Source organism: Carassius auratus, chromosome 10, assembly GCF_003368295.1.
Source record: "Carassius auratus strain Wakin chromosome 10, ASM336829v1, whole genome shotgun sequence".
Classification (NCBI taxonomy): Eukaryota; Metazoa; Chordata; class Actinopteri; order Cypriniformes; family Cyprinidae; genus Carassius; species Carassius auratus.
The window spans coordinates 19046226-19157382 of record NC_039252.1 but is presented as its reverse complement, the minus strand read 5'-3'; the positions used below and the strand labels follow the sequence as shown (position 1 = coordinate 19157382).

Genomic DNA, 111157 nt, shown 5'->3' with positions numbered 1-111157 from the left:
TTTCTCAGAGTCCGGACAAATGTCTGCTGAGGACAGCTTCCAAAAATCTTCCAAAGGGAAGAGAGCAAGAATGCTGAGACAGCAGGTAGCTGTGGTTTATATACAGGGAGGCGGGACTCTCTGATCGCTGCAGTGATTGGTCTGCCGTGGTTGGCAGACGTGGTGTCATTAGTGTTTCAATCAGTCATGCCTGGGGTGTTCCCATAGTAAGATACCAGACAAATGTTAGAAAGAGAACCTTTAAAATCAGCATGACAGGACCGGAAGTGTTAAAAAAATAACAATAATTTCTGGTGTCATGCCAAAAATTGATTTTCTGCCGAAAACTGATTGCCCTCTGTAATCACTCTTTGGCAAGTGTAAAACTGCATTTTATGGGTTTTATTGGCCATTTAAAGGTATTTCAACAAGTTAAAAGGACTGCTCGAGCTAAATGACTTGATTGCATTCATGAATGTTTTATTTGACAGATTATTGCTCATGCAGTTATTTTTACCTGTTGAAATAAATGGCCAACCAAACCCATAAAATGCAGTTTTACACTTGCCAAAAAGTGATTACAGTGGGCAGTTTTCATGATTTTTTTTAGCATGACACCTGGAACAAAAAATGAACAAATACAGCAAAAGAGCACTGAAATATCAACACAATAAGAATATTTATTGGTATTTTCAACAGTAATTGATACACTTTTGTCATACACGCCACACATATAGAACAACCAGCTCTAGAGTGATTCCTTCAACTAAAATATTAGAAATCACTGAGGATATCACAAGTAAGGTCCAACGATTTTTTTTTCCACACAAACCAAAAGTTTATCAGCACTTTTTAAAAATAAATTATTTTGAATAAAATCACAACATTTTAAATAAAATCTCCATATTTTGGGAACAGTAGCTTAAAGCCTCAGATTAATTTAGAAAAATTAAAATGAACATTTTAATGTTCTGAGGGGACTTTGGAAATTGCACAGTTCCTCTTTGAGGTAAAAGCAAATCTGACGTGTTATTGATAAAATTAGGAAAATAAATAATTTAAATGTTTACTGTCTAACAAGAAAGTACCATGTTTTTTTTGGGACATAGCATGGTAAAATAATATCTTTTGACACAGAAATCATTGCCATCTGATATCCAGCTGAACTATAGTACAAGTACTTTTTGTATATTTAGATAATCTCACTCCCTTTTGAGCTTGTTTTATGCATGCTGTACACCTGAAATGACAGCTATTGTAAAACTACTGCAGTAGAGTGATTGCAGATATATAGCCCTATGCATGCGCTAAATGAATGAGATTTACACACAAAGAAAAACTACAAAGATGACTTGCAACAAGATCAACATTTACTTTTCTCCATACTAGTATATACACCAACACACACACACACACTCACATACTGATGTAACTCCACAGTATATTGTCTTAATGTCAGCACAAAGATAGTTTAACACAAAAGTTGAGGCAGAGCGATCATCCGTACATGGGTAACGATAGTGTGCAAAATCAGCATGGCACATTAAGATGCTCCCCACACACACACACACACACACAGTCATTCAACTATATACAAGAGATAGGGTTTCGAAATATTGCACTTGCTGGCCCACTGCACCCCACATACTGAGGGATGCATAAATGAACAAAGAAGATTATACAGATAAAGGTATCTAAATAGAGATGCCATACAATTTCATGCAGGGATGATGCTAAACATAGCTTGTGGTGAGGAAACAAGTTTGGTTTCTTACTGATTTTCTTTATTCACATCAATGAACTATTAGCTATATATGGACCGGCGTATTCAGTCTGTGACCGCAAAACATTTTTAATTTTTTTTTGTACTACGCTCACAAAAACCACACACATCTACAGACCACACCATGTAGTTTAAGGGCTGTGTTTTCATTTTTTAACTTATACATCACATTGAAAGTTGGACAATCTCTAGGGACGAGAAACAAATAAAACCATCTTGAATTAGAAGATGAATTTCATGAAACCGATCAGCAACATGTCACGTTATATTTCAGGCCAAAATAATCAATATTTAAAATTGTATATACACTCAAAAAAAAAAAAAAAAAACTTCCATCCATGGCCAAAGTCTTTTAAGGTTTGTGGGATGAAATATTGATGAGTGACTAATTTCTCCTGAAAATAGCTGCCGACACATTTTTCTTGGCTATTGCTGTATCATTTTACAAGACAAGCTCCAGCGAGCCTCGACCGGACTCAGCACAAACTCTGACTCTGCAACAGTGAAGCGGTTTCTTTCTAACATCTACAGTCTCTGAATCCTCTCTGGCCATGAGCATCAAACAAGATAAGAGCAGGGACAGCAAATCACATCCTCCACAAGGTAGCTTTTTAGCCAGCAGAGAAAAACAACCGACGACAGCGATAAACAGAAAAGAGAAATGGAGAAAAAAGGGCTCGGGGAAAAATACAAGATCCACTTCACCTAGAAGAACTTTTCGTTATCAGACACACGCAGCTCATGAAGCACATTTACTTTTTTTTTTAACTTTAAAGTCTGTTTGCTTTTAATAAATAGATAAATATTTCACTTAGTCAGCATTAATTCATTTACGGCGATCGAAATAATTGTATAGAAACATTAAATGCACATTTTCCTCCCTGTATTCAACAACTACTTAAATCCACAATATTATATTAATCTGACTGAGGTATATACAAAACTATATACACTAGATAGGTCATGTATTCATAAAGATGACATAATCTTTAATAATCTACGGTACACATATACACAGACTAGAGATATGCAGCTCATTTCACTGATGGGAAATTTCATTTTGATTAATATGGCATGAATTCCTGACCTACAAAACGAGTGTGTTTATGTGTATTAATGCAATTTTGTTGCATTGCCATTAAGATCCTTTTCCTTGAGCACCTGATCCTTCACTAAGCCCCACCCTAAAACAAAATCTGGCCAATCCTACATCAGCACTGCTGCTGGACAGTCCTGTGTGATGATGTAATTATATTTAAATTTTTGAAAATTTAAAATGTGTCAATTTAGAATCATCCAAAACTATTTGAAAAAAAAAAAATCACAGTTTACTCTAATTCATAACTACGTTTTTATTAGATTTTTTATTTATTCGCAACTATGTAAGTGGAGTTTAGTAAAAGGTCAGTTTGATTGAGCTCCTAATCATAAAAAAACTAATTTTATTTGTTTATTGCATGCAATGTGGATGAAGTCTTGATGAACTCAATAACAGTGCTGTAAAGACCGTTAGGACTTTGATTGACAGTAAAGAACGTGTCGGTATGAATTAGGCACCGTATAAACAGATGTGACTCTAGTGCAAAGGTGCTGGAACAAAACAGGCAAAAGTAGCCATCGTACACAACTCATTCTTGCGTTCTGGGTTCGTTTGGTCTGTTCACATGCACCAAGACAGATGTCTTTAGCCGCTGCATCTTATCATTTTAAAAAGTGTCTCAAGAACCCTGCATTGGGACTTTAGGTTTTGTAATACAAGAACTTGTCCTGTTTGAACGCCTCCTTGTGGTGCAACAGAGTTGCAGGCCAAATATGCCAAAAACTGATGACCAAAGAAATGCAACATAGGTTTATCCATACCACTTTTTAAAAACACTGAAAAACTGCTTGCCATTGATCAAGACTGCATCCATACGACAGCTTGTTTCCACTGGGTGTAAAGAGTCACATGACTCCTGACATGCACTGATCAGATTCAAGTTGTTCCAGCACCTGTATTCTATGACATTAAAGGATATATGCATCTATCTAAAGGTGTTACACACACACACTTGTGCTACTATGTAAACTGAGCACTAACAGGCACAGTTGGGCTGCTGTAGTGGAGGAGGGTTATCCGTTAACCGGGCCGTTCCCTGGGTTCCTGTGGTCACGGCGGGGTCAGTCTCTAAACTCTCCGACATCTTGTCACAGATTATATCCACCAGACGCTCAAAGGTCTGCTTCACGTTGATGTTGTCCTTGGCACTCGTTTCAAAAAATTCAAAACCTGGAAGACAGAAACGACACCAAAGCACAGTTTAAATGTCAGAAAACCGAGTGAGAAAGTTATATTCTACATATATCTCACTTCATCAAGACTGGTATTGATATTGGTGAAGGGCAATCCCAGATGCATTTCAAAAAATAGAAAAGAAAAGAAAACATTCAAAATGGCAGAAAAACAACCCAGATTTTCATGAAGTATTATATCTATTAAATATATGCATATACTTGTTAAACATAAATAGTTAATATAACTAATATAAATTAAATACTGATGTAACAAGAAATAATATAATATCATAATATAATAAATACTATATAATAATACTATATATACACTATATACTATAATAATATAGTATAAATACCAATCCCAGAACATAATTCTGCAAGCTTAGTGAAAACAAATCCATCATGTCAGAAAAACAAGACAAAATGATATTAAGTAATAAGTAATTAAACATGTATTACTATTAACAATAATAATTATATATTGTATTTTGTCCTTATTAAAGAATGGCATTGTTATTTTAGTAACACGTGGCCATCATATGATGGTGGTTTGCTGCATCTCACATAAAGCACATGTCACACAACGTTAGGGTTAGGATATGTATACAGTAGTTATGTTGAGCATCTTAATTCAGTGACATTTCAGTGACATGCTCTTTTACAAATCATGACAATCCCTAATGAAATGTAATTGATTTGATGGTCTGAAAATGGCAAGGGTATGTCCTCTTTCACACCAAACATGCAGTAAGTCTGTCTATTTTCACCGTTCGGTGTTAGTCTGAGCTGTTCACACATTCTTGTGTCATCCAATTATATGAGTTTAATTATCGCCCGAGTTCAAAGCTGTGATTCCCTGCATATGTTCTAATTTATGCACAGTAAAGATTTGCAAACATGAGATGTCTAAGGTATATATTCCATCACAGTGCTCATATAAGAGCAGACATGCTGCTTCTGTTCAGCTTGGATGGATAAAAAAGGAAAATACAAAGATACATTTGACAAATAATATGCAATCAACAATAGAGCACAACTTAAAAAAAAAACGGAGAACACACTTCCCATCCTTTGTTGATGATGTCAAAGGTTATGCATCCAATTAAAATCTGTATTTTGATGCAAATGTATCTGTAGCCATCTTGTAGGTTGCATGCCACGCTTTCATCTTCAAAAAACATGAATAAATCTATTTAAACTAAAAAAAAAAACATGACAGACTGTTCAGTCTCTATTTAATGTCCGATGCAAAATCTGGGTCTTGAAGCAGAACTAGTTCAAATGAAATCATGCTGCCCACCTGACTGGCTCCACAGGTCCAGACGTTTCTAATTGGTCTCTGGAGGAATCAAACTCAGTTTTTGGGATGAGGTTGGGACGAGTGAACTTACCCAGCTGCTCTGCCAGCAGTCTGCCACTATCTGAAGACACGACCCTCTCCTCTTCCATGTCACACTTATTTCCCGCCAGGATGACCTGCGCGTTGTCCCACGAGTATGTCTTTATCTGGGTTGACCTAGTTAAAAACAAGCAAGGATGTTAGGATTAACTCTCACAATGCAATTATGGCCAACATACAGGTATGCAAATGAGTGAGCACCACGACAAGAACATGCTGCATCGATTCGTGCATGTCCTATTTCCACTCTTCTTGATGTACTGCCATATACTGTATGCACATGGAGGACCAAACCTGCAGAAATGAATAAATATATAATTGAAAAATAATAAAACAAATATAATAATTATTTTTTTTTTACTTTATGTATATTTTTTAACTTTTATATTTATATGATTTTTATTTATTTTATTATTATTTTAATAATGATTAAATGTAATAAGTTTTAGCCTCCATACATACATGGCTTCACCTTTTTTTATCTGAAAACACATCGCCCAATTATTTGATACATTTTTTCGTTATTTTTTATTCTTTCTTTTATTTTTTCATATTTGATTATTTGTATATTTATTATGATTTATTTTTAATTTCTAAATCTTCCCATCTGCAAACACATCATTCAATTATTTTTATTCTTTAACTCAATTTGTTATTCTTTCATTTATTTTTGTACATTTTCATATTTGTTTATTTTAATATTTATTTATTTAAAATTTATACAGGCTTAGGTCTCCATCCTCTTGTCTACAAACAAATCGCCTATTTTTAAAATCTATTTATATTTATTTTTATAATTATTATCATTACATTTTTGTTTTTATTGACTCATTTTAAAATTTATTTTTAAAATGATTAAACATTTCTTTATTTCTTTCACTATGATATTTATTTGTATTTTTCTGCAGGTTTGAGCCTCCACATTTGCAGGGCTCCATCTTCCCGTCTGCAAGCACATCACCTGTTAGTGTTTACAAATGATGTTTTCTACACATCTCAGGTCTTAAAGGCTTGTATTGGTGTCATAGCAACAGCAGACAGCTGGTGCAGATTGAAGCCCACGACACATTACAGTGTTTGCTCATGTATGTCGTAGAGACCGTGGTAAGAGTTGTTTCTGTGTTTCCCCAGCGTTTTCACATACGTCTGGTTTAATTAGGTATCTGTTCACTGACCGCAGCTGCCGTCTCTTGAGTAACGTCAGACTCAGTTTCTTCTGTGAGCTCTATTCTGACGATAACAGAAATGGTCACTAGTGCTTCAACTCTTTAGCTTGCAGAACTACAGGCTACTCATCATTCAGGGAGTTATAGCTACTAGTAAACTAAACTAGTAAGCTAAATCAACCTTACATGCCAAATTACTATAAAAAGGCAGTGTAGTATCTTTTGTTACATTTACATTAAATACAGTTACATAATTAGATTAAATACAAACAAAAATAAATACAAATAAAATGCAAATATTAAAAAAATAAACACTTCTGAGAAAACTTATTTTTTATTTATATATTTATTTTAATATTTATCTATTTGAAGCTACTTGAGAGGACATTCTGCTCTTTATTATGGGGTTTGTCATAATTGACTTTAGCATTTCTTTATTTCTAGCTCTTTCTTAATTCTCAGCACTTCAGATAAGCATTAAAATAAATAGCAAATCCCAAAATGCATTTCAATTAGGCTTAGTGAAAAAAAAAGAAATGAAAATAGATGACAGGAAATTTTTGACAAAGACAAATATGTTAAGGTATTATTATTATATTGCATTCTATAGCATAAATAGCATTTATTTATTCAATGTATTAATATAAATATTTAACATAAATATTAATATAAATATTACTACAATTAAAATAATAGAAATAGTAAATAACATTATTTATTACTAATAATATATATATATTTTTATTTAATTTAGTATATTATCAAAACATATTTTTAGTAGATACATTTATTTATTTTTATTAATGTTTTTAATTATATAAAATAAATAGAAAGTGTAATATATTCTTATTAGAACATTGCATTGTTAGGGTTTCAAACCATATTTAGCTGAATGTCAAGCCTCATGAGGATATCCTTCTTGTTAAGTGTTTTTGCAGTCATTGGCTCATAACAGACTCTTATGGTGCCAGATCTATAATTTTTTTGTCTGCTTTGATTCTAAGGAAGAGATCAGCATCAACATGGAGCCAGAATTAAATTTCTACTTTAGGAAGATAACATCTGCTGATGAAGCAGTATAACTGCAAATTTACCTCCGAAGCTCTGTCCTTTCACTAAATTCAGGTCTCATTTCTGCTTAATAACGTCATAAAGCTCAGACGACGAGTCTTCTTGTGGTTTTAATGACTCAGCAGCTGATCCCCGGTCGTCTTTCTCCGCTATATTCCTGTTTCCGTTCCTCAGCCTCCTATCAGGATGTTCATTAGTCTGTCTTCTCACGCTAATTAAATCAACCTCTGCTCACTGACCCCAGCTGAACGCCCAGCAGAGCCGATCAATAGAGCCCTGAACCCAGCCCTACTGCTCTTTAATACTAAGAGAAATTTAAATGACTCTTATTAAATATTAACCAGACGGATTCCTGAGGACTCAGTGATGCCACTTTTCCTCTAAGGTCTCTTTAACTGCTTCACTTTTCCTCTAAGGTCTCTTTAACTGCTCACAGAAGAGCGTTTAGTCCACCTGAATTCAAAACTGAACCGATTGTGAATGAAATATTCAAAATAAGTCGGTTTGGTAACACTTAAAGCCTTTGTTTATAATGCATGATAAAGTATTTATAATGTACATTGTTTTTTTGTCATGAGCTTTAATTTTCTAAAGGTGCAACAATAAATAGATACGGTAAGTATTAAAATGTATTATAAATGTGGTTGTAATTATTAATGAGATCATACAATGCATTACAAGGTACATTAAAAGGCATAATTCATGCATTAAAACTACATTTACAATGCATTATATATAAAAGCTTTACTGTTTTCATAATATCTCATCAAAATAAATACTTTCTTTACCCCAAAACACGTCTATACTTAACAAAAACACACAAAAAAACTGTTAATCTACATAAAAAAATGAATAATTATGTATTAAAAATATTATAATATTAACTAATTATATCATGACCTACATTTCGTGGTCCAAACGAATCAAAATTAATAATGTCCTACTTTCAATTATTTCCCACTTAATTTTCTGTTTCACTCAGAAGCACAACATTTTATAAGTTAAAGCCGATGTGAATTACTAAGTAGAACAAAATATTAAACATTACATTACAGGACCAACATTTAGTTTTCTTTGGAAAAACATGCAAAAGAATTAATACACACACACACACACACCCACACGCACATGTTTGTTTTTGTGAAAAGTGGGTTCATCCCCTAGGTGTAATGGTTTTTATACTGTACAAACTGCATATTATATGGCCCTTCACCAACCCTAACCCTCACAGGAAACTTTGTGCATTTTTACTTTCTCAAATAAACTCATTCTGTATGATTTATAAGTGTTTTGAAAAATGGGGACATGGGTTATGTCCTCATAAGTCACCCTCTCCTTGTAATACCTGTGTCATACCCATGTCATTATACGGAGTTGTGTCCTGATATGACACAAAAACAAGAGCGCACACACACACACACACACACACACACACATACACACACATATAGTGGTCATTAAAAAATGGCATTGCAAATAATTTTTTTTATATTACAAAAAAAATATCCTTTGGGTATAACAGTTTTGTTGGTGACATCTTTAAAGTTCTGTGTAAAAACCTGCTGCTATTATATTTATCCCCAACAATGAGTCACTGAAGCTCGTGGTGATGTGTAATGAGATATTTCTCTGAACATTTTCTCTTTCCTTCAGGCTCTCAGACTCACAGCGCTTGTGTTAGTGGAACAATAACATTCACACACTTTCTCTTAAACACTGCAGTTTTTGTTCTGCTAACGTTACACACACACACTTCAAATGCTGCAGAAGCGGCCCTGCGTGATCACTGTATGGCCGTGAGGATTTGTCCAGGGGTCTCCTCCCACACGGCTCTGGGTCACTCACCAGTCCTGCACCGCTCCAAACGAATCCTCGTTAGTGATGTCATACATGAGGATGAAGCCCATGGCTCCACGATAGTACGCCGTGGTGATGGTGCGGTATCTCTCCTGCCCGGCAGTATCCTGGAAAATACACACAAAACAGCTTTCTTAGTTTGGACATGCATTCAAAAACTCTTTTTTTTTTTTTTTTTTTTTTTTTTCATAGAAGCCTATTTCTGCAATAGAATAGTTTTTTTTTTTTTGAGATATAAACAGATTTGTGTGATATAAACTTGCAATTGCAAGGGAAAAGTAGGAATTCTGTTTATATTTACTTTTATATTTATATTTCATAAAAACAAATATTATTTAATAAATGTATATCTTATATAAATATATATAAATTATTTATTATTATTATTATTATTTCTAAATAAATAATATACATTTAATATTAGATTTTAACAATTGTATTAATTTAAAAAAATATTTATCATTTATATATTTTCTATTTGGAATTTTGGAGAGAAAAAGTCAGAATTGTGAGATAAAAAGTCACAAATACCTTTTTCATTTTTTATTATGTGGCATAAATGGGCTTTTACACTTTTCATCATAGTTTACACCAAAATACAATATTTCAGTTAACATTACAACTTACTATTGTCCTCTTGTCATCTCTGGATTTAAAATATGAATCAATCTTCTTTATTACTTTACTATGATTTCATAGTAGTAACTATAATATTTTGCTAGAATTTACACTGTAAACCAAAAAAGTTTGAGTTACTGGAGTATGTTTACAAGCACATAGTATTTCACTTTCTATTTTAAAACGTCACATTTAATTCGATGTGTTACTTTGCCAAATTCACTAGCAATATCTAGGTGGAAGTGGTTTCAAAGCAAACTCGACAGCGATTACAGTGAAGTTAATTATTGTATAAAGAACCTCAAAGCAGATTTGACGTTTGATTGAAGATACATGCATTTCTTATCATTTAAATATTAATTTAACATTTCAGCAGGCGTGATAAAGGTGAGTCATTTAACATTTAACTTCTTCCAGATTGTTCCCAAATTTAGCAGGGCCCAGGAGGAAGAGCGGAGACCTGCCAGGGGTTACCATGGCGATCGAGCAGTTCGGCAGGAAGCTTCAGTAGCGTGCGCTCGGTGGGAGGATGCAACGGAGCCAAGTGTGGACCTTAAAGGCTCGTATTTATGCTTTTGTAGCATGTCATTTCTCCCAGCTGCCCAGTTATAATGTTAGTCAAGGATTCTTGCATTACAAACAGCAGAATTGTTGTATTTTTATGATGGTTGTTCTTCAAGTTGCTGAATACTAAATGGCTATTGATAAGTAAAAGTGGGCGATTATATGTTAATAAGATCATAATGAGCTCAGTTTCAACCCTTTAACATAAAATTATAGCAAAATGAGTATAACAGAACAGAAAAAAATCATGATAACACAAATTAATGTTGTGATATAAAAATGTCATATATTATTTTAATAACTGCTTTATACAAAATTGCACAAAAACACAAACATTAAATTACAAATATTTGAATTAAGTAAACAGAAATTAAACCATGGTAAATAGTAGTAATAATAATTATTATTGCAGGATACTAAATTGTTATTTTGGTATAATTGAGATACTATTATATTTTTTATTAACTGTATTTTTATATTTTTATTTAGTTAAACATTTACTACATTGTTATATTATTTTTTTATTGTATGATGTTTTTTTTTAAATGAAATGAAAGAGAGAGTTTTTCTGGGAAACTAGCTGAAATAAATGAAGTTTTTTTGTCATTTAAATTAGTTTTCATTATGTCTAGTTTTTATTAATTTTATTTACATTTTATTTTTATTTAAAGTTAAATTCAATTAAAAAGAGAAATGTTTCATTGGAAACCAACTGAAATAAATTTCAGTTTTTTCTTTGATTAAAGTGCACTTTATTAAATAAAGTAATTATTTTAATAATTAAGATTTATTTGTCTATAATAACCCCTTAAGTTATCACGCATAACAAAGGCTGTTTAAAATAGAAAAACAAAAGAATAATAATTTTGTTTCTAGAGGTGGAATACGTTAGTACATTCTGAGACCATCTTTACAATAATATACACTAATCAATCAAAAAGATGGAGATGTACATGTCCATAAATTAAGTAAATTAAGAGTTCATAAGGACTGTAAATAGTCTTCCATGGGCCACTAACACTGACCTCAAGTGTGCAGCGGACCGTAACAAAGCCAAAACCCGAATCCTGCTCGCCCAGCAATGTGTGTGGTCGTGTGTGCCACACACAGATCCAGTGAGTCATCACACACCTTACTCACTCAAACACACACACAGAGACCGATAAGCAAACACATTCATACACACACAGCCACAAAATGAAGCATCAGGCTCCATTAGGAGGCTTTATGATGATCTACTACCGCAAGCAACTATAAAATGGGCTCTGAGTGTCTCTTTATGGCTCTGTGAAAGGCTTCTGTTTGGACACACACACACACACACACACTTGAGTGGACGGCTCTAATTACCGCAAACAGAGCTGCTGATAAGAGCAAACGAAATGCGGTCGCCCCCTGAGCAGGTGCTGGTCAGATTCGTCCATGAGCTCTCCAGAGAGAGAAACATGCTCAGATTCACTGTCATAACATACACATAACTCCTACAGTCTTTAAATTATGCCTGTCAATCAATTAAACAAACAAATGAATCATTAATTAATTAAATGTATAATTTGCATTATTCTGACAGACCAGTAAATCAAAAAAATATATCGTACAACAGAAAAAAGAAGCTAATAAATAGTAATCAAATAATAAATGTAATGAAGTATAAAATCCTGCAATTAAATCAGCATTTTAAAATTAGTCCTACATAATTCTTAAAAAAATAAAATAACTGAATACAAATAAAAAGTTATAGGGCTATTATAAATGGTTAAATAATTATTAAATAATAAAAAATGTAAAATAAATAATAAATGAAAAAATAATTTAATAATTTAAATAATTAAATAATATTAAATTAACAGCCCTATTCTTAATATTTTTTATTCTATATAAAATCATGAGAAAATGCAGCTTTAGCAGCCAAATACACATAAAATAAATAAAAACTTTTAATTTAAACAAACATGTTAAATGTTAAACATGTTAAACTTTTAATTTAAACAAACATGTTAAATAAGAAAACACAGCATCAGAATTTTTTTTTAAAATTAAACAATAACATACATATACATATATATATATATATATATATATATATATATATATATATATATATATATATATATATATATATATATATATATATATAAATAAAATCTAAAATAAAAAGATATGTATTACTATTACAATCAAATAAAAAAATTTAAGCAACAGGCCCACTTTTAAAATGAAATTTAAAAAAATAAATGAATAAATGAACAACTATAAAATAAAATAAAAATCAAGCATGAGTAAATATACCTTTAGAAGTTCATAAATAAAGTATATTTTAAAATATATATAAAAAGACAAACATATGTATTAATGCTTTAAATAATTAAATCATTGTAAATGACAACCTTACATTCAATATTTTCCATAAAGTAAGGGAGCACTAAAAGATGTGTGAAGCAGGTGGATGATTCATGTGAGTCTAATGCAAGTGGAATAGCTTCATATCCGACACGTGTAATGTTACTGAAGTATGACACTAATGTGAGTCAGCGTGAGCGGAGAGACGTCAATGTTAAAGCTGTTCGGGGAGTTCAAATGATGACTACTGGTAAACATCACCACGGCCAAACAGTAAATCATGTTAAATTGACAGCACTATTCTTAATATTTCTTATTCTTTATAACATCAGTAACTAAAACATAGAACTATTTTGGTCAAATTGACAATATATTAAGTCGTGAACATGTTTGGAAAAAAGGAAAACTGGCTTACTTTAAAATCATTATATCTTTCATTTCATTGCCTCTAAAACACCTGTTAGATGCTTGTAATAAATGTGGCTTTTCTGTCTCTGGCTCAGTGGTGATGTTCTCTAAAACAAAACAAAAATGATGGAGTTATTACTGTAACAGACTCAGATGTGAGACAGGTGCTGTTGAAAGGTCAAGACTTATAACAGAGACAACACAACAACATCACACACACTGTGACACAGGAAGGAAGATTTGGGGTCAGTCAGATTTATTAAGTTTTTGAAAGAAGTCTTTTCAAGGCTGCATTTATTTGATCAAAAATACAGTAAAAACAGAATTTAGAATTTTAGAATTTAGAATAGATGTTTTCTGTTTTAATATACTGTAAAATGCAATTTATTCCTTTGATCAAAGCTGTATTTCAGCATCATTCCTCCAGTCTTCAGTGTCACATGATCTTCAGAAATCATTCTGATATTCTGATTTGAAGCTCAAGGAACATTTCTTACTATTATCAGTTGAAAACATCTGTGCTGGAAACCATTTATAATTTGCTTTCATTATTTATTTTTTCATTTACATTTTTTTAAATTATTTTTGTTATTTATTCATTCCAAAAATACAATATTTATTTTGAAAAAAATTTACTGACCTGATATTTTGAACAATAATATATACTAAATATACTAAAACAGGAAAACCTAGTATTTCTAAAGTATATGTAATATACTTATCTATTTAAATTCTACAATTTAAGTATTTATGTTTTTATTTATAATAATACAATTATTTAAAAAAACATATGTATAAATATAAGCAGGTAAACACTGCTATTTTGTTATATTGTCATTTATATAAATTAAAACTTTTAAATATGCCTTTGCATTAAAAAATGCATGAACTATTTTTAACAAACAAGAAATATGAGATTTTCAAGCTCAAATGCTATTTGATTTTCCTTCTTTGAGCATTAAAGGATTAGAAAAGAGAGAGAGTATGGTTGTCATTTCCTGTATGGCAGAGCAGCAGTGGCGTCATTAAGGTAATGAAGAGCTTGTTCGTTAATGCATTGCCCTCATTCTGACAGGGCCGGGCCGTTCGCACACCATCCGAGAGATTCATGTGTCTGGAGACGCTCCAGATCCCACGCTGAGTTTTATTGATCTGTGACTCGTGTGGACTGAGCCTTTATCCTTTCATAGGGCCAATAAATTAATGTTAGACAATGCGAGCGTGTCATTTAGGAGATGGGATGTTACCTCCGTCTTCTGGGGCTGCTGCAGTGATTTGATTTAAAAGGGTGAATGCTGCGAGTGAGTGAAAATACTAAAGATCAGCAGCTGAGCAAATGAGGACTGGTACAAGAAACAGCAGACACTTTCACAGTCTGAGGGAGAGACGCTCGAGCAGAGATCTTTAAAGAAATCGGTTCACGCTTGCAAAGAAATTCACAGACAGCAAGTCACAGAGAACCGTGACAGGCGATGAACAAATGTCACACTTACAATATCACTACAGTTAATGATGGTTTAAACTCATGCGGTTTATACATCTACTGCAGATTTTAAAAAATCGAACACCAAGCAAACAGCTTTTTATAATGGAAGACAAGCTTTGATGTGTCATAATATGCTTGATATTTAATAACAGTTCACTCCTTTCTGGTTCTGCTAGCCCCGCCCTATAAAAAAAATCTCACTGGTCCAAATCTTGGCCCCGTATAACTGAACTTTAAATTGAGATTATGTTGAGATACTATTATAGTTTAAATTAATATTTTTCATAAATTTTAATTTTCTTTTATTCCAGAGTTTTTTTATAGCAACAAAAACTTTTATGGTTTTAGTTTTAGATAACCATAATAACCCTGATATAAAGCATCAGATATGTTTTTCCATGTGAACAGAAAAATTACCTATTATACTTTTGATCATATGTATAATAAAATATAATTTTATAAAATAATTAAATATATTATATCTTTTATAGAAATAATAAATAATATTTAGTAAACTATTTTCATGGCATGAATAAATATGATTCCATTTCCCCTAAAAAAATGTTTGTGTGTGTGCATGCCATTTTTATTTATTATATAAATACTACATCATATTTATAACACTTCTTAACATATTCTTGGCATGAATAAAGATGAATTAGTTTCCGGAAGAATATTAATGTTGTTTCAATGTTTCTTTCAGCTGAAAGGCCTTTAGCTTTTTTTTGGTTCTTCAGATTTCTTATCATAACACAAGCACCATTCAGGGAACAAATTTAGATTCGCTTTTAGGACTTTTGATTTCAGAACGCTTGCACACAAAAACATAGAGCAAATCTCTGTGAATGAAAGAAAACATACGCCACGGGGAAAAGAAAACATGCGCACACACACATGAACTCACTCACTTCCTCGTTTTACCTCTACGATTTCTCCCAAAAGGCTTCGTGGTTGAATGAGTGAGTGTAAAAATAGCTCAAGATGAATAGTCATGTCATCGGTGGTGGCGTCTCCTCTGACCGCAACGCACACGGACGACAAACGTACAGTTTTTGGGAAGAAATTAGTCATAAAGCACAGGACTGGTAACGTTTTAAACCTAATTCTAAACTGATAACAACAACCCTCCCATCCCACGACTGCAAATAAGATTACAGGCATTAGATGTTCACTTAAAAAGTAGGCTATAAATGATAAAATACAAGACAGAAAGCAAACCTCGTCAATTATTTATTGCAAGCAGTGAGAAGACATTTGACTAAGATTGTTGGCCATCTTATAATTTATCATTTTTCTTCATTCTATAAATTAATATTGTGACAGTTCAATACTGCATTGATAATATATATGAAACTTATTTTGTTTCAAAGGTGTTTGAGAGAATTCTGGCTAAATGTTGTGTATATTACATATGTGCAATTCAATGGTAGCAAGTGAGATTTATTATATACAATACTTACTTAAAATATACTCAAAAACCTGTAAAATGAGGACGCTGGTATAAATAGATTTTCAAATAACTGGTCAATTAACTTCTATTAACTAAATGAAATCAACATTTAGTCTGGGCATCATTTGCGTTTAAAGCAGCTTTTGTATACACAGTTGTGCTCATAAATTTACATGCACCTTACAGAATATGTTTACATCCCCCAGCTCTTAATGCAGTGTGTTGCCTTATTGAGCTTCAGCAAATGTTTCCACCTTTTGTAATAGCTGTGTATGAGTCCCTTGATTGCCTTCAGTGTGAAAGACTGATCTCAAAATCATACAGTCACTGTTGGAAAAGCTTCAAATAGACAGAAGATGCTGGAAAACCAAAGAATGTGCAGGAGCTAGGGGATTTTTCTGAAGAACAGCAGGCTGGCAGAACTGCTCAGGACAAACGAGGGACTCATGAACAACCATCACAAAACAAGAAAACCAGTCATGGATCATCCAGGGGCTCATTCTTCAGAAGTCGCTAACTTAGTTACTTAGTACGATTCGGCATGATCTTGTACTGGTTGGTTCTTCGAAGCTCATCCAGGAATAACAAAAGGTCCATAAACCTAAACCTGCTCGGGGCCAGGCTTATTTCATGTAAACAGAATTAGAACTGACACTTAAAATCTGTCCGCTACCAATGCTACTTTATTACAAGAGTAACCTACTGATCCAGGGACAATAATTTAAAATAATAATCATTCAAAAATTAATTTAAAAATAATATAAAAATGTTGTGTTGTCTTTAATACTATAGACACAGCCGGTTTTACTCACTGAAAGATTTATTCGTCACAAATAATTACTTCATAATTGCATTATAGTATTACTTACAGATAATGTAGAGTCATGCATTAATTTGAGTGATGATGCCATTATGGGAGGGGCTTGATGGAGCAAAAGAGATGCAGATAACATGATCTCTTCACCCTTAAGAAACTTTGATTAATGCTGTCACGTAACAAATCTGTTCAAATATAAAAAAAATATTTTAAATATGAATAGCTAATTACTGTATTGAAATAACAATGTTACGCCTGTACAAATATTAGAAACAGTGAATATAAATCATGTAAAAAATAAAAAAGAAACAGTGCACATTTCATTTATGTATTATAACATTTATGTAGTTTTGTTCTCTTGGCTGTTTCTTTATAAAAGTTTTTCGTACGTGTCTTTTTTTAATTATATGATGTCATTACGCTGCTGTTATTATTGCGTCTTGTGGAGTATATATATAAACATCTGTTATGTGAAATAGCTTATTAAATCAAAATCATGATCCATCTTATTTAGTTAAAATGATTAACATATTTGCATATTCTGCAAGGGGTATGTAATCTTATGAGCACAACTGTATATATCAGAGATATTCAAATTTTTAATTGATCAAGTATTAGCCTCGATGATTTGTTAGTTAATTAAGCTGGCATGGATTTCATTTGACAATTTTAAAACATTGTAATACTGATATACAGTAAATACAGCATATATTGTGAAGTGCAGTAAGTGAACTCTCTGTATGCCGGATGTTGTGCGATTAAAGCAGGTTCAGAGGTGTCAGGTGATCGCGGAGTGATCTTAATAAAACATGTGAGGTACAGTACGTGGGAACACTTCCTATTAGGTTTCTTCTCGGAAACTCGTAATTAGTTCATTGTAATGCCTCCTCAATGAGCGTGAGGTGATATCTGAGAGTCTAGTTTCTTGACACACTTCTACAACCCTCAGTTCATTGAGAGCAATGGGCACAAGGCTAGTAAAACATGCGCTTGAGCTCTGTTGATTACAATGGATGCATTCTATCAGGGCACAAAGTTTAGCTTGTTAGCTTCAACGTTTCACCTTAACAAAAGGAATAGTTACTTGTCACTTTTTGGCCTAGCACAGTAATTATCAAGCATTCTGAGATGTGCATTGTCACATTAAATGGCATGCCGGGACAGACTGGAAAGCTTTTCACCGGATTGATTGACTTGCATTCTTGAAACTCGAAATGAAGCCGCTCAGATCTATAATGCTAAATGAGCTATTCTCACGGCGCTGAATGAGACACATGATTCATAGCTGATGCGGCTGAGCTTCCTGGAACAAAACCATTGAGCCCAGCTGTTCCTGTCCTCTAGATCTGGCTAATATAATAAGAGAGCGAAGGGAGCTATAAAGACCCTTGAGAATGGTTTACACGTTTATCCAGTGGTAAACTCATGGCCAACATACTGAAATGTCCTAGGTTGCGTTTTGTGAAAAATTTTAAGTAACGATCCAACAGCAGTATTTAATCAATCAAAAACTCAATAATTCAACACACGCTAAAAATTTATTTCTTAAAAAAAAAAAAAAAAAAAGTGAGATTTCTCAGACATCCCAGTGCTTACAGTTTAACTAAAATTATTATGAACACACAATTTATTGATATAAGAACATTAAATTAGCAGTTAAATGGTGAGTTCACCGATTTTCAGCCAGCTTTGTATTGTTAAAATCTCAGTAGTACGTAAAGAAACATTGTTTATTACTGTTCCAGGAGGTTCAACCAACTCAGAGTTTAAACTTGAACTCGGACTCGGAATAACTTGGACTTACCCTGAGATGGGAAACTCTGAGTTTTAGGGTTCAGAACTGCTGAATTGTTTTAGTTCAACCAACTCAGAGTAGGTTAACTCTGAGTTTAGCGTGTGCTAGGGATATGCCGGTATCAAAAAGCATATGTATTGATATAAGATTTGTTTTTATTACTTATACATAAATATGTATTATATTTATTAATATTTATTACATACTTTTAATGGTATTAATAAAGAAAATTCCACATTTTTATTGCTACATTGTCGATAATATAAGTAAACGAACAATGTGTGTTATTTTTCAGTTTTTCCTGTTTTCTGTCTTTTCCAACATTTCTTTGCCACAGCCCTTTTTCACTGTTTTTTTTCAAGCATTTAACACCAATAATGTTTTTTTGTTGTTGTTGTTTCTATTACACAGACTGACAACTTTTATTAAAATCCTATCTTGCCAGCAGTGAATTAACCCTTTAATAACAGCTGTGCTTGTATAAAAATAAGTGATTGATCATACAGTCAATGACAATAGAACTCAGGTTGATGTAAATCTGTCCAAATGTGCAATCAATCAGTGTTGATGTTCAGTAATGACGTTATTGAATCAGTGACGCCAATGCCAATCAGTCTGGAAACCACATGCAGCAATTTTCAAGACAGGAATTTGCTTAAGGCTTCTTTCCATACAGCTTGTGTATCACCTATAAAAAGATTATTGCTTTTCAATCAATCCGTATTGAAGATTTCATTCGCATTAAGGACAAAATAAATATATTTAGTGTCATGAAAAGATGATTCTCCAAAGGCTGAATAACTCTGGCAAAACTGAATCCTCAATTGCACATGAATGAAATCAGTTCGGTTTAAAGCATTAAAACCTTCCTGTTTCTGTCTGGTTTCTGAGAGCATGCACACTAGACGTCTCACAAATGTACAAAACATCATTCCACTAAGCCACTTTTATCCATCATGTGTGTTCACCACCTGCTTTGGGCATTTAATCCATTTTGAGTCACAATGACTCGAATGTTTATGCCAAAAAGACAGAATCTGGTAAATAATCTGTCTTGAAATATGATGCAACAAAGTGACTTCTGTCTAGTACGTTAGTATCTTGTCATAGATTAGTTTACCGATCATAAATGAAATTCATCACCCTAGGCAATGAATTTACATGCACAAGGAGTCAGATGCACTCTTTACTTTAGAGAAGGAGAGAAATATTGAACTGGAATATGCTGGCATCTGCCTAATTTAGTGGATTGCAACCCACCAGTTGAGAAGCACTGACCTGAGGCAAGCAAGGCATCAATTTAATCGGCCTCATTTCAAGCTACATAACTAGTCTAATAAAAACCTGCTGTCTAATGTAGGCCAACTCACCCATATCTGCAGTTTGATTCTCTTGTCGTTCTTGTAGACGGTTTTGACTTTGAAATCGATGCCCACGGTGCTCACAAACGCTGACGTGAAGGCGTCATCAGCATACCGGAAGAGAAACGACGTCTTTCCTACACTGCTGTTACCGATGATCAGCAGTTTGAACATGTAATCGAAGTTCTGGTCAGATCCTTCTTTCTGTGTCGCAGCCATCTGGAACGAGAAAAAGATACATTCAAACAAACCACTTCGGCAACACACAGGTGCATTTTATCTGCACCAATAAATCTTCAAAAAGCTCATACAGTATGCATCTATTATTGAGCTACATTATATAAGATGTGAACACTAATCAAGCAATCTGAACAGAGGACTGAAGAAGTTTAAGATCTAACACTAAACTGCTGTTTATTAACAGAAACATTTGGATTAATTAAAGTTGTTCGATAATACTGAATATAAGTCGCATTTATTTAGAACCAAGAACCAAGAGAAAACATTACCGTCTCCATCCGTGAGAGCGCCCTCTCGCGGCTGTAGACGGTAATGTTTTCTTTTGGTTCTTGGTTCTAAATAAATCCCACTTAAGCCTCTTTCACACTGCACGTCGGACCCGGCAAATTGCCAGAACATTGCTTGGTCGCCTTCTGTGTGAAAGCAAACACGTCCCGGGATTGATTCCGGCATTGTACCCGGGTCGGGGACCTAGTAACATTGCCGGGTTCAGTCCAGGGTCGAGCGCTGTGTGAACAAAAGCCAGATCTAATGGCGTGTCGTAGTGATGATGCACGTTATCGCGCAACTCTTTTGCGGGTTGTTTTGAAGGAAGATCAACGTTTGCGACAAAAAAAAAATATGTGCAAACTGTAGTGAAGTGAAGTGAAGTGAAGTGAAGTGACATTCAGCCAAGTATGGTGACCCATACTCAGAATTTGTGCTCTGCATTTAACCCATCCGAAGTGCACACACACAGAGCAGTGAACACACACACACACACACACACACACACACACACACACACACTGTGAGCACACACCCGGAGCAGTGGGCAGCCATTTATGCCAGTTAGTTCCTCACTTTCCGATCGTTCGCCAGCTTCAGTGAAAGTATAATGTGCCTTAAGTTTTCGACTCGTACATTACACGTCACGCCCTGATGTCACGTGCCATTACGGGATCTTTACCAGTTGTGTGTGAACGCACGCACATATCCCAAGTAATCACTGGCAGTGTGAAAGCACAAAATCTAGCGACCTGGGAACAATTGCCGGAACACTTTACCCGTGTATTTGCCGGAATCTCAGTATGAAAGGGGCTTTATAGTCCAGTGCAACTTATATATGTTTTTTTTCTCGTCATTACATATTTTTGGACTGATGCGACTTATAGTCCGATATATATAAAAATTGTCTTTAATACAATTCTAATCAGTAATAACACTAATAACAATAATCTACTGTATTTACACTGTTTTTGCAATAATATCATAATAATATCATGCATATCTAAGGTATAACTATGAAAAACATTGTATGTTTTGTATTTATACAAATACAGCCTACTGTATATTTATTTAAAAAAAATTGTAGTACAGTAAAACAGATTATCAGTCTGTAATTATATGGAAATATAATAAGACCTAAACCTCTTTATATATATATATATATATATATATATATATATATATATATATATATATATATATATATATATATATATATATATATATACACACTAAGTAAAAAGGGTACAGTAAAGATTTGTGATATGGTTTAAATTACAGTAAAGACGCAACTTGTGAATTGAATTTGAAAAGTACAGACCTATTGAGCTCATTTCTACACATTACACGTGCAAAGAAACTACATGTTTAACACTAGACAGGTCTACAATCAAACAAACATCACATTTTATTTACAATTGACATTAATAACATTTAGACCTTGTCATTGGCTGGAATAACCTAGAAAATCATCCATAAAACCTATCCTCAAAGACCATCCTAAAAATACAGACAAGCTGACAATCTTATAATTACGATAATGACAAATGTAGAAAGAGGAAGCGATTTAAAGCTATAAAATGCTTTAGTACAGGACTATTCCCCCAACCCCCACATTACAGAGGGTTAGGGTGTGTTTCCATCAATAACAAATATCCATTTTATTCACCCTTACGCTCGTTTGACCATAACGAGAGATTTTATTATGATGAGAACAAGGTTAATGCGTTACAGCAATTAATTGTGATACATTTCGCCTTATATTCATTTCTATACCATTCGGAAATGCTCAGGAAAACTGGAATTATAATTGAATAACTTGTTATAAATACATATGGGACAACAAAAGCTTTAAAAAGACCAGTTCAAACCTGCATGGATCCGTCCTGACGCATCCTACCGAAGCCCAAAGATATTTGGCACGATAATTCAGTCGGTTACCGGTGATGCTCGGATCACTCCGTGTCCTCTGAGCATCAGCCGCTCCACTGTGCGCGCTCCCGGCAGCGCCAACCTCACTCAGTCGCGTTTGCCGCTGGGAATTGTAGTTTTCTCGAAAAGAGCAGCTCTGCTTTTTGTAGTCCTAACCCGGAAGACACTGGTCTTTTCGATTGATTATCAAAAAACTCAGAATTTAATGCACAAAACAATATTTTATATATGTTAACAATTTACTTTTAATAAAAAAAGCGTTTTCAAAATTCACGTTTGAGGTAGGTTAATTTTGTACATCAGCAGACCGTACTTTACTAAAAACCAAAACGTTTAAATCCGAATTCAAGATCTATATAATTTATGTATAATAAATAAACTATATATATATTTCAGTATTTTTTGTTGTAATTATAAGGAACTATTTTAGATTCTTAACAAATTTATTCACAAAATGGTGAAATCAGTTGTATCAGATTTGCACAATTATGTTTACAACTATGTAATATTTACCAGATATTTGCAGATCGATCTAATTGATTTGGTCAGTCTGAAAAGCCTCTAAAAACCCTGGCAGGAAGTAGGCAAGGTAAAACATTCTTACATTCAAATATATTTTAAGTTAAAAGATGGCCTATTTTATTATCCTAGGCAAATTAATATTTAGATTTTGCTCAATAATTCAGTGCCTAGCCCTATAAAGTCTGTCAGCGGTAGAGATTGAGAGTCGTGTAACGCTACAGGAAAGGTTTCAGATTGATTTAATCTTCAACTGCATTCACAGGCAACCCTGTCGAGCATCGTTATTTTGTTTGGCTTCATCGTCTGCGTTTATTTGATACACGACGCGTTTGTTGCATCAGCGCGACCTCTAACGGTCAAAGTGCGAATAGACACAATAACAAATGCCCCTTTATGGTCTAAAACACCTATATTTTTTTAATATTTAGTCTGCATTGAATAGTTGTGATGTTCTTTAGTCAAAGCAAATTGAATTTTGATAAATATTTTAGCAAAAATGTGACAAACCAGTATTATGGGTTAATTATTATTTATTTATTTTTTTTATTGTTCTTGGCAGATACAGTACATCATCTGAAAGCTGAATAAATACGTTTTCCATTGATTTAAGGTTTGTTAGGATTTTACAAAATTTGGCCAAAATGAAGCAATTTGAATATCTGGAATCTGTGGTTGCAAAAAATAAATAAATAAAATAAATAAATAAATAAATTCAAAATATGGCCAATTGAATTCTTAATAATTTTGACCCATACAATGTATTTGGCTATTGCTATAAATAAACCTCAAAGACTTAAGACTTGAAGTCAAGGTTTTGTGCTCCATGGTCACATATATTTCTTAGGTATTCTTAAAGCTTTCGCAAATCTCTGACAAACATTTAATAGTAGGAAACAATTATATAAACCTGAATTTAAGTAAACATAAATGTATAAAACAAAACAAATTATTATATTTTGACAATATAAGTCTAAAAATTAAATCAAACTGTAATAGTGGATTTAGTTTTAAGAAGCAAGATGTAATTGCTCACAGCAATTAATGTTATTTTACTATTATGTATATACTTTCATATCATTTGTAAATGTTTTGAACTGGCTTTTATTTTTATATTTTCAATTTAAATTTAGTTTAAATGTTCTTTTTATCATGTTTATTAGTTTTGTTGTATTTTTTTTATTTCATTTTTAGTTATTTTGGTATTTAGTATTTCAGCTTATTAGTTAGTTAGGTAAAAAAAAATGTTTTAGCCTGAATGCACTGTAAATCGCTTTGGATAAAAGTGTCTGCTAAATGCATAAATGTAAATGTAGTTAATCATTTTAGTTAGAAAATTAAGTTTAGGCAACATTTTTTATTTCTTTAATCTTTGTTTCAAATTTTTAGTTTTTCACCTAATATTTATATTATATTTGAACTTCATTTAAATGAAACAACACTATTTTAAAAAAAACTATACTCTACCATACAGTAACCATACTAATCCATACACAATTCTGTTAGCTTCTGATTCTAATTTCAATCCTACAAACAATACAATGGATACTCAAGTTGAAAGAGCAATATGTTTGCCTTGAGATGCCTTACAGTATGGAGGACTGTATGGAGGTCATCCTCGAGGAACGCAGTCTGGACCCAGTCTCTCCGTACTGATCAGATCTGCCTTCGCTGGAGTCTACAGACTCTGGGCAAGTTGAGACAAACTAAGGAAGCTGAAAAGGTGTAATATGATATTCTCCCAGGTGCCATTTCTACCTTCAACAAAAGAACAAACTCTACAGTAAATGTTATCAAGCTTCTAGAAGGATGCGAAGGCCATCTGGCTGACCTGGGATCAGGCGGTGGATGTTTGGTATGTCATGGATAAAATGTCAGGTTTTGGAGCTTATACTTCCTCTCATGTATTAACTAATTTTGCAGCATCATCAATGGGATTTCAATGCACAGGTGTTGAAATAAACTCCATATTATTGGCCTTGTCAAAGATTAAAGCATGGTGGCCGTGACACTGATATTCATGTCGGCAAACTGGACTTCTGCAGGGTAAGCTTTATACCTATGTATTCTACATTATGCCAAACATGTCTATAGCTTTCATTACTGCAGCTCTTTGATATTTCAGACTGATCCAAATACACAAACTCCTGCAGTGGTATGTTACTGGATTGACATGATGGGGGCGCTATAGGATCATATAATTCATTTTCTGTCTGTAATCTGCTTGTAGATCTCACATGCATTTCAAGAAGTTTAAGTATTTTCATTTTTATAAAATGCTGACACTTATTTTAGCGTCCCTGCTTGCATTAAAACATGCAAGTAAGATTTGATATGTTTACTTTAGTTGACGCATAAGATATAAACAAAAAGTACTTTTTTATAGCATTTATTAATTTATAAGAATATAAGAAATATGGTATTATTCATTGTTAATTCATGATGCATTAATTATGTTAATATAAGACAATTTGAAATGACATTAATAAATGATCATTATTACATTATTGTAAATTCACTGTAAATTGTCGAATTATAATTCATATACTACAGTAGTTTTTAATGAATTTATTATTAATTAATTTTGAATTATAGTTTTTATTTTTGTATTTTCCTGTTTTATTTTAAATGTAAAGTTTTACTAACTTTTTAAAATTGTTTTTATTTAATGTAATTTGTGTATAGATTTAAATTTTTATTTCAGTTTTAGCTAATTGTAGTACATCAAGTTAAACTAAATGAAAAAAAATGTAGCTGGAATATACATTTACATTGCATACGCACACACACACACACACAGTTTAAGTTTAAGTTAACTATAATAAACCTAAGTGTTAGCAAAACATCTTATAGTATGACTTTTTGTAAAGCGTATGAGGGTTGAAGATTTGTAATGATGATTTATACGTGTTAACGTGGCAGATGGGGGTTGTGGGAGAGAAGCTGTTAAAGGAAGTTCCTGAGGATGCTGGAGTCATTGTGTGGAGTTTCCCTTTTCCTCACTGACCCCATAGCTGCACTGCTGGATCTGGATTAAACCAGGTCTGGGCTTACGATGTCCACACTAGAGAACCGTCCAGAACATCTTCTGAACAATCACAGGCCTGAACCAGCCTTCTGGTATCCAGTGAGCGGTCCATTCTCAATAGTGACAATCGAGCCGCATGCGACTCAGAAATTGAGATGTTTTGCTCTTTATAAAGGCCTTACATAACAGATGATTAATGGTTCTGTGTGACAATCAAAACTACTAGTCCTTTATTTTGACATACAAATCCTGAAACTTTATTTCAAGGTTTAAATAAAATGCAATCCAAGATTTTCAACATGGTCTCAAGACCAAAATTCAGTATAGGATCATGAATGAAATGCCCTTTAAATGTGATCTTGCATTCAGTTGGGATGGTTATTAGGGATATAATACATACATATCTAATCTTCTGATGGATCATTTGTCTTATAATTTCCCTAACAGCCACATGAGATGCTGCCTTGCATGTCTTGGATACCCAGAATAGATATGATAAACATGATAATCTGTCATGTTTACACACTTATTATCATCACACTGTCTGCTATACCCTCAGTCAAAATGGATGCTTTTGGCTGGAAAATAAAACTTATGTTTAGTGCAATGTCTCCCAACTAACCTTGCAAACATAAGCTCCTCACTCTTTTATACATTCATGTCTTTATACACCCTGCTACAGAAGAACCTTCCAGGCTGCAGTTTGACATCACTGATGAATAATTCATCAGACATGTGGTCAGCTAAGCAATAGGGGGAAAAGTGAAAATGGGATCTGCTTTTAATTTTACACTGTTTTGTGTTTTATTAAGCCACACTGTGACTCTGCATTGTTTGCATGCAGTCAATATCAATGTTTACCTGTTGAATTTAACTATAAATAACTGAATTCTGCATGTAAACACTTTATATTTCAGGACTTGAAAACCAGCCTTCTCAGAACCACAGAACAGCATCAACACACTTCAGCTGATCCAAACAAAAGTAAACATTTTCCCACTCTCCCTCAAGACCACTTCAAGAAAAGCAATGCATTGTATAAAATGTGTCACCTTCATTTGCAGAACACTGAAAACTGATGACCGTTGTGTTGAATAAAGGATCTTTGAGGTGGGGCAGTTTTCAGGACGTGAAATGTTTAACACTGTAGTCAAATCATAGGTCAATCATAAGAAAATCTGGTATAAAGAAAAAAAAAAAAGAAATGCATTAGCCATGACATTATGCAATTATGTGGGGAAAATTGTAAAAACAAAAGCATATTTACAAATTTATTTCTAAAATGTAGACTCTAAATATAACAATAGGATCTATGAAGATTAAATGCTTCTTATGTATCTAAATCAAGATGTTATTAGAAATGTGCTGGCTGTGTGTAAGAGGAGTGTCAGTATGAGTCATACATGCGCCACACAAATAAATCCAATCAAACTAGTGTAACTGCACCACATGGTGGCGCTGGAGAACTTTACTGTAATATACAGTCTCTAAAGTCTAAAACTTGCCTACGCATGTCCTCGTCAAACTTATAGATGCAAAATATTTTAACAAGCTACATGTACAGATTGAATAAATTAATATTCAGTGAACAAAATGGGTTAAACATAACATTTAAGTAAAGATAAATAATAAGAATAACAATAACAAGAAAATGATTGAAAAATCTGAAATAATATAAAATTAAAATTAATTTTATTTCTTGTAGTTAATTTTTCTATGTTTAAGTTATACATTTAATTTAAATTGAGTATAATAAAAGTTTTCACAGCTGTGCATTATATATATGTCTAATCTCAGGAATAAAATATTCCATATGTCAAAGCGCTTCAAGACGTTCCATATGTTGCGCTTCAAGACGTTGTTAAGAGACGCGAGTCTAGTTCCAGCTCCGCGTGACGCGCCAGTCAAAATAAAATAACTGGGCGGAGCGGCGCGCGCTTCTATAAGAGCGAGGCTCTGTGCTGATTCCTCCCAGTCTGGACTCGAGCATGGACATACTCAGGACTATAACACACCATCATCATCAGCAGCAGCCTGTGAATAAAGGCAAGATGTGTGAACACACACACCACAGACCCACCGAGCGCAGACGAGGCAAATCAGAGGACAATAATGCTCATGCCACGCAGGAAATGTCACGCATCATCACGGATTCAGCCACTGGGAAATGTTACTGTAGAGGAAAAGTTTTGGGCAAGGTAAATATTTTACATTTGATTATGAAAAAATAATAACATATTTTTGGAGCACTATTTACATACTACAGTACAGTAATATGATAATACCATGCTGCATATGAAAGCCTATTGTACTTTGAAAGTTTTAATTTTGAAACCAAATCAATAAAAATAGTTATGCATACATAAAACGATACCAGTTGAATATATTTAAATAATGCTCTAGTTTGTCATTGTCTTATAATGCATTCTCTCTCTCCCTCTCTCAGGGTGGTTTTGCCAAATGCTATGAATTTACAGATCTGAGCACAGGCAAAATGTATGCAGCCAAAATCATTCCACACACGCGCGTTTCCAAACCTCACCAAAGGGAAAAGGTAACTTGCTTTCCTGTTGTAACACATTTGCTCCTGGCTGCATTGTTCAAATTGTTTATTAAGCTTGCAACCGTTTGATTGACAGATCGACAGAGAAATTGAATTGCACAGAGCCCTGCATCACAAACACATCGTTCACTTCTACCACCATTTCGAGGACAAAGATAATATCTACATTCTACTTGAATACTGCAGCAGACGGGTGAGTGCTATCGACGTCCTTCAATTGAGGAAACAGATCTTGTAGGAAATATTTTTGCTCATGTACATTTTTTTTTTGTTATTTTTCTACAGTCACTAGCACATATTCTCAAAGCCCGAAAGGTGCTTACAGAACCAGAGGTTCGGTACTACCTAAGACAGATCCTCTCTGGGTTGAAGTATCTCCACGAGCAAGAAATCCTCCACAGAGACCTTAAACTAGGTAAGCAACTATTACACACATTCAAACCCCAATAACACTGCCTTCCTGTAGCTCAAATATGACGCCAAAGTGACTGATTGCAGGGAATGCATGAACTGATAAAACATCAACCTTGAATGCAATACAGATCATTAAAAAAACTTTCTAAATGCATAGATGTAAATGTAATAAACCCTAATTCTGTTGCTCTTCCCAGGTAACTTTTTCATCAATGAGTATATGGAGCTCAAGGTTGGAGACTTTGGTTTGGCTGCAAAGCTCGAGCCGGTCGAGAACCGTAGAAGAACAATATGTGGAACACCAAATTACTTGTCACCTGAAGTCCTCAACAAGCAAGGCCATGGATGTGAATCTGATGTGTGGGCGCTCGGTTGTGTGATGTAAGTATATATCAGCCAACGTTTCTCTTGGATTTCACAGAAATGTCACAGAAATGCTTATAATGGACAATTTGCATCCAAACAGGTATACCATGCTTTTGGGAAGACCTCCATTTGAGACTACTAACCTTAAAGAAACATACCGGTGCATTCGGGAAGCGCGCTATTCCATGCCGTCGTCTTTGTCGCCCCAAGCCAAGCATCTAATCAGCAGTATGCTATCCAAAAACCCAATGGATAGGCCACAACTTAATGATATCCTATGCCACGACTTTTTCTGCCAGGTGTGTGTCTCTTTGTGGAAACAAAACTTTCTTGACCAGTTCCCACACAATGAAATATTCAGTGGCTTTGAGCTTGTTTTTTCCCTCTTATATCAGGGTTTCACACCAGACAGACTGTCTGCTAACTGTTGCCATGCGGCCCCAGACCTCCACCACACCAGCCCTGCCAAGAGCTTCTTCAAGAAAGCCGCAGCCGCCCTGTTCGGTGGAAAGAAGGACAAAGCCAAGTACTTGGAGACTCAAAGTAAGCACTTACTAGTTTACCCTAAACCATTTCTGGATTACCCAAATTGCATAATCAGACTAATAAACGCCTTGTTTCTGGCAGATAAACCAACCAAGGAGGAGGATGACATAAACAGACTATGCCTTGACCTCCGGAAAACGGCAATCAGCCCTCAACCCTGCAGACAAACTCTTGAGGTGAGCTCCTACATCCTTCGTCAGAGTTGAGCAGATAGTTTTAAGATTGTAACCTAACCCCACATTCCATAATTTCCCACAGGACAGTAAACCCCCCATCCCAGCTGCTGGAAAACCAGCTGTCCCGATGAAGGACACCAGCAGCAAACAGCACATTAAAGACAGCATTCGAATGATAGTGCGAGGAACCCTCGGGAGCTGCAGCAGCAGCAGTGAATGTACGTTGCACGTTTTTTTGGGTTTCAAATTAAGGATGTTAATGGAGGTTTTAATGTGATATCTAATGGGTTTTGGTGCTTTCTGTGTCTTCAGGTCTTGAGGACAGTACAATGGGAAGCGTTGCAGACACCGTGGCCAGAGTACTGCGAGGCTGTCTGGAGAACATGCCGGAAGGTGCGTATCAGACGATCTGAACGCCATCTGTTTCTCAAATGCAAAGTCTCTTTTATTAATCCATTTGGATTTCTCGTTCACAGCTAATGACATTTCGAAAGAGAGCATGAACAGCAGCTTCCAGTGGGTGACTAAGTGGGTGGACTATTCCAACAAGTACGGCTTTGGCTACCAGTTGTCAGATCACACAGTTGGCGTTCTCTTCAACAACGGCACTCACATGAGCCTGCTGTCGGACAAAAAGTATGTTTAAGATCCCAGATGTCTTTTTAGCTAAAAAAAAAGCATTGATTGCATGAAGACTAATGTGTCTTTTTGACCTTCAGGACGGTGCATTACTACGCAGAGCTGGGACAATGTTCAGTCTTCTCCACTAGCGAAGCCCCAGAGCAGTTTGTCGGCCAGGTCACCATCTTAAAATACTTCGCCCACTACATGGAGGAGAATTTGATGGATGTAAGTGTCCTCGCTTGGTCGAAATGTGATTGCTATCAAATCAAGTCATCATTGTTTATATACTGCAGTGCTTTATACAGTACAGCAGTTTCACAAGAAAAATAAAATAATATATAACTTTTTCAAATGCTTACAAAAAAGGCAGTGGTGTCTTTATTGAAGTTCATTTCAAACAAATTGTGAAACAAGTTCAATTCAGCTATACGCAGCTCTACAGAAGACAATAGTGTCGTTCGTTATTTAGCCTAGTCAGTTCAATGTTGATTCAATTCCATTAAAAAAAAAACCAGTGTTGCAAAATCTATCAATTATGAAACCGTCATTTCAAGTAGCTCTACAGGAATCAATAGTGTCATAATTCAGCTCAAGTTTTGTTTAGAAGTGTCAGTGCAGATAATCCACAGTGTCTTTAATCCACAACTAAGCAATTTGCATCAGATTTTCTGATACTTCTTGCTATTCCTCAACAGGGAGGTGATTTACCCAATGTCACAGATGCAGGCAAACCCAGATTGTATCTTCTTCAGTGGCTCAAGTCTGATCGGGCACTCATGATGCTCTTCAATGATGGCACTTTCCAGGTAAGACTTCCTGTCTGTACTTCTAGAATGCAAAAGCATCTAATACTGAAATGCTGACGTGGAATGCTAAACGCACGTTATTCCCACAGGTGAACTTCTACCACGATCACACCAAGATCATCCTGTGCAATCAGAGCGAGGAATACCTCCTGACATACATCAACGAGGACCGCGTGTCCACCACGCTGCAGCTCAGCACCCTGCTCGTGTCCGGCTGCTCGACAGACCTGCGCAGCCGCATGGACTATGCACTTAACATGCTGTTGCAGAGATGCAACTGAAGCCATGGAGTACTTTGCTTTGAAAGGACAAGAATGTGGACTACATACGGCTGGATGGGAGTGTCGAAGATGGGAGGAGATGTCATGGAGTTTTGCAAATGAGCTGGGCTGGGACCAGAGGCAAGGATGAAATCGTGACAAATAGTTTATCTTTTTTTAATGCAGAAATCTTGCTTTGTTGAAGCCAAACGGAGGTGTTAATGTTGAGGCAAGGAGGTTTCAGCAAGGCGGGGTGCTTGGATGTAGCTCTCTTGAGAGCAGATTTCATTTAACTGTGAAAACATTCCTGCTTAAGGACACGTGCTGCGTCGTCAAACGATCCGATGCTGTAGTGTCTTCCCAACCTGTGTTGGGAGAAGAACCGGCTGCATTTCACTGTGTGGACACGACCTGCAATGCCATGGACATAACTTATTATCAGAAAGAACCCAGTATTTATTTATTTAATAAAGACAATCTTAGAATTATGTCGGAGTATGTGAGCACATGTTATTTAATTGTTCGTTACAATAACCGTGACTGGCGCTTTGTCCTTTTACTGTACGTCGATCTCCCGGGCCATCATGGGAGTTACGACATACTCATTATGCAAGGCCAGTGGCAAAACCACAATCGCCATTTGTCTTGTCTTGATGTTTGTATGAAGATTAAAGATGAATAATATCGTGGAGGTTGTGTACTTTGTTTCTTCTTTGAAGTGCCAAAGCAGTCGATTACGTAAATCTCCAGAGGCACGATGAAGTGACTTCAAAAACAGACATTATGCTTACAAAAGGGAAGAAAAATAAGAAAAGATAGTGTTGTTTCACCACCTACTGTCTGCCCAGCACAAGCTCCCCAAGCTTCACTCTCAAGCCCTCACATGCACTACATTAAAACAAGGAAAAACTGGACTTGTACTGGGCAATAACTACTACTCATTCTTTTGCATTTAGAATAGACCTGCAACCCATTTTTGTTTCTCAAACGAAAGAAATAATGAAGCTTTACACTTTCACTGACAAACAACACATTGTAGGTCATTTCATCATGCAATAATTAACTCATTTGTAATAATTAGTCATAATTTAAAGATAAATGGAGTGCACAAAAGATCAGTGAAAAGCTTGTGAAAGGTTTACACAATGAATCAAACCAAAAGCATCTGAACACAGATGGCTCCCAATGCTTCTTTTATAGATTATGAACTGCACAAAATCCATTCCTTAGAAAGAAAAAAAAGAATAAAAAACACGTTTAGGACATAACCAACCTTCTTTTTGTGCAATTTAAAAGGACAGCTCACCCAAACATGAAAATCCTATAGTTCCTTACATTCATGTCATTCCAAACCAATAAGACTTACATTTTGGTCTCAAAATAACATGAACAAACACATTAGCTCAAAATCTCATGATCAATAACTCAAAAAGTTAAGAGATTTTACAATGACTTAGACCTTTCTAAATCACATTTCACAACACAAAATAAAAATATGTATTTTGAATCATACGGTCATGCTGAATAAGGCATTAATATTTGCTATAATTAAAAACTAATAAACAGCCAACATGCTAGTGATATGCATGGTAAGCAACAAGTAAATAATGAGAATTAGTCGCAAAAACAAAACCTATTTTAGAACCATTAAGATTTTGCAATCTTGAGATTGAATCTTTCCATATGACAAAAGTGTATGGTGACTGAAGCTGTCATCCTGAAAAACGCTTTTATTTCCATAACGCCATGAATAAGGAACAACATGAGGGTGGGAAATAATGTATTCATTTTCGGAAGAACAATCCCCAAACTATCAATGTATATGAAGATGGTAACCAGTATGGTATATATCAAACATATATCTGAAACCATCACCCAGCTAGTTGCTTTTAAGTTGAAAATGTTTTATCTTGGAATAACTGAGGCTCCATGGCAAACATCAATGGAGGAGTTCTCATTCTGAAAACAGTAGTCAATGCTGGCCATTATTTACATTAGAAAGAGTTGACATACAGTATGATGTAATCCTGGGTCATTGTGAATATGTATTTAATTGTTAGGTGGGGTGGGGGGGGGCATTGGGCCTTTATGTCACACAGCTACCATGTCAATCTTCAGTTTGCATTTTTCATCTTCATATCAAGCCAGCTGGTAAGTCGTCTCTCTTGGCCCTGATGAGGAAAGATTCTAGGAACAGAGACACATTTGTTGTCCAAGATCAGTATAGCCCCACAGTTGGCTGCCTGGAGTCTCTTTCTAGCATCATCTGTCACTTTGAAATGTAGGCCATTTTGTCTTCTCTGAGTCAATGCCAGATTACTTAACAGGCAGAATTCACAAAATAACACTTTTTGAGTTATATAACACCAACACGGCACTCTATATTGACCAGGACAATTATCTGTGCTGTTACACAGACTTTCAGCACACAAGAACAAATGACTGGACCTCAAGAAAATTGAAGGAATTAATAATAATAATTACTAATAATAATATAAATATTAATCATAAATACTTATTGTAATAATCACAAATGAAAATAAAATAAACAATAGCAGTAAATTAAATTAATGATTTTATTGATTAAAAAAATACATTTATTTTAAATAATATCATTAACAACAACAAATTATTACTGATGCTTTTATATTGTAAAGTAAATAACTGTATCTTTAGAGTAAAAAATAAATAAATAAATCATTTGATATTTAAAAATATGCAAATAATATATACTTAAAATATAATTAACAACAACAACAATTATAATAAATAATGTTCATAAATGATTTGAATAATAATAATTTTAATTTTTTTATTATCATTAATAACAACAACAACAGCAATAATAATAATGATAATAGATTATGTATGATTTAATATTGTACAGCAAATGAAACAAACAATCAAATAAAAGTAATAAAAGAAACATTGGATAAATTCATATCTATAGAAATATACATTTAAATAAAAATAAATAACACAAAAACATGTTTATAAATTATTTTCATAGTTACTGTTGTTATTGTTCCATAAAAGCAACAATGACAACAACAAAATAGCATAAATGAATAAATAAAGCTTCAAAATTGCAAATCATCAATTTTGGCATTTTCAAGGCAAAAAAAAAAAAACACTTAGCAAACATGTTTAAATCTGCTGACATGAAAACTCTGAGTACAGCTGCACATCAGAACTCATTCTTGTAATGAAAATGCTCTGTGCTAATTCTCTTAATGAATTCCCTCTTAAGTGCCGCTGATATAATTAGACATAATCTCTGGAACTGTTTGCAGAATTGCATCCTAGATGTGGACAAAGAGCAAAGCACAAATGATAAATCACAATAAGTGGTTATGAGCTACTGCATATGGCATGTTTGCCACAGTGTCATTATTGACCTCAAATACCTCGAGACATGCAGTATTGTTCATGTGGTTCATGTCTTTCATGAACAGTCAACACATATTTCCCTCCGAGGGACCTAAGCCACAACTTTACACTGTAAACACGAAGTACAGTACTATCTGTTTATGCATAACAATCCATTCGACTAAACCAGTTGATTATGCATGCAACAGGAAGCACACTGTGACATAAACAAGTGAATTGTGTCATAAATGAGGATACAGTTCTTCCATGTTTTTTCTCAAGAGATGGCAAACAACATGTGAAGACAATGAATCATGCCTGATTACTTAACACCCATCTGCTGGCAAATCCAGCATCCTTCAGTAGTGTCCAAGTGTCCTACATTACACGGACACCTCACACATTTGCTCCAGATTCTCATGTACTTGTCCGTGTCTGAATCTGTCGTCCATGCAAGACCTCAACACGTCAGCTCTGCACCACAACAGACACAGACATTTCCGTCTTGAAGTAATCTGAGATGCTTTTAGGACTAATTCATCGACTCCAGCCTTCCATTGACGTGCCTAAACAGTCTTCATTTCACAGAGAAATTTGATGCAGTATATCTGACCGTAATGTAAGTCGGAGGGTTTCATCAAGATGGTGCACACGAGTTTTCATATCACATGAAGCATCACATAAGCTCAGATTCCAGCACGAAAAAGTCAAGAGATTTTTACAATGAGAGTCATGTGAATGCAGCTTCTTGAATAAATCTCACTAAAAGGTAGAAATCACAAAAAAAAAAAAAAGAAATTATATTACACATTAAAGAGAATATAGTGAATCTGTAAGGACTGAATACCAAACAGCTTTAAACGGAAATGCAAATAATAATAAATGTCCCAAAAGATATGCCTATTTGTTTATTTATTTAATTTTATTTTTAGGTGGAAACGGAGCATGGACATTTCTTTCTGAGATGCACCCATGTTGTGATTTTTTTTATTTTTTTTTACATTGTAAGTTGTTAATTAAAATGCTTTGTCTTTAAGGAAGTGAATGAACTTTTAAAACCTCCACAGAAATGCTGTTTACTGCATATTTGTGGCTTTGCAACGAGTTCATTCATGCCGTTTGGCAGAGTGGGAAATGAACACATATATCTTCGAGCCGCCCGGTTTCCTCAACAGGACCACACCTGACATTCCTCAACACACCTGACGGCTTTTTCTCACAGATTCCCTTTCTTAAGATTGTACAGTACTCTATCTACTACTGCATCTAACCACTCTGCGAGTTCCTACAGGAAATAAAAATCACAAACGATAAACTGTTTAACTTCTCCAGTTTTTCAGTACTGAGAACAAGATTAAACTGAGAGGCTTGCTTACAGGCCTCCTGTTCTTCAGATATTTCTCCTTGTTCTCCTCTAGTGTTTGAGAGGGGATGGCATTCCATGAGACTCTGAAGACAATTCATTTCTTTAGAATAACATGCAATAAGGAACGAAGGAAGCAGGGATAAAATGATGCTTTTAAGCTGACTTTGAAACTTTCTTCTCCTGGAGCAGAAGAGAATTCAGATGCTCTTTTGTTAATAAATTAACCCTATAAAGCCCAATCTATCATATCTGACACACAACTTTCTAAGCATTTAAGTTATCAACATGATCAAAAATCTGCTGTTAAACCGGTTGTGTACAATCTACATTCCTTTTGGCATCTGACTGTTTAGTTGTTTAGTTTAGACCTTTTTTTTTAGCAAATAAAAGGCCTTTTAATATAATTGTACAAATGTTAGATTGTGGTTTGTGTGTCTTTTTGGGGTGAAATATTTAATGTTTTTTATAAAGTAAACAAAATAAAAGCTTAAATACCGTTTGTAATATTTCACTTAAGTTTACTATACGTAAAGAAAAATCATGTTAAAATGTGAACAGCAAATATGACCATTAGGCTTCTGACGAACCTTTATTTGCTCATCTCATCATTGCATTTGTTCATATAATCATCACTGTATTGCATTGCATTCTAAGTTTAAAACTACAAAGCTTTGATCATAAAACCATTTATTTAAATTTTATAAATATATTTTATGTAAGTAGTAGTCTGTTATAAAGATCTCACTGATTTCCATTGCAAGCGATCATAATTTCCTCTTACTTTTTGACCATATAAATAATAGCATCTGCACCAATTTGCATATTTTTACTCAGTTTGAGCTTCCGAATAAAAATTAGAGATAAAATGTTTTTCCTCTATATTCTCAATTTACCAAATAAAGTGAGCCGTTTCAGAAATGATACTTAAAATTAAAATTTTCTGACTATTATTATATGTTGGGTTTCACAGGGTTAAACGGACAAAAAGAACTTTGTTGGATTTTTCTATGAATCAGACAAAGCAAATTACTATGTCTGCATGCCTTAATTTCTGAGGAAATCACTGCTAATGCGGCTCAGCGCAGCAGACAGTATGTACAGTGTGCAAACTGTGTGTTACTGAAAGAAGCAAACACAATGCAGACAATTGTTACAACACAGCCGATACTGTATGCAATGTACATTGCCACACAATGGGGCTTCAGGAGTCGCTTGCATGTGCAGAATAGTGGGCTTGTGGTTGTGTAGGAGTGAAGATTTCACCATCACAAAAGAGCTTTCAAAGGAGCATTTGAACACGTTCTTACTCTTTGCACATTGTTATGAAAATATAAATCTTTACATTTGACCTAATGTTCCACTGGGAAGCTAAAAAGAAAGAACAAAAAATCATTTGGTAGACTAAAATATCAGTTCAGTCTTGTAAAACTGGAAGAGATAGTCAGAATAATGGCTTTCCAAATGGAAAATGCAAACAGAGTGGACTGATAATGAAAAACAGCAATCTTAATTTTAATGGGTGTACATAAAAATGAGTGCTGAGAGAATACAAAAACAGTTTTAACTCTTTCTAGACTTTCATTTTGGTTTCTCACACTAGAAAAACCTTTTCCTTAAACTCAACATGAGATAAAAATTAATTTTCCATCTCAATTAGATTACTGCTTGTTTAGCTTGCTGTCAACTGTTTGATAAAATCACATCCCTGCAGTTTTTCTTACTGAATATCCTGTTGCAATTTCTTACTTCTTTTCAATCTCTCTGATTGAGACTCCTATAATTTTACAAATTCTTAGAAGAGATGGTAATAATGTGTTAAACAGTACTCAGATTTGCCAAAGTCATCTAAGCTGTTATTATTTCAAAGCTCTATACTCTTACTGCACATCAACTATTGTCTCATTTGGGACTTTTTTTTAGATTTTAAAAGAAGCAAGGTTATACTTTAAGGAATTGTTCACCCCAAAATTAAAAAGTTACTCACCATCAGGTCATCCAAGATGAGTTTGTTGAAGTTCTCTTCATCAGAAACAGATTTGGAGGAATTTATCATTAAATCACTGTCTCACCAATGGATGCTCTGCAGTGAATGGGTGCCGTCAGAATGAGAGTCCAAACAGCTGATAAAAACATCACAATAACCAAGTAATCCACACCACACCACTCAAGTCCATCAGTTCATATCTTATGATGCAAAGAGCTGCATGTTTGCAAGAAACAAATCAATCATTAAGACATTTTTTTCTATAAACTGTCACATATGATCCATAATAACGCTTCTCCAGTGGAAAAGTTGTTTTCCTGTTTTCATCCCACACTTCAAGAACTATTTTAGCTTGTAAACAGTGTTTGATCTGTGCAGATTTCAGATTGCTGATTCAGACAAGATGACTGTTTCACTGGAGGTACCATCATTATGGATAGAGGACTCATATTTTAGGTTGAAGGAATGGTTTAAAATTATAAATATCTTAATGATAGATTAATGTTTCTTACAAACACGCAGCATTTGGTTTCACAAGATATTAACTGATGGACTGGAGTGGTTTGGATTACTTGTGGATTATTGTGATGTTTTAATCAGCTGTTTGGACTCTCATTCTGACGGCACCCATTCACTGCAGAGCATCCATTTGTGAGTAATTGATGTAATTTCTTCAAATCTGCTCCCAAGAAGAAACAAGCTCATCAAATCCTATATGGCCTAAGAAGGAGAACATTCTCAGCTATTTTACATTTTTGGTTAACCATTGCTTTAAAAGAATCAAGGATGCACAAGAAAATCATAAGCAAAGAAATGTAAATCTATAAGCACTCAGTCACCCTGTGCAGGCTCTGATCTCGGAGTTCACTGTAAGTTTGTCACCCTAATTGAACAGACGTGTTTTTTAAGAGCGTGAGTCTGTTTGTGCAGCTGGACTGGGTTTAAAGAAGTAGGGAAAAGAGCATCTAGCATAGCAGAGAGAAATGTGAAATTCCATACTATACAATAACATGCGTTTTCTTTCCATAAAGCTGATGGTTTGTCTTTAGGATAAGATGTGTTTGATGCTGGGATTTAATTACACGACCCTCCTGAGAAAAGATGCACTTTGATGAGAGCATCACAACAGGCTGAGAGTTCATGAATGCAAATATAAAAATTAAGTCGGCTTGTTGTCAAGATTTCAAGCCCTAGTCACCCAAAGGCATGTATCATGTGCTGCAGAAGTGAGCTGTTCATGTAATAGAATCTGTGGAGAGATTATTAAAACATTGATTTTCTCCTAGATATGTATTTACTTGTGGATAGGGTTTCCAAAAACACCTGGGAACCCACAGGGCACAAACAGCTCAGTAAATAAGCTCTGGGATGGAGGGAGTAAAAGCCAATATTAGAAACAATGGTTTATTTATCTTTTTATTTATGGTTAGTCTCAACATCACTCCCATTAGTTTTTTCCAAAGTTATTCTAGGCGAAGCATATAAAAATGGGAACAGGAAATCCATCAAACCAGAAAAAAAAAAAAACTGTTAAAAGATATTTAATGCTCCAAGCAAATCACGTAATATCAAAAATGTGATTAATAAATAAATGATGTATATGTAAAATTTTTGATTCGTAAAAAGGATTTCTACAGTTCTCATGTGCAGCTCTCTCTCTTTGCCACATACAGTTTGTGCAATATCTGACACCACCTTCACTAAACCTGCTAACATTTGCACAGGGACGGTCTCCATTTCCTGTAAATGCCATTAATCTCACTCACTCCAATCTTAAATCTGGCGGTGTTATTTAAACATACATTTCTATCTAAAATGTATTCATCAATTGTGCCCTGTGAATGCAAAATGCCTTTAAACCACCATAATAAAATGAATCCAGCACATTTCAATAATGATTGTGGAAGCGGCATGATTTTTGCACATTAATCATTAAACACACCACAATGTTGTGGTTATATACGACTGAGTCATCAGTCACATGCACATTGATATCAGACCGTGCTCTACTGACATCTGCATGACACTTTCCGGGCAAACGTGAACGGGATCCTGCTTGGCTTGCCTCACACATTAAGGTCAGAGATGCCAGAGGAAATGAAGGAGGTGACAGAGACATTCAGTCACTGCTCAAACACTTCACATCCTCTCAGCCTAGCAACGGTCAGCATGCGCTTAGAGTGAAAGTGAACCACTGACTCGTGAACACTGACGAACCCTCAGGTTTGACTGTGGATTTGTGCACTGTTGCCCTTCATAAAAAATGCTGAACATTTGAACAACTAATTTTGAGCACTTTAATTGTGCAGAAGTAGTGCTGAAGTCCAACTAAAGATACACTGAAGTATATTTGACTGTCCTATAGTGAAACTATTGCAAGTATAGTTTAGGTGCACTTTAAATATCATGCATTTTAAGACCAATATTATGCAAAGATCATGCAATCCTCATCAACAGTGACAAATTAAAACACATTTTAGGCTTAATATTAAGAAATGTTAATTGTTCAAAAGTATAGACCTATAGGAGAAACAATAAAACGTTAATAAAACTATAAAATAACTCTTCTACATAAAACACAGAGGAGCATCTCATTTAATCAGTGATGTGCCTGCAACCCCCTCAGTTTAAATAAATGTCAAACAGCAGCTACTGACAAACGCCAGGTGCAAAGACTCATAAGCAAACACTAGCTAGACTGCCCATCTCAACAAATGAAACCCACCAAACAGCTCAGAAGCATATCAAGCTTTTGTGCTCTACATTGACCTCTTCTACAAATGTTTTGTGTTCATTCAAAGAACTCACAGTTTGGGATGAAGCTGTAATCTCTGCAAGCAAACTAAACACTGACAGCGTGCCTGAGGTTCTGCGAATGTCATATGAAGATGAAAGATGAAACAGATGAAAGACATACAGTATATTTCACATCATTAGATGAACTATGGCACAGAGACACACAGAAGCAACAATTTAACGACCACCCAGAACACAGCAGCAACTACCTACACTCTTACACATAAAGCTTTTCACAGCGATGCCATAGAAGAACCAGTTTTGGTTCCCCAAAGAACCTTCCAGTGAACAGTTCTTAAAAGTAAAAAATTTCCTTAGTGTGAAGAACATTTTATTAATCAATTTTTTTTTTTTTCCACTGTAATGAACCTTTCGTGGAATGAAAAGTTTCCTTTGATGGTAAAGGCTCTTTGTGGAACCATTGGTGCCAATAAAGAACCTTTATTTTAAAGAGTGCGGTGACTATTTTATAACTCTGCACTCTTGCTGAATTCATCAGCTGACTCTTGTTTCCATTTAAATTTTTGGAATTCTAGTTGAAACTTTTACAATTGAAGGCTGAAGAATAAACTACACAATATATTTTTTTATATATATATCAGAACAATTTTAAAGCACTTTTCACAAACAGCCATCAATACCTCGGCAGCACACAGGCGTCTCTCCCGGCTGAGCTCAGGCTGATGGACATATTTAATTATGGTACATCACTGGTGACATTCCCGTTGGGCAGACGGCCGGCTGGCAGACAGACTGGTATTATCTGCACATGTGGATGAGAGGATTATCCACTAACCTTTGTCGCAGTAGTGTTTCTAATGCTAAATTATAGTTATTGTTGCTGTCCATGACTTTTCAAATGTACTGTTTTACTAGAAAGGCAGAAAAAGTAGTAAAGCACTCTATAATTTATTTTTTATTCAGATGCCCAATTACAGTCAATAACAAGAGGCCATAAAAACAATGGCAGCAAGAATGCAAGCTATTATCAAGGCCAAACCAGGCCTTACATTTATTTTATTTTATTATGTTTTATCATGTGTAAATAAAGACTATTCAGTTCTTTCAGTTTGCTATTTGCCTAATAAATGACCACACATATTTTCTTGTTTTAAACTATGTTTTGACAATGTTTTCCTAAAATATTTGTTCTGTCTTTATTATGACAGGTGGTCTAAAACTTGTTAGGCACATGAAGTTATTAAATGTATTAGACTGTAATTATTGACTGTAACTGGGTATCTGAATAAAAAACGAATAAAGTGATTTACAGTTTTTTTTCTGCCTTTCTGTTAAAACAGTAAATTCAAAAACTTGTGCGTAAAAGCAATAATTGTTTTAGCATTACAAATACTATACTGTGATTAAAGAGCTACAAATAATGGTGGATTAACCATTACAGAAACATAAAACAGATTTTGATAATCAGGGCAGCTGTTAAACCTTACACTGACTGACGGTGGTCTAACAAATTTGTTAAGCACTGTATACGTACATATATGAAACAATTACCAGTTTCCACAGAAATAGGAAACAGCAGTTTTTAAAATTGATAAGAAATATTTCTTGAGCAGGAAATCAGCATATCAGAATGATTTCTGAAGGATCATGTGACACTGAAGACTGGAGTAATAATGCTGAAAATACAGCTGCGCATCACAGGACTAAATTACATTTAAAATAAATTAAAATACAAAACGTTTAAATTGCCTTGTTTAATTTTAAATCAAATATAAAGGCTTTTTTTTTTGCAGAAAAGATTTCTTTTCTGAGTCTTTCCTGAGTCTGAAAAAAAAGTCTCATATTAAAATGATTACAATCTAAAGCCAATATTGACCATAAAACACAGGGAATTTCCAGTGGCCTGGAACAGCGACCTCCCAGACAGCAGGAATGCTTTTTCATCTACTGTATAACATTCAGACTGATTAAACTATAACCTTTGGAATATTTTAAGTGATGTAAGTATAAGTAATGTTTATGTGAATAAGCAAACAGTAACCACTTAAACCACAGGAAAAACTAGAATGACATCCATGACCAATATTCTCACAAAACACACTGGCCTCCTAAAGTATAAGCAACAATGTCTTTTAACTCTACATGCATTGTTTTATTTTGGGAAATATTTTGCTTAATAATATATATTAAAAATTTAGAATGCAAGCGACTTGCACAGACATTTTGTTTTTTATGCAATGACCTTCAGATTTGAAAAAGTGTCCCAAAAGAACAAATTAAAAAAATTCTTAAAAGTACGGAGCCCTGCACATGACATGTAGGAAAAAAATATTATGCTAAATCATGTGCACAATTTACTAATTCGTTCCCTCAATGTACTAAAACATGCACATGATTACTATTGCATACCCTCGATTTACTATTTTGTTCACTCGATTTATAAATTGTGCGCACAATTTACTAATTCGAACGCAATAGTAAATTGAGAGAACGCAATAGTAATCGTATGAGCGCACAATTTATTTATTTTTTCTTGCATGTCATATGCAGGGCTATGTATAAAAGACATTTTACTCCAGTGAAAGAAGAAAATAGGCTTTTGTTTAACTTTAAACTAGCTAAAAACAGCTGGACATGTCTAACGTTGGTTCAGACTGAACAAAAAAAACAATAAAATCTGACTGATTCTATTGATTTCATGTACAATGCAAGGCCTCATTTGACTGCACATGCCATAGTATGTTATGTGCACAATTACTCATAAGTGTTGGGTTCATTCTGTGGAAAAATAACAGTACAAAATTCCTGGAAGTGGCTGTTACTGGTGAGGAAACAAGTTTGACGGTTTGATTTCAGCTTGAGAGTTTCACTTCAGCTCAGGGGCCGTGATGTAATGCAGACTTGAATTTGAGGTCAGCCTTGGAAGATAAGATATGGATAAATGGTTGAATCTCATGAAAACGTGTTCAGATCACATTCAACCCAAGATAAAAAAAAATGAATAAAAAAATAATCAATAATAAGAATCAAATATTAAACTAAAATGTAAAAAAATGGTCATTAACACACAGATGTTTTGACTGAGGAATGGATGGATGGATAGATGGAAGTCCAGGTCACATTTACACCAAAATCGGGATAATTAATAAATAAATAAATAAATAAAATTGCCTTTTTTACAGTGAAATTATAAAAAACACTCATGTAAGTGCGTAATAAAATTATAGACAAGCAATTATACACATGATCATGTCCAAATGTATTACAGTTGTGAGCACTGGGAGGTTAACTGTCATAAAAATAATGTCACAATGCAATTTTTATTATACACTATATGTTTTATTTTGTTTTTAAGGTTTAATGTGACTCGATCGACTGAATTCAGTCTAAACACAATTCACTGTGCACAATAAACACAATTTATTTCTTGTTTTTCCCCGCCTGACAAAAAACATTACAGTATTTATCAGAGAACCATGTGCAGAAGCAACTGTTTCAGTAACATCTATGCTGCAGATCTGGCTCAGATTTACACTTAATAAATTCCATTTATTCTCTTGTCAACACATCCTGAATCCATGCACTCAGGCAAGACTCCTGCATGTTTTACTGGTAATAAAACAAAACAGAAGCCTTACTGACATCAGCATCTTCTATATCAGCCCTGCAGGTATTACAGGACATCTACGAGGTGGGTGGTTCATTCTTATGAAGTCTTCATCACTAGAGGTATACAGTTTCATTTGACAGTTTCTGCAATAATGCAGAAGACACAGAAGCAGAATTAGGTTGCTCAAAAGCACAAAGTCATTGAAATGAAATCCCTAAACTGGAAGGGTTTGTAGAAGTTCAGATCCTCACCAATCAATCTGAGAGTGGAGGATTTCACGTCATGTGGGACAAAAATAAAAAGAACGTTTCTGGTCAGTGAGCATCATGATGAGCAGGATTTCTACAAATAAACAGGCACAATAAATCAATCAAGATGGATAAACTGTCCATCACAGTATGTGGCAGATTAGGAGTTATGTAATTATGATTTACTAATAATGATAAAGTACCTGTCATAATCAAGGTTTTCAGTAAATAAGTAAAAAAAAAAAACTTGAGAGAGCTTTACTTGAAGTAAAAAAATAATAGTCATGCAGTATTTAAATATTTTTTAAATTGATGATTTTATTTTGCTATGAAGACATGACAATCTATTTTTAAATGTGGTCTCTATAAGTTTAATGTAAATCTTAACAGATTAGCACTAGTTTATAAATATGCTATTATTACAATAAAAAACAACTGATATTTATTTGTTTTAATGGCAAATGTTTAAAAATGCACAAAAATGCACAAAAATGTTTAGAAATGATGGATGGATGGATAATAGAACGTTAGACAGACAGACAGATAGAATAACAGACAGAAGAATAGACACACAAGCCCCTTTCACACTGCACGTCGGACCCGCAATATTTCCGGAACATTGCCGGGTCGCCTTCTGTGTGAAAGCAACCACGTCCCAGGATTGATTACCGCATTGAACCCGGGACAGGTACCTAGTAACATTGCGGGGTTCGACCCGGGACGATCGCTGTGTGAACAAAAGCCAGATCTAATTCCGTGTCGAAGTGATGACGCGCGTTATATTATTTTGAAGGAAGATCAACGTTCGCGACAAAAACATATGTGCAAACTGTAATGAAGCAGAGATCAGTTAGTTCCTCACTTTACGCGCTGACGCCGAGATCATTTGCTTGCTTCAGTGAAAGTATAATGTGCCTAGCGTTTTCGACTCATACATTACACGTCACGCGCTGATGTCACGTGTTGTTACGGGATCTTCAAGGGTTGTGTGTGAAAGCATGCACATATACCGGGTCATCACTGGCAGTGTGAAAGTGCAAAATCTAGCGACCCGGGAACAATTGCAGGAACACTTTACCTGTGTATTTGCCGGAATGGCAGTGTGAAAGGGGCTACAGACAGACAGAAGAATAGACAGACAGATAGACAAATAGATAGATAGATACATAGATAGATAGATAGATAGGGTCATTAGTGTAAATGAATGTAATGCATGAAAAGATAGTGTCTATGTAAACAGTAAATTCAGTGTGAGTTATTTGAGAAGCTGGTCTTGTGTCCACTGTATAAAGGTTTCTGCTCGACACTCCCTCAGCAATCACATTCCAAACACCTGAGCACCTCCACCGAAACTGAGGTACACGCTGGGAAACCTCCGGCACTGAAACACACAGGTCGCAACAATAACCGCCCGGGCCAAGGGTTGAGTCACCAAACAAAAGGAAAACACCTTCACTAACATGCCCAGACAAGAGCCGCCATAAACCAACAACAACAAAAAATCTCACAGCTAGAACAATCGCAGTGCAACAAACAGAACAAAGAGAGATTCAGAGTCATGCCAAGAGTTAATTCATGTGCAAAGTACAGCTATGATTTCACATAATCATGCTACATTGCATTATCCAGGCTTTTGGTTTCTTTTTTGTTTAGAATTTCTATTCGCTCTCTCATCTTTTCGTGTAAATAATTCGCAGTGCCCCTGTTGACAGCTCCTCTTAGAAAGAGGGTGGTTAATTTACCAGAACAGAAGATTTCAGAAGTTTATTCACATCCTTAGGGATGCTATAAAAATATCCACATAAACTTTAACGGTACAATTAAAGTGTCAACAAGAAACGCTGCATACATCAGCAGGTGTGCATGTTTACAGCTGACATTTTAGCATGAAAAAAAAACTGCAAAATAACTAGATTTTAGCACTTTCCGGCTTCACAAAAATCACTTCTTCTATATGTGTTGTTCTGGGTGGTTTGGGTGTTGATATGGGGATCATTATTTAGTCGCCCTCATATTTCTCCAAACCAGTCTAAGTTTCCTTCTGACACTTTCAAGGAGTTAAGTCTATAATATAACACTTCCTCCAGTGAAAAAGTCCATCTCCTGTTGGTTGTCCTCTCACATCAAACATATATTTGGTTTAGAAATGTGCTGGTGCTTGATTCATGCATATTTCTCTCCTGATTCAGACAAATGACTTTTTCTCAATATTACAGACAGTGGACTTGTATTTTAGCTGCAAGCATATTTAGTTAAAAAAGCCTTAACAATGGATTTGTTTCTAACAAACACCTCTTTTCACTTCACAAGATGTTAAATGATGGAGTGGAGTGATCTGGATTTTTGTAATGTTTGTATCAGCCGTTTGGACTCTCATTCTGACGGCACCCATTCACTACACAGCATCCATTGGTGAGAAAGTGATGTACTGCTACATTTCTCCAAATCTGTTCTGATGAAGAAACAAAATAAATTAGATCTTGGATGGCTTGAGGGTGGCACCTTTGAAAAAACTGTGTGCAACAGTAAAAAAATTAATAATAATAAATTATATATAGTAAAATCAAAAATTCAAATTCAGTGGTTCCCCTGAAACTGAATACAAAACTACATAGAGTACATTGCTCTATTCTTTGCTTTGCTTGAAATATTTGTCTTTTTTTCCTCTAGCACATAATTTACGGTATATTATTACTGAATTTCGTCTTATTTTAACAGAGCTTGGAGGCAGACCTCACACTGCAGACGGCAAGACATTTGACACTTCATTTTCAGACTGGAGAATAGTTTCATTATTGGGACGTTCTACAAATAGAGTTCATCTCTGGCACACGGGGACGATGATAAAATATCTTTAGGCTGGAATCAAAAATCACAGTTGACAGCCCACCGAAAAGACAAATGACCCTATTATGAATGTTTCACTGAATCCAGTAATGAAACTCTCAGGACAAAAGCTTATCTTAGATACAGCCAAGACCCTACTGTGTTCTGCCGTTAGAAAATACATCTCATTAGTTAGAGTCCATTAACGAGGTGGGTATGACAAAAAGAGATCTTCTTTGGGTCCAGATTAGATCAGGAACAGCTTGATGTGTTAAACCAGATCAGATCAGACCATGATCAGTGTACTTTCAAAGAATCAGCCTGCACTCACTGCACTCCACTTGACAGCCCCAAACTGCAATATAAAAGTGATACAGTTTACAGAAAAGGGAAATTTCAAATGGTATACGCTGGAAAATTAAAGCCAGTCCACTGGATCAACAGGAAGCATGCCTTTAAGGAACTAGATTTTGTATTTTAAGAAGGAAATACCACTAGTTTCAAGCAGCAAAACAACAGGCCTGTTTCACATCACAGACAAAAGCAGCATATTTATATCTGCGTCAAAATAAATAGGCTGGAATATTCACAATGCAGGCATAAGCGTTGGCACCTAACACATATTTGTGTTCAAACGCAAATCAAACATTGAAAATATTATAAATCAACATTATCTTTCACCTTGTTAACAAAAACTAAAATAATAATAAAACAAGAATTACCTAAAACATCCATCCGAATAAAAGTTTTTTGTTTACATATTATACGTGTGTGTATACTTTGTATATTTATTATGTATATATAAATAAAAAAAGGAAGTATATATTTACGAATATATATATATATATATATATATATATATATATATATACATACATATAAAAGGACATCAATATATACATGTATATACATAAACAAAAACATTTATTTTGAATGGGATTAATCACGATTAATCATTTGTACGATTATCATATTTAATTTTATTTCTATTTGCAATATTTCTTATTTATTTACTTATTATTAAAACTAAATTAAAAAAATATTAAAACTGTATAGATATATTTATAAAGAAGCAAAAACTAACCTAAATTATGAAATCTTTAATATCCATCTTCATTCTCATAGTTTTTTGCCTACAGAATCACACAGTAACAGGTCTTGCTTGCATTTAAACATCTGTTAGATCTTTTAAATTAGTTATAAGATATTAGAAATTATATTCAAATCACATGAAGCGGAGTCTCCCCATAAGCTCAACAGAGTTACATCACCAGAGTGAAACATCAAATTAACACGTATTTAGAGGCTTTTAGTCCAGGTGATATCTGAAAGTGACAAGCCAAAGCCTGTTACATCACAAGAACATCCGTCTCGCTCGGTTAGCTTGACCGATCCTGCTCCAGAACCTTTCATAACTCTTTTTTACTGATGACAGTGAGCTATTAGCAGTTCATGCCCTCAATCAGAATATGAAATTGCATATTCACAGCATTGGCTATGCATTAAATCAATAATTTCTAAAGCACTAAAAATATGACTTCATGTTTCCTTGAGTGTTGTTGTTGTCCCTTCCGGTACTATAGGGTCCCTTGTGGACTACGAATAGAAAATGACAATACAGATCCTGTCAAAACCAAAACATCACGTCACCCAAGCATCCAGCCTGTAACCTCTCTGTTATTGAACTATGCTATGGAGTTTAAAGGCCAGACAAAAATCAATAACTGCTCATTGACTGAAAGCTCCCTGCCCCACTGGAACTGAGATTGATTTGTTCCAAATTTGTTTCATAATACACTTAAATATGCAGAGCATTTAAAATCAGTGATGCATATCCAGTGCTCTTATTTCATAAGTTCCTTTTAAGTCAACATAAAACAGCATCACAGCCTGTTTTACTTTTTATGTGATGCATTAATTTAATAGCCCACCAAAAATGAAAACTTGCTGAAAATGTACTCACCCTCAGGCCATTCAAGATTTAGAGTTTGAGTTTGTAACTGCTGGACTGCAGTGGTGTGGATTGCTTGTGGATTATTGTGATGTTTTTATCAGCTGTTTGGACTCTCATTCTGACGGCACCCATTCACTGCAGAGGATCCATTGCGGAGCAAGTGATGGAATGCAAAATGTCACCTAATCTTTATAAAAATACATTTTCAAAAATGTTTCTTTTTGGGTGAACTATTCCTTTAAAAGTTATTCAAGAACACACATGAGCTTGATTTTATCCATGGGAATTGATTGTATGGTGAAAAATAATAAAAAGTAAGAGGTGCTGAAGATGAAATCAGCTGAAAATGAAAGCCATTTCAGAGCATGTTATTACATTTTGATGAAAGGTTACAAAGATGAACATAAACTGAGGATTCATGCACAATATGAACAGAAATGTGCATTAATAAAGAAACCTCTTAAACGTACTTTTGTGTAAAAGTGTAAGAAGTGAAAGGAATGTTAAAGTGCATGTGCATAAATCCAGAGGAATCTCGACTTCCTCCCGAGCAGGAAGCACACAGGATGCTCAAAGCTGACACCAGCTTCCTGTGGCCCGCTGCAGGTGCATCTCTGACATGCTCAGCACTCACGCTGCATGACACTTCTTCTAGATACATGTTCCTGTGAGAAACTGCCATGCGAGAAAAAAAAGAGGCAATAAAAACATTTGTTGGTATGCAAATGCAATTAAATCCTCATTTCAATTGCAGATGAGAGTGGAAACTGGTTGAAAAACAAAACAGATGTCCCATTATTATTTTTTCTTCCATCAACTATATTCACTACCAACTTTCAATTATTAAAAAACATAATGAAGCAGCATTCATAATGCATTTCACTGCCATAACATCATATAAATTATTTCTAAGTTATACAGACTATTCAGAAGGAAATAATGCAGAGCAGAATTACTATTATGCTAATATAACGTAATATGCACAGTGACATGCTTGCATGCACACTAATATAACAATATTATTTTATCACAGAATTCTAGGTCATATTAACAGCTTATTGGGATAAATTATATTCACTGAAATCTCCAAACACAAACAGTATGAGATGCAGACGATTCATTTCAATGAACTAGTTTTGTGCAAACAATAAAATTAACTAACATAAATCAACATGACCTGAATTTTGCATCACATGCACCAAGACCATGCATAAGAACTAATGAGTTAATTAAATGACCACGCTGAATAAAATATAAAATGCAAATGTCCAGTATTTCCAGCAATATGCATGTGAAAGTGTTCATCCATGCAGACATGTGAATGCAATAACCCCCAAATGACCCTGATTTTTTTTTTTCTTGCTTCTGTTCATGATTATGCTCACTTGAGCACATGGTATCTTATCTGAAATTAAACTCAGTAAAGAGTTTTTGATTAAAGCATCAGAGGCCTGTGAGCTTATCAAGTCTCAAACTCTCTGACTGTGCCTGTGATTTCCAAACACTGAGCGCAGCAGAATCTAATCGCAAGGCCATTTCCATCGGACGGGAGGCACATCAAGAGAGGCCTTGAAAAGTCTTAGCAAATTGCTTACCAGCAACAAACACCAGAGCAGATAAGACCACAGAATGAGAACAGCAGATAGAGAACAGAAACTTCAGTCTCAAAAAGTTATTTGTAGCAAAAGAAGTAGAGCAGAGAAACTCTATTCTTTTTATTATACAAAGACCTAAAGTGCTTGAAAACATTATTTTAACGTTATTTTAATCAATATGTATCGTTTCTAGTTCTTTAAAGTAATAGTTCACCCAAATATTTAAGTTTTGCTAAAAATGTACTCACAGGACATCCAAGATGCTCTGCAGTGAATGGGTGCCGTCAGAATGAGAGTCCAAACAGCTGATAAAAACATCACAATAATCCACAAGTAATCCATTTTGTGAGATTAAAAGATGCATATAAGTCAGAAACAAATTCATCAAGATGTTTTAACTTTAAACCATTGCTTGTGGCAAAAACAGGAATCCATAACAATGCTTTCTCAAGTGAAAAAGTCGTCTCACCTGAATCAGGAGAGACGTATGCACAGATCAAGAACCGTTTACAAGCAAAAACAGATCAAAATATGTAAAAAAATAAATAAATAAATTGTAGGTGTATTTTGATGCGAGAGGATAACTTTTTCACTGGAGGTGGAACTATTATGGATTATTCAATCATATTTTGGCCTGAATGATGGTTTAAAGTTAAAACGCCTTATTGATGAATTTGTTTTCATACAAACATGCAGCTTTTTAATTTCCCCAGACATTAACTGATGGACTGGAGTGTTGTGGATTATTGTGATGTCTTTATCAGCTGTCTGGACTCTATTTTGACAGCACCCATTCACTGCAGAGCATCCATTGCTGAGGAAGTGATGGAATGCTAAATTCCTCAAAAGAATTCCAACGATAAAACATTGAGGGTGAGCACATTTAATTTTTTCATTTTTGGGTGAACTATTCCTTTATGGTTTTAAAAGACACTATTTACTTTGTTTTTGAAAATAAGTCCTGAAGATCCTCATGTTGATCCCTTCATTACGTCACAGATAACATCATGTTTGGACCTGTATAATGAGCTGAGACGAGGGGTTCAGTACAGTTAATCCAATCATCCAGGGAGTCAAAAAAAAAGACATTTATTTCATAACCTCAAAGGACGGCAGCCACTGTGAAATAACATCAGGCTTCTCTAAACCTGCATGAAAAGAACACAAACTATACATGAATGTTTCTCATGTTGCAATACTCAAGAAATAAAAAGCTTTCCAGAAGTTGAATGAAATACATTTTTCTAGAACTTTAAACGATGACACCTCCGCTAGATCAAGAAGGTCATGTAAACATCAGAGCAGATTTATTTAAAGACACTGCAGAGGTTGTCGCCTACTACTTGTCATTTACTCATAATTGCCTGGAGCTGAATAAAGAGACAAGTTAGTACAGTAATTCAACATGTGACTAAAAGCCATGTTAAGACCGCTCATATCCAAAAGTTTGCATGCAGCGTCTCGAACTTCATATTTACTTTAGGTGATAATAAAAACACACACATTTGCATTATGTAAGAATAAAAATGGTGCTATTCTTTTATTATTATTATTATTATTATTATTATATCACTAAACAGATGTTTCAGGTAATTGTGTTTTAAGTTATTCAGCGAAGTGCAAAAAATTCAGATGTGCTGATTCTCACAGACTGACAGCTTATCGCTGTGCAATCATGGGATGAGGAGTTCTTAGTTGTGAAGGACAAAAGGACTAAACTAAGAAAAATTACAAAAGCACATTAATACCACAATGTATATTCCTAAAACTTAAACTAAATAATAATAAATAAAAAAATAAACTTATAAATAATACTCAAATAATAGAAACCGATAGCATTTCCCTGGAAACTACCCACAAAGTATTCTAACTAAAACTAAAATAATAATAAATGCATTTTATATTTTAATAAATAGATTTTATATTTATTAAAGAGACAGGTTAGTATGTGTATATATGTCTATCTGTCTCTCTCACAAAAAAACACAAGAACTTAAAATTATTTAAAACTTAAATTACAATGAAAACTGAAAAAATGCTTATAAAAATTATTTATAAATATCATAAATGTGGAAAATATGAATAAAGCCATGACAGTTAACAGTGTCAAGCATGATACACTGAGATATGAAATTCTGTTGCATAATTACTTCAGTGATTGCAACCCTAAAATAAATAAGTGCAATATATTTTGTATTTAATATATTTAATTAAAAATTAAATGCAATCAGATATTTTGCAGGTTTTAATGCAATTTTGTGTTGCAATATATTTAACCCTGAATTATGGTTGAAGAAAGCGTTGCTATCACTTCCAATTCATCACGCTGGAAATGCAAAACTGAGATAAGTGCATTGCATGCAGTGTGCTGCACAATTTTGCAAACGAAGCATGCCATAGATACTTTATGCATAAAGAAAATGCAGATACTTTATGCATAGAGAAAATGCAAATATTGTGGACTGTACACTAAATATTGCAAAAACAGCATAAGTAGAAAGAGTGAGTCTAGGCAGGTGAGGGACATGTCGCCACATTCCAAACATTTTCATTTAAATTCACTGCTGAAAACAACACCATGTCACCCTCAAGGCTGTTCTCACAATCTGGCTGTGATATCTGCAAACATCTGCCATTACGGCTCCGCTCTCAGAGCACAACAAAGAGAGGTCGTATCTCGCTCACTGCAGATAAGATGGCATAAACACACCAGCCGCACATCGACAGGTCGGGTCTGAAACTCTACTTCTCCTGTTTCTGTATGTTCTAACAAGGCATGCATTCTGTATTTCCAGAATCAAATGCTCAGGTCTCGATGACATTGTGGGAAAAGCCCTGGGGTCAATTTTCAGCTGAGGTCAGGCTTCTTGTGCTCACTGTCTTGAGTCATGAGTCAGTTCAGGTCAAAATCATTACACATTGTTTCTATAAACTGACTGTAGAATGGATTTTATTTTATTTACTATTATTATTATTATTTTTTTTTTTTTTACAGATTTGTGAAAATTAAACTGATTTTCATGTCATATATAGCATGTCAAATATAGATAAAATGACAGTAGTATGGATTATTTATTTATTTTTTTATTTTAAGTGGATGTGAATATTAAATGTTTTAAAAAAATAACATGACACCTGATTGTTAAACACAGCATATATTAAATAAATATAAATAAATTGACAGTAGTGTGTATTTCATTAATTTTTTGAGTTTTTACAAAAAAATTTTTTTACAGTGGAATTAGGAATATTATTTTAAAACTGCATAATAAATATCTATAAATTGATAATATATGATTTTTATATTATCATATTTAGATTTTTACAATAAATGTGTGAACATTACAGGATAAAACAGAAAACCAAAATTATTAAAAAACATTAAATCAGTATTTATAAATTAACAGCAGTATGGAATTTATTTTTATTTTATTTTATTATTTTAGTGGATGTTTTTATATTAAACTTAAAAAAGGAAATCTGAATACAGGATGTATTAAATGAATTTATAAATATTAAGCACGTACATTTTTTTTTTATCCACTGGTATTATTAATCTTGTGTGAAATAGATGCTCCAACAATAAACACAAGGGTTCAAATGATAAACCGATGTGGAATAAACATCCTGTCCATATCTCATCTATCATGACACATGAGAATCACATGACTGCTGATAATTTGATTCACAATCTCTCTTTAGCTACATGCTGAAGACACTATGCTTTTCAGATATCAGCACATTAACATCATCCCCATTTCGAATGAAAAAACAACGAAACAATTGTCTATTCTATTTATTATTCCTTCCCAAACATTTTAGAGCATCAGGATTTATAATAACACACTTCTACAGAAACAAACGCACATGAACTCCTGAACTGAGCTGTACATGACGCACAGCAATTTCATATCCAGCTTAAAGCTTTTACGCATCATTACATTCTACAGATATGGAAAGCTGATTAGGAATAATTATTGGCTGAAATATGAATAAAGCATAAGGAATGATCTCGTATTGTCACCCAAAAGCTCTGGATGCATTTGAATACTAATGTCAGACAGAGATAAACAATTCACTGCTGAGTGGAATAAATGAGACCACTGTTAAAATGAACCCTGTATGTCCTCTGTATTTATAACAGTAGTCATGCCTCATGTCTATATACATGCTTTATCCAATTATGTAAATGCAAACACTAGCCATGCAGCTCACAATTCACGTTGTATTCTCAGAGCTGCCACAAGGAGCGCTATAGCAGATGTAACGTAAGAATAACTTTTATATCGTTAGTAATATTTCAAAATGAACACTTACTGGACTCCACACTCCACACATCATTTTTAGACAAATCTTGTTCAAATGTAAGTACCAAATATGATCAATCAGGCTATTGAGGGACATTTATTTGTGCATCATCACTGCATCGCACAGCATTATATGCATGTTTTGATCATAAAACTAAGCATTTATAATCACCTAACTAAGATATTATTGGGAAATATAGAGAGACAACAGGTTGCCAGATTGATGAAGACAAGCACAAATGACAATGGTAGGCAACAAGCCTTACACTATATGTTGATGAGATGAGTTGCTTTATTCATATTTTAATATTCCTTTGGTCATCGAGCTTTGGAGACAGATGTAGAGGCTTTTTAGGTCAGGTAGAATCTACGATCTTTGATATGTTTGCTGGATTACATATGCTGTGTTTCCAACCAACTGGCAACCCGGGGTGTCAAAATAATATTGGGTAAACTGGCATTGGAAAGAATCACACAGAACGAAACAAAACCAGACATTCTGATACGGAACACACATTTCAAAAATAGCTTGGTCTTGGTATCTATCATGGTATTTTTATGTTTTAGTACCTACAAAACAAAACAAAACCAAAAAACACCCATACAGCTCCATTAAAGTTATCTGGTCTTTGATAACATTCTCAAAACATTTTCAAATTTGATAACTTAAAAGTTAGAAAGGCAAAACATTTTTAGAACACATTTTAGTTTTTGAAAGCCGAGTTTAGCAGAGCCTCAGCAGCCAGATGATTTCAGTTCAGATGGGTTTGGGGAGGCTGTGAACTCTCTCTCATCTCCTGTTACCTTCCTCCTCTCTGACATCAATATTTCTGTCACATCAGAGTGCTTTAGTCAGGCCAGTTTAGTCATTTCTGTGTTATTGCCAGCTTTAAGGCGATCTGGGGCTGTGCAGCCATGCTAAAAGTCTTGGATTTCAAAGGCCTGTGCGTTTGAGAAATTCCCAAGACTTCACACACATTAACTTAGTGTGACCTCAGGAGATTTCTCTTCTGCCACAACATTTACTCTCTGTGTTTTTACATTTATACACAATAGCGCTGTTATCAAGAGGTTCAGGATAGTGTCTGTTTCATAACCATCTGCTGACTTGAGATGCTCGTCACATATATAACTGTTTATTATCAAGTCAGGGGAACTAATTGACACGGACAGAAAAGCAATTCATGAGGAACAATGTACTATTGAGATATCTATTATAGTAGGAATGCCAACATCTTCGTCAGTCTGAGAATTATTGAACATGAAATTCATCTTAACAGTCACAGACTGTAGGACAGAAATGTCACAATGAAATCTTTAATATCTTAATTATTCTCCAAGACTAGAGAGCAAATCAAGACTCTACTTACTGAACAAGGTCTCAAACTTTGCTCAGATTTGCCATGAAAACAAAAGACCGAAATCTCAACATTAACATGTACCTTTTCCATAAAAAAGCAGGTTTAATGTTCTTGAAAGAATTTCTTCTGCTTTTCAAGGTTGCATTTATTTGATCAAAAACGCAGTAAAAACTTTTCTATTGCATTAAATGTTTAATGTAATTTTTTTAAATGTAATGTAAAGCTGAATTTTCACAGCATTATTGCTCCAGGGTTCAGTGTCACACAATCCTTTAGAAATCATTGTAATATGCTGATTTGCTGCTCAGAAACATTTCTGATTACTATCGATGTTGAAAACAATTGTACTGCTTCATATCTTGTGGAATATTGTACATTTTATTTTTCAGGAATCTTTCATGAATAGAAAGTTCAAAAAAACAGCATCTATTTGAAAAATAAATATTTTGTCAAATTAAATGTCTTTACTGTCACTTTTGTTTCTATCAATTTATATCTATACCTTCTGAATAAAGTTAATACTCTCCTTGTAAAAAACATTTTACTGTTCCCAAAATTTTAATCAAACATTAAACACATCTGAGTTGACTTGATATGAACATGAAATATTAAACCATTTTTAATAGTGTTTCCAACTGATTGACAATCAATGAGAAAACATGGGGCAAGACTTGATTTTACGCATCAGGATCTGATTGGATGGTAAAAACTTTCTTATTTTAAAATGCAAGCTTCATGACATAATCTGATCATTTTGATTACATTTTGAAGATTTTTTACAATGACATGCACAATTAGACCATCAGTGTGATCAATGTACAGAACACACACATCAAGGTTAACCTCCACTGGATTTCATTCATATGAAAATACTGACTGAGTATGTTGCCATGGTAACAACTATGGCGTCATGTGGCAGCTGCGGTGCACTTAACACTTCAATGCCTGTCTCCCTTTCTCTTCTTCCATTGCCATGGCAACAAACTCCACCGTCTCACAATGATGAGAGGCTGCTCGCCGCTTCAAAGATTCTCGTCCAAAGAAACGGAAGCTTTGCTCATCAAGTACCTCCTTAAAAGGGCCGTTCATGTGAATTACACTAACTGTCATAGTTTAACGAAACAACTTCTTTTCTTTCTTTTTTTATGCACAATACTAATGGCATGTTTTCAGTTTTCAGCCTTTCCATTGCAGTTGCACATTGTAATCCACACACTTCAGTAGGCTATATAAACTAAATTCGAATAGTGCTCGCCCCAGAACGTATTGCTACAATGATAGGGTGTGAATACAAATGCAAACTTGTGCAGATCATGTTTAGGCTTTATATGAGCAATAGTTCATTTCTTCACCAAACACCACTAATGACACCAGCAAACAGGAAAGCATGATAATGACCTTGATCATTGATAATGAATAATCTTTTGTTAAGTGACTCGTGAGTTTGATAAACTGTTTAGTTCCTATCGCCACATTCAGAAGTGTCAAAAAATGAAAAAGTGCCATAAATCTACTCAGTTTATGCATGTTATAAAAAATAAAGCAAAAACATGTAATGGGTTAGTAGGTTATCCACACAAGACTTTGTTCACCCGAAAATAATCATTTTATCATAGTTTACTCTCCCCTTGGCCTTGTGTTGTACTGATGTGTTGTACATATTCTGAAGAAGTTTTTTTTTTGTCCACACAATGAAAGTCACTGGGGTCCAAAAACGTGTATAAAACATTTGTGCTGTCACAATGAGAGTCCAAACAGCTGATAAAAACATAATAATCCACACCACTCCAGTCTATCAGTTAGCATCTTGTGAAGCCAAAGGCTGCATGTTTGTAAGAAACACATCCATCAGTAAGGTGTTTTTAACTTTAAACTGTTGCTTCTGGCTATAGTAAAAGTCTGTAATCCATAAAATTGCTTTCTCCAGTGAAACATTTGTGAATCAGGAGGGAAATATGCACAGATCAAGCACCATTTAGAAGTGAAGAGTCCACATAGTTTAAAACAAATATGTGTGAGGATTTTGATTTGAGAGGACAACAGCAGATGAACTTTTTCACTGGAAGAAGCGTTGTTATGGATTTTGGCCATTATTATGAAGTTAAAACGTATTAAAGATGGATTTGTTTCTTACACACAAACAGCTTTTTACTTCACTAGACATTCATTAATGGACTGGAGTGGTGTGGATTGCTTATGGATTATTATGATGTTTTTATCAGCTGTTTGGACTCTCATTCTGACGGCACCCATTCACTGCAGAGAATCCATTGATGAGCAAGTAATGTAATGCTACATTTCTCCATATCTGTTCTGATAAAGAAACAAACTCATCTACATTTTAATTTTTGGGTGAACTATTCCTTTAATGAACATTTCTGGAGCCCATAATTCCAAAAGAAAATACAGTCTTCATAATCTTTCATTATATGCAGCAGTTTGCTGCAGTTCTGAAATAAAATTTTTTTTCCCTCAGTTTATGTAATCATTTCCTTTTACTTTTAACCAACTGCCATGTCAAAACATGATATTGTTGTCTGCATTTATTGTATTTCCCCCTCCTAATTGTATAGTTGTTGTTTGTTTATCTCTACAAGGCTGGATCTATTTGTCTTTGGACAATGAAGAAAATGACGAATAAATTAAAAAATACAAAATTGTTCAACACTATCACTGAATATCTCGTTGGAAAATATTATTGTATTACTGGGATATACATCACATTATGAAAGTAAATAGCTTGTAAACATCGATCATTAAACGTGACTGATAAAGCTGCCAATCACACACACACACCTTGTATATTGTATCAGAAGCTGGTCAGGGTGAAATGGAGAATCTAGTTATCTGAGCCTGACTGATAAAGGGTGGAGGGTTTGTCCTGCGGATGCTACAGAGGGAAAGTGCTATTAGATATACCAAACAAACACTCTGAGATCTGCACTGATAAAAGACACACTGACCTTTATACAAACCCACACACACACAGAGATACACTGACACAGAAACCACACATATTATAGTATTAAAATTAGGTGGCAAACAGCATAATCGTTTGTGCTTGTGCATACGGTAACAAAATTTCTTGTCATTTTTGTAATTAAAATGCACACACACACACACACACACACACACACACACACACATACACACACACACACACACATATATTCATATTTGATTCAAACAAAAACAAAAGCGTTTATTTAATTGAATGACACAAGTAGTCCTATTGATGAATAAAGCACTGTGATTACTTCCAAAAGAGGTTCTGCAATTACAAAAATAACCCAAGTACCCAACCAACACAGAGAACATTATCAAGCTCTTATTCAAGATGTTCTTCGTCAGATAACTATTTCAGAGGAAAACTGTTCAATGGCCTCTGACGCATTGATAAATCCTCTCTTTCTCCTGCATCCAGGCTAAAAACACAAAACAGATCAACATTTCTGTCCCGGCAGCAATGTGACCCAGCTCCACTGCAGCACGACAGTTTTCAAAATTGATAATTATAACAAATGTTATTGAGCTGCAAATCAGCATATTAGAATAATTTCTGAAGGATCATGTGACACTGAAGACTGGAGTAATGATGCTGAAAATTATTCAGTAAAGAATGATGCAAATCAGGTAATAGCACAAAGTATCCATGGATCCTATTGCATAATGAGCCTCATTTACATGTTTCTCTCTGACTTGTTTTTCCAGAAAAGAATGACATTGATTTAATTTGAATATGCATGGCACAGTGCCATTCCAGTGCATGTTGTGAGCGTTTACATATACGTTCAACTTCTATCATTCATCCTTGATCCATTTTGCCTATGCAGACTGCATTTATAGTTAGATGTGTAACCAACATGAAAACCAGAGAGCTGTCTATGGGTGAAAACCAAGGAATGGTGAAGCTGACAGAAGATGGAAAGTCAATCAGAGCCATTGCACAAACATTACATATACGTTCAACTTCTATCATCAATCCTTGATATGCATAAAAAGAAAGTGTTTTAATGTTAAAATTTCTATTTGATTATCAATGGTTCGTATGATTGTTTGATATTTGCATTATAAAATGTAATCAAAATGCAAGCCTAACTGCCATCTATTCTACATGAACAACATTCCCTTGTGATGCACAAAACACATGTTCTCCAGCAATTTCAAAAGGAGAAAAACGGTATTTCCTGAAGAGGTAACGAGGTGTTTCCTGATGCATTTTGTCATATCGCTGACTGGGAGTTGTCCACAGTTCACACTATTGTTTTCTTGTTCCCAGCCAAAGCCCAACAAGGAGGGTGATAAAGTAAGTTCCTGGCCTAATATTTCGCAGCACAACAAAAAGACGAGCTACCAGCCACCCGATGCAAAAGTCTAGAGAGATAGCACTCTAAATTTCAAATATATGCATTGAAATTTACATAGTGCTGAGAAGGAACACCCTGTGCTGGACAGAGAGCTTCAAATTTGACTATTTATTCAACCTTGAAGGTCTCAGGAGGCATCTGAGGTGACAGGCCACAGAGAAACATGGAGAGAGAGAGAGAGAGAGAGCGAGAGAAGATCCAGCCAGATCTAGCGTCCTTGTTTGCCATCTGGAAAAATAAAGGCTTATAAAATCCGCCTTTAAACCTAGCAACACTTCTAACTTTACCATATAGGTTAAAACAACAGCTCTTGAATGTCTCTGGCAAATGGCTCTGATCATTATTTTGATCATCGCAGCCCATTAGATGCTCTATCTGTGCTAATAGCACCTACAGCAATTAGCACCTTGTCTGCAACCATCAAGCACTGCAATGTAATTAACAAAGGTTAGTTTGATCAAATTCACTGAAAAGTTAAAGCCACAGACCACATAACATAATTTGAGCTAATAAGGTTGCTCATCGAAGGCTGTTTTAGTGAAACAATCATGTTTACCAATTCACCGCTGACTGAAGTGCATCTCACAAAGAGGGGAATGACATAAGTTCCCAGAATCATGTCGTGATGGATAAACACAGTACTTCAAATGAATAAACACTAGCGTCACGGCAGATGTATTACCGCACACAAACTTTACATGTTATATGTGATCATGTGTCATGGGAAATTCATTGCTTGTGAAATTCGGTTTTCTGCATTGGTGACCAACAAACATTGTGGTAACAAAATAAACAACTGACCACATTATTCCAAATTATGTGATATTCATTACCTACAACAGACAAGAGTTCAACATTTCAGCTGTACTTAGAGGATAGCTCCTTGTGTTTGAACCCACCCATTGCTCATGTGGCCAAAAGTACTGGAACATGTGACTGACAGTGTTTTTTTGCCCTGGTGTGTCCTAATATACTGATTATTCATCAATAAATAACACTGAATATCGGTGCTCAGTTTCAGATTTGGATTTTGGCTGTGCAGGCTGCATTTATAGTTAGATGTGTAACCAACATGAAAACCAGAGAGCTCTCTATGGGTAAAAATCAAGGAATGGTGAAGCTGACAGAAGATGGAAAATCAATCAGAGCCATTGCACAAACATTGGCCATGGCCAATACAAGCATTTGTAATGTCCTGAAGAAGAAATAAACCACTGGTGCACTAAGTAACAGACCTCATACAGGAAGACCAAGGAAAACATCAGCAGTTGATGATAGAAACACTGTGACAGCTGTAAAGAGAGACCCTAAGATGACTTTTAGTGACATCAGCAAAGTTAAAAAGGAGAGAAAGTGGTCAGATATACCTGTGCTTCTCAATCAAATTCATCCAATTCTGCCCGCTGCATTAAAGGGTTAGTTCTACCAAAAATGAAAATTTGACTGTGTTTTATTCACCCTCGAAGCATCCTAGGTGTAAATAACTTTCTTCTTTCAGACGAATCCAGTGGGAATTATATAAAAAACTTTCCTGGCTATTCCAAGCATTATCATTACAGTCTGTGGGTGTTGCAGTTAAACAGTCCACAAGTCGTCAAATAAAGTGCACACATCCATAATAAAACGTGCTTCACACAGATCCAGGGGGACAATAAAGGCCTCCTGTAGTGAATCCATGTGTTTTGTAAGAAAAATATCCATGTTTCAAATGTAATAAACACTTTTCTCTCACTTCTCACATATCCGTGTTATGCGTGAGTAAAAAACAAGACAATTTTCATTTTTGGGTTAACTAACCCTTTAAGCTCACTCTTCCAGGAGAAATGTGCTTATTAAATTTGGAGGGGGAAAATGAACAAAACGTGGTCATGCCCTAATTCACAGAGTCTATTCTACTCTATTAAGCTAACCAATCAGAGAAACAGACTGCAATTTTCCCAAAAGGGATCAAATTGTACCAGAGTAAGTATTGGTCTGGGAGCTGTGGGTTTCATAACATATTGGTGTATATGAGCACATAACAATGTTTCTCCTCTGAGGAGAACATTCAGTTCATTTCACCTTCAGCTGCACCATATGAGGGTTTAAGGCTGCAGTGATTGCTTCTTTGCTCCATTCGTTTCGATCTGTGAGTCAGCATGTTTGGCTGAATGAACAGCGCCCCCTACTGAAGCTCACCTCAGTGGCCTGCAGAAGTACTCCCTGTGCCAAAGGCAAAACAAAGATCTAAATGAGCAATGCCTGTTTCAGTTTCAACCTGTTTCTGAAAAACTCCAGAGCCTGAATGACTGAGCTGAATTCCTCTCATTCGCAAGAAGGACGGTTTTCCCATATGGGCGTTTCCATATGGATTCCACTCTTCTTAAAAACATGTAATTCTTGTTATTTTAAACTGGAGAAATTGACTCCTGCTATGAGACACGATTGTGGCGTAAAATTGATTTATGATCCGATACTTTTTAATGATCCTACAAAATAGGTTTGCAAACCCCACTGAATGATTGCAACTGTTCTTGAGTCAACAATTCACTGATTTATATTATCCGGTCTTACAATTTCGCAATATCTTGTAAAATGTGTTCATTTACAAAGAGTATAAGTAAATGAGCTCAGGATCTGTTCGTCAGCAAAGCCATATCTAATTCTGTGTTGTAGTGATGACGCACGTTAATGCACAACTCTTTTGCCAGCTGTTTTGAAGGAAGATCAATGTTCGCGACAAAAAAATATCTGCAAACTGTAATGAATGATCAGTTAGTTCCTCACTTTCCACGCTGACGCTGAGATTGTTCACTAGCTTCAGTGAAAGTATAACGTGCCTAACGTTTTCGACTCGTACATTACACGTCATGCCCTGATGTCACGTGTAGTTATGGGATCTTTACGGGTTGTGTGTAAAAGCACGCACATTTCCCGGGTAATCACTGGCAGTGTGAAAGTGCAAAATCTAGTGAACCGGGAACAATTGCTAGAACACTTTACCCGTGTATTTGCTGGAATAGCAGTGTGAAAGGGGCTTTACGGTAAAAAAATGGCACATGTGGTTGCTGGAATCTTACCATAAAAACTATGGTAGCAACATTTTAGGTTTTATGGTTTTAACTTTAATTTACAGTTAAATACCGTAATTTAATTAACTGATGTTACTACACCAACCTATTGAAGTACTGAAATCTGTTTTGTACCTTTGTAATACACTGATAAGCACCAAATGCAGGTGGTGATGAGAAAGTCACATGATGAACCAAAGCACATCACAAGCAGCTTTTAAATAATGACATATATAGAAGATGCACAGTATCATTCACACAAGCACTAAACACCATCATAACATACATGAAACTAAAATAATGAAATAAATATTCATTTAAAAACATTAGGTGTAACACACAACCCCTAATAATACAAAACTGTCAAGAAAAAAACTAAGAAGAAACAGTTATTCCCAAAAAAAAAAAAAAAAAAAGATTAATGCAGGGAATTATGGGAATGTCATTTTATGCTTATTCACTGTAAATTATAGTCTTGTTCACTTAGAAAAATTGTATATTACCGTAAAATTACATGTTATGTCCAATATAGTTTTTCTCAGTAAACAGTTGGGAATTTACCATTAACCATTTAACAGGTTTCTACTGTAGCATTTTTACAGTCTTATCCCGTTAATTTCATAGTCATTTTTTACATTGTATGAAATGTTTGAATACCATCATTATCAAGTAAAAATAAAATGGAAAAATTATTCACTGCCATAGTAGGTTTATATACGTTTCTAGTATGTATGCAAAGCATTCTTCAATTTTTTTATATACATATTTTGCCCCATATGACATTCTTTTATACAGTATATAGTTTGTCAATATGCATTTTGTTTCTTTATTTGAAATACTATATTTTTTTACTTGTTTGCACACATAAACCCTAACATAAATTTATATTTTAACATAGACCCCTCCCCTTTTTTTGAACAGTAGAATTATATATATCATGTGACATAAAATTATTAAAAGTTCTTGAATTAAACATCCATCGATCTGTACTTTTTACTTGTAATACTTGCATACATTAAAAATAGTAAAATTGAAAAGCAGTACTTTTACTGGAACAATATTCTATTAGGGAATTTGTACTTATACTTAAGTGCTCAAGTCTACCACTGGAGATGAACAATAAAAACTCAGGAGATGTTGTGTTAATTGATTACGTGTTGATTTTGGTGGGGACTCTGTGCTACAGGAACACGGCCATGACGTTGTCATAAATCCTGGAAGGAGTGTGATCGCCCTCACATCCAGTTTCCTCTAGTACAGAAGTTCCTGACACTTCTGTTGGGTGTAACACGCGGCATTGATCTGTTTCAGAAAGCTGTAGAGCGAGGCTTTACGATGCAGCTGTAGAGGATATGGATATATGAAGCATCCTTCCCTCAAACGTCTGATGAGAAGCACAAGGAAACGGGATGTGGGAGTGACAGGGAAACTCGTGGCCATCTGCGTTAGTATGCTGCCTTCCAGGAACTCCTGGAGTGGAAATGACTCTAACACATGTAAGAAAGTTCACATTTCGAGGTTATGAATGGTGCACTTTAACATGAAGCAAAACTTGCTGCCAAGTATAAGCTAAGCTGAAAGACATTAAGGTCATTAAAGGGATAGTTCATTAAAAAATTACAATTCTGTCTTTTACTCACTGTTATGTTCTTTGAATCATTTGTTTATTCCATTGAACACAATTACATGTTAAGCATAATGACAGCATCAGTCAATATTCACCTCCATTGCGTATTGTTTCCAGGCAGGGAATGTTACAGATGACTGTTTAATATCTCCTAGTGTTTCAGGGAAGAATTTATGTCATACAAGTTTCATTGCATGATGGTGAGTAAATCAAGACATTTTCAGTTGTACTGTCCCTTTAAGTTGTTCTATAACACTAATGTAAACCTACAGTAACATGCAGTGATTAGATTTCATGATTATACACTACAGTAATACTTCGTTTTTAAAATGATTTTCAGCAAGAACCCATTAAATTGATAAAATAATGTAAAGATTTATATTTCATGAGAAAATAAATAGGTTAAATTAATGTTGACTTAGAGAACATCAGAAACCCAATCACAATCAGCGCATCTGAATGAGAGTCTTTTGTCTTATATAAACTTTTGACGCTCTAGCGGTTAATAAACAGAACTGCTTGCGTCTTGGGGAAGAACATTGTAGCCGGAGCTAATTCTCTTTGTTTATGTCTATGAAGAATCACAAAGATACTGGGTTACTCCACCGCGGTACCCCCGAAGCAATCTAAAATAGTCCGAATATAAACACTTATTATAGGTGTACCCTAGTGATTCAGGACAAGCCAAAAACACGGTTTGGAAAATGGATTCATGTGTACTCGCTTATTATATACATTTTTCTACAGTTTGAACACAAACAAAGTTACGGACCGCAGCTCTGATTGGTTGTTTTTGACTTTCTGCAAATGGCAATAGGACCACTGGGAGGAGCCAGAGGAGCTTGATTTTTTCACAGATTATCTGTCTCATATTCTACTGTCAGGACATAATGACAGGTTTAACAAATATTTTAAAAAAATATTTTTACAAATATTGTAAAAATATTCCCTACTGCAGCTTTAACTCTTAACCTCTTCCCAAAAGGGAAAACCACAAACAATCAAGAATGCATGATTATATGGTGTCATGGCTTTGCAATCAAAAAATGTCATTATAATGGAAGTCAATGGGGCAAAAACAGCCACCAACAACAAATTAGGGAGAAAAAAACTAAATCTAATGCTGCACAAAAACTAACAATGCATCAAAGCCAGTCTTTTTACTAATCTTTGACATGCCCAAGACTGTGATAAAAGGTAAAAAAAATCTAGACCACAATCACTTTTTATATTGAAAATATGTCATTTTGTGTGTTTTTTCCCAAATCAGTGACATAATTTATGAACTTGGTAATTAAAAAGTTTAAATCTTGGAATTTGTAAAAAATTTTTTTAGTTTAGATCAGGACTGAGGTTGATTAATAGATTTATGCAAAAAAAAAATTGAACAAAATATTTATGATACATTTTTACAGCAGTTTAATTAAGTGGAGGTTTTCATCCACGAACATCCCGAAAGGGTCATGAATTTGCCCACAGTGAACCGTTGAGTTTTTGAAAAATTTCAAAATAAGATTTGTCACCAAAAATCATTCCATTAGCTCAAATACAGAGAAAGGTGTAGCCAAAATAAGACTCAACTTTTTTTGTGATTGTTGCGGGCAAAAATCCTTATATATATGCGGCCTTTGGCTGATTATGCATCAAATCAAGCGATCGCATAATCACGTTTTTCTGGAGGGACTGGAATGGGTGCCATCAAACAGCTGATAAAAACATCCATCTCATCCAAACAACCCATTTGTTAATATATTGTGAAGTGAACAGCTCCATGTTTGTACAAAACAAACCTACCATTAAAATATTTTTCACTATTAACCATTGCCTCTGGCCAAAATATGAGTCCATAGTCCATTATAATGCTTTCTACTTCACAAGATGTTAATTGATGGACTGGAGTGGTGTGGATTACTTGTGGATTATTGTGGTGTTTTCATCAGATGTTTGGACTCTAATTCTGATGGCACCCATTCACTGCAGAGCACCCATTGCTGAGCAAATGATGGAATCTAAATATCTCCAGATCTGTTCCCATGGAGAAACTCATCTACATCTCGGATGGCCTGAGGGTGGAGCACATTTTCATCAAATTTTGGGGTGAGCTCTTCCTCTAAAGCAACTGCTGTAAAAATTTATCAGATAAATCATTGAAACAGCTCTCGGGTTCAAACATCCTTGATTGAATCCAGCACTGAGCAGTTGCAGTACACACAGCAGCTGATGTAATTCATCTGATGAACCATCAGCGAGAAGTGGAAAACATTGGGCTCCGCTGGAGCATGTGGACTCAAGTCACCGGAAGCCCAGTGACATGAGGACTGTGCTGTTGATTACTGGGTGTTGTTTGACTAATGATACGAGCAAAACAGAGACTACAATTAGCATCTTGCCCTTTGAAGTAGCCTTTGGGTGCAGCGTACCGCTGACGGTTTGATCAAGCTATCAAGCTTGTTGGCTATCTTTAGGGCCGGGTTTGTTTTTGGAGCATATGAGGACATGAGAATGTCTTAAAATAGTACGTCCAGCTGATTTGGGCTGGGATGCAGTTTGATTTCCCGTCAGCCCTGATCTCGAGCACTTCTGAGGCTTGCTTGAACTGCAATCAGAAAATTGCATCTCACTTGAGGTTCAACAGGAAGAGCATGATAAGCAGTGTCAAAGAGATGGAAAGGCCTCGAGGAAGAATTATTTATAAATGGACATCAAAATGACATTTAACCCTGATATATGAAATACCAGTCAGAAATATCAATTTTTCTAAAATTGAACGGTTCATTTTTTTTTTTAGTTTGCATGTGTTTTTTGCTGAGTATCATATTTGATACATGTCTAATATGGTATGATATAGTGAGAATATTAAGGGGGAAACAGCCAAACTGAGCAAAGAATATGCAGATTTGGTGTTGTTTACTGTATCTGGACAAAAAGATTAAACTCTGATAGCTTGTGTAAATGAATGAGATATTTATACAGACTACTTGCATAAAATGCATATACTGTACATATCAATTGTCATTCTAAATCTCAAGAAATGTCTTAGTAAGAAGATATTTCTAAGCTTGCACATGTAATGCAATACAATGCAATACAGCATTGACTGAGAAATGCACAAATAAATATGCCCCAAAGCCTGATGATCATATAGGATATATATATAAAATATACAGAACAGGAAGGCATTTAGAGTGAGTTGCATTATTATTAGTCACTTTCATGCAATAAAATGCTCAGTGATTAAACAATCAATATTATATGACAGTAAAACCTGTTGTGTTTAGCAAATGTTAAACATATAAAACATGGTAAATGTTAGAGATTTTAGAAATATTGTACAAAAAAATAGTAGCACTGTTATTTTGCTTCTTTATACATTATCTTACAGTCATAAAATAGTAAAACATCAATCTGTTCTAGTCAGAATCCGAGAAATCAATGTGAATGCAACACAAAGAATAACAAGCCTTGGTAAAATGTGCAATGGCGCAATGGCTTTCTCTCTCGTGTATTTATGTTTGAGCCAAGTAAATATTTGGATGTGCTGCAAAAGGACTTACTACAAAAAAAGAAAAACTCTCCTGAAAATGTGGCCTGAAATGAGCTAGTCACATAAAAGCATTAAAAAGAGTGTAGAATGCCAAATGAAGCATTTCTGTTCAGTCTTCAGAGGTTTAACCTGTGAGGGAGGAGATCTTATCAAATATCCTCCACATTAATGATTGCTGTCGGCTTTGATGGGAAAGCTGATAGAGTGTGCTTTCATGCCAGTGTGTAATTTGGAGCGAAGGCTTTTAAAGCAGGCAGACACTATAAACAGCTCCAATTAGCAACCGGAGCATCAACAAGTGCCATAAACAAAATGCCTTTTTCTCATGTTTGTCAAGGCTGAAATGTTGGCGGTGGCTTTCAGTTTTGGGCAGGTCAATCAGGTGCATGTCAAAGGTCTCTTACAAACTCACAAACAAATGTAACACAAGAATATTGGTTGATTTTGTGCATTTTCATTTGACAGAAGAATCACAAAAGAGACAAACTCCAGAGCAAACAGAGATGTAAGTCTATTACTTCAGAAATCATGAACTTTTCTCATCAAATGATCTGAGCTGCTAGCTACAGTCATTTTATAATATTCATTCATAGTATGCATTCATAGTTTAATGTATTCATTTATTTCTACATATGTATTTTATTTATCAATTTATGTTTATTAATTTATTCAGTCAATTATTATTATATTTAATTATTAAACAATTATGTCATACATAATTTTACTTTTAAATTCATTTAACTTTCATTTATCCAGTAATTTATTTAATATCTATCTATTCAGTCATTCATTAATTATATTTTCTATTTAATCATGCATTTATTTTTTTTAATTCATTAATTTTAATTAATCATTTATTTTGTTTTTATTCAGTCATTTATTTTATTTTGTATTTACCCATTTATTTATTAAGTCATTCATTTTAAGTTTATTTTCTATGAATCCATTTCTTTATTATTTAATAAATAATTATTTAATTTATTAATTCATTTTATTTTTATGTCCATTCATTCGTCTTTTATTTGTTTATTTACACATTCATTTTATTTTTGTTTATATTTTTTTTCTATTTATTTTTTCATTTATTATTTAATTAATTTACTTATTTTTCATTCATTTTTTTATTCTTATGTCAGCAGCAAGCCTATATTTCAAGGCGAGTAAATAATTAAAGTCATACAATGAACAAAAAATTATATAAAACACTAAAGATTTAAAGGAGACAAAACTTCTAAAATATATTAAAGTGATACTTTTTCTAAACCCATTTAGAGCTAAATGTCTCTTGTGGTATGAAACAGTAATCTGAGCAATACAAATGTACTTAGGATGTGTTCTGGTAATTAATGATACTGCAAATGGCATTTAACAACATGTCCATACCACTCTAAACTCGCGTTTCTGAGATTACAACTACAGTATGCAAGCAAACAAAACATTTATATTCCCTTGCATCCTCCACCCAAACCCTCGGTGCAGTAACGAAGTGATTTACCGCAGTGAACGGAGCAGCTGTGCCTGAGCAGGGCAGAATGATCCCTGGAGGCTGTGAATTTCAGCCATTAGTTCTGCACTAGTATGCCGGGACACAGAAGACACGTGAGCACTAGAGCTCAACACATAATGATTGCTTCCAGATAACAGAAGCATTCAGAAGAGAAAGAAAACACAGCCAGTGAAAAGATGCCTTCAGTGCAGGGCCACAGGAGGAGACCCGCAGTATTGTTTTATACTAAACGAGCATAAAAGATTGCAATCAGTTCATTAAATGTCTCAGTGTTATCTGTGCTGGGAACTGTCTGTCTGTCTGTCTGTCTGGATGGACACGTTGTCGGTTCTGGACAAACAAGACACACAACTGCTGCACAATAACTAAGGAGCCAAAGATGAAATGTGTGGGGTTTCTAATCTAATTCAACTGTTTAAACTGTTCAAGACTGAAGCAGACAGTTTAAGATTTTTAAGATAAACTGTCAAATAAAATGCAAAACAATCAAACTCGTTTGACTTCCCTTTCTACAAAAAAAAAAAAAAAAAAAAAAAATTATCATCAAATTGATATACAGTATCTATACACTTATGCTCAAAATTATTTATTCCCTTGGTAAATATGATCAAAGAAGGCTGTGAAAATGTACACTATTTGTATAATCAGTCCTTTACATATTTTAGTTTAAAATTTTACTCAAATGTAACCTTCCATTGGAGAATAAGAATTTAAAATGGTAGAGAAATCTAATTTTGAAATAAATGTTTTTCTCTAATCAGTGGCGGAGCAAGGAATTCTTCACAGGGGTGGCCAGGCAGGGGCCAGTAGTTACTTTGGGGTTGCACAAAAAACAAAATTTTGCAAACAAACACGGCACTTATCCAACCTTAAAATACTTTTTAAAGTATTGTATAGTGCCCAAATTACAATGATGCATAATGTACAATAACTAGCCTACAATGCCATTTTTTTTATTAAAATTTACCAAAATCCTGAGCTTCATAATCTTACTCACCCTCAAGTTATTTAATAAAATAAAACTTAGGAAATTCACTTTGAAAACAGAATATATATCTCCCCATGATAATGAAAAGTTAAAAAAGGACAAGAAATTATTTACTTAAGTTCATTTTATTTCAACCTATGAAAATTCAGCAAACTTATTGGGCTGTAAAATATGATGAGAGCGCAACGGTTATTCACATCCATCTAACGTTAGCGTGTTTACATAGAAAAGTAACGTTACTGTATATAAAATCGACTTAGAAGCTAATAATTATATTGGAATGTTGATGACATTAAATGTTTCATGATTAAAACATACATTTATATATTCAGAGATAAATAAACACAGTTTTGAGCATCCAAGTCAGCTAATATGAAGTTAGCTAAGTTAACTGCTCCCTACATTACCTGTTTGTTACACAGGACAATGATAAAACTTCAGACACAAATAGTTGAAAGGAACTAAGATAATAATTTATCTGACCCTCTGGAGTCTATTAACGCGTATACGCGTTATGAGTCATTTTCTCCTGAAAAGAACCCCGAAAAGAACTTAAATTACACTTTCAGTTTTGATCGTACAGATAAGAGCAATGCATCAATCGAATCTGTAAAGGGTTTACTTTTTTTTAATACAGACATAATAACAACAAAACTTTGTGAACTTATAAAATAAAGATAACAAACAAGGTGCGCTGTCTGCAGCCTTTGTCTGCAATGATCTTCATTTACAAACAAGTCATTAAAATGAACTGTAACTCCGTGAATACTCAACGAAGAGACATGAGAGAGATATCTATAGAAAGCCTGACATGTCTACTTTTGAACTATATAAGTGAAAACAAAGATTATGTGATAAAGTAATCCATATGAAAACAAGGCGATGTTCTTTTTTCACGTCTCCCTTCATTGTATCCAGTGCTTTAAGTGGCCCAAAAGAGGTGCCGGTACTCTATTATAGCAAAAAATTATATATATATATTTTCTTTTTTTTCTTTTTTTTTTGATGACTCCTCTCATCCCCTGAGGTAACAACAACTTTATTGAAGGGCTTTTATTTATAGCAGTCAACAGGCGACCTTAATAATAAATCATTTTATTAGTTCGTGGATTTGCTTGAGCTAGAAAGAACTAATGAACATAAATAAAATGTGCAAAAGGATTTTGAAAAAATACCCTTAGAAAGAGCTACTACAATACTGCATTCAAACATCCAAACTGACTCAAATGATTCGCGAATCCGCTTTGAACTCCCGAACTATTTTAAATGATTCGCGAACGCGCTTTGAACTCCAGAACTGAATCAAATGATTCATGATCACCAAACTGACTCAAATGATTCGCGAACCCGCTTTGAACTCCCGAACTGACTCAAATGATTCGCAAACCCGCTACGAACTCTCGAATTGATTCAAATGATCCGCGAACCCGCTACGAACTCTCGAATTGATTCAAATGATCCGCGAAGCCGCTCCGAACTCCCGAACTGATTCAAATGATTCGTGATCACCAAACTGACTCAAATGATTCGCTAACCCGCTCCGAACTCCCGATCTGACTCAAATGATTCGCGAACCCGCTCTGATTTCTCGAACTGATTCAAATGATCCGCAAAGCCGCTCCGAACTCCCAAACTGGTTCAAATGATTCACGCTCCATACTTCGAACTAGGAAGAATTAGGAAGCGTTCATTGTGAAGGGTGCTCTGAAAAGTGGCGGCACAAACATAGGATTAAAACCTCTATTAAAATAGATGTCCAAATGAACGTACTGGTACGATAGAAGCATGTTCTGGGCGCACGGAGAGGTGGCAGTACGCTCAAGAGCTATATTTGGAAGTGGGGGTACTGAGTACCGGTGCGTACCAGTCCACTTAAAGCACTGATTGTATCTAATGTGACGCTGCCCCAGCGCTGAACGCTCTATTCAGATTCAAACTGAAGCGCGCGGCTTGAATTCGCCCACACAGAAGAAAAAGCAGCGTAACTCACCTGAAAAGATGTGTTTGTATGCTCAAACACGAGTTGAACCAGGCACAAAAGCGAAGCTTCACTCCTCGTCTCTGTCAGTCCTCGACTTTTTACAAATGCTGGAAATAAATGCGCGTTATGGAAACTCTCGCGATAGTTTCTCAGTCCGAATTCCGACCGTAATCGTTTTGCCATGAATGATCGAGGTCTTTGTGATCAAAATCTAAGAAACTATTATTATTATTTATAATAAATCGCAATTACGATCGGGGTGGCCTGATTATTTCCATGGCGGCCATGGCCACCCCTAAAGCACTCATTTTCTGTAAGGTTCAGTTCAGGGAACTGGGTTGGCCTGGGTAGAAGCTTGGTTTTGTTCTCAGTAACCAATTTTAGTGTTGATTTTGATGTTTATTTGTGGATCATTGTCCTGTTGGAAGAAGTTTTCTATTTTGTATCCATTGGTATTTAATAAAATCCATTAGGCCTGCCGCCTATGCCATCTATCTGAACAAGACGTCCAGGATCTCCGTCAGAAAAATAGGCCCACAACATTAAAGATCCAGCAGTATATTTCACTGTACACATGGGGTACTTTGTTAAAACCATCTTGTGTTTGCTGCTAAAAATCTGTTTATATGTATGTATAATTGTATGTACACAACTGTAATCACACACGCACGCACGTGCACACACACACACACACACACACACACACATACATACAAATAGAAATTATTTATTTATAAGATCATTTATTTTTTAATTTGATAATTTTACACATTTCCTTTTCATTATTATGATATTCAAAACCTTTTGCTGTGTTTTGTAATTTAGCAATTTAAAAATATGTCTATATAGCTACACTATATAGACATATTATAAAAGTGCAATATTTTTTCAGTTTTAGTTTTAGTTATTTTAATAGGCCTTCATTAAGTTAAAGCACAATGAGAAATGTTATTAGTTTGTTGTTGTGAAAAGTGGGGACATCCCATAGACGTAATGGTTTTTATAATGTAGAAACTGTATATTCTATCGCCCTTCACCAACCCTAACCCTCACAGGAAACTTTGTGCATTTTTACTTTCTCAAAAAAAAACTAATTCTGTATGGTTTATAAGCGTTTTGAAAAATGGGGACATGGGTTATGTCCTCATAAGTCACCCTCTCCTTGTAATACCTGTGTCATGCCCATGTCATTATACAAAGTTGTGTCCTGATATGTCACAAAAACATGCCCACACAAATTTAGGCATTTTAGTACATCAAGTTACACTAAGTTAAATACATTTTACACATACTATCACAATCAATTAATATTAAATGACTGCAAATAGTATCTTTGTGGAGTCCCAACAGAATTATATATAATAATATGGTATATTAAAGTTATAGTACTATTTATAAGGAGTTTCAAAAGAATACACACACACATAAATTGTAAGATGTGCATTCTGTGTTATGAAGAGGTGATTACGTTTAGCCAATTAAGAACTGTTTCCATAGAAACATGCAACAAGTGTGTTTTGAGGACCCAACACAGCAAGGCATCTCTTGATGGATGCAGCTCTTTTAATAGTGTGTGTGTGTGTGTGTGTGTGTGTGTGTGTCCTCACAAGGATAGAGGTGGATGTCAGAGGGTTTGGTCATCTGGGTGGACACACTTTGGCTGCACTTCTGCTTCCTGTGGGGAATGTGTCCTATCAAGTGCCAGCTAATATTCTCACCTTACTTTGGTTTGACTTGCCTGAATGGAATGTGAGGGCAGGGTGTGCCGCTCAGCCTCCAGCGCCAGATGAAAGAGAGACAAGTGAAAATGTGTGTCTGTGTGTGTGTGCGGGGAGGAGAAGGAAACGAGAGCCCAAACAAACCACAAGCTGAATCCACAAACTCACTCCTGCCAGCACCTTTATAGGCCACATGGTCTTTCCTCAAGACGTTTCTTGAGGTGGAACCCATGCAGGAGCTACATGACCGTGTCAGATGTACAATGCATCCAGGTTTCCTATTCAATCTCTTTCAACAAACTATGTTCTGTTATAATTACAGGTCAGGCAAGGATATGGAGCTGGAGATTCCCCTCCAAGTTTCCATGAAAGCCTTCACCTTAGTGTTATTTCACCAAGTGTGTGTGTGTGTGTGTGTGTGTGTGTGTGTGTGTGTGTGTGTTAAATGAAACAATGTGTCTTTTATGGTTTTAGTTTTAGTTTACTGTAATAACCCTGATCCACCTTCCAACAAAACAAATAAAGCAATCTCTTCCACACATTATGATCAGAAAATGAAAGCACATATTTGAAGAAGGAATGCATATTCCAGGGAATTCTTTAGCACCTCCACACACATGAGTCACGGATCGCTCTGATTCCTTCCTCTGATAACCTTCCTCCACAGCAAATTATATTCCTACAATAATCCATTCAGACCTTCCAAAACCATACGAACGCATACAAAAAAAAACACACCCCTTGAAATCAAAATCAAACCTCAAAGAAATCAATCTTTGCATTTGCCGAAATCACTGCAGAACTCTTATGGCATTGCAAGAAAATTTCAAAATGTAATGCAAAATGTTAGCCAAAGTCACCAACACACACACACATACAAAAAAAAATACGAAATAAGGCCATATTAAGCTTACCCAGACTGTATTTATTTTTCTATCAAAAATTACTTTAAAATGTTCTATTTACTATTACTTTATAAAACAATACAGTAAACTATAAAACAAAACATTAATATTGTCAGATATTACAATTTAACGTCACTTTTTTTCACTAGTAATATTTTAAAACAATGTATTCCTGTGATGTAAAGCTGCATTTTCAGCATCATTCCTCTAGTCTTCAGTGTCACATGATCCTTCAGAAATCATTCTAAAATGCTGATTTGCTGCACAAGAAACATTTCTGATTGTTAGCCATGTTCACTTCATATTTTTGTGGAAACCATGATACATACAGTATATTTTTAGGTTTCTTTGATGATTATAAAGTTCATAAGAGCAACATTTATTTAATAGAAAGCTTTTGTGGCACTATGAATGTTTTACCATCAATTTTGATCAACTTATTGCATCCTTGCTGAATAAAAGCAGAATTTTCTATCCTAAATTTTAGTGTAACTGAACATGCTTCATTTGAGCATGCAAGCCGAACATTTAGTTGTAATTATCTTTGATGGACATGTTGAACATGGTGTTTATATGTGGGACTGTGCGGCCTAAACACAGTGAGGAAATGAGGGGTCTCCAAACATTAGTGCTCTACGTAGACAGCTCTAACTCTCGTGACATGCTGCCATTTTCAGACTGATTTTCTTCCTGTCTTATCTATAGGTAAGCTGCTCCCTGCCCATCTCTGAAGACGTCAGCAGCTGCCCTGCACTCTCAGAGAACAGCAGCAACAGGAAAACACAATCACAGGCCTGTTGAAACGAGACCACTGAGAGTTCAACCCAGAGCTGGAGAGCACAACATGTAGTTATCTGAGTGTTCGCGTGTGTGCGATACAGGACACTTGCTGCTTTGTGGTTTATGGCTTCCTGTGGGTAAAGCCTTCCAAGATTGATCAATTTTCTATCATTCCGCTAAATCATCTTCCCCCTGCATGTATATCCTTCTCGTCAGCACGATCAAAAGCTCAGATAAGAATGCAAGTTGCAAATCACTCATTCCCACGCAAGTCCTCATCATTTAAATCGACATGTCAGCTTGTTTTGAATGAAGGAATGCTTTAATGAACAGTTGCATCACTTTAACTTGAGGTATTTCATCAAACGACTACAGTCAAGTTTAACCAGATGCTATCAGTGCCGGCACGCACACCAAATGAAGTCATTGTATTTTCAGTATGAATTAAAGCATTCATATTTTAAAAGGCAAGTCCACTCATGTTGATTTTGCGTGAATTGTTTTTGGTTTTTGTTTTGTTGAATTGTACTTATTGCATCCTTGCTGAATAAAAAGCAGCATTTTCTATCCTAAATTTTAGTCTAACTGAACATGCGTAATTTGAGCATGCAAGCCGAACATTTAGTTGTAATTATCTTTGATGGACATGTTGAAAATGGTGTTTATATGTGGGACTGTGCGGCCTAAACACAGTGAGGAAATGAGGGGTCTCCAAACATTAGTGCCCTACATAGGCAGCTCTAACTCTCGTGCCGCGCTTCCTTTTTCAGACTGATTTTCTTCAGTAACAGACACAATTCTATTTTTTTATTATTTTGTTTTGTAATTCTGAGTTTGTATCTCACAATTTGAACTATTCATTTCCTTCTGTAGGATATAAACTCAGAACTGTGAAATTGTGAGCTATATATACTAAGTATGGCGAGATATAAATGTGGAATTCTGAGAAAATTATGAGATATAAACCAAGAATTGCAAGATATAAACTCAGAATTGTAAGAATTGGGAGAAAACTCAGATTTACGACATTTAAACTCACAATCATGAAATATAAACACAGAATCATAAGAATTGGCTAGAAATAAACTCAGAATTACGAGATATAATTTCAGAATTCGTTTTCTTTATTCTATAGGGGCAGGACAAATAAATAAGTGAATGTAAACATGTAAATTATGAGATGTAAACTCAGAATTCTGAGAGAAAGTAAAAAAAAAAAGATTTTGTTATGCATATAATTCCTTTAGCAAATCATGTGCATAAACAACGCAAGCTCAAAATATTTTTAATCAACTTCCCTTTTGTATCTATAATTCATGCACCATCCACTTGTGCCTCTTCTTGTTTTTCTAATCCTCAGCCCTGTGTTGTTTCCTGGGCTCAGGATGTGACAGACCATTTCACTGTTTAATCATTAGCTCGCTGAGGCCATTACGGAGGTGTGCAGAAAATTATGCATAAAACAGGTAATGTTTTCCTTTAGTGCTGCAGCATAAAAGAGCTTGTGCACTTTAAAGTCACCGCTGCTGATGTTCTCTGAAGACATGAGTCATGCCACTCGCACTGATGGCAGCTAAGCAGATGTGTTAACTCATTCACACTTGGATGACATGTGGAATACCTCCAGAGCTGCAAAAATAGGAAAAATGCAAAAAGGATAAAAAATGAGATTAAACAGAGCACACAGTAGTTATGACTTTATGCACAAGGCAATAAAAAAAGCTCTATATAACTCCAGCCCCTCCACAACTCTATATAATAACAGCCATATAGTGAACTAGTTTACTTGGCAGAATAATTGTTTATTATTATTAATGTTTTAGATATTATTATTAATATTAATATTTAATTAGTAGTAAAATAATAATTATTATATAAAATATTATTTAAATAATTAATCATTATAATAAATTCAAACATTAGCCATTTACAGACAAAGATAGGACTGTTTGTCTAAAATTATTATATATATTAATTTTTAATATTTTTATATTTTTTACTTTAAGTTTAAGTAATTTTATTTAATGTTGTCATTATTATTATTTTTAGTATTTAAAATATTCTATTCAGCTTTACTTTAATGGTTTTAATAATTGTAGCACATATTTCAATTAGCTTGGGGGGGGGGCATTTCTAATATTTTTAAGCTTTTTAAGTTTTCTTTTTTCTAATATTTTTATTTTGTTTAGGTTTTACTTGAATATAAAATTTAATAGTTTTATATATATTTAAAAAAAATCTAAATATGCAATTAGCTACTAGATTATGGTTCATTACAATAATTAGGCATTCCAATTCACCTCCAATTCAACTACACGGCTTAAACGTAATAAAATATTTTTAATACATGGCTTTCTGCTTTTATCAAGCCATAAAGTTACCATGAACATTTTAACACAACTTGCAAGTGTATTAGGGAAAGTCTCTAAGGAAAATATATCTCTTTCTTGGCAGAAGAAAATGGATGGTAGTACCAGGAGTTGAGAGTTGGCACGTCTTCTCTGTGCAACTTGGCTGGGAAATAGGAAGTGCTTTTTACTGGAGCGATGGAGGAGGGGAGGAGGTGAGGAGAGGAAGGCGGTGGGGTTAAATATGAGGACGGAGGGGGTATCCTGAAAGACCCACAGCTTGTTACGAGCAAGCCAAGGAGAACTCTGGTGGGGAAAATATGTGGTGGGTGCTTCCTGGAGAGAGCAAAACTGGAGAACAATGCTGTGAAACACAGCCAACACCCAGCATCCTCTCTGCTGCACTTGCATCCATCAACACTGAATTGTTCTGATCGGCACGTCCAAACCTTCCAAATAGGTCTGTAATCCTCCAGAGAGACCCCACAATATCTTAATGGGACCACTGAGGTCATCTAAATGCTGTCGTACTAAAAGTTGATTCATTATCTTACTTGCAGATACATACACACTTGTGAAAAAGAAGTGTGCTTAATTGTAATGAATGTGCACTTGTAGTGAGATTCAAAAGTGTTTTTTAAAACTGATTAGAATTTTAACTGCTATTCTATATTCTATATTGAAATGTACTAAACTGCAGCTTTATCATTGGAGGTTCAAGTACATAGCGCTGAAACCCATTGTAAATGTTAGAATGGTCACAGATCAGCGATCTTCTCGTAAAACTGGTCATGCAGACCAAACCATAAGATGTAGAGACTTGAAACTTGGAGGGATGGTAGTACTCACACCACCTACAACGTGATCAAGGCTGGCCCCAATCGGCCAAACGGGGGCGCTACAGTGATCAAAAGTACAAAATCACACATACCTCCTGAACTGTCAGTCGCAGGCTCAAGTGTCTTATGTCGTTAGAATCCTTGGATCACGCTGGACAAAACACATGCCTGATTCAGATTCGATTGTGAGCCTGGCAAATATTTTCAGGTATTTTGCATTTTTTGCTAAACCTACTTTTGCAAACTAGTCCTAGGTTTTTCGCTTGATCAAACCATACCCAGTTCAGAAAGATTCTCTGGAGAGTGAAAATCAATAACAATCAAAACATGTTGAACATTTGACTCACCGTCGCAAAAGGACATCAAAACATTTGAAGGGGGCAGGGCCACTTTTAGTAAAATGCCTATAAAAAAGTGAAAGCTGTGACATTTGCCAAGTATGGTAACCCATACTCGGAATTGGTGCACTGCATTTAACCCATCCAAGTGCACACACACAGCAGTGATTAGGGAACACACTTTGAACACACACCTGGAGCAGTGGCAGGCTATATCCAGCACCAGTAGGGAAACTGGGGGTTAAGTACATTGCTCAAGGGCATTCCAGCAATGGGTATTGAGGGTGGAAGAGAGCACTGTTCATTCACTCTCCCCACCTACAACTCCTGCCACCACCGAGACTCAAACCTGCGACCTTCGGGTTACAAGTCTAACCATTAGGCTGCTCCCTGCCCCAATAACTCCTGGACGGAATGAAATATACTGTATAATAGCTCAATCTGAGGTCAGAGGTAAAAAAAAAGTCACCTGATGAATAGAAATAGCCACTTGGTGTTGTATGAGAGAAAAAAAAAAACATATAAATATAAAACATAAATATGGCTATAACTAGGCAACCATTTGTCCTATCAACATGAAAATCACAGTAGCTGGTCTTGGTCCAAATGGCCTCAAGTGTCGATTGACCAATGAAGTTTGAGCACCTATGAAACAAGGTTAACAGAGGCCGATCAGATCGTCTGTTTGACGCACGGCCTCAAAGGTCTATGAGAAATTTGAACAATTTTGAAAATCGGCCACTGGGGTGCAGTATCACATTTTTTGAGGTTGCAAACAATTGTACATTGTGTGCGTTTTCTGCACAAACAAGCAAAATACATATCATATGATAGACCTTTCATATCGTATGATAGAGCCCATTCCGAACAACTTTGCCTTCAGTATCACTGCTGTCAATCAATTTTTTTTAAATGATTGAGAACATGTTAAAAACCTATTTTTGCGAACTAGTCCTAAGGTTTGCACTCAGTCTTGAAAAGAAAACATTGCAGTGCAATTTTCTGGATTCTTTATGTCATTAATGATCAAAACATTTTGAAATTTAGCCTTTGAAAAGCTATAAAGGGGTCCGTTAGAAAAGGGGCCTGTCCAAATATACACAAAGGTTTATAAAGCCTAAACGAAAACCCGAAACTTCACGAAACAGAGTGCACATGCAAGAGGTGATTCAAACAAGCATGCAAAGTTTCAGGGAGATCAGACCACAGCTGGCACTATAACAGTGATAAACATTTTAAAAACATATTTCTATGGTAAATCACCTGGATTAGCCAAAAATGCATTTTAATAATTGATTTAGGTTCTTACAGGCTTGCTAAATAATATGTAATTTCCTTTTCCTTAGGTGCTTAAATGCCTAAAGCACTTGAACCACCGGTAATCGCTGTTTGCAGATATATTTACAAATTAAATTACAAATACACACAAGATACACTATAAATTACATTAATTTACCTTTAATGCTCATCAGTAAATTCTTCAGTATAGCTACTTTAAGAATATTTCAAAGACAGAAGTACTTATGAAATTACATGTGCTTTATATAAAAAAAGTTTATTGCAGTATGTTTAACAAGAAAATACTATTTTTGTATTATTATTAGTACCATTTTAGTTATACTTCAAAATGTCACTTTTTCCAGTATGTAACTTGTCATTCCTTTGTAATGAAATTATTTCTACACCATTTTGTCTCAGTGTATAAAGATGAGCTCAAGTCCTACTTAAGTATAGGCCACTTAAGTATATTCTTTAAAAACTATACATTTGGTCATTTTGCTTATTTATGCAATAAGTTTTTTTTTTTAAATATGCTAAAATCTACTTGTTTTTCACAAAAACACATTTAAAATTTACAGTAACACATAAATAAATATTTATGATTTATATTGCACTTGTGGACCAAATGGATAAACCTTGAATATAAATACTTCTCAAAGCAAGTCTGTTCTTACATAAACCCAGCTGTACTGCTCTAAGAAGCTTCTAACAGGTCTGAGACTAGTCTAGGGGTGATGGCACTTTTTCTCCACATCTCTGTAACGGCTGTAGGGTCTGTGACAGCCAGTGCTTCACAGCTGACCTGTTAAGTCTCACACTGAAAGTGTGAACAAAACTGCATAGGCTCTAATTAAACACATTTTGTAAGCATACGGAAATGCCTGATGTAATATGGGAGATTCGAGAGCGTTCTTGTAGGTTGGAGGAGGGGTTTTAATGATTATTTTGCACTAATTAGTATTGTTTACTAGATGAGCATCAAATTTATATTGTTTACACTTGCATGCTTTTAAAAAATAAAATATCTAATAAAATAAAAATCTAAGATGTGGACCAAAAGTACATATATATATATATATATAAAAATTAGCAAAACATTTATTTATATGCTAGAAATAATTATATATGTCATTAAATGTTTTAAAAATGGTAAAAATGTATGACATTTTCTTCACAATTTCTTATTTTATTTGTTTATTTTTAATTTATTTTCTTTTTTACAAAAAAATTAATAAAAATAGACCGCTTTAATGAAACTTTTTGTACATTTTGACATAATCTCATCCATGTACAGTATTCTTTACAGTATGCTAGATAAAATTACATTGGTGACAAATCAACAAAATCTCCAACAATAATGTAGAATTCATAACAGAAAAACATGCAAGTTTGCAAGGCATAAAGGTAGCAGTTCTTATTGTTAAAACATGCAAAGTGAAATATTTCAAATATGCTACATTGCAAATACAAGAATTGACAGATAACGTGCTACAATGAAAACTGTTTCCGGTTCTATTTTTTGCAATTGCACATGTAAAAATATCTACAGTATGTGCTGTGCATGCCAACCAGCTCTAATTCCATGCTAACTGCTCTTCAGGTGCACAGAAAGTATGCATTTCTCTTTGCTAGGGTGTCCTTTGACACGACACACTTTCCATGCCTGAAGCAGTCTAGCCGTTTATTTTTATCGGACAGACACAGGCATGACATACCAGCATGTCCTTCTGCATTGTTTGTGTTGCGGAAGTGACTACGGTTGAAACCTGAAGCTGCTGTGCCGCACATAACATCACTCTCATGGAGGATTCTTCCAAGCTATTCTGAGCCCTGGAAACCACACATCCCATTTCACTCATGTGTCCATACTGGAAATTCTCATGCTGCAAAACAATGCTCCTTCCTCCAAATACTTCCTCTTGGGTACCTTCAGGTGTTTAAATTTAGATCCAGCAGGTCTCATAGTCACAGTTTTCCTGGAGGTTATTCTGTCATTCCAGCATGTCTCATCACCGACTTGTGTGTTTATAGTCACGTTCTTCAAGACAGCCAGGTCAGTCAAATCAGATAGATTTAAAGAAGTGTGTTGCTGCACCAATTATTCATACTTAAGAGTGTTATTTGGAACCTAAAACTATAAGAGTTTTATAATTATATATTGATTCAGCCCGAGAAGTATTTATTATTTTCAGCCAAACAAATATGACTTATGCCATTCTGAATTGAAAATTTTATTTAGAATGTCTTTTGAATTTAAATTTAAATCCTTAGTTTGATTTTGATTTAGAGTGAGGTATAACAAGATGCAAAACTGAAATTTACATTTAAATGCAAGGATGAAACTGAAATAAAGCAACATTTGTCAAGAAAGATTTTTGAAAAACAGATGGATGAATGGAAGTTGATGGATGGATGTGATTCATGCCCATTTGGGTAAACAGATAGAAGGATGGATGGATGGATGGATAGATAGATAGATAGATAGATAGATAGATAGATAGATAGATAGATAGATAGATAGATAGATAGATAGATAGATAGATCTACAATCCTGCATAACAATGTTGTCTTTTATGAGCCTTTAATCTCCCATGATTCTCAGCACTTACGTATGTCAGAACTAAAATATTATTCAACAACTCCATCAGCATTTAATCCTCAGAGACTTTTGAGTCTTTCAGACACCTTTTTCTCTTCATAGCCAGCGTTATCCATATTTGAAAACCAATCACTCGACATTTAAAAGGCCAATGACATTTCAACTGCATTTCACATTAGAAAAGTCTCCTCGTTTGCGCTCACAGGGATTATGAGTGATTTATTTTCTTCTACGGCCCATTTCACATGCCTCTCAACTGAAGTTTTATTGCCGAGTCATCTTGAACTCAGAGAGGGTTGAAGAAGGTCAAGCACATAATGCTAAATTAAAGAGCTGTTTCCATACTCCACTTAAGGAGGAGTCACAGCTGTCCGCAGTAAGAAGATTAAGCAGTCGGACCTTTGCCGTGATGGCTAGTTAATCAGTCATGTCAATTTTTGTCTGTGCATTCACATTTAAATATACAATTAACACCTAAAAATGATGCTGTGCATGCAATATTTATATTAAAAGGTTTTATCCTACACTTTAATTATTGCCAAGTCCAACTGCTATTGCTGCAACTACACAAACTAGCCGGGGACTATTTTCAAGTGCTGAGTAATAATAAGAGTATACTTCCTAGTCATTTCAGCCCAGAAAATCAAAATGTTTCATTTTCTGTCGGTCTTAGTACACGATGTAACTATAAAAGAGTCACATTTTAAATAGGAAATATATAAAAAAATCTTTGGTCACTTTTAAGCTAAATGCTAAAGGTCTAATCAGATTCAATGATTTATGCTAAGCTAAGCTAAAAGTGCTATCACCAGACCTGGAGATCAGCTGAATGGATTCAAAAATGGTAAAACTCAAGTGTTTAACTCTAGGGGAGTTGGAACATGAGTCTATTTTCAAAAATAGTGGAGTGTTCCTTTAAACATTGTAAATGTTTCCCAAACTGGAGTTTGTGAAGGAACTGCTGTGGAATCGTAACTTTAATGAAAAGTTTTTTTCACATTTTTATAAATCGAGTGGTCAAATGCTGTAAAGCCTCGCAATTTTTTGTTTAATTATAGCCACCTGACTAGCCTAAGTGCGAATGTGTGAAACTGGAAGACTTTCTGAATGTATAAGCAGTAGGCTATTTTAGAAGTCCTCCCTTTATTCTTCCAGAGGTTCTCCTCTGACAAATTTTGTAATGCAATAAAATGTGACTGAGCTTTCGTACAGTGTTCCAGGCCTAAGATTTGTAAACAAACCATTCTTTGCAGTTTAGTTTTGATAAATGAAGTGGACGGAGAAAAAAAAAACTTTACACTATTAACACTGTGAACATGTCTACACAGTACAACAAACTCTTGTTTTTAAAAAGCAAGAAAAATCCTGCTTTCCATGACATGTCTCCTTTCATTCACAATGACTATCTTAGGCATCTGTTTGCGTCTCTGTTGGAGCAGTGCACATGTCTAACTGTGAGCACTTCAGATGAGACAAACACTTTGAAGGGCACTTCATTAAACGCAGCATGTCATGCATTCAGAGGAGAGACCCTGACGAGTGATTGACAGCCGCTGTGTGACGCCTTCGGTGTCAAAGGAGAGCTGTTTGTTATTCAGTGCACATGCTGCCTGAGTTTAACACTCATCCTGACAAGATATTGACAATCGTCTCACGTCTGCGATTCTGCGCAGCAACACAGGGAGTCAGTCGTGACGTCAGACTGAAGGTAAGAGCTCAACTTGATTCATGAAAACCAGGGTGAAATGAGACCTACTGTACTGACAAACTAAAAAAACAGTCATGTCCCATCATATAAATGAGGTAGTGGTGTTTACTCATGCTAGAGAAACGGATTCACAGTTCTGCTCAAGACCAGATCAATTTTACAGTATGCCTATTGGGGGGACAAAATGTAAACGTATTGCATGCAGTATGCACAGCTTTATGCATCATTTCAGAAGACATCAGTTGGTCAATCTGGAGAATATCTTGACATTTAAGATGATTTTCTTGTGTATTTATATGACTGTTAGCAAAATAATCCACTTTGTAAACATAAACATTTGTAAAGCTGCTTTGTATCGACATGTATAATGAAATGCTAAACTGAAATGACAGCATGTGTGGCATACTGCCCATTACCATACACAAAAATTTCAACGCCTCCCTTAGGTTGGATGAAAAAATAGGACATGGACTGACATCAATACATTACAGTTAAACTCTTCAGCACATATTTTTGCGATGTGAGCTGTATAATTCATCAGACTTCTAAGCATTTTCCTCCTTTCATGGGCATTCATAAGTAGAGTATTTGGATTAAATACATTTGTTTTTCACATATTTAAATAGCATTAAAACATGTTACATTATAGTGAGTATTTCATAGTGTATTTGCTCAGTGTAAAATGTAAGTTAAAATGTTAAGTTGACTTTTTGAAAACAGTAACTGTTGCATAACTTACAATATTAGTATGCTACTCTAATTGTGTTGCTGTTTGTCTTTTCAAACTTGTAAAACTTGAAATTATTGTCTGTAATAATCAGCATGCCCACGGATGCTCTATGAAGTCATCAGGGTAAAAATCACCCACAATGTTCTTTAAACTAGATGCATGAGGATAACTGATCAAAGCTGTAATGCTCAGTTCTCAGATCAGACAGCACTGAGACACATCCAGATCAAATTAATTCCACTACAATAGAGGTGACAAAGAGGTGAAAACAAACCCCAGGATCCCAGCGTGACTTATGCACAGTTCCTCTTACAGGTTTTGTGATCTTCATCTTGTTTGATCAGCTTGATGGAAAAAAAAATCCAACACACAAGCACTGTGAAAAGCTTTGAAGTGAAGATAATGCATCGGGTCTAATGTGGTATCCAAGAGCAAAAAGTGGGATAGTTTTTCTGTGCAACAATTTTGGCTTGGGGTTCAAAGTGTGTGATTTTCCAAGGGCAGAGAGCATGTGCTGAATGGAAACAAAATGCATAAGACCTGCCTTATTATTTTATATATAACAAAGGCAATTAGTACTAAAAACACAAATAATGGTTGTGATGTGGTTGTGGTTTTATGACTAAAAATTACACACCAATACTGCCAGCCATTTACTGATATTCTTTATGTCAAAATGTATTTTTTTTATAAATATGAAAAAAATAAACAGAATTTTGATCAAACCGCATCCAATTATGTAAAAAAATTTTCATGCAAAATCTAAACCAATAAAATGTGTTTTTAACACCTAAATCAACAAAGAATATTTTATTTATTCATAAATACTTATAAATTATTTATATGCAGTACATACCAGTTAACAGCTGTTTAATAATACCTTTACTTAATAATAATATTATTATAATAATAAAAATAACAAGAAATATTAAAATACTTTTAGTATTTTATATTTATAAATCTATATGATCAAACTGTAACCAATTATATTCAAAATGTTCCTGCAAGAACTAAAATAGAATATATATATATATATATATATATATATATATATATATATATATATATATATATATATATATATATATATATATATATATATATATATATATATATATATATATATATATATATATATTTGAAAAAATAATGTCATGTTCTCAAAATTAACTGGAAAAGCCATTTATTTATTTATTTATATGCAAAAAAATACACATGCTAAATAACAGCTATATTTACAAACTTGTTTCTAAAGATTTTTTCATATAATTCTAGGTATTGAGAAAAAAAGTATAATTTCTATATTTTTGTTTGCCTGTATATTATTTAGAGTAGCTAGACTAATCACGCTTTTTGCTCTTTTTGAAAGTTTCCAGCCAAATAAAAAGTGCAATAAATTCATTGCAATAATCATAAATGCAGGCAAAATAATATAATTGTGAATATTCAATCTGTCAGTTTTAAATAAAGGCATCAGAACAAAAAAGCTAAACACAGGCCTCCAGAACTGAAGTGAGTTTACAAGGTCAGATCTCTGTTTATGATCTCACTTCTCAGATATGAAGAGATTCCTCCCATTCCTCAGTGAATTTCTGGAAAATGATTTCATCTCACTCAGAAGAAAAACAAACAATTAGAGGCAGATAAATGATGAAAATAGAATGATTTTATGATCCTGCTCTACATCAAATAAAACAACAAATAAAAATATGCAGGGCAGCCAAAAATAAGATCTCAAACACGAGGCCAGTGTTCTAGAATATTCCAACAATCTGCTAGAGCAAGATAAGTAAAGAGCTGATAAACATTTGGAATAAACACATTTTACAGGTAACTGGCCTAAAGGGATAGTTGACCCAAAAAAGAAAATGAACCCATGATATACTCACACTCAAGCCATCCTATGTGGCATTCTTCTTTTAGATGAATACTATCAGAGTTCTATTAAATAATGTACAGGGTAATCCATGCTTTATAATGGGAGAGGATGGTAGCAACAAATATCCACAACTTGAGGAATTTATAAATTTTTAAAAGGGATATTTTTCTTACACAAACGCATCATGTCGCTTCAGAAGGCCGTAATGAACTGCCTAAACCATGTGGACTTTCATTTATAATGGATTGGTGCTTTTTCTTGGACTTCACATTTTGGGCTACCATCCACTTCCATTATAACGCATGTATTAACCTGGACATTACTTAACTCACATTGTATTCATTTGAAAGAAGAATGCCATACACACATAGGATGGCTTGAGGGTGAGTAAATCATGGGATAATTTTCATTTTTGGGTGAACTATACCTTTAATGATGCAGAATTTGATAGTGTGAATGAGATTTTCCAAAAAGCATGCTTGTTTGTTATTACACCCTGCAAACATTTCTGCACATTAACTCTTATATTCTGGTAAAAACGCCACTGAATGCTAAACGCTTTTGCTCTGAAAGGCTCTGCCAGACTTAATGACCTTAGCGACCGTGTCCAACCCTGACAAGCGCTGCAGGAGACGGAGGACGTGAGCGAAATGCCACAGCACGTGCTAATGAGTCCACAGCTCCAGTCCGGCCCGAGGATAAAAACAGATTTATTTCACACCATTTTACCATATACAGCACACATCAATAAAACAAAATGTCTTCCTAGGAAATAGGTGGAATGTGACTTCGAGCTGTGAATGCTGAGACACGTGCAAACTTTTCATTTGGCACGTTGGCACAAACTTTTAACTGACTGGATACAAATTAACCTTACTTGATCTTCCCTAATTCATTTAGAAGCAAAAAGGCAAGACCTGTCTGTTACATTGGCCACTGTATATCACTACCAGTTTACGGTTCTGAATAAAAAGGTCTAGTTAAACAGAGAAACTGGATAATTTTGAATTTTTTTTTAATTATTCCTATAATTCCTAGCAAACAGCCAACTGAAGCTAATTATATTCAAAATGTTTCATGCGAGAACACAAACACAATAAATATCTAGAGTTTAAAAAAATTATCAAAGCACACCAGTTTCACTAAATTAACAAGAAAGCATGGTATTTTTTTTTTTATTGTTTTGAATTTATGTTTGTTTGCATAAGCCTACAGTATTTATATGCACTACTTCAGCAATGAATGCTAATTAAAAGCGTTATTTACAAACATTTTAACATGATATTAACACATGAAATTTCATGATTTTTCCCAGTTCACTGTTGCAGAAAATGAGCAAGCCCGGGACTAGTTGTCACACTGGCTATTATTTATCGCAGTCAGTTTATAAACGGAATATTTCATAAATAATTTCCATATTTTTTTATCAAACAGCCCCTGTAGCCAATTATATTCAAAATATTTAATGTAAGAACTAAAACACAGTACATATCTAGAGTTAAAATAATCAAAGCATATCAGTTTCACTACATGAACGAGGAAGCATGATATCGATTTATTTATTTGCACCAATCCAACAATACATACTAATTAGCAGCTTTATTTTTATAAATACACAAACATTCATAAAAATACATTTTTTTCCCCAGTTCATTTTGCAGGAAAGAGGCAAGATTGTAGCTACTTTCAAACTGGATATAACAGTATATATATGTATGATATATCAGTTTATGAGGGTTTATTTCTTTCTTTTTTTTTCCAAATTCAATCAAACAGCCACTGTTGCCAAATATATTTTCATATAGACAATTCTAATTGTTTTATGCAAGAACTAAAACTAAAAAGTTTTAATTGAGACAGCTTACCTCATACAGTGTGATCACATGCCCCACTAGATTATAAGTTATATAAAATGTAATGTATTGTTGTTCTTTCTTGAAGCCAAAACAATTTATATACCTCTATGCAGAAACTGATTAAAGGCACTCTGAATGCAAAATGTGACAACTATCCACGGACTCTTTTAGTCATTATGTAAGAAACCAGTTTGGTGTGGTTTAATGATGATGGTTGAGCACCATTAGGACTGATTAAACACATTGTGGGTTTAAAAAGAGAGATGAAATCATATTAGCAGCTCCGGACGAGGCTTTCATTACCGTGAAGCTTCCGTGACTGTCAGAGCCATGCAAATGAGTTACTAAACCAATCTCTGCCCAAATTTGCTTTATTTTCTTGTAACATTCTGCAATTAAACAGTCAACGCTCGTTTATACAGTGCTGCTCATGTGTCTCAGCAGATCACAGAGAAATTACAGAGGAATGCAGAGGGAGAAACCAGAAATCAGCTGTGGCTTTTGTGGATGAAACGTATAATTTACATTTTGACACTGCCATTAAAAAATATCCTCCAAGCAAAGAAGCAAAAAGAGCTCCAAGCAAAAAAACAGTAAACCAGAGCCAAGTAAAAGCAAAAGTCAACAGCTATTAAATGCTTATGCTGAAGCCAAATGATCGTTCTGTTTATACAGGTAACCAGTAACAACAGACATAACTGTATGGACAGATGCAAACACAGATCTTTTCAGAAATTTATATAATAACAAGCAGCAATTACCGGGTTCAAGCACTTAAGGATTATTTAAGCATATAAGGAAAAATACATTACATATTATTTAGCAAAGGCTGTACCAACATCAATCAATTATTAAAAAAGCATTTTTGGCAAATCCAGGTAATTTACCATAGAACTATTGTTTTTTAATGTTTATGACTATTATAGCTTCTCAAAGTTCAAATTTCAATTTTTTTTGATAATTAGTTTGCAACTAATAGGAATAGTTTGCAAAAATAGGTTTTTTTTTTTACACCTTCCTAACGAACAGAATGAGGAATGAGGAGTTCTATCACATGGCATGAATATCCTGCAAAAGACCACCCAACGTACAATAATTTATGCTCTTGAAAAATATGATATCAGTGGCCCTGCCCATTTAAAATGTTTTGGCGCCCATTTGCGACAGTGAGTCGAAATTTCAAGAATCTTTCTGCACTGGTTTGGTTCCAGTCAGGCGAAAAACCTAGGACTAGTTAGCAAAAGTAGGTTTTTCAAAAAATGCTAAATACCCGAATATTTCAGCAAGTCTCAAGAATGAATCTGATGCGTTTTGTCCGGCGTCAGCCAAGGATTCCAACGACATAAGACACTTAAACCTGCAACTAATGGTTTAGGAGGTATGTGCGATTTCATACTTTTGATTGCTGTAGCGCCCCCGTCAGGCCTATTGTACTCACTAAAGCTGTGTTTAAAGCTGACTCACCAAAGTGACAGTTAAATAATCAAAATTCAACTGGTTAGAGTCCATTCAGATTAGTTTCATCTCAAAAATGACATTAATATACATAGTTCTCTCTCATAAGTCCTTGTTGCCTTTCAGCAGAGATCTCCCATCAGAAACCTCTGTTATGATTTGATGCATTCAAACACCAACATGACATGCTGTATAAGGCACAAGAGTCACATAAAGAATAAATCTGGGGATGTCTGGGAAAACTGAAAGCTGAAAAAGCACTTTAGCCAAGTTAGCAAACATCTGCAGGATTGTAAACACACGGCTTGCATTTTCCATCTCTGTTGCTAACAGATCAAACTCATAAACATGTTTCTGTCAGCAGTGGTCTTGCATTAATTCTTACAATCAGGCCACAAATTACATCAGGACTGTGAAGTAATCAAGATTTAGCCCAGAGGCCTGTTGTTGACGCTTCCCTCATGTAATCATTTATGTAAGGCTTTTAAAAATGTCTGACCTAATGCAATCTATAATTCTGAGATGAATAATAAAACAACCTAATTTAATGGATGTTGCTTTCTGCTAATTTGCTTTTAAATCAATTCTTGAAGTATTAAGATGTCACAGTGTAAGAAAATTATATGAGGGAATGTTTTAATTAACAAAAGATCAATGCAATATCTAAACTCGGTACATATATAACTAAAAACGTGCCCATGCACAGACTCTTGGCTGGCACAGCACGAGAGCTTCCTCTCTCTCACAAAACAAGATAAGCATCTGAGGCACTGGATCAATGCGGGCATGTGGATATATCGATTACACGGAAAGTAGTAAACAGATCCCGGAGACAGCTGCCTGGCAAACACCAGTGAGAGAAAAGAGAGGATTTCCAGCATCCCGCATTCTCAAAAGGTCATTTGGGATTTCATGACAATTATGAGGGAGAGCGCTGCCCTGAAAGGCTGTTTTCCAGCAGGTGTCTTGTCAGCTGCCTTTGCAAAACAACAACCGACTAAACTCTGGGAAACATCAAAAATATACTGAACAGAAACAGCAAGATGAGCAGTCAAGAAGACCTTTAAATGTCTCTTAAAAAGTACAATGGGGTGACTGGATAAACATTAATCAGATTTGTTTTTTGACCACTGAAAATGGGTAATATTCAACAATCTGGATATGGAGCCACACTGAGATCCCCATATCTCTGGGTTTGAACCACATAGGTCCTTTTTAAGTTGACTAAAAACCATAACCTAAAATCATATTGAAATCATATCTTTAATGGTTCTTGAGTTACAAGCATGCAAATTTTGGAAAAGTAATATTAATGACGCAGTTGTTTTTATAGAGGGAAACAAGATATATTTCTAGTTTCAACATTATTTGTTTTTCAGACATTCCTTTTAAACAAACAAAGTTTAATCTGTGTGCAAAATGATCCATTTGTCTTTTGATGACTGAAAATGTGTGCAATTTAACAATTTTCTGCTGGAGCCATCTAGTATGTTTGGAACTGAGCCATACAGGACCTTAAAAAGGAAGATGCCAAAGGAAGGTTTGTTAAGACCCAGTAACTAATAGGCTATTAAAATATATTTAATGTTTCTTGAATAACAGGCATATAATGCAATAAAGATTTCAAAAATCAACGGATTTTACTAATAGTCCCATCAATCTCTGTGTAAAAAAAAAAAAAAAAAAAAAAAGTAATTTGCCCCCCCACCCCCCACCAATAAAATATATCGAATTACTCAGTAAATATTCATCCATGACATTTTAAATTTTGGCTTTCATCCCTATACATATTTATTTTTCTTCAGATAATTTGTTGCTAAAATCAAAAATGTATACATTTAATATATACCATGATTTTTGGGCACTATACCTGGTGATAATATGGTGTTCTCTGAAGTACATTTATTGAAATACCAAATACAATTAGAAACGATCTGTACCATAATCCGACAACGTCACAATGTTTTTTTATTAGTCAAGACATCATGGTTTTGAACTGCACTTTGTGTAATATGGACAATCAACACAATAGATTCTCCTCTAGGTAACTGAGAGATGCAAAAGTTTTTCTGGCAAAGTTGAGGGGGTGTCAATGTAATTTGCACATAGCGTGGTTTGCACGGTTTCTATAGTAACTCAGCCATGACTAAGAAATATAATAATTTCACCAAAAGGCTGGATAAACTACATCTCTGTTAAGGATAAGCGTGCAGCTGTACTCTTGATAAAGCTGAGTGTTGATCTGTATTTGGTGGCTGCCAGAGTTCAGTGTGACATCTCTGAACAACTGGGGCATGAGCGAGAGGCGTAGACAGAGGAGGAGGGCGGCTTTAGATCTGTGTGTTCCTCTGCCAAACAACTAGACTGACCTTCAGCCCAGCTGCTAATCACTTCAAAGTCCTTCTCATCAACAAGCAAGACCGAACCACTGTGATTCATCACAGTCATTAGGACGGGCAGCTTTTATGTGGACCACCTCTGAAGAGCAACAAATCATTGGGCTTTCAGTGTGCAAATGGGCTAAATATCCAACTATATCTAACCAATACACAGGAGTAAGAAATTACTACTTTTATTTAGCAAGGATGCATTAAATTGATCAATATTGACAGTAATGACATTTGTAATATAATAGATTCCGATTTACAAAAAAATGCTTTTCTTTTGAATTCTCCATTCATCAAAGAAGTCTGGAAAAGAAATGCATCACAGTTTCCACAACTGTTTTCAACATTGATAATAATTAGAAATGTTTCTTAAGCAGTAAATCAGCAAATTAGAATGATTTCTGAAGGATCGCGTGACACTGAAGACTGGAGGAATGATGCTGAAATACAGCTTTGCATTGCTAAAAAAACGGCATCATATTCAAATAGAAAACGTAATACAATTTCGCAATATTACAGTATTTACTGTTTTTTGATCCATAAATAAATAAATTTAACACCAAACTTTTAGATTTCACATGCTACTGTACAACAATGCAACCTGGAATACAAAAATTGTCATGTTTATATGGTAAATGTTTTATCCATGTCATCTTGTCATTTTGTAATGATAGTGCAACATGGTATTGAGGAAATGTAGCCAAACATGTGTGAACAGGCGGTTGAGTGTTTTAATTGTGTATCCACATTCCATTTCCCGCAGCACTACTGCTTCCAAACTTGCCCAAACAAGGCAATCATGGGCAAAAATGCACAAGATCAAATATTCCACAACAGAAAACTCAGCTCAGGCACCTGAGGAAATTCATAATCCCATAAAGGATACCCTATCATCAGCAGCTTTACCCCAAAACACAGACACACTGATCCTACTGACTACATAAGAAACCTCTCAACAGATGAGAGAGAAGAGAAATCTCTGAGTGCGTCATGCATGACACCAGGGAATTGTTGCATCTGGGATTAAATGTGATGCACAACATCAAAACGGCCCCTTGCATCATAAAAAACCTGTCCAGTCAAAAGCACCACAAGGGAAGGAAAATAACAAAGGAGATCTTATTGTAGGCGTTTCTGCAAAACATCAGTGAGATAAATTCAGATTTTTACTTACACCAGAAAGCTGCTTGAAATAACTTTTTGAAATATGTTATACAAAGGAAATTTACTTCACTTCTACTCTTTAACTTTCTTAAAGGAATAGTTCACCAAAAATGAACATTTGCTGAAAATGTACTCACTCCAAATGTAGAAATGTAGCATTACATGTCTTGCTCATCAATAGATACTCTGCAGTGAATGGGTGCCGTCAGAATGAGAGTCCAAACAGCTGATAAAACCATCACAATAATCCACACCATTCCAGTTCATCAGGTCACATCTTGTAAAGTGAAAAGCTGCATGTTCGTAAGAAACATTCATACTGTAGTTCCTTCATACGAGTCCTTTATCCGTGAGATTGCTTTCTCCAGTAAAAGTCATCGGAATCAGGAGAGAAATATGCACAGATCAAGCACTGTTTAGTAGACAAAATAATCCAAAACTACTATATCCATAGATTTTGATGTGAGAGGATAACACAGGATGGACTTTTTCAATGGAGGAAGTGTTATTATGGATCATAGACTAGAAGTAATGGTTTTAAGTTAAAACTCCTTAATGATAAGTTTGATTCTTACAAACATGCAGTTTTTCGCTTAACAAGATATCAACTGATGGACTGGACAGAAATTATGTAATGCTACATTTTCTACAAATCTGTTCTCATGAACAAACAAACCCATCAATTCTTGGATGTCCTGAGGGTGAGTAAATTTTAATCAAATTTTTCATTATCTTGTAAACTTATTAAACTTAGTATTCATTTAACACACAGTGCTGGTCATATCAAGTCACACCTTAAATTTTTTCCTAGTAAATATGCTGATTAATGTTTTTCAGTAATCTCAAATACATGTTACAGCTTGATACTCTTACCGTATGTTTACTCTGTTGCATCATTTAGTTACTTTGCATTTCTCCCCATGACTTTTAGGAGAAACATCAGACACAAGTCCCAGTCCACTGCTCTACATGTCTCCTAATGTTTGTGTGGGGCTGGTTTTGTGTTATAATGTCTGTCCTCCTGACTTTGTGACCTATTGAGTGATGCTGACAGCAGTGAGATGGGATGGGTATCACTTCACATGGGTATCGATCGCTCATTCTTCATCAGAGCATCTACAGCTCAGAATAACTGCAGGAACAGGTCAACCGGATGACAGATATCTTTACATTAGATCTCAAATACAACACGCAAATACAAAGACTTTTATTTGTGCATACTAGCTTCAGAATGCACGTCTTTCTAAAACCTCTAACCTGACACAAAAAAAAAAAAAAAATATATATATATATATATATATATATAAAAATCTGACTTCTTTTAGCATAGTGATAAAAGATAACAATATTGAATTGACACTTAAAATGTCAAACATTTCAAAAGAAAATACACAAGTCCTCTAGGATGCATTAAACTACAATTAATCAATACATTAATCTATCTATCTATCTATCTATCTATCTATCTATCTATCTATATATATAGAACCATTTTGGTACAAAGGTTCTTTAGGCTATTATTCATTCATTTATTATATTTTTCTGCAACATTTTGTATTTTTAATTAAATTATTGTTGGTAGTAACTTAATATCACATTTTAATCATGCTGATTTTTGGAGAAAAACTGAAATGACACTCTTGTGTGATATTGATTAACTACATAAAATGATATAAATATATACATTATCTAACCCCCATTAAGTACTTAAAGGCGGTATCTGTACTTTACTAGAGTATAATTTTTTTCTCCTACTTCCACTTTTACTTCAGTACATATTTTCGATGAGTTATACTTTTACTCTGATATTTTTTTATGTGCTGTATCGTTACTCATTACAATTATAAAAATGCCATGAATCATTCCATTACAAACCCACATTACCACTGACAGAACTGTAGATGGCAGGTTTGATGAAGCTGGCACATCATTGAAAGAATCAACCGATTGAGAAGACTGCGCGTGTTGACTGAACTGCTGTTAAGAGAGAGATGAACACCGAGCCGAGCCAGATAATGACTCGTTCACGAGTCAAGAACTGGTTGCATCGGTTTTCGGATCACCATTATTTCTTTCGGACAGTTCGATTCAATAAACCGGTTGAAGAAAACAGTTCACCGGTTCTTTTGCACTCGACGTAATGGCGTCATTGGCGTTGACTGCAAGCTTTCGGTTTACCTGGGCTCATAACATTAGCACAGAATCAGTTCAGAATCAATCACCAAAAGAATCAGTTCAGTTCAGACGCTCTGTGTGTCGGTTTGCTTCACACTGAAACACAATGCACAGTATCATCAGCTCCTCGGTTCTCGAATCGGACGCATCTGACAGAAACGGTTCTTGACTCGTGGATTAATCAGTCTGTTGTTCGTTATCTGGCTCAGCTCGGTGTTCATCTTCAGTTCTCTCTTCACATCAGTTCAGTGTACTATGGAGCCAAAAGAGTCTCAATAAAGATAAATGCACACACTACATTCACATATGCACATATAGGATTCATACATGTACACACATAATTCATAAATTCACACACAGGATACACAAATGCACACAAAATTCAGAAATGTATTTCTGATGCACACACACACATATATCTTGATTTACAAACTGCTAGCGGTCTGTGAACTTCACTGAATTTTGAGACTCCCCTGACTTGGCTCTACACACAAATGCCTTTTTTTTTTAAACAGGGAATGATCTGCAACCAATCAGATATCGCCCTTGTTTTAGCCAATCACAAGAACGCACCACACGTGGGGGATTGTTTACTTAATTCTTGAAACTTTGTCCATGTTTAGCATGGGAATCCAACTCTTTAACAGTGTAAAAAACTCAGTATGCATGAAACATTTAACAGTCATTTAAGTCATTTATGTGGATTAATGCGTATTGGAGACACGAACCGTTTAAAACGATTCAGTTAGTTTTGGTGAACTGGTCAAAAAGATCCGGTTGCATTGAATGATTTGTTTGCGAACCGGATATCACAAACTGCTTTGTTTTGAACTGTCTTACAACAGACACGGAAGAGAAGACAATGCTAAATAAAGTCGTAGTTTTTGCAATTTTTGGACCAAAATGTATTTTCGACCCTCTGATGTCACATGGACTACTTTAATGATGTTTTTCTTACCTTTCTGGACATGGACAGTATACGTACACTAGCTTCAATGGAGGGACTGAGAGCTCTCAGACTAAATCTAAAATATCTTAAACTGTGTTCCAAAAATAAACGGAGGTCTTACAGGTTTGAAACAACATGATGGTAAGTTATTAATGACATAATTTTGCAAATTGGGCGAACTAAACCTTAAATCTGTTTTTTTGTTTACAAAAAATTACAGTCAAAGGAATTGTGATTGTCCTTTAGGTTAATCAATTGAAATAATAAAAACAATATGTTCAAACTTTTGACTACTTTCTTTAATAACTATATAACACAATACTTGTACTTTTACTTTCAGTACTTGAGTAGTAAATTTTAAAATAGACTACTTGCAATACTTACAGTAAGTACAAAAAATGTTGAATACTTTAGTACTTCTACTTAAGTGTGGTGCTTAAAGAGCACTTCAACTTCTACTCAAGTCACTTTTTCTCAAGTCTGGGTCTCTAGTACTTTATACATCTCTGCTTACAGATTACAGATTCTGAAAGCTGTCACTCAAACAGAATTACACACCAAATCTACAAAACCATGCATTTATTTATCAGCCTTCGACTCAGTTTTCATAATTTCATAAAACACTTTTTTTTTTTTTTTTTTTGCAAAACAAAACACAATTGTCTATGCAATGCACACAAATGTAACATTAATTAACATTATGGCAAAGGTATTTTCAAATGTTTTCTTTTGAGACATGTTTGTTATATTTTGAATGTGGTGCTTCATTTTGCAAGCGATGTGAGGCACTTTGCATTTTGTGTGTGCAATTCTTGCATTTGTGTGAAAAGTTTTGAAAAAAAAAAGAGGCAAAGTTTTAATAAAAATGTAAATAAAATTGCATTTAAAATCTGAATTAAATGTTGTTCATGCATTGTTTGTGTATACATTTTATATATATATATATATATATATATATATATATATATATATATATATATACACGTACACACAAACTGTAAATCATCAAGGAATCACTGTATATTTAATGATCCCTGACTCTGGATCTTGTATTTTTCAATAGTACACTCTTAGAAAAAAGGGTTCATTGGGGTTCTATATAGAACCATAGGGTTCTTTACTCAAAAAGGTTCTATAATGACAAGAGAGCACCCAGATTTTTGGAGAAAAACTGAAATGGCACTCTTCATGTGATATTGATTAACTACATAAAATGATATAAATCTATACATTTTCTAACGCCCATATCTTGAATTTTGTGATCATTCACATGTATTCATAAATGCATTTGAGTACATGAAAGAACGCACTCAAAATGCAGAAGTCTCTCAAGACTCCTCTCACCCTGACTATGGACTGTTTAACCTCCTGCTCTCCGGGAGGCGCTTCAGGAGCCTCCGGACAAGGACCTCAAGATTCAGGAACAGCTTTTTCCCTAAAGCTGTCTTCTTGCTGAACTCTGCCCTCTGACACCCCTCAACACCCCCCACCCACACACGTTGAATCTAATCTAATCTAATATATATACGTACACACAAACCGTAAATCATCAAGGAATCACTGTATATTTAATGATCCCTGATTCTGGATCTTGTATTTTTTCAATAGTACACTCTTAGATAAAAGGGTTTTTGGGATTCTATATAGAACCATAGGGTTCTTTACTCAACTCCAAAGAACCTTTTATGCTAAGAAGGTTCTATAATGACAAGAAAGAACCCAGATTTTTGGAGAAAAACTTAAATGGCTCTCTTCGTGTGATATTGATTAACTACATAACATTATATAAATATAAACATTTTCTAACCCCCATATCTTGAATTTTGTGATCATTCACATGCATTCATAAATGCATTTGAGTACATTGAATAATGCAGTGAAAGAACACACTCAAAATGCACACGCGCACTGGTATGACTTCATCATGTAACTTTACATTAGCCTAGATGCGTGCACTTTTTAGGCACGATTTGTTTAGTTTTTGAATATACCTGATACTGTTAAAAGGCACATCATTGAAACCAAATATACGAGTTCACATATCACACCTAAACACGCTTGGAAAGGGTAACTAGCAACTAAATTAGTTAAAAATGCCTATCCATATACAGCTATGATTCGCGAACCCCAAACTGACTCAAATAATTCGCGATCCCGCTCCGAACTCCCGAACTGACTCAAATGATTTGCGAACCCGCTCCGAACTCCCGAACTGACTCAAATGATTTGCAAACCCGCATATGTGCCAGTGTTTAAATGTCAGTACAGAAACAGAACTCTACTGTAATATCAAATTATATGTTTTAATTACTTTTCTCACTTGTTTTAAACAACAGTGTTTAGTTTCATCCAACTTCAGTGTATTTCCAGGTTTAGATTATGTCTGATTCTCTTTTAAGAGATCTTTGACCAGACTGCTATAGAGCATCACAGTCCCACCCACAGCCCGAGAGAGCTCTGGTGCCGGAAGGACATTTCCCATTCATTTTCCCCATTGACTTTCGGAAAAATCCGTATCTAAAGAGTTTTAGAGCATGTCTGAGAATAACCAGCTACGGCTGAACTCATAAGCATACAACATATCATTTCGAGTGAAAAAAGTAAGAGAAAATAAAAAAAAGTCGAAGGTACAGGACTGTGTACATATTTTCATTTCGAGTGCAGGAACTACTCATCCCATAAATCACTGTGCCTCATTGAATTCGACTGAAGCCCACAGCCGCGAACGAGCCTTAATTTTGAGCGACTTCCAAATCTGATGCCGGCTGGCAGCGCAAACTTTTTCCTCCAGTGAATTTAATTTTATATAGTGAATGTGCAGTAATAGCACTTCTTTCAGTATTAATCGTGTAAATAAATAGTGTTTTATATAGGTATTGTGTATTGATTTTTATATTTATCATCGTGTAGTTTATATATTGTGTGCGTGTTTGAAAGTGGATAACAACAACGACAGCAACATGGTGCAGTGCTTTGTACCTGACTGCAATCACCACTAAGTAGTCAACACATGTCGTTGCCATTACACAAATGTTCAGTAAATGGACAAAAAAGTATGTCAGTCTAAATATTGTTTTGACAGTGGCATCATAAAATGCTTGATATGACTCATACCATATGAAGGCTACAGTAGCCTAGCTAAAGTGGACGATAATGCTAACTAACGTTACCATCCTCCCTGCAAAACTCACCAAAACTTTGTAGGTCTTGTCCCTCATGCTGGCCCATACAAAACCCACAAGCTGACCCTCGGACACACTACACTCAACTACCGTTACATGACCCTATCTAAAGTGGTTTTCACCCATTTGAACACTTGTTTTCCTCCTTGAAAAAAGCCATCATGGCAGCCAAGGAGCACAATATTGCACTGATAAGTCTACCGTGCAAAAAACGCAACACAGGTTTTTATTATTATTATTTTTTTTTCATGAATGATCTTCAGTCTTCACAGACCTTCGCGTGGTTTAACCAGACAGTTCCACGAGTTCCACCAATCAGATGCATCACTGTGGGATTGTGGGATTGTTCAGGATTGTGGGTAATGAAGTACTTATCCAAGACATCGCGAATAAAAGGCATTTGTCTCAAAACAAGGTTAGTGCCCCATGAACTTTTGGCGTTTATATAAGCATATACTATCGCTTAGTACAGCCGTAGCTGTTTTTAAGTCTACCATGTATGGTTTTGTTTTTATGGCTTATTTCCCAAATGTCAATGCAGAAATTGCATTGAATTTTTACCTCCGGCACCAGCTGGGGGCGGGACCGTGATGCTGTATTGCTTCATTTTGACTTCCCACCTTTAAAAGATTTGGATACTTTTCATTCATAGACGCTGGCCTTTATTTGTGGACTCAATTTTAATAAAACCAGCAGAGATAATATGACTGTAGACTAGATTTGTTCCTGTAGGATTATAAAGATTTACATTTCAGATTTAAAATACAGCTACAATTTGTAATAATACATGTGAAGTGATTCAAGGATGTTACAGTTTTTATCAAATGCTTACACATTAAATCTTTACTTACAGATTACAGATTCTGAAAGCTGTCACTTAAACAGAATTACACACCAAATCTGCAAAAACCATGCACTTATTTGCCAGCATTCGACTCAGTTTTCATAATTTCATAATTTCATTAGTTTTTGAATATACTTGATACTGTTAAAAGGCACATAATTAAAACCAAATATAAACAAGTTCACAAATCACACCAAAACACACTTGGGAAACGTAATTAGAACTAGCAACTAAATTAGTTAAAAATGCCTATCCATATACAGCTATGATTCGCGAACCCCAAACTGACTCAAATGATTCGCGATCCCACTCCGAACTCCCGAAATGACTCAAATGATTCGCGAACCCGCTACGAACTCCCGAATTGATTCAAATGATTCGCGATCCCCAAACTGACTCAAATGATTCGCGAACGCGCTTTGAACTCCCGAAATGACTCAAATGATTCGCGAACCCGCTACGAACTCCCGAACTGATTCAAATGATTCGCGATCCCCAAACGGACTCAAATGATTCGCGAATGCACTTTGAACTCTCGCACTGACTCAAATGATTCGTGAACCCACTACGAACTCCCGAACTGATTCAAATGATTCGCGATCCCCAAACGGACTCGAATGATTCGCGAATGCACTTTGAACTCCCGCACTGACTCAAATGATTCGCGAACCCACTACGAACTCCCGAACTGACTCAAATGATTCGCGAACCCGCATATGTGCCAGTGTTTAAATGTCTGTACAGAAACAGAACTCTACTGTAATATCAAATTATGTTTTAATTACTTTTCTCACTCGTTTTAAACAACAGCGTTTAGTTTCGTCCAACTTCAGTTTATTTCCAGGTTTCAATTATGTCTGATTCTCTTTTAAGAAATCTTTGACCAGACTACCATTACTTCATTTTGACTTCCCACCTTTAAAAGATTTCGTTATTTTTCATTCATAAATGCTGTCCTTCATTTGTGGATTCAATTTTAATAAAACCAGCAGATATAATATGACTGTAGACTAGATTTGTTCCTGTGAGATTATATAGATTTACATTTCAGATTTGAAATACAGCTACAATTTGTAATCATACATGTGAAGGGATTCAGGGATGTTACAGTTTTTATCAAATGCTTACACATTAAATCTTTACTTACAGATTCTGAATGCTGTCACTTAAACAGAATTACACACCAAATCTGCAAAACCATGCACTTATTTATCAGCATTCGACTCAGTTTTCATAATTTCATTAGTTTTTAAATATACTTGATAAGGTGAAAAGGCACATCATTAAAACCAAATCTGCCCAGCCGGCATTGAACGTTGAAACGACGTCAGGTACCAGGGTGGAAGCAACGTTTAATGACCTTTCGATTTTGCAAATTGGACCAACCTAGAAATCACGACGTGGATTCACCTTTCGATTTTGCCAATTGGATCAACATTGAAATCCCGACGTGGATTCACCGTTGAAATCAAGACGCTGTTTCACCGTCTTACCTTCATTACGGGTGAATGAGGGTCGTTCTGCAGACATTGGATGAAAGCTGAATGAGGTGTGGATTTTGAAAAGTTAATCAATGTGGATAACACGACGTTGTTTCACCGTCGTACCTGGCACCGTGTATAAAGACACAATTGTCGTTCATCTAGATCATGGATCCTCATTTGATCAAATCTGGAGCTCGAGATCCACTTTCCTGCCGAGTTTGGCTCTAACCTTAATCAAACACACCTGAGCATGCTAATCAATGTCTTTGGGATCATTAGAAAAAACCAGGCAGGCGGCTTTGATCAGGGTTGGAGCCAAACTCTGCAGTGCATTGGACCTAGGACAGGGCAAGATTTGAGTAAGGGGGATCTAGATCATAGTGGGCATTTAGATCAACACAGTATGCTACAGGCAAGGCTAAAAATCAAATGACTGGCAGCAATGGCTTTACAATCAACTTAAAAAAAACTACCACATGCTCAAAATTGTAAAACAGCAGTTTTGTTTTGGAAACATACTGTAAAAACCTCCGAAATATAATCCCAAACTTTCTTATGCAGAGTATGCATGGATGTATTGATAAAAACATGTAGTAGAACAATCCAAATACAATAATATTTACGGGTTTTTGTAAAATGTTTTTGCATATAAATGCATATTTTTTGCAAGACAAACCCTTGTACCTTTAGGACTGAAACCAGTGGATCTTTTATTTTGGTGGAAAACTACAGTTTCTGACAAAAACACGTTTTAGTAATGTGTCTCATTACAAGAGATGTGTACATTTGTGCAATGAAAATGTGTTGCACAGTTCGAGAAGGGAAGCTTCAACCAGTTGATTTCTAACAGGACCCCCCCCCCCCCCCCGGACTGTGTCTTCTTTACCGTGTGGCATGCAGATGAGATTTCTACCGAAGGGGACTCTAAAATGTTAGAACCAGCAGCCTTGTGCATACAGTGTGGTTGTGCTTTGGGTGATCCTTGAAAGAGTCCCAGCGCTAGGTCCTTTCTGACGCCGTCCCCTCCACTCTCTCCCACTTGTGCACTTTCTGTACCGTCCTGTATAAACATTTACATTTAATCATTTAACAGATGATTTTATCCAAACGGACTTACAAATGAGAACAATAGAAGCAGTCAGGTCAAAAAGAGAACAACAACAGTATACATGTGCAATGACAAGTCTCAGTTAGCCTAGTACTGAACGCATAGCCAGGTTTGTTTTGTTTTTTTTTAAATATGAAAGACAAGAAATGAAGGAAAAGTGCTCATATTAGTTGGTTAAGTTATGGTGAAAAAGATGAGTCTTTAGATGTTTCTTGAAAACGAGTAAAGACTCAAAGCTGTACGAATTGAGATTGGGAGGTAATTCCACCAGCTGGGCACAGTCCAGGAGAAGGACCGTGAGAGTGATTTTGAACCTCTTTGGGATGGCACCACAAGGCGTCGTTCACTTACAGAGCGCAAACTTCTGGAGGGCACATAGGATTTAACCAGTGAGTTTAGGTATGTTCACAATGTTTCACAATAACTTTGATATTGTGAAATGTATTTAACTGAAAACTGAATACAAAATAAATCACACAATATTTTCACTTTACAGTTCAGCAACAGAGAGGTTGGAAACAAAGTGGACAACACTATTCATTAAACATTTATTTACAGTCCCTCCAGAAAAACGCGGATTATTTTTGTGATTGTTGCGGGCAAAAATCCTTGATTTTGCTGCAGGTTTTCTTAAAAAATGCGATGGAATATGCAGGATATTTTTGCAATCTTATCCGATGAAATTGGGGGAACTTCCAAAAACCGCTTGCAGTTTGATGAAAAAGAGAAAAAAAGGTGACCCCCCCCCCAAAAAAAACCCTGTTCTCACTAGGCTACTACCTTACTGTAAAGAGTCATTTCTTATGACTTCCTATGATAAGCAAGCATACTAAATCACATAATATTTAAGTTCTCATTCTGTTTTATTTCAGACTTTAATTAACACATGGCTCAAACTTACAAAACATTGAGTCAAACAAGTTCTCTAGCTTTACAAAAGGAATATTCAACAACTAAAAATGAATACAAATAAAATATACACACAAATACACAAATGCTGTTTTACAGGAATTTCAAAGTGCAATCTCTTACTGCAACAAATTATTTTACATACTACTAATATACTTACAACTGTAAGGTTTTGGTACTATTCTGTAACAAAAAAGTACAATCTTACAACTGTAGAGGTGCATCAACTTCTGAATGAAACTACAACAGTCCACTGTGAAAATGAAAGCTAACTGCGTAGCCTTTAACACTGGCCTATCATTCGCCATCCTCATCCCTCTCTCAAAATAATTTGCCCCCACTGTCATGTAACACACCGGGTAACTGCTTCGCGGGGTCTTTTGCGCTTATTTTTGTTGGCAGATGAGAATGATTTGCGTCCTTCACCCGGGTTTCACAGCGGGCTTCACAGATGATGTTCACGTCGTGCAATTACATCACTTCATAAGGTTCCCATTGGGAAATAATGGCGATTTACTTGTGTGAAGTAAACGCAACTTTTTCCCCCTTTCTGCTAAGATATATGTGACTTTTTTGCAACGAAAATTATTAATATTATGAAATCATGCTACCTCCGTATATTTTGCTTCCTGAAATCAGCAATTTATGCGGCGAAAGTGCGGCGTATTTGAAAAATGCGACCCCCGCATAAATATGCGGCCCTTGGCTGATTATGCATTAAATCAGGCGATCGCATAATCGCGTTTTTCTGGAGGGACTGTATTTAATGTATTCAGATGAAAGTTTACAATTCACAAGTTATTCACAAGCAGTGTTTTCAGACCCCCCAGTTACACTGTTTTAATAAGAACACTAGCAATACAGTGTAGTAAAATAAGTAAAATCAAATTCAGTAAATTTTTATTGAACTAAGCACAATCAAAACCTATCACAAAAGATCGATGAATCTCTAGCAGAAGTCACAGTGCAATGTAGCAGATGAACAATTTCTTACCAATGTTTCAAGAACAAGCTGGATCCTTGATGACTCTACAAGGGGGAAAGAAGAAATGGTTTACTGAAAAGTTCTTAAAAAGCAGGATTTCATATTATACCATTTCATTGGCTCTCAAACTTTTTAAAACCAAATATCACTTCAGAAAATATTTGTTATTAAATATGAAGTTCCGCCATATTGACCAACATTAAATTTCAGCAGCGTAGTAGGCCAAACTATTCAGCTACAGGTCTACAGTTAAAAAATTAGGCAATTTTATTCTAATAAGAATACTAATTGTTGTCAGACACGTCACCATGGTAAATACAGTTTGAACATTAACACTACATTGTGCTTACGTACAGGTAAAGTTTAAATTAAAATGTAATTTTAAATGTAATTATGTAACAAAAGTTACAAAACTGTACATTAACTGTAACATACTTAAATGTGCAAAAAAAAAAAAACCTTACACAAAGATTAAATTAAAATGTATTAACATTAATTAGTTTAATTTATTGATTCACCTGTGTAACAACTAGAGGGGGCCTGACACTTTGAGAAAGATGGCTTTAAACAATCCTATTCATTTTCATTAATTCATTAAAATTGTCCCTACATTTGCTCTTATTTGTTTCAGAAAACACTTTGAAACTATTATAAGAATAATAAACATATAACACACTCAATGCATGGGATTCATATCAGGAAAATGTGGAAAAATCTCTAAAAGACAGATATTAACACATGACTTACCAGCAACACAGTAGGTGAACATCTAACTTGACCATCTGTGATAAAGCAATGCAAAAATACACACACGGCTATTTATTTATCTGCAGGTTACATGTCCTTTAAGCTACCCATTTGTAAACTCTGCTTATACTTTACTATTTTCAAAAGATAATAAAGATAGCGATTTTCTTACCTCATTTTGCCAGTATGTTTGTAGGACCTCGCAGAACACATCTGACACTTCTTGTGTTCACCATTTTTGTTCTCCATTGACATGTCACGACTCAAATTCGCTCAAAATAAAAAATTTGGGACTGACCGAGCAGTCAGTTATAACGAGCAGCAGCTCACAGTCAGCCGCCTCATTCACCGAAAGACGACAATAACGGTCATATTTTTAAATGTAGAAAGGCGCGAACCGATTCACTGTCCAGTTTCCTGAATGACAGCCAGATTAACCAATCATGATCGAAGAAATAAAATAAAACTACCAATGGGAGATGTTTTAGAGTTTTAAAGCAGCGAAATGTATATAGTTTTATTGGTGTTAATGATGATAATACTTAACATATACCTTTAGATTTCAGAATAGGTATCATGACTAAACTATTTAAAAATGCTATTAAAATAATAATGATCTTAATTTAATATCAAATAATTTAAAAGCTTGTTAACCTTTTTCAACCATTTAGCATTAAACATTTTTAACGTTGTTTCATTAAAACAACTGACCTTACCATATTTCAATGTTGAAAGTTGGTCATGTGCTGGAAGTTTTTAAACCGTTCATCTTTAAACGTTGAATCCACGTAGTTTCAATGTTGAAACCACAACTGACCTTATTTCAACCATATTTCAATGATGAAAGTTGGTCATGTGCTGGAAGTTTTTCAACCATTCGGCTTTAAACGTTAAATCAACCTTGTTTCAACGTTGAAACCACAACTGACCTTATTTCAACCATATTTCAACGTTGAAGGTCGGTCATGTGCCGGCTGGGAAAACAAGTTCACATATCATACCTAAACACACTTGGAAAAAGTAATTAGAACTAGCAACTAAATCAGTAGCAAATAAATTAGTTAAAAATGCCTCCGCTCCGAACTCCCGAAATGACTCAAATGATTCGCGAAACCGATACGAACTCCCGAACTGATTCAAATGATTCGCGAACCTGCGTTGAACTCCCGAAATGACTCGAATGATTCGCGAATCCGCTACGAACTCCCGAAATGACTCAAATGATTCGCGAATCCGCTTCGAACTCCCGAACTGATTGAAATGATTTGCGATCCCCAAATAACAATATGTTGTATGAAATGTAGTTAAGTTAAAAGTATGATCTTATGCTTTGGAATGTAGTGAAGTAAAAGTAAAAGTTACTCAAAATAAAACTACTCCAGTAAAGTACAGATACTTGAAAAATTTCCTTAAGTACAGTAACGAAGTAAAGCTACTCCGTTACTGTCCACCACTGAAAAATGCCTATCCATATACAGCTATGATTCGCGAACCCCAAACTGAGTCATGATTCGCGATCCCACTCCGAACTCCCGAAATGACTCAAATGATTCGCGAACCCGCTACGAACTCCCAAACTGATTCAAATGATTCGCGATCCCCAAACTGACTCAAATGATTCGCGAACCCTCTTTGAACTCCCGAAATGACTCAAATGATTCGCGAACCCGCTATGAACTCCCGAACTGATTCAAATGATTTGCGATCCCCAAACTGACTCAAATGATTTAAAATCTGAATTAAATTATGTTCATGCATTGTGTATAGCTATATATATACCTTATATCTTTTGGTGGAACTAAGACAGAAGATCTGTGGTAAAGTACAACTCAATACCATGTGAATGCAGATATCTCAGAATAAACCCATTTGCAGTGATACAAGACTGTCAGGGTTTATTTTGCTATAATGACTGGCTGACTTAACATAATCCTTTACATAGTCTGCAGTCTTTTTATGGTCTCTAACTCAAACCTTTATAAAAGCTTAGTTATTTGATGTCTGTTAGTAATAGTGGCATGGACAGCAATTTAAGCATTGTGTTTGAGCACATCCTGTCTGAGCACTTGCTTTAAGAGCTCTTCTTTGAGCTGAGAGCATTTTGGCCTTCATTAGCATCCTTTCATCTGCCAGGTGAGAGATTCATGGCTGCAAAAACTGATCCTTTCTTTTTTTAAATGAACAATTACTGTAATGTGCTTTCTAAATCTATGACAGTAAACAACCTCTTGATT

At 34.9% G+C, this 111157-nt stretch overlaps 2 protein-coding genes across 3 annotated transcripts; one reads left to right on the top strand and one right to left on the bottom strand.

Annotated features, from left to right (window-relative positions):
* Positions 1-637: 637 nt before the first annotated feature.
* Positions 638-74751, bottom strand: LOC113110190 (ras-related protein Rab-3C-like). Of its 2 annotated transcripts, none has more exons than XM_026274234.1 (5): positions 74563-74751; positions 20381-20590; positions 9521-9639; positions 5431-5555; positions 638-4031 (listed from the first exon to the last, which is right to left on the bottom strand). In XM_026274234.1, the coding sequence occupies exons 1-5, from the start codon at positions 74734-74736 to the stop codon at positions 3838-3840; spliced, it is 822 nt and encodes a 273-aa protein (XP_026130019.1). In that variant the 5' UTR covers positions 74737-74751; the 3' UTR covers positions 638-3837. The 2 variants fall into 2 exon arrangements, with proteins under 2 accessions (XP_026130019.1, XP_026130020.1); XM_026274235.1 differs by lacking the exon at positions 74563-74751 and adding an exon at positions 22750-23113.
* Positions 28314-32803, top strand: LOC113110189 (serine/threonine-protein kinase PLK2-like). Its single transcript, XM_026274233.1, has 14 exons — positions 28314-28555; positions 28804-28911; positions 28997-29113; positions 29206-29335; positions 29532-29715; positions 29801-29999; positions 30096-30243; positions 30328-30422; positions 30505-30640; positions 30735-30815; positions 30899-31058; positions 31142-31271; positions 31742-31852; positions 31942-32803. Exons 1-14 carry the CDS (start codon positions 28346-28348, stop codon positions 32131-32133), a joined length of 2001 nt encoding a protein of 666 aa, XP_026130018.1. The 5' UTR covers positions 28314-28345; the 3' UTR covers positions 32134-32803.
* Positions 74752-111157: the final 36406 nt, after the last annotated feature.

Bases quoted from the DNA above. Each gene is read 5' to 3' on its own strand.
- LOC113110190 (XM_026274234.1), bottom strand. From the start codon at position 74,736: ATGGCAAAACGATTACGGTCGGAATTCGGACTGAGAAACTATCGCGAG. The intron at 9,640-20,380 runs GTGAGTTGGCCT...TGTATTTTCCAG, and splicing joins GAATCAAACTGCAGATATGG to GATACTGCCGGGCAGGAGAG. The intron at 4,032-5,430 runs GTAAGTTCACTC...TCTGTCTTCCAG, and splicing joins ACTGCTGGCAGAGCAGCTGG to GTTTTGAATTTTTTGAAACG.
- LOC113110189 (XM_026274233.1), top strand. From the start codon at position 28,346: ATGGACATACTCAGGACTATAACACACCATCATCATCAGCAGCAGCCT. The intron at 30,244-30,327 runs GTAAGCACTTAC...TGTTTCTGGCAG, and splicing joins CAAGTACTTGGAGACTCAAA to ATAAACCAACCAAGGAGGAG. The intron at 30,816-30,898 runs GTGCGTATCAGA...TCTCGTTCACAG, and splicing joins TCTGGAGAACATGCCGGAAG to CTAATGACATTTCGAAAGAG.